The sequence below is a fragment of the Capsicum annuum genome, chromosome 6 (assembly GCF_002878395.1).
Source record: "Capsicum annuum cultivar UCD-10X-F1 chromosome 6, UCD10Xv1.1, whole genome shotgun sequence".
NCBI classification, from domain to species: domain Eukaryota; kingdom Viridiplantae; phylum Streptophyta; class Magnoliopsida; order Solanales; family Solanaceae; genus Capsicum; species Capsicum annuum.
The window spans coordinates 210,747,421-210,866,066 of record NC_061116.1 but is presented as its reverse complement, the minus strand read 5'-3'; the positions used below and the strand labels follow the sequence as shown (position 1 = coordinate 210,866,066).

General features: G+C 34.5%; 9 protein-coding genes, 1 long non-coding RNA gene and 1 other non-coding gene across 20 annotated transcripts; 6 read left to right on the top strand and 5 right to left on the bottom strand.

Annotated features, from left to right (window-relative positions):
* The first annotated feature begins 5,644 nt into the window (after positions 1 to 5,644).
* On the top strand, positions 5,645 to 7,703 carry LOC124899610. Its single transcript, XM_047414553.1, has 7 exons — positions 5,645 to 6,187; positions 6,322 to 6,610; positions 6,692 to 6,813; positions 6,901 to 6,954; positions 7,074 to 7,154; positions 7,511 to 7,591; positions 7,662 to 7,703. Exons 1-7 carry the CDS (start codon positions 5,645 to 5,647, stop codon positions 7,701 to 7,703), a joined length of 1,212 nt encoding a protein of 403 aa, XP_047270509.1.
* Positions 7,704 to 26,894: 19,191 nt separating this feature from the next.
* LOC107875941 (NADPH-dependent aldehyde reductase-like protein, chloroplastic) lies at positions 26,895 to 29,693 on the bottom strand. The gene has a single exon (XM_016722848.2). It carries the CDS (start codon positions 27,817 to 27,819, stop codon positions 27,046 to 27,048), a length of 774 nt encoding a protein of 257 aa, XP_016578334.2. The 5' UTR covers positions 27,820 to 29,693; the 3' UTR covers positions 26,895 to 27,045.
* A 6,254-nt stretch (positions 29,694 to 35,947) lies between these two features.
* Positions 35,948 to 36,020, top strand: TRNAA-AGC. Its single transcript has one exon. It is a non-coding gene; the product is annotated as a tRNA-Ala (tRNA).
* A 3,920-nt stretch (positions 36,021 to 39,940) lies between these two features.
* On the top strand, positions 39,941 to 43,318 carry LOC107875942 (hypersensitive-induced reaction 1 protein-like). 2 transcript variants are annotated; one of them, XM_016722849.2, is made up of 6 exons: positions 39,941 to 40,304; positions 41,363 to 41,554; positions 41,732 to 41,852; positions 41,974 to 42,065; positions 42,156 to 42,252; positions 42,747 to 43,318. In XM_016722849.2, the coding sequence occupies exons 2-6, from the start codon at positions 41,366 to 41,368 to the stop codon at positions 43,103 to 43,105; spliced, it is 858 nt and encodes a 285-aa protein (XP_016578335.1). In that variant the 5' UTR covers positions 39,941 to 40,304; positions 41,363 to 41,365; the 3' UTR covers positions 43,106 to 43,318. The 2 variants fall into 2 exon arrangements, with proteins under 2 accessions (XP_016578335.1, XP_016578336.1); XM_016722850.2 differs by having other exon boundaries at positions 39,982 to 40,308.
* A 1,435-nt stretch (positions 43,319 to 44,753) lies between these two features.
* LOC107875947 lies at positions 44,754 to 56,458 on the top strand. 2 transcript variants are annotated; one of them, XM_047413912.1, is made up of 13 exons: positions 44,754 to 46,076; positions 47,165 to 47,339; positions 50,204 to 50,316; positions 50,467 to 50,568; positions 51,206 to 51,275; positions 51,767 to 51,822; positions 53,407 to 53,457; positions 53,562 to 53,666; positions 53,886 to 53,930; positions 54,729 to 54,813; positions 55,387 to 55,574; positions 55,690 to 55,773; positions 55,997 to 56,458. In XM_047413912.1, exons 1-13 carry the CDS (start codon positions 44,877 to 44,879, stop codon positions 56,186 to 56,188), a joined length of 2,466 nt encoding a protein of 821 aa, XP_047269868.1. In that variant the 5' UTR covers positions 44,754 to 44,876; the 3' UTR covers positions 56,189 to 56,458. The 2 variants fall into 2 exon arrangements, with proteins under 2 accessions (XP_047269868.1, XP_016578345.2); XM_016722859.2 differs by having other exon boundaries at positions 44,759 to 46,076; positions 55,387 to 55,592.
* Positions 56,459 to 56,832: 374 nt separating this feature from the next.
* LOC124899337 lies at positions 56,833 to 57,439 on the bottom strand. The gene is made up of 2 exons (XR_007056776.1): positions 57,303 to 57,439; positions 56,833 to 57,213 (listed from the first exon to the last, which is right to left on the bottom strand). It is a non-coding gene; the product is annotated as an uncharacterized LOC124899337 (long non-coding RNA).
* On the top strand, positions 57,045 to 75,153 carry LOC107875943 (isochorismate synthase, chloroplastic). Of its 7 annotated transcripts, none has more exon segments than NM_001325078.1 (16): positions 57,045 to 57,221; positions 57,318 to 57,512; positions 60,780 to 61,003; positions 62,348 to 62,465; positions 62,566 to 62,682; positions 62,782 to 62,928; positions 63,203 to 63,277; positions 63,367 to 63,435; positions 64,307 to 64,425; positions 64,532 to 64,589; positions 64,837 to 64,947; positions 69,655 to 69,739; positions 69,976 to 70,073; positions 70,573 to 70,665; positions 70,783 to 70,858; positions 72,987 to 73,282. In NM_001325078.1, coding segments are annotated over 16 exon segments (1,731 nt in total). In that variant the 5' UTR covers positions 57,045 to 57,089; the 3' UTR covers positions 73,001 to 73,282.
* LOC107875945 (pectate lyase-like) lies at positions 72,725 to 75,042 on the bottom strand. Its single transcript, XM_016722856.2, has 4 exons — positions 74,732 to 75,042; positions 73,644 to 74,295; positions 73,306 to 73,548; positions 72,725 to 73,183 (listed from the first exon to the last, which is right to left on the bottom strand). The coding sequence occupies exons 1-4, from the start codon at positions 74,920 to 74,922 to the stop codon at positions 72,962 to 72,964; spliced, it is 1,308 nt and encodes a 435-aa protein (XP_016578342.2). The 5' UTR covers positions 74,923 to 75,042; the 3' UTR covers positions 72,725 to 72,961.
* A 378-nt stretch (positions 75,154 to 75,531) lies between the features above and the next one.
* LOC107875946 lies at positions 75,532 to 82,112 on the bottom strand. Its single transcript, XM_016722858.2, has 2 exons — positions 80,790 to 82,112; positions 75,532 to 75,976 (listed from the first exon to the last, which is right to left on the bottom strand). The coding sequence occupies exons 1-2, from the start codon at positions 81,973 to 81,975 to the stop codon at positions 75,972 to 75,974; spliced, it is 1,191 nt and encodes a 396-aa protein (XP_016578344.2). The 5' UTR covers positions 81,976 to 82,112; the 3' UTR covers positions 75,532 to 75,971.
* A 1,192-nt stretch (positions 82,113 to 83,304) lies between these two features.
* On the bottom strand, positions 83,305 to 90,351 carry LOC107875948 (probable aldehyde dehydrogenase). The gene is made up of 16 exons (XM_016722860.2): positions 89,963 to 90,351; positions 88,920 to 88,999; positions 88,526 to 88,629; positions 88,253 to 88,320; positions 88,054 to 88,111; positions 87,823 to 87,936; positions 87,393 to 87,476; positions 86,893 to 86,997; positions 86,545 to 86,658; positions 86,074 to 86,205; positions 85,894 to 85,983; positions 85,637 to 85,726; positions 85,027 to 85,236; positions 84,829 to 84,939; positions 83,764 to 83,843; positions 83,305 to 83,662 (listed from the first exon to the last, which is right to left on the bottom strand). Exons 1-16 carry the CDS (start codon positions 90,040 to 90,042, stop codon positions 83,524 to 83,526), a joined length of 1,659 nt encoding a protein of 552 aa, XP_016578346.1. The 5' UTR covers positions 90,043 to 90,351; the 3' UTR covers positions 83,305 to 83,523.
* A 16,977-nt stretch (positions 90,352 to 107,328) lies between these two features.
* On the top strand, positions 107,329 to 115,075 carry LOC107874738 (WRKY transcription factor 72B). Of its 2 annotated transcripts, XM_016721489.2 has the most exons (6): positions 107,329 to 107,528; positions 108,077 to 108,169; positions 109,974 to 110,060; positions 110,773 to 111,330; positions 111,475 to 111,588; positions 113,861 to 115,075. In XM_016721489.2, exons 1-6 carry the CDS (start codon positions 107,460 to 107,462, stop codon positions 114,833 to 114,835), a joined length of 1,896 nt encoding a protein of 631 aa, XP_016576975.1. In that variant the 5' UTR covers positions 107,329 to 107,459; the 3' UTR covers positions 114,836 to 115,075. The 2 variants fall into 2 exon arrangements, with proteins under 2 accessions (XP_016576975.1, XP_047269867.1); XM_047413911.1 differs by lacking the exon at positions 108,077 to 108,169 and having other exon boundaries at positions 113,861 to 115,066.
* The last annotated feature ends 3,571 nt before the right edge of the window (positions 115,076 to 118,646 follow it).

The following is a 118,646-nucleotide window of genomic DNA, read 5'->3' as shown; positions in this document are numbered from 1 at the left end:
AAGTTGGTGACTTGGTGTATTTGAAGATTTCACCCATGAAGGGAGTGAAGAGATTCAGAAAGAAGGGGAAATTGTAACACCCCATATTCAAGTACGTGTATTGGCGTATTCAAGTACGTGTATTGGTCTTATTTATATGGAATTAATTTTTTTATTTTATTTATACCGAAATTTGCCCATCGATGGTTCCATACGAAGGTTATTGAATAAGCTTTATAACGATATAAAGATTTCCAAAAATGGATAGGTTTTAGATATAATCTAGCACGTTCGAAACTATAAAACGGTGGCCGGGATATTTGGGAATAGTAAATGTGCAGGAAAATTTCCTGCACACAAACTACTGAGGCCAGCCGAATTTTTAGGGTCAACTTCAAACGGCCATAACTCCTTGTACAGGATGAACTGGGTGGCCTATTTTATATGAAATGAAAGCCCTTTGAATTATCCTTCCAACGATACCAATTTCACCCAAATACGATATCGGAGCAAAGAGTTATGGTCGATCTACTTTAGCTTATCAAAAAAGTCCACCAAAGGACAGATTTGACATTATTTAAATTTTAAAGGCATTTTGGTCATTTCCTATTATATTATGGACGGGAATATGTGTATATATACATGTATATGAGTTCAAAAACTCATTTTCATCATCAATCATTGAGAAAGAACAAACCCTAGCCAAATTTGACCTTTAAATTACTTTTGATTCAACCGTAGAAATTCCAAAGAAATCTGATAACTGCGTTTGTCATCTCGAGAGCTTCGAACAACACCTATTATTTGTGCAAATAGGATTGCATAATCAAGAGGTGAATTCTAAGGCATGAATATTGTTTGCCTTTGTTCTTTTCCATATGTATATGTGTGATAGAGGATTATATGTATTGGTTGTTATTGAAAGGTGATGGAAATAGGGTGATAGACTATTTTGCATGGTTTGGTTGTATTGAATTATGGAAGGTGGATATGGTAATTGAGTTATGGAAGGTGGATATGGTGATATACTATTGAATTGATGATTATTTATGTCTATGGCTCAGTTTGGTTTAATGGATTGGTTGGAAGGATAAATGAATCCAAACTTGATATTGGAGGATGTTGTATGAATATGCATGGTATATGAATGTAATTGGAGTATAAGAGGGTTAAAGTGACACTCTTTATGGTGTAATTAAGGCTTACTACTTAACCACTAGTTTGGTGAATTTAAATAATTGAATTGTGACGTTTGGTTGCTAATACTAGATTGCTATATATGTTCATTGTAGATAAGTAATCCGAAAAGATGGGAAGTCCATTTGGGACTAGTATTGAAGGTTGACAGTCAGGTATGTAAAGCATACTTTATACCATATCTTTGGCATAAAAGTGAACAATTGTCCTATTAAGAAAGTTTCCAAAGTTATTCAATAACATGTGATCCATAATGGTTTTGTATGATGTCCTACGTTACCAATGAACTTGTTTCCACCCTACAAGATGTCAAGATATTCCAATACTTACTTGTCTTCCAAATCTTACATGTTTATTGCACTAATGAATGTCATAAGGTATCCGGTTACTCAAACAATATCCATGTGCTATTAATGACTCCAAAACATTTCATTGATATACCAATAAGTTCCTACTTCATTGTTATGGCATTGATGACTCCAAAACACTTCATTGATGTGCTAATGAGTTCTTACTTTATTGTTATTGCATTGATGATCTATTTATATGTCTCTTATTGATGTATCATTGTTTCAAAGTATCAAAAATGCAGGGGCGACCGAAATAACAATCTCAAAGATTGATTGAACTAAGTGATGGAAGTTCTCTCTTATCGGGTGATATCCCAGGGGCATAAGCCTATCATGGGTCGATCCCTATTTATGTGTTTATGGGTGGTATTCCAGGGGCATAAGCCTATCATGGGTCGATCCCAGTTGATATGTACTGGAGATAGCCTAATGGTCATAGTACAGTACAGTAATGATTACAAAGATGATAAGAATGAAGGTTAAGTGATTGAATAAATACAATGTACAGGTTGTCACAAGTTCTAGTAAGTGTGGTCCACTCCTATTATGATTTATTCACTTGTTTCTGATTTTTATTAAGCTCCTATTTCATATGTGATTATCTACAGCTTTACATACTCAGTACATATTTCGTACTGACGTCCCCCATGGAGGACCTTCATTTCATGCTGCAGGCACAGGTACCTCAGCTCATACACCATGCAAGTAGGAGCCAGGATATCCAGTTGCTTTTGGTGAGCTCTAGTTTGCTTCGGAGCTTTTCGTGTCATATCCAGTCACTTTTGGTATTGTATAGAAGTTAGTTATATGGCGGGGTATGTCCCGACCTTAGTTAAACTCTGTGCATTATCTAGAGGCTTTGTAGACCTAATGTACAGTCAAGGTGGTATTTTGTTAATAGACGTGATGGCTCCAACGGCCAAGTATTGTATATACATATATATGTGTGATCGAGCTTATACAGGTGATTATTTTCTTTTATGTGCAACGTGATGCTGTCTGAATTTTGAGTTGTCATAGAGGTATGCATGAGAAGTATAAGTTTATGAGATGGTTCTCCCGGGCCTCCTCAGTTACGGGTGCTAGTCCGCCCCAATAGGATTTGAGGCGTGACAGAAACTTAGTCCCTATTATATTGGCCCCTACAGAGTTCTTAGCCGTGTTGGTAAGGTAGCATATGAGGTTGAGTTGCCTTCAGAGTTATCTTCCGTTCACTCTGTCTTTCATGTATCCATGCTTAGAAAACACGTTGGTGATTGTGTTGTTGTAGATCCTTCAGAAAACCCTGATGTGCAAGATAGTCTTTCTTTTGAGGAAGTTCCTGTTGAAATTTTAGATCACCAAGTCCGAAGGCTAAGGAACAAAGAAGTTACCTTGGTCAAGGTGTTGTGGCGAAACCAATCCGTTGAGGGTGCAACATGGGAAGATGAGGCAGATATGCGATCCAAGTACCCGCACCTATTTTCCATAAGCTCCGATTAAGCTGAAGGTACCATTCTGCTTTAAATCATTCCTTTTCTATACAGAATTGTAGTAGTTCAGCAGTTATTTTATACTATTCAGTTGTGATTTCATGAGTGATGCACCTCTTGTTGTGTCCAAAATGTAGAATGAAATAGAGGCAAGATTAGCAAGTTGCTTCAGCTGTGTACCCTTCATTTTCTCTTTACTCTTAGTATAACCAGCGTCATTCAAGGAAGAATGTCCCCAAGGGGAAGATATTATAATGCCTCACACTTTCCTAAGCTAGAAAATGAACCGTTGTTCGTATATGTGAAAACTCCAATTTTGTTAGCCATATTTAGGCACCTAAATTACCAAGAGTACCCTAGTTATAAGAGAGCTTATGATGTGTTAAGTGTGGTTATATAAGTCACTTAAGGTAGTACAAGATAAGAGTTTCGAAATTCATCAAGTTTTAGTGTTTGAATTCGCAAGGGTCATCTTTGAATAAGCATAACTTGATGAATATGTGGTATTTCTGCATATTTATACCCACAAAATTATAGAGAATCAAATTAGCTTTCCAACGATACCAATTTCACCAAAATCTGATACCCGAGCTAGGAGTTATGGTTTTGCGAAGTAGAGTGCGTCGCCTAACCAATTGCACATGGCCACTGGAAAGCATATGCAATAGCATATGCGGCGCCTATGTAAATATAGGCGATATCATATGCGGTGCATATCTTATGGTTTCAAATGACTTAAACACTCCATTTTTGAGTTATTTTGAGGGCAATTAAGTCTTTTGACACTCCTTATACACCCCTAAACTTAACCTTACGAATTTAATAGATTCTAAACACATCATAACCCTATTATCAGTCTAAGTTCATCATCCATGAGCACTAAAGGAGAAAACCAACTAGGGTTACACAATCAACATTGAGGGTCCAATCTTTCAATGAATCCATTACCATAAAGGTATGTGGGGTTATGAACAAGAACACCCTTTCGTTCTTGTGCCCAAAGTTTGCATTATTTTACAAAGATACATGATTTTTACATGTTTTATCATGAATTTGAAGTGATAAATCTTATCCTATGTTGTTGTTCAAGATACTATGATTATTTTGAATGTTTAGAAAATAAAATTCATGAGTTTGAGATTATTATTATGATTAAAGGCTGAAATTTTTCAGATTTCCGTATAAATTATGCATGCTTGTGATATAAAGCATAAATGTTGAAATGTTTTGATTAAGTATCGCTATAAGGGTCATTAACCCACATTGAGATTGTTGTTTTGAGAATTTATGTGCTACATGCACTCATGTTTAGACTATTTTTGATGAAGTATAGAAAGACTTGACCTTTTGGTCACAACAGAGTTAAAATCCACTTTATGAAACGAGTTACGGATTTTATCCTTTATTTAACTTAAGAAATATGAGATTACCCTTAAAGTGGTTTTTTTCTTGAGATTTTTGAGCATGGTATTGGGAGTAGTATTTAACACCGAGTTGGGTATGTTACTACGGTTTCATACCCCAGAACTACGTGTCACCGTAGGTTGAGACATTGACTCCCACTATATGTGAAAATTTGAGATAGTGATCACTGAGATGAGATTGTTCTACACCGATGGCAAGGGTAGGACAGCCCTAACCTTACGGGAGCAAGTCGTGGGACATCATGGCTGCTCACATGGTGTACATGTCGGTTAGAAGAACCTCCCAAAGATTCGTCCCTCATTCTTAGATTGATTTTACTGATTTAAAAGAGATTTGAAATGCAGATTTATTATGTATTCAATATTCCAGATTTCACTAAGATTTCTTGATGAGAGAATAAGAAAAGAATCTTGATATTTGGATTAAGTGCAATGGCTCATGATATCCAGATTGTCATGTTTTACCATTCATTGTGTATGATTTCAGATTTTAGATTTCTTTCAAGCTTTATAAGCCATTTACAAATGTCCTGCATGATTTGGAGAGAAAACTTATGACATGATCGTTAGATATATATATATATATATATATGTGTGTGTGTGTGTGTGTGTGTGTGTGTGTGTGCATATAAATATGTTTATTTCATGCACCCCCCTGTACTCAGTACATATTCCATGGTACTGACCCATATGTTAGCATGTGGGCTACATTTTCCTTATAATGTAGGTTCAAGTGCTCATTCCCAGGTTTGACCGTGATTATCCGAGCACGTTGATCTACATCCTCTGCAGTGGTGAGTCCTCATGGTCCGAGGACTTATTCAGATTTCCTCATTTACTTTGAGTCATTCAGTTTATTTCCTGAGTTGAGGTCAGTTGGGGTTTGTCCCAATGGCTCATGGATATACAGTTTAGTAGAGGCTTGTCATACTAGATGGATAGATTGATCAGATTTGTCAGAGATGTCATATTTTGTTACTTTTCGTATTTCATTCGTATTGTAGTATGATATTATCGAGGATGTTTAGATGTTTTGATTATGATAACTTTGATTATAAGTGATGAATGGTAGAAAAATAGCTAAAAGGGTTAGCTTGGGGCTACTTGTAGCCTTAAGCACCGTGTGACACCTCGGGGCCCATTTTCGGAGCGTAACAAAATCCAACAAGAAATTAAGGACGAGATACATGTGTGTGTGCAGGGGAATATTTTTAAATTTACCATGCTTGAATTTGTCATTATCACCGGCCTGAAATGCACCGATGATATTGATGAGTTTATATATACTTCATCATCAAAATCCCCTTTGATGTTGAAGTATTTTTCTGAATCTAGAGGTGGTATAACTAGGTCAAAACTGATAACACGTGTGAAGATGGGAAATTTTGAGAACTCTGAAGATGCTTTGAACCATGCGATATTATATTTTGTTCATACATTCATGTTATCTCAACATAAAGAAGCACCAATCAATGTAGCTCACTTCCAAATGGTCGAGGATGGTCGGTACATACACTTTCCATGGGGAAAGATAACTTTTGAAAAGTTGATCAACTCATGGTGGCAGGATTTCAGAGTCGCAAAGCAGTTATATTCTTTGGGTGGAATGCCCCACGCTCTAAGTGTCTGGATATTTGAGTGTTGCTCTGCGGTAGATAAAAAAACTACTTTGCAACATGAAAACATCATCCCAAGAATACTTAACTGGCCTGTTGAGTGTACAAGGCCTAAGTATGAATCTTTTATGCCTGGCATATTCAACAAGGTAATTTTATAACATGTTAAATATTTTTATTTTATACTCACTTTTTCAAAGTTCAAATATTTTATTTAAAAATAAATTTTTTCAGTGTTCTTTTAAGAATTTATAGCCTACAAACGAAGAAGTTTGTACTTTAGAAGAATTTTGTGGTTTTTGATCCAACATCTGCTGCTTTCACTTCTGTTGCTGCGAAAATGCAAACGGCAGGCGATGAAGATCAATCGCGTGTTGTCACTAGAGATAACGACTATGATGATTTCACCATTGGACCTACTCAGGAATTTCTAAGAATGGCTCGTTTGGCTAAACCTGTATCAACTGAGCAACTATCTAAAAGAATAAAAATAGTTATGTTTCAGGAAGTTAGTCCAGTTACGACAGATGGACAAAAATCAACAAGTTCTCATTCAGTACGCCATGTGTCGGGTATGTTTTCTAAAAAATAATAACAATTAATACATAAACTACAAATTCGTGTGTCTGCTTTTGATCATCGTCATCAAGTAGAAATTGGTGTTTCTCCTGAGCGCGAACAACTCAAGTCCGTTCCTTCGTCCTCCTCAACACCTGAAGGGACTTCTAAGTCTAATTTAGATATGGAGCAGATAAAGAGTTACATCAAAGCATATGTAAGTTAATTTTCTTATTCACAAATTTTAATTTTAAAAAAACATTATTTATTTCTAATATCTTATTGTTTATCTGTACGTTATAAGGTGAATGAAAAAATTGCTGAGCTAAAAATACTAATCTCCAATATACCTGCTGAGGTCGTTAAAGCATTGAAGAAAGAAAACAATAAAGAATCTCCGGTATAAAATAATTTTTCCTTCAAATTTTTAATACTTTGAATAAATACTCATACATTAGTATTATTCATGAAATATAGGAGGAGAAAATTGTTCATCATAAAGAAGGTGCAGAAGAAGGATCAAAAATAAAAGACAGTGTTTATAGGAATGATTTGTCGGTAATGTTAAATTAAATTAAATTGGCATGTTACGATAAATCTGTATATCTCCAACATCATAACCTATTTTTGTTTGGTTATTATACAACATGAAGATGAGTACATGAGACCAGTAATTCACATAACGAATGATGAACCATCAGTACTTGAACCTTTGGAAACAGAGATCCAAGATTTTGTCCACATTCATACTGAATGTCCAACAATAGCTATGGTTCAATTCGATCAGAAGGTATATATATGATATGTATAAATATGGTTATACAATGTAGATATGAAAGTATAAAAAAAACTTCATTCGTCATTATATAAATTTGATTAAATGTACAGACATCTACTTGTCAATTTTTTTGTAGGATGAGCATATGAATAATCAAGAAGAGGGACATGAAGAAGAATCGAAAAACACGCACATTACTGAAATGGAATATATATCGGTATATTTTTGTCTATCATGTTGGTTTGTTTTTGGATGCATATCAATATTTTAAATCGCTTTACTTGTAGGCTGTTACAGTATTATTACCCATACATTTGAATGTATATTGATGTGTTACACTGTCACGACCCGAACTAGGGTCTGGCCGTGACAAGCATTTCGAACCATGGAGGCCCGAAAGACCTCTATCTGTCTGGTAATCATGCACCTAATTCATATGATCAAAGTAATACGGAAGAAACACAATAATTCGGAAACATGGTCATAAATATGAAAAGAAATAATAACGGGGACATAAGGTTCCCCCAACATCAATCAACCTTTAAACAACTGTCTGCGAAAATCTCGAACAAATGACTGAGTCAAGTAACCGTATATAAACTGGGACAAGGCCCCCAGTACACCCCAAAATTGAATATAAGATAAAAGGACTGCAGGATATAAAACCTTCCAAAACATAGAAGGCTCACCACTTGTCTATGCAACTCTGTCTGAATGATCTACTGATTCTCTTGATCCCTAGACTGGGCCTCTAAACCTGAGAGGTTGGAGAGGGGAGGGGGTCAACACAAAAGTAATGGCATGCAGAGATATCAAAACAAAATATAATATTTTTACAAAATATAGTTGAGAGCCATTATAAAGCAATTTCGTATCAAATCATTTGAAAACACATGGGCGTAATGCAATAGTTTCTCAACAATAATGAAATGCAACTGAGTTAGGTGGAATACCCTACATAATTTACACCAACTGTCTAACCTCGGTTGCCACCGAGATTGGAGTATAAGTGAGGGAGAGACACATAAGACCACGAAGCATGGTGTCTCAACCCACTGGTAGTGCCCAAGATCACTTAGCCTGGGCTCCTACCTATAGTCCCAATTTGAGAATGGCATAAAGTCAAGTACACAAGATCACTTAGCTTGGTACCAAATCTCCGTGTCGGCAAACACGGTTTCCAGCGATGAGCCCTTACACTCAAACTCCTTCTTCGGGCATCCACCTATCTCATGTAAAATCAATGCATTAGAACTTCATCTGATTCAATCACATATCATATTCTATAGGGTATCGTCATACCCGACTTGAAAGTAATCAATATCACTTCCACATATGCATTATCATGTAAAAACCAAGGTGCTTCATCATTTACAAGTGGTGAACAATATTCATTTCAAATTCATGCTCTCTTTTATTGGTCACAATATGATATGGGGTATCAAGACATTATCATGGGAATTTGAAAGAAATTTATCATTCATATTTATCAAACTTCCATGGAAAATCTCAAATCACATATGCATGGTTTCAACCATTGAAGTATATAGGCAAACAATTCCCATGACATAAAGAAAAATGACTTAGAAATCATATTAAAAGCAAGTTATTAGCATTTGATTGAAAACCCCCATTTAAAATCATGCATGTTCATAAAAACTACGCCCATGAGATTTTAGGATAACCTCACGTACCTCTATTTCCAAGGATAATAGATGTTTCTTGAAGCTTGTGGATTGGTGATTCCAAATATGTAATTATCTTTGAAAACCTACGATCGAATATTGAACTATTTGGGTTTTTATTTTGAAACCCTAAGGAGAATATTTTAGCACTTTTGATGAATGAAGATGTATTTTGGGGTCCTTGGAACTGAATTTCGTGTTTAAGGGCTAAGTAAGGGTGGAAAAGGACCACTTTGTCCCCAAAATGGAGTGTTTAAGTCACTTGAATTCTTTACATAGGCGCCGCCCATCCCATTGCCTATGATTACATAGGCGCCGCCTAGGCTATCGCCTATGTTTACATAGGCGCCGCCTAGGCTATCACCTATGTTTTCCAGTGGCCATGGGAGATTGGTTAGGCGACGCATATCACTTTGGCCATAACTTCTTCCTCGGGTGTCGGATTTTAGTAAAATTGGTATCGTTGGAAAGCTAACTAAAATACCTATCATTTGACACAAAGTAGGATTCCTAATTCAACATATACAGAGAGTTATAGTCGATGGAAGCTGACACATTTTACAACGTCCACTAAAGCTTAGTCGATCAAAATAGTTTCAACTCGTCCATGAGTTGAAGGACCTCTATGATCCAAATTCAAGCTTGAATGGATTCACATGCTACACAAATAATTAACATGCCGTATTGGCATAGGATTTTATGGATTTGGGATTATCAACGCATCGAAATCATGGTCTATATTGTAGCCCAAAATGCGGGGCGTTACATTATCCCCCCCTTAGGATTATTCGTCCCCGAATGATGATGCGGGACACAGACAGACACGATTTCAAGCATAATAAAGGACTAGGAAAGATAAGTTAGGAATAGTACCTTCTGTCTTATCCTCCATCGAAGCAAACAAATTGGGATATCTAATTCTCATATCATCTTCTGACTCCCAAGTTGCTTCTTCGACTTTCTGATTCCTCCACAGTACCTTTACAGAGGCTATCTCTTTGCTCCTCAGCTTTCGAACTTGGCGATCTAAAATTTCAATGGGCTCTTATTCGTAAGACGAGGAGTCTGTCACTTTGATACCCTCTACTGGCAATACCATAGAATGATCTCCAATGCATTTCTTCAATATGGATACATGGAATACCGGATGAACGGAATCCAAACTTGCAGGCAATTCTAGCTCATATGCAACTGTACCAATCTTTTTCAGAATCTGATATGGCCCTACATAGTGAGGGCTCAATTTACCTTTTTTTACAAACCGCATAACTCCTTTCATAGGAGAAACCTTGAGAAACACCCAATCACCAACTTCAAACTCTAGTTCTCTTCTCCAAACATCGACATAGGACTTCTGACGACTCTGAGCAGTCTTGAGTCATTCTCTAATGATCTTCACTTTTTCTATCACCTGATGAAAAAGATCAGGCCCATACAATTGAGTCTCACCCACTTCATACCATCCTATCGAAGACCTACATCTACTCTTATACAAAGCCTTAAAAGGAACCATCTTGATGTTGGCATGGTAATTATTATTGCAAGAAAATTCAACTAGTGACAGGTGATCTACCCTACTATCTTTGAAATCAATGACGCATGCCCTCAACATATCTTCGAGGGTCTGAATGGTACGCTCAGCTTGCCCATCTATCTGAGGGTGGAAAGCTGTGCTCAAATTCACTTGTGTACCTAAACCCTTCTGAAAAAATCTCCAGAACTGAGATGACAACTGCGTACCTCTATCAGATATAATGGACACTGGTGCCCATGCAATCAAACTATCTCCTCAACGTAAATCTTAGCATAAACCTCTCCCGAATAATTAGTCCTTACAGGCAAAAAGTGGGCTGACTTTGTCAACCGATCTACAATCACCCATATAGAATCATACTAGTTTCGGGATCTCGGAAGTCCTATAATAAAGTCCATGTTTATCATCTCCCACTTCCATAAAGGCAGGGCTATCTCTTGGGAAGTACCACCTGGCCTCATGTGTTCTACCTTCACTTGTTGACAGTTCAAATACTAGGACACAAAATCAGCTACATCACATTTCATGTTATTCCACCAATACAAGGTTTTCAGATCATGGTGCATCTTAGTAGAGCCTGGGTGAATGACATACCTCAAAGTGTGCACCTCATTAAGGATTCTTTCCCATAGCTCATCAACATTCGGAACGCACAACCTACCCTGAAATCTCAGAATACCATCACCACCAATTTCAAACGACATAACCTTTTGTTGACCCATATCTTTCTTGATTCGCATCAAGATGGGATCTTCAACCTGCTTCTCATTAACTTCAGCACAAAGGGATGACTTAGCTAACTCATGAACAATCACCCCTCTATCTTTGGAATCTAAGGTCGCATTCCCAGATTTGTAAGGCGGTGAATATCCTTCACCATCTCTTTCTTTCTTTCTTCTACATGAGAAAGGCTGCCCATAGACAACCTGTTGAGGGCGTCGGCTATAAAATTTGCCTTGCCCGGATGGTAATGCAGACTCATATCATAGTCTTTCAAAAGCTCCATCCAACGCCTCTGCCTGAGGTTCAATTCTTTCTATGAGAAAACATACTGAAAACTCTTATGGTCAGTATAAATATCAACATGCACTCCATAGAGATAGTGCCTCTAGATTCTAAGTGCAAACACCACGGCTGTTAACTCCAAGTCATGAGTGGGGTAATTGCGCTCATGCACCTTTAACTGCCTAGATGCATAAGTTATTACCTTACCATACCTCATCAATACACAACCAAGTCCCACACGGGATGCAACACAATAAACCACAAAATCATCTACACCCTCGGGAAGGTCAAAACAAGAGCAGTAGTTAGCTTGTTCTTCAACTTCTCAAAACTATTTTCACACAAGTCAGACCATGCAAACTTCATCTTTTTCTGAGTCAATTTAGTAAGCGGAGCATCTATGGAAGAAAAACTCTCTACGAACCTTCTGTAATACCCCGCCAAACACAAGAAGCTCCGAATATCGGTTGGAGTCGTGAGTCTGTGCCATTTTCTCACTGCTTTAACTTTTTAAGGATCCACTCTTATTCTGTCACTGGACACAATATACCCCAGGAAGGCAATAGCATCTAACCAGAATTCACACTTAGAAAATGTGGCATACAACTGATGATCCTTAAGGGTTTGAAGAATAATTCAGAAGTGATTGGCGTGATCCTCTTTACTCTTAGAATAGATCAGAATATTATCAATAAATACAATGATGAACAAGTCAAGAAACTGACGGAACACTCTATTCATAAGATCCATAAAGGCTGCAGGGGCGTTAGTCAACCCGAAAGACATGACTAGAAATTCGTAGTGACCATATCGGGTTTGGAAGGTTGTCTTGGGTATGTCTGACTCCCTAACTTTCAATTGATGATAACCCGAATGAAGGTCTATTTTTGAAAAACACTTGGCACCCTGAAGCTGGTCAAAAAGGTCGTCAATCCTAGGAAGAGGATATTTATTTTTAATCGTGACCTTATTCAACTGACGGTAGTCTATGCACATCCGAAGGGACCCATCCTTCTTTCGCACGAAGAGCACGGGTGCAGCCCATGGGGAAACACTAGGATGAATAAAACCTTTGTCTAGGAGGTCTACAAGCTGTTCTTTTAACACCTTTAGTTCCGCGGGAGCCATTCTATATGGCGGAATAGAAATAGGATGAGTGTCTGGCAATACATCAATACCAAAATCTATCTCCCTATCAGGGGGTATCCTTGGGAGATCTTCGAGAAAGACTTCTGGGAATTCATTCACTACAGGGACTGACTATAAAGGAAGGTTTTCAATTTTTGAATCTTTTACTCGGATTAGATGATACATACAACCTTTGGAGATAAGCTTTCGAGCTCTAAGATAAGAGATAAAGTGACCTCTAGGTTCCACAGAACTCCCTGCCCATATAATTGGTGTCTCATTTGACAAAGAAAAAGTGACCTTTCGAATTCTGCAATCAAGGGTGGCATAACACGAATGGAGCCAGTCCATCCCAAGGATTACATCAAAATCTATCATATCCAGTTCTATAAGGTCTGCCACAGTTACCCTACTATGAATAGACACAACACAATTTTTATACACCCTTCTAGTAACAACAGAATCATCTACAGAAGCAAAAACAGAGAAGGGTTCTACAATAACTTCGGGCTCAAACCCAAAACCAACAACCACATAAGGGGTCACATAAGATAAAGTAGACCCAGGATCAAGCAATACATAAACATCACGAGAAAAGATTCGTAACATACCGGTGACAATATCTGGTGAAGCTTTCGCCTTTTGGCGGTTAGTCAAAGAATATAACCGGTTGCGACCGCTCCCGACAGCTGAAGGAGCACCCATAGGAAGAGGAGCTGTGGAGGCGGCTTGGGACTTAGCCCCCTCTCCCCGTATTTTCTCCAACAGAAGGACAATCCCTCTGAAGGTGACCCACTTTACCACAAGTATAGCAGTTTATCCCCTTAAACCAGCACTTCCCTATATGATTCCTTCTGCAAACCTTGTACCGCGGATAAGTACGATGCTGCTGGGCCACACTGCCCTGAGACTGTGTACCTAGAGCCTTGCATCCATAAGGAGTCTGGAAACTCTGAGTTTGTCTGTCTGTCGGTGGTCTGGGTGCTGGGGAGATGGCTGCTGACTGTGTATAATTCCAAAACTTCTTCTTCTTCGACCACTTGTTACCCCAGCTACAGCTGACTCTGGTGCTGGTCCGCATATTTAGCTCTCTTAGCCTGTCTATATTTCTCTCTATATTCAGTAATCTTTTTCTTCTTCTCTTCCACCTGCTACATATGAATTGTCAGTCGAGCAAAGTCTAACTCTTTATTCAACATAGCCCCCTGGCACTCAAGTACCGGGTAATCAGCAAGGCCAGAGGCAAATTTCCTCATCCGGGCTCTCATATTACTAGTCAACTCTGGTGCATAGCGGGCTAGTTTATTAAACTTCAAAGTGTACTCCTGGACACTCATACTGCCCTGCTTTAGATTCATAAACTCTTCCGCTTTGGTCTCCCTCAACTCTAAAGGAAATAATTGATCAAGGAAAGCTTCCACAAATTTGCCCCAACCTGTGGGCTCAGCACTTTCACCTTTTGCATCTTCCCAATCGGCATACCACTGACTCGCAACATCCTTGAGCTGATAGGTTGCTTGCGCTACCCCTTCAACCTCATCCACATGCATCACCTTAAAGATTTTTTCCATCTTATCCACGAATACCTGTGGATCTTCCTCCACCTTGGTGCCAGTGAACTTAGGTGGGTCCATCTTCATGAAATGTCTGACTCTAGTAGCCTCAGACGTAACAGATGTAGACCCAACATCTTCCGATCATTGATCCTAGTTAGCTACCAACTGTGTCAGCATATGAATGGACCGTCTAAATTCTGCATTTGAAATATCTCCCTGAGCAGTTGGGGGACTGTTGGCATTACTCTGCGGAGCCCGAGGTGGACTAGTCGAGACTGGAGGGACTCCTGGAGTAGGGACAAATTCTAGAGTATGAGCCCTGTTACGGGCCCGTATCCCATGGGTGGGATGGACCTCATCTGCTTGAGCATTCTGATCGATGATACGACGTGAAGGCATAACTGTGTTTTTGAAACACAAATGATCATTAATTAGGGAATAGTTCAGACTCTGAAGCACGAACTAAATCACAAAGAAGGAAAATATTTCCTAAACGCCTAGTAGCCCCCTGCTTATAAGTGTGGCGCGCTACACACCCATAAATAGGACTCTACCCGATGCGATTTCGCATATACCCTGGGACCATGAACCATGCTTTGATACCAAGTTTGTCATGACCCAAAATAGGTCCTGGCCGTCATGAGCATTTTGAACCATGGAGGCCCGAAAGACCCCCATCTGTCTGGTAATTATGCACCTAATTCATATGATCAAAGTAATGTAGAAGAAACACAATAATTTGGAAACATGGTCATAAATATGAAAAGAAACAATAACGGGGAGATAAGGTTCCCCCAATATCAATCAACCTCTAAACAACTGTTTGCAAAAATCTCTAACAAATGACTGAGTCAAGTAACCGTATATAAACTGGGACAAGGCCCCCAGTAGACCCCAAAACTGAATATAAGATAAAAGGACTGCAGTACATAAGACCTTCTAAAACATAGAAGGCTCACCACTTGTCTATGCAACTCTGTCTGAATGATCTACTGATTCTCTTGACCCCTAGACTGGGCCTTTGAACCTGAGAGGTTGGAGAGGGAAGGGGGTCAGCACAAAAGTAATGGCATGCAGAGATATCAAAACAAAACATAATATTTTTACAAAATATAGTTGAGAGCCATTATAAAGCAATTTCGTATCAAATCATTTGAAAACACATGGGCATAATGCAATAGTTTCTCAACAACAATGAAATGCAACTGAGCTAGGTGGACTACCCTACATAATTTACACCAACTTTCTAACCTTGATTGCCACCAAGATTAGAGTATAAGTGAGGGAGAGACACACAAAACCACGAAGCAGGTGTCTCGACCCACTGGTAGTGCCCAAGATCACTTAGCCCGGGCTCCTACTTATAGTCCCAATTTGGGAAGAACATATAGTCAAGTACATAAGATCACTTAGCCTGGTACCAAATCTCCGTGTCGGTAAACACGGTTTCTAGCGATGAGCCCTTACACTCAAATGCCTTCTTCGGGCATCCACCTATCTCATATAAAATCAATGCATTCGAATTTCATCTGATTCAATCACATATCATATTCTATAGGGTATCGTCATACCCGACTTACAAGTAATCAATATCACTTCCACATTGCATTATTATGTAAAAACCAAGGTGCTTCATCATTTACAAGTGGCGAACAATATTCATTTCAAATTCATGCTCTCTTTTATTGGTCACAATATGATATGGGGTATCAAGACATTATCATGGGAATTTGAAAGCAATTTATCATTCATATTTATCAAACATCCATGGAAAATCTCAAATCACATATGCATGGTTTCAACTATTGAAATATATAGTCAAACAATTCCCATGACATAAAGAAAAATGACTTAGAAATCATATTGAAAGTACGTTATTAGCATTTGATTGAAAACCCCCATTTAAAAGCATGCATGTTCATAAAAACTACACCCATGAGATTTTAGGATAACCCCACGTACCTCTATTTCCAAGGATAATAGATGTTTCTTGAAGCTTGCGAATTGGTGATTCCAAATATGTAATTATCTTTGAAAATCTACGGTCGAATCTTGAACTATTTGGGTTTTAATTTTGAAATCCTAAGGAGAATCTTTGAGCACTTTTTATGAATGAAGGTGTATTTTGGGGTCCTTGGAACTGAATTACGTGTTTTAGGGCTAAGTAAGGGTGGAAAAGGACCACTTTGTCATCAAAACGGAGTATTTAAGTCACTTAAATTCTTTACATAGGTGCCGCCCATCCTATTGCCTATGTTTACATAGGCTCCGCCTAGGCTATCGCTATGTTTACATAGGCTGGGCTATCTCCTATGTTTTCCAGTGGCCATGGGTGATTGGTTAGGCGATGCATATCACTTTGAAAGGCCAAAACTTCTTACTCGGGTATCGAATTTTAGCAAAATTGGTATCGTTGGAAAGCAACTTGAATACCTATCATTTGACACATAGTAGGCTTCCTAATTTGACATATACAGAGAGTTATGGTCGATGGAATCTGATACACTTTACAACATCCACTAAAACTTAGTTGATTAAAATAGTTTCAACTCGTCCATGAGTTGAAGGACCTCTATGGTCTAAATTCAAGCTTGAATGGATTCACATGCTACAAAAATAATTAACATGCCGTATTGGCATAGGATTTTATGGCTTCGGAATTATCAATGCATCGAAATCATGGTCTATATTGTAGCCCAAAATGCGGGGCGTTACATATACATTATTAATACTAATAGTAAATTTACAAAAATGAATGTTCTTTTATTTAAAGACTGTTTCAATTTTATTATACATTCATTTGAATGTATAACATTATGTTATACATTAAATCCCTATATAACAAATACATATGCATTTGTTAGACATATCAATTTTAAATCACTGGTCTATATTTTTTTCGTTCAACTTCATATCACTTTAACTAAGCTTTTATAAATGAAGCTTGTTACTGAATGTAGGATGAGCATAATGAAGCAGGTTGTACTGAAGATTGACCATACATCAAAGCCCTCAAATGAAACGTTTAGAGATATTTTTTTGGTTGTTCATATTGTGTATTAACTCAAAACTTACATGCTTATACATTCACATCCATGCCAACTAGATATCAAATTCTATAAACAGATTTTCATTCATCATTATATGGCTTTTAAAATTACTATTACAAAGTTATTTTCTCTAGCACTATGTCTTACTTTGAATAATTTGCATTGTAATACTATCTTATTGTGATATAGTCTCAGTTCCATTATACGTTCATTTTAATGTATAGCATTCATTATACATTTACATGAATTTTATATATGATGATTGTGACTAAATGTAGGATGAGCATAATGATGCAAAAAAAGTAGGTTGTACTGAAGAACTGAGCAGATAACATAGCTCTCATATGAAACATTTAGAGGTAAATTTTTTATTTTTCATGTTGTTTATCAACTCAAAACTTACATTCTTATACATTCACATCCATCCCTAATAGATATCAAATTATGTAAACATCTTTTCATTCATCATTGTATTACTTTTAAAATCACTTTTACAAATATTTATCCTTTAGAACTATGTCTTACTTTTAATAAATGTGTTCCGACATTCTACTTAACTCTTAATTTAGGATGTGCTTATTTCTGATAAAGAGGAAGCTAGTATCGAAGATTTGGGAAAAGAGCATAGTCCTGTGATGGTACATTTGTTATTTTTTTCTGTTTTACTCCTGCTGATTTAACACTTCAAATTTAAAAAACATAAACTTATGACATAGTACAGTCCTTTATACATTTGTGATACATATAGATATACGACATATTTATTTTATTACATAATGATTTTAGTTAAAATAGGATGAGCATATTTCCACAAAAGAATTATGTTGTGCTGGCGAATTGAACAAATCATAGTACTGATGTGAAAGATTTGCAAGTATTTTTTTTACAGTTCAAATAGTTTTTTTTAACTAACAAAACTATCTACATAAATGTAGCTGTTTTTTAGGTATTACTAATGTTAAACATTAATATGTTTGATTTTACACATAACACATCAATCTTTAATCTGTAAGATGATATGAATGCCACACTAACGGAGTCTGTTCAAGATGCTTTAGACACACTAATATTTGGGTTGTCAACACCTTTGAATACAAATAAATTTGATGTTCTTACACCAAATTTAGTGATGGAAAGCCAGTGGTCACTTCCAGATAGTCAGTTTCCACCTGACTTTCCTGATGCACAAGTAAAGGAGCTTGAGGCAGCAAAAGCTCGTGAAGTAAAACATAAATCACCTGTAAAAAGAGACAGAAAAAGTCAAAGATTTTCAGGTCACCATACATCACAAAATTTGGATCGAGCTCTAAAGATGAGGGAAGTTCTGATGATAAAGAGAATTAGAGGTATACTTTTGATGGTTGTACCATTTATGAAGACTTGCCTAATCAATTGATCAACGATTATTCACAGTGGCTTTAACTTGGGTTACTGAAATATCATGCTTCAAAGCAAGTTATTTAGAAAGATTACTAAATTATTGAAAATAGTACATAAGAATAAACCTTGGTGAAGTCTAATACTTGTTTATATTACAGGAAACAAACAGACAATCACTATCTAAAAATGCTCCAGGATTAGGTTATCCTCTATTGAACTTTATTGTTGCACAAGTACTCTCAAAGAATTGGTTCTACTTGATGACGCAACCCAAAATGTGTTGGAATGATGAGGTAAACTAAAATCAACTATATCATGCTTGTTTAAGCTTTTACTAAAAATATTCTAATTGTTACAGCACATAGAATCTATTGTATTATAACATATCATACATATGGTGTGATGTACAATCACTTTTTATACATTTAATTGTAACAGATCATACATTGATGTTCTTTGTTGAAAGCATAATAATAACTAAAACATATGACTTCGAATTTATTTTATGACACAATTTCATACATGTGGTAAGACATATAATCACATTTAATATATGTTATGTTAACATATCGTACATTCTTTTCAATTATAAATACATAATAACAACTAAAAATTATGCATTAGAATCTATTGTATGATTAAAATACAAAATACATAGAACCTATTGTATAGTTACATATCATACATGTGGTGTGATGTATAATCACATTTAAAACAGTGAATAGTAACATATCATACATACCTATTCTTTGTTGCAAAATAATAATAAATAAAATATTTTACTACGATTTAATTTTATGACTAAAAATTATACATGTAGTATTACATATAATCAGATTTTATACATGTTATGTTAATATATCATACATTAATGAACATTCCCAATACATACTAATAACTAAAACATATGCATTGGCATCTGTTGTATGAATAAATACCATACATGTTTTGGACTATATCATTATATAGATGTAATGGAAATAGATCATTCAATCAACTTCTTACACGATACATAATAATAACGTATTAATATGCAGTTTTCTTTCAGTGCTTAACATAACGTACCCATTTTAACATGTAGCACTTAGATGTGATATTGTACCATTTGTGAAAAAAATCGAAGTTGCAGCAGTGTTATATATATAGATATATGAAAACCAGTTGCTTCTTCAAACATATATGGAAAAAATATACGAACGCTATTTTCCAGCAGTTAAAACAGAGCACATATCCACGCAAGAAGACTACGCAGAATCTGTTGTTTGTGCTTCTAATAAAATTGCTATAAGAAATATAATTAATGGATTTTGTATTCCTGTGGGTTTACCATGGCATTTGGTTGATGAGGTATATGTTCCTGTTAACTGTGGAAAAGAATATCACTGGGTATTGGCTGTAATTGTGTTAAAGGAGAGAACAATACGGGTGTATGACTCATTGTCAAGCAAAAAGAAAAGTGAACCGTCAACTGAAATACAAAAGTTAGCAGCCATGCTGCCTACTTACTTGTCGGACAGTGATTTTTTTCAAAAGACTGAAAGAATTGACTAGTCAACACTTAAAGCGTACGAAGGGAAGATTGGTCTGCAAACTGGTGAGATAAGTCACAACTCATTTGATGTTTAATACGTCCAAAATATTCCACAACAAGCGTCTGATAGTTTTTAAGTGTCTCTTACTTTTTAAATTTTCACATGTATAATCATGATAAATTACTAAACTCATCGGTGTTTCATTTTATTAAAAATTCAGGGACTGCGGGATCTTTGTGGCTGCATATACAGACATATTAAGTGAATGGCAGCAAGTTCATTCATGTGAGTTTGAAGCTGCTAGTCAACGTGCACGTTATGCTTCGTTACTATGGCATTACGGAGTGACGAAGGAAAAAAAAAGGTTATACGAGTGATATTGATGATCCTTCTCGTCCAAAGAATACTTTTCTCCAATCACCTGATGAAAGTGCAATTGTTACTTTGGAGTAGCTCATTCTAAAAAATATTCTAATTGCTTTTTTTGTTGTTTCTGCTAAATAGTTATATACAATAATATTTTTTTGAATGTTGGTTTTTAGGCAACATTATATGGATGGAGTATTCGGTTCTAATACATTTACATTTACATAAACTCTTTTCTACTTATTCCATCTTGTTTGTTAATTACTCATTTTACCTAACTTAATATTAAAAACACTGTATAACAACAATTTACATATGTAAAAACCACATATGTATAATAAATTATATATATGTAAAACATTTTTTTTCCAACATTAAAGAAGTTAATATTATATTATGAGTTAATTATACATTGAGCAGGTATAAAAATTATTTTTAATAAATTCAGTAGATAACATCATACATGTTGCAACATCTCATTGCTTAATTGAAAACAGCTTTGGTATTCAATTTTTTTTTAGAAGAATAACAATAGCTCATAAATTGTAAACAAACTTAATGTATCAACATTTAGATGTAATACTGATAACAAAACAAGAATATTTTTTACTATCATACATACAACTTATTGTATAATCCATAATCCTCAGACAAATTCGTTTGCTTCATATTTTGGTAGTTGTTATGACTTTTTAAAAGCATTTACTTTGAATTCATACATGTTGTCAACGTATATATCATACATGTTAACTGTATTATACATTAAAAATACATATTACTACGCTGCAATAATAAGCAGTAAAGTCATAAAATATAATAATTCAAAACTGGATTACTTTGTTTTCAAAATATCATACATTAAGTCACAATTAAAAAGCACATAACAAATAAAAACATAAAATAAACTTCAACAAGCAAATCAACAAAAAACTAAAAACAATTGACGTTCTGTAGTTATATCCAAACAAGCACTTAGCATTTAGAACAACAAACTAAAATCTTCAACTTTCTTTTGGGAAAAAATCACACGTCCTAAGGTTGTGGCCTGCACGCCCGCATTTACCGCAATGATTTGAACTTGTAAGTGATTCACTAGATTTCAAATGTCTTCCTTTTTTGGCCTCCCAGGAGGTCTTCTGTATTTGGGTGGCAAAACTTCGTCTGCATCAACAAAATCTGGAACAATCCAATCTTTCATATCTGACATAGGAATTATGGGGATTTGATATGTCTTGACAATGGTGTTTGGACGCTACAATTCTGAACAGTAACGCCTATACTCTTTTACATCTATATTTATACTCTTCAAAACCGCAATTGAGTGTGCACATGAAATTTCATCAATTTGATACCAACAACAGCTACACGTGTCATGCTCAATATCAACAATGTACCTCCTTCCTGATTCATACACACAGTACAGATAACTACCAGCTGCCTTAACCTGTTAGCAATGATTAATTTTATACATTTAAAAATATAAAAATTAATAACAAATATAAAGTAGATTCAACTATCAGAATACATACCGTCATCCGCAACGATTTAACCCCATTATCAATTAGTATTTCTTAAAATCTTCTCCCAAGCGTTGTGTTTGTATAAGATGCAATTTCACTGTTTTTACAATTTCATGCAGCAAATAGAATCGTAACTTCTTCAAGGAAACCTAAAATAGGAAGTACTCTAGCCTCTACCAAACAACCGTTAATACATTCATCTATATTAGAGGTCATCATTCTACCTCTATTAATAGGGGCGTGACATCGAGACCATTTATCATAACCAGCTTCTTCCAGCTACTCCTTAACCCTTGGATCAACCTTTCCAACCTTTGACATAATGTAATCAAAATCTTCTTTTCTATACGCTTTAGCCATGAAATAATAAAGGTCACTAAGTCTTTGTTTTTCTAAAATATTTACAAATGTTTTTTCATAAATGCCAAATACATGCAAGAGGGGGGACATTAGGATAAACAATGCTCACACCTTTTATGATACTTTCATTTCGATCCGATACAACACATATGTTGTCCCGTTCTCCAAATGCTTCTCTAAATTGATGAAAAAATCCACTACACCGTAAGCTAATGGAAGAATACATCCTAAACAAAAAAAAAACAGTTCTATAATATATGTACACCATTGAACAGGCCTCAAATTATTTTACACTTACGTAATACATGACATCATACATGTTGTCCCACCATTATCACTTAATTGAAATCAAACAAAATATATAACTCCACACATTTTAATAATGTATAACAATACATCATACATCGTAAACATACTGTTAGTGAATTATAGATTTAATTATTAGTAAATGTATCAGATATTAAGCGTAAAATTTATAACAAAGTATGAATATTTTACAACATCATACATACACCATGACGTATAAAAGATAATCATACACATAGCACAAAAAATAAAATCTACTTACATTTTACTCGTTCAATTTTAAAATAAAAATGAAATTTCTAAGGTTGTTTAACAGAAATTAGCATCTACTGTATAGAAAACATCAAAAACACAAAATTAAATGCGCAATTTGGTAGTTTATGTACTCATTAAGCAAGTTCAATTTTTATTATACATACTAGAGCAACACATAATCTGATAGAACACATGCACAATGCTGAAATACCAAATGTAAATATTTAAAAGTATAATACCCGTACCATCAAGAGTGCTCGCCGATACAAATGTTCCTTGATATGGCCCGCTTAATTGTGCACCATCTACAACTATTACTGGACGACAAAATTTAAACCCCTTATCATGGGATGTAAGCCAATAAACAAGTATTTAAACTCGTTATCTAATGCCTTATGCATTCAAATGTATAATCCAGGATATACCTGGTTCAACATATATATATAACGGGGCATTTTTTGATATCATCAGCTAGTCCACCTTTAAGCATCGCAATTGCCCTTTCTTTTGCCCGCCAAGCCATCATGTAGTTAATATCAACACCGTAGACGGCCTTCATTTCTTCAATTATGTCCGCCGATGTGTGTATTCTCTTGTAATTAATTAACTTTGGTGCAGTAAACTCACTGACAAAAGTTGTTGTTGCAACCAAATTATTCAGTACTCTATCACCCAGGCTGCAACTATGTTTCGAATCTAATGTCTCTAGCACAAAGATTTCCGAATGATTCATCCAATACGCCTTCAGGATCTATTTACAATCTTTGACACGACAATGTAACACATAGCTGCAGTTACATTTTAAAACATGTTGTCCATTTAATCACATACATATAAAATCTATAATTTAAATAAAAAAATCATAACTAAATTGTTACAGTTCTATTATACATTCGAACGCATGTATAATGGAATATTATACATCATAAATGTAACTCTTTTTTATGCAAACAGCAAAGCCAGAAATTACAGTCAATAATAAAACTCGTTTAACAAATGCTATTACAACACAACAACATCCTTCACAACATCTACAAATAAAAAATAAAAATTTATTTCATACCTTTGTTTGTCAGATCGTTTAGTAAAGGTGTTAAAGTCATTCGATATCGCATATTTTGCGATAACCGATACCAAAGTTTCTTATCCTTATAAAGTTGGTTCACTTTTATTTTAGTGTTCTTGCAATCAGTAATGAAATTATTAACTTCAAATTCTGGAACATATAATGAATACTGATTCAGCGTTTCAACAACAGTTAAAGCAATCGAATCAGATTCACTACCTTCAATACACATTACAGCCCCAGTTTCTCTATCAAACTCGATATCCTTAATCGATTTGTTGGAAGTTGTTATACATAGCAGAAAACTTATAAGCCCAGAACATTGTTTCTTCAACTCAATATAAACCTTGACTCCATTATCATTTCTTATGATAATTGGAGAAGAATTACCATCAACAATATATTTTACTTCAATTTTTTTTTCGAACATCATCAATACCCAATTCCATCGCGATTGTCGCAACCAATTTCACAAAGTTAATACTTTCAGAAACAACAATTGCATCACTTTTGTATGCTTTAAAACTTATTTCTGTCTCCAATACACAGGAATGAGGCAACAATATTGGGATGTTCATATTTTTTCTCAGAAGAACTTACGAGCAAATATTTTTTACCCAAAAGAGTAAATCAGAAAAGAAGACAATTAAAGGTAGTGTTTAAGATTTTTTGTTTTTTAAACTCAACTTTCAATTTCTATTTTAACTCATACAATAATTAACATCACGTAATTTAATAACGTAATTTAAGGAATAAGGATACATTTACTGATTCCTTATCCCTTAATTTTAGGTAAATCAGATTTATCATACATTCAGCGAATGTATAACAATCAACCGAATGTATGACAATATTTTGCATAGTAGGGAGAGAGAAAATCTCAAGAGAAATTATGTAAATAGTTTCACTTTATGCGGTATATATGTTGTTTACACTTTAAATATTTGTAAACGCTTTCATATCTCTACTTGATTATACAATTGGACTTGCATACTTGGCATATAATCAAATCTTTGCATGAAATCTCAAAGACAAATAAACCATCAAATAATTCATAAATATTAGTATTTGCAAATTAATATTTCAATAATTTAATCTATTATTTTAACAAGGCCAAACCCATTGATAGCCCCTCAAACTTGTCCCTAAAATTCACTTAGGCCCCTAAACTAAGGCTTGTACCTATTAAACCCTTAAATCCCCCCCTCCCCCCCCACAATTTGGTTCCAATTGGGCATTTTTTGCCCAATCAACTAAAAACTCAAAGTGTGTGTTGCACACACACGCTGATGTGGCAAAAAGAGCTAATTGGAAGCTGTCACGTGGCATTGTGGGTTCGATAATTATTAAACATTAATTATATAATTATTTAGAAAATAAAAATAAAAAATCGATTATTAAAAATAAATTATAAAAAAAAAATATTAAAAAATAATTATAAAAAAATTAAAAAATATAAAAATAAAAAAACTGATTATTAAAAAAATATTATAAATTTTTAAAAAATAAAAATTTCATTGAAGATCCAAATTATTAATAAATAATTATAAAATTATTTTAAAAATATTAAAAAATATTATTAAAAAAATTATAATTATTTTTTAAAAACTGCATTGAGGATCCAAATTATTAAAAATAATTATAAATTATTTAAAAAATAAAAATAAAAATAAAAAAATTGCATTGAGGATTCCAATTATTAAAAAATAATTATAAAATTATTTAAAAAATAAAAATAAAAAATTTATTAATAAAAATAAAAAACTGAATATTTAAAAGAAATCATAAAATTTTAAAATAATAAAAATAAAAAATTGCATTGAGGATTCCAATTATTAAAAAATAATTATAAAATTATTTAAAAAGTAAAAATAAAAAACTGATTATTAAAAAATAGATTATAAATTATTTAAAAAATAAAAATAAAAAACTGATTATTAAAAATATATTATAAATTTTTTTTAAAAATGAAAATAAAAAATGACATTGAGGATCAAAATTATTAAAAACTAATTATTGAAAAGAAATTATAAAATCATTTAGAAACCCCCACCTTCCCCAGCCCAGCCCCACCTTCCCCGGCGTTAATCTCCCCCCCTTCCTCTTCTTCTCCATTAAAGTGAATCTTGCTTCTCCATGATCCTCAAAAATACACACATAAAATTTTTGTTTAAATCTACTTCAAGAATTCAAAAGGGGTCTATAAAAAAGTCATTCTTATTGAAATTTTTTATAAAATGGTGATATTAATGAAAAAAAAAAAAGTAATCTTTCTTGTGGAGGAAAAAAAAAGAAATGGTGATAAAAGTTATCTTTCTTGAAGAAAAAAGTGATTTTTATTGAAATTTGTTGTAACTTTTCAAGAAATGGTGATACTAATGGAGGAAAAAAGTGAATCTTGTTGAAAATTTTCAAGAAATGAGAATAATCATGATGAATTAAAATGAATTTGTTTATGTGAAGTTGTGGGGTCGGGTGAGGTGGGGGTAAGGTTGAAATGATAAAGACACGGGGTGGGATGGAGACGCAGGGGTTAGGGTGTTGTGAAGAATATGACATAGGGGTGGGGTGCTTTTTATCAAAAAAGAATTAAGAAATTATATTAATTAAAAATTATATTAATAAAATAATTTAAATATAAATCTTTTAATTAATATTTTTTGGGGCCTTCAGTGCCACTTGACATATTTTTATTCATAATTTAATTAAAAAAAATACCTCACACGCTTTCCTAAATACACTATATGCGTAATGTCATATGGACAAAAAATACTCAATTGAAATCAAATTAAAAAGTTTTAAAGGTTTGATAAATACAAGTCTTAGTTTAGAATTTTAAATGAATTTTAACAACTAAAGCTCATAACAAAAACAAATCAAACCGCAACATAACCAAATAGATATGAAAAAGCTCCGGCGAAAAAATATTCAGATGAAACCGCCATTAACACGAAGAATCTGTCCATTAACCCATTCAGAAGCATCACCAGCCAAAAAACCAACCACCGGAGCAATATCCTCCGGCACTCCAAGTCTTCCGTGTGGACAATCACCAATCACTCTATTTATCACCTCCTCCGTTTTCCCTTCGTAGAACAATTCCGTCGCTATAGGTCCCGGCGCCACACAGTTGGCGGTTATCCCTGTTCCTTTAAGTTCCTTCGCTAGTATTTTCACCATTGCTTCTACGGCTGCTTTTGAAGCAATGTACGCTCCGTACCCAGGCCTAAATGCAGCTGCTAATGATGTCGATAAGCATATGATCCTCCCTCCTCCGCCTTGTTTGATTCTAGCAGCACCTTCTTTGCAGCAGATGAAGGATCCACGTGTGTTTATATCGAAAGTTCTGTCGAAATCCTCGAGGGATGTGTTGAGGATTGACGGGTATTTCGCGTCCATTACGCCTGCGGAGTTGACGAGTATGTTGACGGGAGATTGGAAGGTTGATTCTGCTGCGTCGAAGAGGGATTTGACTTGATCTGGATCGGAGATATTGGCTTTGACGGCGATGGCGCGTGGGTGATCGGAGGTGGAGTTGATTTGGGATACGACTTCGTCGGCTTGAGCTGAATTGGAGGAGTAGTTGATGACGAGTTTAGCTCCAAGGGAGGCTAAGTGAAGGGCAATTGCTTTGCCGATTCCTCGCGAAGAGCCGGTAACGATGGCTACCCGATCTTGGAGTGGGAAGTTTTCTGCTGCCATGAGTACTCAAGAAGAAAAGCACAGAAATTGGTAAGGTAAAAGGGGGAAAAGGTAACGGGATTTTGTGGATATACACTGAATATTGCTGGAATATACATATATATATGAAGTTTTGACTACGGAAGCCATGGCGTTGCAGGTAAGAAAATCACGTCACTGCTCCAGTCACTCTGTATAGAACTAATAGACCTCTATACTTCTTAAAAAATTCGTTGGAACAAGACACCTCAGCTCTCGTTTTGAAATAAAATATTATTTCTTCGTGGAGAGACCGATTCAGAATTTTGATTTTAATGAATTTTTTAACGCAGATATGGAGTAATATTTTGATCAAAGTTGTTGACACTCTTGATCTTTTTGGCTTTACTTCTTTGTATTGTTTGCCTATACCGTTGACTTAACTGATATCTTAGGATCTCCAAATGACAAGCGTACCAACTTTTACTCAAATGAAGTCTAGTGTATTGGAATGGGATATTAGTTCAACTCATACTAACAAATATGCGTTAGATTTGTTAATAATTTCCCAATTTCTGCTTAAACGGTTTGACCTGGTTGCATAGTTCCCAAGTTTATTTAGCATGAAGTACAAGTTTTATGTTGTACTTTGAAAGTTATAACCAAAATTTCTATCCTGTACAGATTTTTGCTGTTCAGTTTGATTTGTGTTGGTAGGATTGTATTAGTTGAAGAAAAGTTTCTGAGATGTGCAGCATGAAAATGATATAACTTATACTAGAAAGATAGTTGTAGATTCTTGAATTCGTTTGATAGCTGCAAATTGATGTTACAGATAGTTCTATTTTAGAAAATTTTAATATCTAGGAAAATAGCAACGATTTGGTATGCTAAAAGCAATAGACAATGTTAACAGCATGTACTAACCTAAAGTTAAAAGTTTTTTTCTCTTTGTGGAAACTGTATCTTCCATAACACTAAGTAGTGGAGAAGCCACGAGTGATTCAGATATAGTACGATGCACATATTCCTCGCCTGTATTAATCTGCCTGCTTTCTGTGTTTTGTTTTTGACACCCTTTTGGAGGCAGTCTACAAATTTGCCAATTCTCTAGGTGTCTGTAGTTTGTGTGGTTATAACAATTCTGCTCGAGTTGTTCTGTGTTCTTTCCACTCACTTTGTTGTACTAGGGATCAAAGAACAATCGGAGCAGAACTAACATTACACAGTAACTAAGAGACCAAGAGTCTGTGTAGTTAGGATACTTAAATGAGTTGTGACTTTGTCACCTGTGTTAAGTAGTACTGAAAAAACAGAACAATTGGAAAGTAGTTTTTTCATTATCATTTAGTGGTAATCATATGCAATTGTTGCTGTGATAAAAATTAAGAGGGCCTTGCACTATCCTTATGTCTGCTTATTCAAAGTCTTTATGAGTGCTTCTCGATCTACTCTATTGTGCTTTCAGCTTTCCTTTCCTCTTTTCTCGTAGAAGAGGAAGTTAAATGATTCATGTTTAAATGTTTTGTTAACAATTTTGGGATCTCCAAACATGAGTAGTTGTCCCGAGCGTCAATATATAACCAAGGCGGATCCTTCACCACAATACTTTGATCTAACGCATTAATGCTCAAAAGTACAAAGAAGCATATGGTTACTGTTTGGAAAGACGGGCACACAACCAAAGAGTCCGACGGGGTAACAACTCGACAGGGTAACAGCGAAAAATATCCAAGACTAAACTTTCCCTTTCAACTTGAACCAAGAGGAGACAAATAAATACAAGCAAAATAGAGTAATATACATCAAACAAATCAACCAAATGAAACAAGACAAGAATAAAGACAATCACACGAGACACAAGATTTACGTGGAAAACCCTTTAGTGTGAAGAGTAAAAAACCACGGGACCAAAACCTCCACTATAATCACCAAAGAGTTACAATATTGTCCTCCAAAATGGCCACCAAACAATTGCCAAACAACAAGCAACAATACATACACCACAGCAACAAAACAAGAGAGTAAAGGAATACAAACATTAAAATTGCAGCTACTGTTCGGGACTGAAAAACAGGAGCTACAGACCACCAAATCATGCTCTGCCAGTTCCTGATCAAAGATCGAGATGAGAGGAACACGCAGTCCAAAAATCAGCTCAATCGGACAAGAAACGAAGCGAGAATCGCAGTTTAAAGATGATTGCTGTGGCTAAATGTTTTGAGCGAAAATCTGCTCTTTCTCTCATTTTGTGTGCTGAACTCTTATTTTTGTGAATGGTGAATAAGACCTGAAAAGGTCAATATATATGCCCCATAGAATTGGGCTATGGGCAAAGTGAGTTGGTCCAATAAATTGGGCTTCATTTTATCCACATAGGAAGGGACAAAGGCCCATGACCCAACAATTCTGCCCCTCTCGACTATGTGGAGGAGACCGCCATCCCGGCAATCATGCAACAATCTTCAAACTTCCCTCTTGGCAAAGCTTTAGTCATCATGTCGGAACTATTTTCATCCGTGTGAATCTTCTCAAGTTCGAGCAATTTAGAATCCAACACATCCCGAATCCAATGATCTCTCATATCAATGTGTTTAGACCGACCATGAAATGTAGAATTCTTGCCAAGATGTATCGCACTTTGACTGTCGCAATAAAGCACATACCTTTCTTGAGCACAACCAAGTTCCCCCAAGAATCTCTTCATCCAAAACAATTCTTAACAAGCTTCAACGGCAGCAATAAGCTCAGCTTCTGTAGTAGATAGAGCAACACATTTTTGCAACCTAGATTGCCAAGACATAGTTCCCCCTGTAAAAGTAACCAAATACCCTAAAGTAGACTTGCGAGTATCAACATCATCAGCCATGTCTAAATCAGTATAACCACAAAGAATAGGCTTCTTTGTACCAAAACACAAACTCAGACTAGAAGTTCCACAAAGATATCTCATAATCTACTTTACAGCATTCCAATGTTCTCTTTCCAAATTAGAAAGAAAACGGCTAACAATACCAACAGCATGAGCAATATCCGGTCTTGTACAAATCATTGCATACATCAAACTACCAACAGCTGAAGCATAAGGAACTTTCTTCATATCTTCCTTCTCATCATCACTGGAGGGACATTGCTTCGTGCTCAATTTGAAGTACATAGCTAAAGGTGTACTGACAACCTTAGCCTTATCCATGTCGAACCTTCGAAGTACTTTTTGAATGTACTTCTCTTGTGATAACCACAACTTTTTGGCCTTCCTGTCACGGACAATCTACATGCCAAGAATCTGCTTTACTGGTCCTAAGTCTTTCATAGAAAAAGACTTACTTAGCTCTTGCTTCAACTTTTGAATCCTGCAAATATTATGACCAATAACAAGCATGTCATCAACATAAAGCAACACAATAATAAAGTCACCATCAGAGAATTTTTGCACAAAAACATAATGGTCTGAAGTAGTCTTCTTGAAGCCCTACTGACTCATAAAGAAACCAAACTTCCTATACTACTGCCTAGGAGCTTGTTTCAAACTATACAAACTCTTCTTCAATTTGCAAACATAATTTTCTTTTTCCTTGACTTCAAAACCTTTGTGCTGCTCCATATAAATTTCTTCATCTAAGTCACCATGGAGAAAAGCAGTTTTAATATCCATTTGCTCAACTTCTAAATCTAGACTTGCAGCTAAGCCTAAAACCACACGAATGGATGACATCTTCACAACCGGAGAAAATATCTCATCAAAATCAACTCTTTTTTTCTGGTTAAATCCCTTCACAACCAATCTAGGTCTGTACCGTGGAATTGGATTACCATCTTCATGCTTCACCCGAAAAATCCACCTATTTTTCAAAGTTTTTTTGTCTTTAGGCAGCTTAACCAAATCGAAGGTATGGTTATCTTGCAAATATTTAATTTCATCTTCCATAGCACCAAACCACTTTTCTTTTTCTTCACTTTCCATGGCTTCATCAAGACTCTCAGGTTCTCCCCCATCAGTCAAGAGTACATACTCACTAGGAGAATAACGAGATGAAGGTATTCTCTCTCTTGTAGATCGTCTGAGAGAACTCTCTGGAGCATCAACAACTGGTTGCTGATCAACCATATCAACTTGCACTGGAGCATCAACAACTTCTTGCTGGTCATTCTGAACATGATCATCATCTTTATTATTAACTTGATTTTCATCACCATGAAGATTTTCTTCAGGAGCAGTAGTCAAAGGAACTGGATCAACATCAACTAGGCTCTCACTACTCCGAGAATCAACCTTCTCAGCTTTGTCAAAATCTTTAATTGTTTGGTCTTCAAAGAACACAACATCACGACTTCTAACAAGTTTCTTCTCAACTGGATCATAGAAACGATAGCCAAATTCATCTTGACCATAACCAATGAAGATACACTGTCTAGTTTTAACATCCAACTTTGACCTTTCATCCTTAGGAACATGCACAAAAGATTTACACCCAAAGACTCTAAGATGATCATAAGAAACATTCTTACCAGACCAAACTCTGTCAGGGACATCACCATTCAAAGCAACAGTGGGAGATAAATTAATAACATAAACAGCCGTATTAAGTGCTTCTGCCCAAAAGGAATCTGGCAGCTTAGCATTTGAAAGCATACATCTAACCCTCTCAACTAGTGTTTTATTCATCCTCTCTGCTAAGCCATTCAACTGAGGAGTCTTTGGAGGAGTTTTCTGATGCCGAATGCCCTGCTCTCTGCAATATCTATCAAAAGGACCAATATACTACCACCATTATCTGATCGGATGCATTTTAATTTCTTCCCTGTCTGTCTTTCAACCAAGGCCTGAAAATTCTTGAACACATTAAGTACTTGATCCTTGGACTTCAAAGGAAATACTCAGAGTTTGCGAGAATGATCATCAATAAAAGTCACAAAGTAAAGTGCACCACCATGAGACTTTACTTTAAAAGGATCGCACAAATCAGAATGCACCAACTTCAGCAAATCGAGCTTTCTTGAAGGCGGATGACTCTGAAAAGAAACTCTTTTTTGTTTACCAGCTAAGCAATGAACACACTTCTTCAACTTTGCTTGTTTTACTCCAGAAAGCAAATTTTTCTTAGCCAAACTATCAATCCCCTTCTCACTCATATGACTTAACCTTCTATGCCACAACTCTGATGAAGTATCATTCTCCACCAAGTTTATCAAGCTTTTAGAAGTAAAGCCCTGAAATACATACAAGTTAGACAACTTGTCACCTCGAGCCACAATCATCGAACCTCTAGTAAGCTTCTACTGGCCAGCACCAACGGTATTAACATAATCCTCATCATTAAGACTTCCTACAGAAATCAAATTCAGGCGAACATCTGGAGCATGCTTGACATTATTGAGAACTAGTTTGGAACTATTGTTACTTTCCAAACAAACCGTGCCAATGCCAAGTACTTTAACTTCATCATTATTGCCCATTTTCAACATCCCAAAATTACCTGGAGTATAAGAAGAAAATAATTCCTTCTTAGGCGTAACATGAGAAGTAGCACCAGAATCCACAAACCAGCTAGACTCATCGCAAACAAGAATAATGGCATTCTCACCACAAGCAACAAAAAGATCATCATTAGCAACAACAACAACACAATTTTCATTATCGCCTTCTTTCTTTTGTCGTCTCATATCTCTCTTATACTTGTAACAATATTTCATGATATGCCCCTTTTTGTTGCAATAGTCACATGTAACATTCTTGAATTTGGATCTTGACTTGCTTCTACTTTTATCTCTATCATTTGAATCTCTGGACTTGTTTCTCCCCCTCTCTTCGGTAACCAAACATTAGAGTGTGAAGATGAAGAAGATGAGGCCTGAGATCTTCTTCTCATCTCTTCATTCAAGACATCATTCTTAATATATTCCATAGTTACAATACCACCGGGAGCAGAATTAGTCAAAGAAACTCGAAGAGTTTCCCAAAAGTCGGACAGAGTATTAAGAAGCCAAAGTCCTTGAATTTCTTCATCGAACTTTACACCCATTTCGGACAGCTGGTCAAGGACACCCTGAAAATCATTAATATGATCAGAAATAGGATTGTCCTCTTTATACCTGATATTCATCAACTGCTTAAGCAGGAACAACTTGTTATTGCCGGTCTTCGAAGCATAGAGTGTTTCGAGCTTGTCCCACAAACTTCTAGCCTGTGTCTCATTCACAATATGATTTCTAACATTATCTTCAACTCATTGTCTGATATAGCCACAAACCTGTAAGTGTTCAAATTCCCAATCCTCATCTATCATGGATTTAGGTTTAGTAGACGCAAACACAAGTAAATGCATTTTCTTGACAAATAGAAAATCTTCCATCTTGCCTTTCCAAGTATGATAGTTACTACCATTCAAACACACCATCTTGCTCATATTTGTCTCAATCATTCAAATTGACAATCAACAACAACCAACGCTCTGATACCACTTGTTAGGAAAGACGGGTATGCAATCAAAGAGCCCGACAGGGTAGCAGTGGAAAATACCCAAGACTAAACTTTCCCTTTCAACTTGAACCAAGAGGAGACAAACAAACCCAAGCAAAATAGAGTAATATACAACAAACAAATCAACCAAATGAAACAAGACAAGAATAAAGACAATCACACGAGACATAAGATTTACGTGGAAAACCCTTCAGTGTGAAGCGTAAAAAACTACGAGACCAAAACCTCCACTATAATCACCAAAGAGTTACAATATTGTCCTCCAAAATGGCCACCAAACAAGTGTCAAACAACAAGCAACAATATATACACCACAACAACAAAACAAGAGAGTAAAGGAATACAAACACCAAAATCGCAGCTACTGTTCGGGACTGAAAAACAAGAGCTACAGACCACCAAATCAAGCTCTGCTAGTTCCTAATCAAAGATCGAGATGAGAGGAACACGCAGTACAAAAATCAGCTCAATCAGACAAGAAACGAAGCGAGAATCGCAGTTTAAAGATGACTGATGTGACTGAAATGTTTTGGGCGAAAATTTGCTCTTTCTCTCCTTTTGTGTGCTGAACTCTTATTTTTGTGAATGGTGAATAAGACCTGAAAAGGTCAATATATATGCCCAATAGAACTGGGCTACGGGCAAAGTGGGTTAGTTCAATAAATTGCGCTTCATTTTATCCACATAGGAAGAGACAAAGGCCCATAACCCAACAGTTACTAAGCATTCTTCTGACATTCTTAAATTTTGTTGTCCACTGAGAGCCCTTTATGCTGCTTTTACTCCTGCAGCAATTGTTACATTCAAACTGTTGATTCGTCTTAATTTGTTCAACTCTAAATGGCTTCTTTTTATCTACTATTGTTTACCTGGCTCTCAGCTTTGATAAACAATAGAAGGGCTTGATTGCAATATTCATGGATTCTTGTTTGTTGCTGCTATATATATATATATATCCTGTGTGGACTAAAAGGAACTTTCGCTCAATCCATCAAGAAAGCAAGGTGAATGAAACCAGAATTGAAGAAATTATCTTGCTATTGCACACTGCATTGGCCAAAAACACTGTAAATGCAAGAACTTGTTAGAGCAATTGAGTTGTTTTCCTTAATTGTAGTTTGGTTGCTGATAGAGTATTAGCTACACTTGTACCTTTCCTACAAGGTTTGGGTGTTAGTTATAGCTAGTCCTACAAGCTTAGTTTATTTGGTTATTTTTGTAAGTTCTAACTCTAGAGTCTGAGTGTGTGGACACCAATGGATTTATAAGCTATCTTTTGCAGTAGTATCAGAAAGTTTAGGTACAGAACTTAAGCGAACACTTAAAAGAAGCAAATGTAAAATGCCTCAATTACACCAACAACCATCAAATACCAGCCAAAGTACTTATTCAACTCTATCAAATGTAGAATTCTCGGACACTATTCTGTAGCTTTACTTGAGCCGAGGATCCTTTGGAAATAATCTCTTTACCATGTGCATCCTACTTTTTCTCGTGAAATTTCACACCAACTCACAAAGGGGTAGAAGAACATCAACTCAGCACTACACAAAGCTTACCATAACCTTTGTGGGATAGAGAGATTGTTTAGATATACCTTCCGCTCAAAAGAGAATATATTTGAGGGTTGCAAGAAAAATACGATTGGAAGATACCTGATGATAATGTACGTGAGTATATCAAAAACATGGGGATGTAGCTCAGATGGTAGAGCGCTCGCTTAGCATGCGAGAGGCACGGGGATCGATACCCCGCATCTCCATTTCTACTTTCGTTTTTACGTGTCCTTTTCCCTCAACTTCAATATTGTTTGTGCTATTAGTTTTTCTTTTTCCGGGCAATAAATAAATTTTGAACTCTTTGAGTTCTGCTATTTTCGGACAAAGCTACGTTGAGATTAAGATGCAGTCATATACTTTTCTCTCCAACTTCCTCGGTTGGTGCATTAGATATTCTAGATTTATTAAGATTAAAATGACTTTCTAACTTGTGATACACCTGTTTAAATTGTGATCTCTTTTTCATCACCGTCTCACACGGAGCTATTCCGTTAATGCGTAAAATGGCAGGTTGACTAATTAAGTGCAACACATGATATAAATTAAACTCATTCCATGATTATGAATAAAGCAATAGATTAATCTCCATATGTCGTCAATAGTTTCTTAATTAATTATTTAACAAAAAACACTTGGGAGTTTTCTTCTTATCTTTTTTCCTGATGTGTAATCTTTCGTTTGACATTTATCCTTAAATCAAACATAAAATTCCAACCAAATCACTTTACAATAAGAATATCCTATTTAGGTACCACCTAATGTAGATTTGGCTAAGTTGTTAACTGATAGTTTAGTCATATTATTGGATGTCCAAGGCGGGTTGTTATAATAGACTAATTACATTTTTTTAAAAAAAAAAAACAAACAAGATTACTTGATTCATGCTGCTTAATTACGAAAGCAATAGATGTATAATTGGGTAAGTTTGCAGGCCATTTCAGTTAAACTAGTAGTATGATTTATAAAAAAACTTGTGAAAATTAGCATATGATATTGAATTTAGTCTTAATCTTGGAAAGGTCAAGTAAATCAATATAGTCCTATATATGGGATTAGAAAACGAACGAATGCGTGTGGATACTTCGTCAAAAAGCCACTTCCAAATTATTTTTTTGTGAAGTGTAAAATAATTAACATATTAAATAGGCGTTTGGACGTAATTTAATTGAAACTTAAACAAAAAGTTAAGAATTGACCTTGTTTTTTAACATGAAAACAAAATTGAAGTTTTGTGAGTAAAAGCTTGAAAAATTTATAAATTTTATTTTTCAAATTCAATATTTTTAATTTAAAATTAAAATAGTTGGTTGTTATTCAAATACATCTCCCCATACCAAATTAAATTCTAGGGTCAAACTAATATATCCTTCGATGTGCATCATTCTTTTTTAATTAGAAATATATTGACAATATGAACCTCCCCCACTAAGAAGGAAAATAAAAACTCATAATAGTTTTTATTTTGGAATAACTTTTTGGTCAAACTTAGTTATTTTTTACCAAAATATGAAATATTAAATAAATATGAATAAATTTATAATCTACAAAATAAATTTTTGTCGTAAGATATTAGTTCTGAAGACGCCACTTGTCATAGCCTCATGCTAGAATATTCTCTTTTATTATTGTATATATAGATATGAAATAAGTATGAAATGAATATAAAATAATTAAATAATTTATAAATTAGTTTTTGTTGTAAAATGTCAAAATAGTTTAAGAGATGACATCTTTTTTCATAATAGTTTTTATTTTTGAATGATCTTTGGTCAAACTTAGTTACTTTTTACCACAATATGAAACATGAAATAAATATGAATTAATTAATAATCTACAAAATAAATTTTTGTTGTAAGATGTTAGTTCTCAAGACGTCACTTATCATACCCTCTAGTTAGACTATTTTCCTTTACTATATACAGATATGAAATGTTAAATAAATATGAATTAATTAATAATCTACAAAATAGATTTTTGTTGTAAGATATTAATTCTCGAGACGCCATTTGTCATAACCTCATGCTAGACTATTCTCTTTTATTATATATATAGAATATGAAACATGAAATACATATGAATTAATTAATAATCTTTAAAATAGATTTTTATTGTAAGATGTTAGTTTTCGTGACGCTACTTGTCATAACCTTATGCTAGACTATTCTCCTTTATTATATGTATAGAATTTAATAAGAAGGTTTGGACTTTATAATGCAGGATAATTCAAATAATTATCAGAATCCTTCTAATACCAGAACAAGATTACAAAGTATTAATTACAAAGCCAACGGGCACTATTATATTATAATAACGAATTTAAAAGATAAAAGTAACATCTTTAATATTAGCTCCACGGATTAGGTTTAAACTATAATATAAAATAATACAACTATCAAAAAAAGGAAAGGTTTATATAATACTGAGAATCTTTTTAGTTTTATATGAAGAGAAAAAGGGCAAACACACCTTTCTAACTTTATGATCAGACTTTTGTTAAAAGATGATGCATTTATATTTTTGTTGTTAATAAATGGTGTATATATATCTTCTTCATTTATTAAATGGTATTTTCCTCGTTCCATTTTATGTGGCATATTTTAATTAAATATGGAATTTAATAAATAAATAAATAAAAACTTAATACTAATATTTATTAAATTATGCTTTATTAAAGAGTATATTGTTATTACTGTATTTAATTAAGTGTTATCAATAAAGGTAAAAGTAAAATTGTATCTTTAAATAGTTAAAATTGAGAAAGTGAGATTCTTTTTGGGATGAACCAAAAACGAAATAACGACACATAAAATAGAATGGAGAGAATAAATATTTATCGTTTTTCTCTGACATAATTAATTTTAAAAATTCCCCTTTCTTATTCAGATTTTATACAAATTCGATTATGACTATATAGAAGGCGATTGAATTTTTTCATTTGGGTCGAACTTGAGTCGGATACAAAGAGTTCAAAGAATGAGTGAGATAATTTTTTAACGTCATATGATATTTTTTTTTCAATTCAATAAATATAGATACAATAATTAGTAAAAGAAATATGCATCATGTTCTAAATTAATATGATATATATATACACTACTTTGTTTAACAATAATTTTTTGTGATCTGATTCTCCCAGAATTCCAAGCACGGAGCTTTAGTGCACTAACTTATCCTTTTATAGAAAAAAAATAAAAAATCTAAATTGTAAAGCCAAAACGTATATTTACCTTTGTCCCCTTATATTAAAAATAAAATTTTCTCCCTGAATTTGAGGGGTAACCTTGAGTAATTGGTAAAATTTTTACTACTCTCTCCGTCCCATTTTATCCGTCCCAAATTTCTTAATTTGATATCTTATTTTACTTGTCCTTTTTTACTTATCAAGACAAGACACATTTTTTTTTTTCATTATACCCTTAGTGTAATTGTTTACTCCTTATTATTAGTATTCTTGAAAAATGTTGCAAAGAGGAGTATCATTAAGAATATAAATGGTACTTTGGTATTAGTCATCCATCAATATTGAAACTAACAATAAGATACAATTAAGAGGAGCAAAATGATAAAGTTACATTACCAATTATTGTTTTCTTAATAGTTATGTCATTTCAATTTAAGAAGGATAAAATGGGACGAAGAAATTACGTGATAAGGAGGTAATGAACGGATATAATAAACTCCTATAGTTTGATCCCATATATAGCAAATGCTTTAGAATTGTACTTTTTACTTCCTGAAATTCCATAATTATAATGGGAGGACTAAGGCCCCATGTGGCCAAGAAAATCAAATTTTTTTTGGAGTTATAGTTAAAAGTTGAAATTGAAGTTGAAGTTGTATTTGATTATAAATATAAATTAAAGTTGTTTTTAAAATTTTGTGATAGAAGTACGAGTAAAAAAAGTGAAAATAATTATAATTTTGAAATTATATTTAAAATTTTTATGATCAAGTACATACTATTTAATAATAAAGTGAAATAATTTTTTTTTTTTTTTAAAAAAGTAAAAACTATTCATGCCGAAACGACTACTGATCCATGGAAAGAGTATTTTGAGTAATTTCCATAATTATTATGGGAGGACTAATAGATGGACCGAGTCTTTTGAGTAATTTCCATCCCATTAAGAATGAGATATTGATGGGAACAAAATTAGCTGGCATCAAAGTCAATATGATATTTTCCAAGAAAGTATCTTCTCTCACCAGCTAGCTACTACTTCCTTAACAAGTTAAAGATGTCTTGGATTTGAATCTTGGTTATGAAAAAAATATAATACTATTAAAGGGAGTGCTTTCCGAAATGAGGCTTATGTGATGCGAATTCAAATTAGCGAATTTAATGTGGATATCGGACACAGCACAAAAGAACTCCATCACATTTTCTACTCTCTATGCATACCCCCCTACTATATAAACTCACCCACCCTACCTAGAAAAACCAATTTCCATTCTTCACTCCTTTGCTAGCTCTTCCCCTCTGCTTTGTAAGTATGTGATAGTACTACTTTGTAGAATTTCAATTTTCACATTTCTTGAATTCCATTCTTCTTACATCACTCTATGTTATTATATTTCTTAAATAGTTTTCTAGTAGAATGTAAGCTATGAGATCAATTCTGTAAAATTACTCCCTTTCTTGCAATTTATATGACACTGTAGGTTTCTTGTCTGTCTATTTTACTAATCTTTAAAGCTAAATTGAAGATATTTTAACTTTGGATATTCAAGAAGTGTATTTGACTAATAATCTTTGAAGCTAAATTGAAGATATTTTATATTTTGATATTCAAAAGTTATACGAAAAGTGTTATAAGATCAATTCTTCTTGTATTAATATGATGAGAAATATATAGTTTAAAATGTTAGGTAAAGTTCACACAGTTTCAATCTCGAGAAGTGGAAAGTTGTCACATAAAATTGGGATGAGTATAGATCGAAAATTGCCACTTTAGCTTCTTTGATGCCATGGATTCTAGTTTCTTGCCGCCTTGGGTTGAAGGTTGGTTTTAGGTTTGATAAGGTGAAGTAGGTTGGGAAAGTTTCCTTCTTTAGAAGTTTGACAGGAAAATTTGACTTCCATGTCTATTTGGTGGGATATGCCTTTTGGGTGGGATAGGCACCCTAGGGTGTTGCCTGGTGGAAAGAAAGAGTATAATAGACGTAGAAAACAATAATTGATCTGTTGAGATCGCAACACTGAATCCTTTCTTGGTTAACTGGGAGTATAGTGCAAAATTTGCTCTAACTTGTTACAAAGATCTGCTTCTAGACCCCCACCGCCAACCCCCAAACACAAAAAGAAAAAGAAACATACTCTTCTTCAAAAAGCTTGATGAGTACATAGAATCGTTGTTCAAAGTATTCCCCTTTTGGATGGTGACTTGAGGTGTTCAAGTGTAATTTGCAAAGTTACTCTTGTGTTCAATTTTTCATTTGACAATCGTTGTTCAAATTTTGCTCGTTGCTCTTTTTGTAATATCATTTGAGTATGTTTCATGGGTGAACTCTGTGGATCATCTTCCTTTTCGTGCCATCTTTACAGAGTATGGGCAATTTGTTGTGCTGTGTACAAGTTGATCAATCCACCGTCGCAATTACGGAGCAGTTTGGCAAGTATCAAGATGTGCTCCAGCCAGGGTGCCACTGTTTGCCTTGGTTCCTCGGGTACCAGTTAGCTGGCAATCTTTCCCTCAGGGTGCAGCAACTTGATGTTCGCTGTGAAACAAAGACAAAGGTCTACTCTTTATTCGTGAGAAGGAATTACATTAAATTGAAGCAATCTGTTTTGATATTTCATAGCCAAATCATCAAAGTCAACTCCAATTTACACTTGCACAAACATAAGTAGGTGATGGTTTTATAGTGTTTATGCATCTTATGACTTGATACATTTATCGCAAAAAATGTGCAGGATAATGTGTTTGTCAATGTTGTGGCATCAATTCAGTATCGTGCCCTGGCAGAGAAAGCAAATGATGCTTTTTACAAACTAAGCAACACTAAGGGTCAAATTCAGGCTTATGTTTTTGATGGTAAATATTTGACCAGTCTGTTTATATTGCTGATGAATTCTCCCTTGGAATGATATTTCTGAGAATGAATTGATTTCAGATAATGCTAACTTACACAAGCATATGTTTTATATTTTTTCAGTCATAAGAGCAAGTGTTCCAAAACTCAATCTTGATGATGTTTTTGAGCAGAAAAATGAAATTGCCAGGGCTGTCGAGGAGGAGCTTGAGAAGGCAAGCTAATTCTTCACTGTTTTTTTAATTGATACAATATTTTTGAATTGTTCATTGGATCTTATACGAGTGCCATGTGATCCTTTACAGGCTATGTCGGCTTATGGATTTGAAATTGTTCAGACACTTATAGTTGATATAGAACCAGATGAGCATGTGAAGAGAGCTATGAATGAAATTAATGCTGGTTTGTCTCTAGTCTTATCTTCTAATTAAGCCTGATGCCTGCTGGTTCTTAACTGCTCCAACTGGTGAGGCCCAATAGGATTATATACGTCAGTTGATGGAGTTCCCTTGCAGTTCCATGTGAATTAGTTATGTAAACAATTTCTTCTCACACACACATATGACAACTTTGGGAGTTATAGCGACATCTATGTCTACCAAGTTCTTCATCGACTAGTTTATATCTGCTTCCCGTGTTTAATATTTTGTTAGTGTTAGTAGGAATGGCAGTGAGGTGGGGTGGGTGTGGGGTCGGTTGGGATTGACCTGTAAACGTTTCAACACTTCCCGCCCCACTCCACCTCATTACCATTCTTAAGTGTAAGCAAGGGTTTCCAGGGTTGAGGATATTGTTCTTTTGTTTTTCTTCCTTCAATTTGCCTAATTGAAGGCTATGGTATTTGTACTAAGTTTGTCTTGCTTTTTTTCATGTCTTAACTTTTTTCAACTCTGCAGCTGCTCGGATGAGGGTGGCTGCTAACGAGAAGGCAGAGGCGGAAAAGATCTTACAAATTAAAAGGGCTGAAGGAGAGGCGGAGTCAAAGTATCTCTCAGGGTTAGGTATTGCACGACAGCGTCAAGCAATTGTGGATGGTCTAAGAGACAGTGTGCTCGGATTCTCAGTGAATGTCCCTGGAACCTCAGCAAAGGATGTTATGGACATGGTCCTCTTGACCCAGTATTTTGACACCATGAAAGAAATTGGCGCTTCCAGCAAATCATCTGCCGTCTTCCTTCCTCATGGGCCTGGTGCTGTAAGAGATGTGGCAAGCCAGATTCGCGATGGACTCCTTCAAGCTTCTGTGGACCATTAAATGTTCTCTCCCTCAGAAATGTCAAATGAGTTTCACTCTAATCAGCCTTTTCCTTTTTGTGTTTACTTTCAGAAGTGTGGATATGTTTGGTGAGTTTGGCTTTATATTTGTGAATGCCACTAGTACCTATGTATATTGTAAAAATGTTAAGATCTCCCAGACCTTTGAAGAATTGTCAAGTACTATTAATAGATTGATATGATATTGTGTACATGTTAATTTTGTTCCTATTACTAAATCCTTGTCCACTGATCTTCTGTTGTCTTACCAGTATAGAGTATAGGGTCATAATTTTGTTGTGTGCTATGCAAAAGGAAAGATGATTTTCCTCTCAAACAAAAAGAAAAATGCCCAAAGGAGTTTGCATTCAATGTGTCTTTGCTTGTTTTGGCCATATTTTGGAATTAAATTTATTTCGTGCTCGATTTGAAGTATTAGCTAAAATCGATATTATTTCTACATTGCTAAAATCAATGATATATAACACATTCTCATGTAGAAGGTGAAATAAGTTATCCAAGTTGTAAACTCATTTTAACCGCAAATTATAATTATTGAATATCTTGATTTTGAATCAAAAGATCCTGAAAGATACTACTCTCCATTTAGCTTTGTATTGTGGATATTGCCTTCATTCTTGTAGTTTTTTTTTTTTTTTTTTTTTTTTTTTTTTTTTGAAATTGTTTCGAAATGCTTTATTTAAACTGATGATCTATTAGAAACATCTTTATTTCTATCTATAAGGTAGAGGTAATATTTGTGTACATTCTACCTTCTACAAACTCCACTTATGAGATTACATTAGGTATGTCATTATTAAATTAAATTACCCCTAAGATGTAAAAGCCACCACACAATATACAATGTGTAAAATAATAGCAATAGTATCAAAATATAATTCTGAAATACTTTATAAAAAATTATACATAAGAAATAAAGTAATTCCTGTGAATAATTTAATTTGATATAGCATGTACTTATTCCATCCTACAATAGTTGTCATGTTATTAAAAGGAGATGTCCAACAATATTTGTTCAATTTGAAAAATCAAAAATATTTTATCTATTTCTATCAATTTTACCCTTAGTTATTGATTATTGTTACTACAAAATATATTTTTTAAAGCATTAAACTAATTATATTCAAATAACAATATAGTAAAATTATTTCTATTATTTACTACAAGTTTTAAACATATGTGCCAAATCAATAGATAAATATTATTGGATGAAGGGAGTAATTTAGTTGTCCTAAACATAAATGAGGAACATGAGATTGAAATTTGAACATGTGATGAGGTGAGGTCTAGACATTCTAGTGAGAAAATGTGGGAGATTGAATGTGGTAGGCAACGGGGGTAGAGGTAGGTCAAAAAAATATGGGGTGAGATAATTAGACATGACAAGACACATATTCAGGTTATCAAGGATATAACTTTAGATAGGGAAATGCGAGGAAGACAAATTTGAGTAAAAGATTAGTTGAATAAGAGTATTATCACGCACGATAATATGATAGCTTAGAATTTAGCAGTCGATATCCATCACTATTATTATTTATTATCTCTCGTGACAGTGGTTAAATCTTCATACAATTTACCTCCTTCGACCTTACTTGTGATAATTTATTAGCTACGTTGTGGTTGTAGTAGTAAAACCTACATATAATTAACACACAAGAAGTCTATAACTAACCTCTCCACCGTAACTTTTCAATTTCCCCTTTGTCCTCTCTATACACTATTGGCTCTTGTCGAGTTGAAGATCGTAAATGGATCATTCATGGCGTCCTCATCTTCATCCACCAGCACCAGCACCAGCACCAGCACCACCAATCCAATCTACAATCTGTCCATCTTGTTCAATTTCACACTTCCCATTTTGCCCTCCTCCTCATCAACCACCCCCTTTCCCATCAAACCCTACTTTCCAATATCCTCATCAACCCTTCCCCCACCCCTATCCACATGACTCGGGGGTTTACGATCCCTTCATCGATCATCGCGGTGGGCCCCCCCACATCCCTCCTCCTCCTCCTCCTCCGTATGGGAATCTGAACCCTAGTTATGATTCACCACCGCCCGCGGGTCCGTTTAATGTTGGAGTAAAGAGAATGAGAGTTGATGATTCACCTGCTCCGTTACCTAGGTTCTCAGCTGATAATCAAAGGAGATTGGAACTCATTAACGAGTTTGGTGCCCCGGATTACGATGGATTTATAGGTGGTAGAAATAGCAACACCGGTGGTTATTTAGATCATCAAGGTTATGGTAATTTGGACAGAAATCAGACGTTTCTTGATCAACAACTTTACGAGAGACAACAATATTCCCTGAGGGAAGGGAATGTAAACGAAGAACGTTTTGAGAGGCAGCAATATCCGACGAGGGAAGGGAATGTACAGTTTGGACAATTACGATATGATGAACTTGACAATAATTTTTCGCGGAGAAATGGTTATAAGTATGGTGGTGGTGGTCATCAAGCCGACAGTTACCACAATGTAGAGCGTGAGTTTCCATGGGATCGAGTTTCAGGGATGAAGAAGCTGTACCATGAACAACCTAGCTGTTTGCCAATGGATGGTCGTGGTTACAACCATCATTATTCGGAGGGTTATGCAATGCAGAATCATGTGGAGTCGAAATCAAATCACTATGGTTCGCCATATGACCATAGGGTTAATTCATTGGACCGTTGTGGCATGAGCTTGTATTCGGAACAGGGCAGTAAGGGATTTGCTAGCCAGCCGCCACTTCCAGCTTCTCCACCACCTCCTCTTCCAATGGAACCCCCTTTGTGTGAGCGTCTTGTATCTTCTTCACCACCTGGGGCATCTGCCTCATTGTTTCCAGTTCCCGTTGGTTCTTCAGCTCCTTTGTCATCATATTATCCTCCACCTCCTGAAGAAAAGTCCATATCGCGTTATAAGCAGCCCAATTTACATGTGTCGTCTCGCTCTGCTGCAGAGGTACTCCTTTGGTTCTTTTTGGTCTTTGTTTGTGTTCTTTACTTTGCAATCTATTATTGAGTGGCTCAGGAAATGATATTATATGCAAATGTTGAAATATTATCTAATTATCAAATAAATTATAATTATCGGAACACTATCTATGTTTCAAGAACACACCCAAGGTGACCTAGTGGGCAAAGAAGTGGGTTGAGAACCACGAGGTCGCAAATTCAAACCCCAGCTGAGGTAAAATGCTAGGTGATCTTTTCCACCTGTCTAAGCCATGGGGTATAGAGTTACCCTATATATGTGTTGGTGTGAGGTAGCAGGTAATCCAGGGAATTAGTTGAGGGGCGTCCAAGCTTGCCTGGACATTATGGTTATAAGAAAATTTCAAGATTAATTTTTTAATGTCTTTAAAAGTTTAATCTGTAATTTGTGATACTACATGTTTAAAACAACATTGGAAGTTCCAGTATCAGTTATTTGTAAGTAGTTCTTAACAAGTTTAGTTACTTGTAACTTGTAAGTAGTTCTTAACTAGTTTATAAAGGAGAATTGACATTCTAGTATACTTCTTTTTTGATGATTTTCACCGAATGATGCTTTGCTAGTTGCCATTTCCTTGTTAAGGAACTTCCCTTTTATACCTATGCTGCAAGCTTTTATAACTCCTTTTGTCCCAATTTATGTGGCTAATTGTAGTGGTGCCATAGTATAGTAATTTGACCTTTCCTGCATTATCTTGTTGTTATGGGATTTCTATGTATTTTTTAGTTTGCTCACAATGAGGTGTCACATGATGTTTATTTGGATATGCTCCCAATTGACGACTATGAATCTTACGTCATCCTATTTCATGCCTAATGTATCTTAATTTTAGGCTAATACCTCTTAACACTTCTTTAAGCTAATATTGTGTGATTTTGGGGGGTATATCAAGCATTGGTATCCCTTTATTTAAAAAAAAAATGTTTTCTTTTGGCTTTAAAGATGTAGATATGTGTGTCTTAAGCTTGCTTCCTTACTTAACAAATTTGATATCCTTTTGATGTTGGAGATATGGTGAAACATGCCTAATGTATCTGATTTTTGTGGTTCATCAGGAAGTCCCTGTGCATCGTTATACTTCATCATCTATACACTCTAGAGGGAGTGAACATCCTCTGCTAGAGGTACCTTCAGTTAAGTCAAAAGTCATTGATGCTTCTCACATACTAAAGCATCCATACCGAGCTACGCGTCCTGATCATCTTGTTGTAATTCTTCGGGGGCTTCCAGGTTCTTCTTTCTTTTCCAAGAGATATCTCATTTAGTTATGTAGTTGTCCATTTGCTTTTAGTTGATATCTGATTATGACTATAAGTTGTGCTCAACAACAACAACAACATACCCAGTATATTCCCACAGTGTGGGGTCTGGAAGCGTGTGCTCTTTGATTTTCATTATTGACCCTTATATTACTTGATAGATGAGACGCGAGGGGGTGTGAACGACAAATTAGAGCTGTGGAGGCAAACTCTGGAGTCTAAAGGGTTCAGGGTGAGCAGAACCAAGACAGAGTATGTGGAATGTAAGTTTAATGACGTAAGGCGAGAGAATGAGGTAGTGGTGAGGCTAGAAGCGCAGGAGGTAAAGAAAAGGGATAAGTTCAAGTACCTCGGGTCCGTGATCCAGAGTAACGGTGAGATTGACGAGGATGTCTCGCACCGTATCGGGGCGGGATGGATGAAGTGGAAACTTGCATCGGGGGTGCTGTGTGATAAGAAGGTGCCGCCCAAGCTTAAAGGTAAATTCTATAGGGTGGTAGTCCGTCCGGCCTTGCTGTATGGAGCGGAGTGTTGGCCAGTTAAGAACTCCCACACCCAAAGAATGAAGGTGGCAGAAATGCGGATGTTGCGCTGGATGTGTGGACTGACCCGAAGGGATAGAGCTCGGAATGAGACTATCCGGGAGAAGGTTGGGGTGACTTCAGTGGAGTGTAAGATGCGGGAAGCACGATTGAGATGGTTCGGACACGTGAAGAGGAGGGGCATGGATGCCCCGGTCCGTAGGTGTGAGAGGCTAGCGTTGGATGGTTTTAGACGGGGTAGGGGTAGACCGAAGAAGTACTGGGGTGAGGTGATTAGGCGGGACATGGAACAGTTACAGCTTACCGAGGACATGACCCTAGATAGGAAGGTCTGGAAGACGCGAATTACGGCAGAGGATTAGGGCCTGTTCGGGTCGCTAATGTAGGGAGGTAATTGGTGGGGGTGTATTCCTGGTATGATTCCGTATTCAATGTTCTGTTCCGTGTTCCGTGTTCTATGTTTGTTACGAATCTGTGTGCTTTCCTCTGCTTTATATTCCTGCATTCCTGCTTTACTCTGTTTTATATTCCTTATGGCGGCAGTATCTATGTTATGTCATCTGCTTCTGTGCTGTACTATGTGTTTGTTTGATATCTCGTAACTTGAGCCGGGGGTCTTTCGGAAACAGCCTTTCTACTTCATCAGAGGTAGAGGTATGGACTGCGTACATCTTACCCCCCCCAGACCCCACAAAGTGGGAATACACTGGGTTTGTTGTTGTTGTTGTTGTTATATTACTTGATAAGGAGACTAAACTCCTTCCCCTCTTAAATATAGACTCCTTTAGTTCCCCCAAACCCCCAGGGAAAGAAAAGGAAAGAAAAACTGAACCCATCTACCTGATTTTCGAAAGCACCCAAGGGTGAGAGGCCTAGTGGTCAATGAAGTGGGTTGAGAACCTGATTTCTCTGGTTCAAATCCAAGCAGAGACAAGTCCCATTTGTCCTAGCCCTGATGCCCTGACAGAGTTACATACATGATATCTGTTGCTGGTGGGAGGTGGCAGGTATCCCGTAGATTTAGTCGAGGTGCGCAAAAGCTGGGCCGGACACCGTGGTTAAAAAAAAAAGGAAAGAAAAAGTGAACCCTTCGTGTTATTAAGAAAATAAAGTTGAATTGTTTGTTGTGTTGAGTCTGCTGGAGACATTTAATGTAATAGTTTTCTGATAAGATATTTAAAATAATAGGTAGAAGGTATGACACAACAATAGGAGAGTTCTATGAATAAGTAGCGTTCATATCAGTTCATCATTTTCGAGACGGAGACATTTATGAATTAGGGATTCCAGTTGTCCATGTAAATTGATAAGATGGATGGTTTACTGCGTGTCATTTAGAAAACATATCGGGCCGCTCTGTTATATTGACTTCACATATACTGTTATTCCTTAGATATTGAAGATAGGTTGGTTCATGTGGATATGTTTAGTAGGTGTTTGGACTATATTTGGCTGAAATTGAAAAAAAAAAAAAGGAGTAGAGAATTCCAAGTATTTGGAATAAAATTTCATTTGAAATAAAAGGTTGAAGTTTTGGGCGTGAAAACCATTATTTCGCTTGAAAGTACCAAGATTGTGAAACAAATATTGATTTGCAAATATTATATCAAGTCGAAGTTTAGATAATAAAATAAAACTTATGGCCAAAAAGGAGACATGTCACTTGATCATGACCAGTAGAATTCCACGTTTAGGTGTTTTGGATTTTTCCAGGCCAGTTGAAATTAAGGAGTATCTATCTGCATATGTACTAGCTAATTATGAATGAACTTGTTTTTACATGCACAACACACTCTCTCTTTCTCTTTGTGGTTTCTCTTTCTCCCTCTGTTTCCCCCCTCCTTTTGTGGGTTTCATGGTATACATTCTTGCTTCGGCATAAAATGAAGTGTGATCCTGATCAGAAGTATCCTTTCTCCTATATATTTGGATCAGAAGTATCCTTTCTCCTATATATTTGGATCCATTGAGACAATACTTACTTTCTTATTCCATCAAATCTGACCGGAAGTAGTCTAGGGGCTGGAAAAGTATAACCTGTTTGCTTTCCCCCTAAAGATAATTGTTTGTGAGTTTATAGATTCTTGGATGGTTGCCACCTTGGGATGATATGTAACTTTCTCTTTACCAGCCACTTAGCAGCCGGCAGTCATGCTATATATCCTTTTGTGACTTAATTGTCTGCATTCTTATATGAAAAATGTTTTAAAAAATGAAAGCTTACTGTGCCCAAAGAATTTGGATCTCTATAAGTTTTCTTCTTGTATTTTCAGCTTTCTATTATCCTTTTCAGGGAGTGGAAAGAGCTATTTGGCAAAGATGTTACGTGACCTTGAGGTTGAAAACGGTGGCAGTGCCCCTCGTATTCACTCAATGGATGATTACTTCATGACTGAAGTTGATAAGGTTTTATCTTGTTATCTTACTTGGAGTTCTTTCGATTGTCAATGTTTCCCTCTTTTCTTTCTTTAATATATCCAAGCCTCCATTGAATGCCAGTTAATAGTTATTTCAAGTCCTCTCCCAAAAATATAAGCAGTTCTTTCGTACATGCAGGTTGAGGAGAGTGAGATTTCAAAATCTTCTGGTTCTATCAGGGGCAAAAAGATGGTGACAAAGAAGGTTATGGAATACTGCTATGAACCTGAGATGGAGGAGGTAAGGCCATCTCTTACTAAGCTTAAGAGATAACGGAACTTCCATAGATTTAAATTTGAAGCCTTTAGTTTTGACAGATATTTATCTGCCTTTTTATTAGGTAGCTTTAAGCTATTCATTTGCGGTGTAGTAAAATCCATATTTTGACTAGCAGCTAGGTGTCAACTGAAGCAAAAACCCCGTTTGGGTTAACATATTTTGGGTATTTGATCTTGTCAAAGTCTTGTTTTCCAGTTGGCGATGATCCATTACATCATAAGATGTTGACGCCGTTCGGGTTAGCTTATTAAAAGTAGCTGATAAGCATCAAGTGTAAGCATTTTTAGGTGCCGAAACTGAAGTTATAAATAAGCAATTACATGTTGGGTAGAAGTATGTGTACTTCTAAATTATTTCACAATGTGTACTTCTAAATTATTTCACATGTCAATTACAAATGATCAAAATGTCCTCAAAAGCTTGGTTCATCTATACTGTATTCGATTTCTGGAATCAATATATGATATAGAGGTCATCTTATGATATTTCCAGTTTATTTTTATGGGTTGGGATTTTACCAATTTGTTTTTCCCAATTTTCTCCAATTTAGTGTGTCATATATATTATTACCTATATTGATATTTTCTCTCCTCTTCAGGCTTATCGTTCAAGCATGTTGAAGGCTTTTAAAAAGACCCTGGATGAGGGGGCGTTCTCCTTCGTAATTGGTATGGTATTTTGGGGCAAGATGATAGCTCTTACTCTGTAATTCAGCATTTCTTCTTTTTGTCCATAATTCAAGACTGACATGTGAAATGATTTGCATCACTGTTTCCTCTTACAGCTGGCTGGCTGTTCTTTTGTTTATTGTGTCTGTGAGATTCACCGAAATTTGCTAGTGGAATGAATTGCATGTTGGGGTCAGTTTTTTTGTCGTGTCGACTGTTGCTCTCTATTGGAGCATATTTCTATAGAAAACCTCCATTTTTGTTGGATTTAGGAAACTTGAAGGTAGATGATATCCCATAGGTTTCTTGATAATAGCTAGCACATTGATCTTCAAGTCATGCTAGATTGTCTAGTTAAAAAGTTCAACCATAGTTTAATCATAGATTAAGTGGTGATGCAGTGCCTTGCACTGCCTTCAGTTTACTAACTACAAATGCAGTTTTGTTCGGCAATTGACCCATTTGTTGCTGGTATTTGTGCCTCATCTTAGTGGATGACCGCAATCTGCGGGTAGCTGATTTTGCTCAGTTTTGGGCAACTGCGAAGGTATACTCTCAGTTCTCTCTATTATGCAACCAGTTCAAGTGCTATACTCTCGTTCAATTGTTTTCTAGGACACTTTGAATGTCTAAGGGTCTTAAATCTTTTGTGTTTGTGCATATGTAGTTTGTTACTCCTTTATAGGTTGCCAGTTCTTGCAAGTTTTAAATAATATTAGTTGATCAATGGAATTTGTGGCCGCTGCAGCTTTTCTGCTGGTTGTCCAATGTGACTGTGTGGATACTGCGAGTGTGAAAACTCATTCCATCAAGTCATAATATTTTGTTATATTCGTGTTGTGTTATCAGTTTTTTGTTATTTACATTAACTCATGGTGGATTTTGCCTCAGTTTCTATTTTTTGTTGGTCCACTTAAAAGTACCATTTCTTGATGACTTGTGTATGAACTGTTTAGGAGTTTTAACTCTTTCTTGACTGCTGGTAATGATTTGATATGGAACACCTTCTCATGCATTGCTTTAGAGTAGATTTACCAAAGAAGAAAAGAACAAGCACCCTGTCTTGCATTTTTGGTTATGTTTGGCTGAATGTTGCTGTCAATATTTTGGTGCTGCTTTTGCTTGCATTATTCCTGTGTCTTGTTTTTCTCACAGTAAGTTTCAAGTCTAGTATAACACAGCAATGTGATAAGTATTGCCAAGGATATCTTTTTCACATCTCCATTTGATTGAATAGGCTCCTGGTTTTAGGAAATTGTGAGTTTTGTTCTAGTTGAAAGTTTGTTCATGATTGTTTTGAGGTGCGTGGTGGGGGCTATGGCTCAAGAAAGTTATGATGTTATCAAAAACAGTATATATGGAGTAGTGTGGCTTGTAGTAGGATATTGAAATCTTCAGTTGTTATTAATCTGGAGATGGTTGCTGTTCAAATAGCATAAAGCTTAATGCATCGACTTGGACAGCTTCTAGAACTTAACCTTTCTTTAGTAGACGATAGGATAAAACCGGCATATATCTCGATGTGCAGGTTCATCAAGCTTGAATCGTCAAACTAAGTTTTACCAAAGAACAATGCAAAATTGTAAACTTTCAGTAAGCAAGCTCAATAACGTTTAGGATGGGGCTAATATCCCCAGCTAGAGCAACAGAAAACTAGGATAAAAGTTGGATTTAGCATTTCTTCCAATCTACAACTTCTTTGTAGAAACTATGGATCTGTGGACGACAAATGACTCTAGTATTTGAAGACTTTTCTAGAGTTACCTGCTACAGAACTTGCTTGTCCCACTGATGTGTTAGGTCGGTTATCTAAATACAGCTAAACAACTGCATTTATTTAGGATGTAGAAATTTGTGGATGACAACTGCGTATCTGTATGTATGTATCTCACTAGATCACCCTATGAAACAACTTTTAAGATCATAAAGTGCTAAAAGAACTTGATTTGATGAAAGTGGTTGAATATGTGAAGAAGCCAAGCAACTAATGCAACCATATTATGGCTTCTTCAACTGCTGATTATTTTCTTCTATTGTTATCATCACATCTATTTAAGAAAAGACGATTGCTGCCTTTCTGTTTGCCATGGTTGTTTTCGTTGCTTATTTCTGTTGCTTATTATTATTTCAGAGATCTGGTTATGAAGTGTACTTGCTAGAAGCAACTTATAAGGACCCAGCGGTAAGTTAGCTCATGTATTTCTTTTATAGCTTGTATGTGTATATGTCTGTACATTAGTTGATCCACTGAATGTACTTCTTAAACTATGTCTTTGTGGATTTCAGGGATGTGCAGCAAGGAATGTGCATGGTTTCACGCGGGATGACGTACAAAAGATGGCTGGCCGATGGGAGGAAGCTCCTTCCATGTACTTGAAACTTGATGTTAAGGTACTTTCTCCTTAAAAACTATCTTGTTGCATTGCTAGTTAGGCTCTACACTCCTGGATTCTCTAGTATACTTGCGCCATTTAACTTATTCCGGGAAAGTAGCTGTTACTGTAGCCAGTTAGACATTATGTGAGAAGTTAGTTTTATTAGCTTTTATGAATTGGATGCTAATATGTCATCTGTCCTTACGGCTTACATTTTATTTTAACAATGTGGCAGTCATTACTTCATGGAGATGCTCTGGAGGAAGGTGGAATCCAAGAGGTAAATTTTGTTAAAACCTTACCCTAGGTTCAGCTGATGCATACCCATGAGCATGTGAGCACATAGACACTTGCATATGTTCAGAGTAAGGGGTTGTCTGTTGTGGGGGATGGGATAACTTATTCCATTATTGTAATACAAATGGTGGGATAAATAATCCCGGAACTAACTAATACCCCTAACCGAACGCAGGATAAAATGATCCTGCTTTATATCCTGAGATCATTATCCTTTATCCCTCATACGAAACGTCCCGTAAATGTGTCCAGAGAGTTCTCCTAACGCCCACCTAAAGTTGTGGATGGCAGGGAAGAAATGAAGATAGAAATAGGTAGATTAATGGCAGGGGATGCTCCCACCTTTAGATGTGTTCTGGAGTATCTGGAGAGAGAGAAACAGTCTGGGCTTTTAGATATAAGAAGATAAAAGAGACAGAGTAGCCTATGATTGTGTCGGAAATGCTACTTGGGAAGTCCTAACATTTCTTTTGTATAGTTTTGGTATAAAGGATTCTCATAGCTTGTAAAGTTGTCCCAAAAGAATAAAAGAAAATTCCGACTTGTAAATTTGGCATCATATAACTTTTGAAAATATTTCCTCTTTCGCCCCTAGCTTATTCATTTTATAGTTGTCTTTCATCTATAAAACAAAAAATTAGTATCTGAATGGACAAAGTCATTTTACATTGTGTTGGATGGTTTTAGTTCCTACACTAGATTGACACAATGAACAGTCAACAATGTTCCAAATGCGAGGAGGGGAAACTTCTAAATTACGAGTCTTATTTTTGACCTGCAGGTGGACATGGATATGGAAGATGATGACTCATTGGGAGTGCCTTCCACTTTAGATGAAGAGAATATTGAGGATACTCCGGTTTATGGTATGTCATTGATCTGCTCTAAAGGTCATTTATAGTTATTATGTTGCTGCTGTCTTGTATATCTTGTTGTATGTCCTAAGTTCCAGTTAGTAAGTAAACTTGTTGCAATTAGTAAAGCTGGAACCATTTCTGGGTGGATCTCCCAAATCAATTTGTGATAATTCTGGTATACCTCACATTGTTTCTTTCCTTAGCAACAGATATAAGCCCCCTTTGTTAAAATTTATATTTGATGTAGTCGCAGTAGGTCATATGTTTGTTTTGAGGTTGAAACAAGGTTGAGCTGATTTTTATCATGTTATAACACAACGGACCCGTCTTTTGTGGTGGTTGAACTTGGCTGATTCCAAAGTTCAGCCGTCAACCCTTTAGCTTTGACCAATGGGTGGAACCTGTTGTCTTTTTTAATGCGGATTACTTCTCACGATAGTTGGACTCTGTCTAATGTAATTGTTGGATCTCTTCAACTTTATGCATATCGTGCTGGAGTAGATACAAACAAATTTGCCCTTTCTTTGTCTTGGCTGCAAAAAGCATCTAACTATACCTACTACGTTTTTAATTTGATATTAGGCGATGTAAAGGATGATCAGGATTCAGACCATGAAGAGGAGCATCGAACAACTGAAGTAAAAGAATTGGCAAAGAGTAAATGGTCATCTGATTTGGACGAAGATGATACTCAAACAAATAAAGACGCCACTAAAAACTTAAATGCTCTCTCTGGGTTGATACAATCTTACAGCAAGGAAAGAAAGTCGGTACGTTGGGGTGACCAGGTAACTTTTACGTGTTTCGGATGATAGCTTTTCCTAGTTATATATTGATGTGTTTCTTTTAACCGAGTTAACCCTAAACTTATGTTACTTATCCCAGGTAACCAAAAGAGGCTTTTCTATAGGGGCAGCAAAAACTACCAGTGTATCTTTAATAATTGGTCCTGGTGCAGGATACAACTTGGTGAGACTCCTCATACAACTATTGTTTCTTGTTCGGTTCATCATCATCTCCATCTTGGTGCTTATTCGACAATATTATGTTTGCAACCACGGTGTTTAACTTAAAGGAGTTTTTGTTACTTATAACACAACATATTTGATTGGTAAAACACTTCCCAGTGAGATTTTCCGTGTACTTTGGAACCCATATGTTACGCTGCCTTATTTTTTCTGAACATTTTCAGAAGTCGAACCCCTTGCCTGACGAAGAGAAGTTTACGTCAGCTCGAAATAACGGTGAACCAAAGAGGCAGAACATATTTCAAGAGAGACTGCGAGCAGAGCATGAGTCGTTTAGGGCTGTTTTCGAGTCCTTCAGAACTGGCTTTGACAAGAGGCGGCAGCGGATAGTTGGGCTTAATGCTGAAGATGAATAGTGCACTGTAGATAGGGGTTTAAAATCGCATATTAGCAATTTTGTTTGTTTTTTTTGATAGTTCTTGCCATAGAGGAAGAGGCCTGCCTGGTTTCTTCTGCTGGGGAGGGTTTAGGGCTATTTGTATTGTTGTAGCAAAAGAGGTAGTTGGTGCCTGTGAATAGAAGGGCCATGCCATGGGTCCATTGAGTTTGTACTATTGGAAATTTTGGTAACGAAGGTTATCAATGACAAAAGTGATTTCTTGAAAGTAAAAGATATTATTTCTCTATTTGGGTTGCAACTTGTAATGACGAACTGAAATTTGTTTGTTAGAAACAATTTTGACGTGGAGCCTTAGAAAGATGTTTTAACTCGTAGCTCCAAGAGTAACTAGAATAATTACTACCCTTAGTCCATTTTCACTAATAAAAGACACTGACCTTGTGGCTTCTGCCCCATCTTTCATTGCGAGTAGCGTTAGTTGGCTTGTTCATGTTTCACTTTGACGCCTCACATAAAAAGTAGTACTACTAATTAACAAAAGGATATGTTTACTAACGCCCCTTTGCCTGTACCAAATTAACGTTTTGTTTTGATTTTTTAAACTGTGCATGTTAAAATAAGAAGTAAAAATAGTTAGTATAAAGTAGAGGAAGAGATGAGTTGGCACAAGACGACGAGAGAGTTTCCACTCTTGCCATCTATTTGTGGTCTTGGCATTCAACTTTATAGCGGCTAAGATGTGTAGTGGTGGCCCATCTTCTTACATCATCCATGGCCAATAATAAACAAACATTTTTGTGTATATTAAAGGCTACTTGCTTATTGGTATATTGTTTATGAAGTTTAATAATCTTTATGCAACTGGTTACACAACCAAATAAAACAATATCAATTCCCAGTCCAGTCCCCCATCTTAAATGGCTGTAGGTGCAAGACACTGCACCTTAAGGTTCATGGAACAACTTGAATCAACATCACTCATGAAATGCTCCCTTTCCTCTTCACCTCTATATCAAAAGCAATATGTTCACTTCTTCAACTCTAGCCAAGTAAGATAAATGTATCAATTCTACAGTTCATATGTTCTCCTCTCACTTTGACTTAACAATTTTTGCTAATTGTATGTATACCTTTTAACTGAATAGAGATATAGTCAGTGTTGTTCATTGTCGATGAATGGATGCCAAGGCGATCCAAGAGCTCCTATTGGAACCATTGAAACTCGAACGTTGCCTGCAGTTTCTAGTCCTGCATTGGCCATGGAACGTCTCAATTCTGCCATATCCGACTTGGTTAAGTCCGAGCCTCCGCCTTACAGCTCTGGCATTATTCGCCTCGAGGTAATCTGTAAAATTTTTTTATTTTTTTTTAAGTGTATATAGACGTTACCTCAACATTTGTTTGTATTCATGGTCATGAAGGATTAATAGATAGTACTAAAAATGGTACTCCAACACCAAGTTGTGTATCGTGTGTTTATGACACGTGGTTGGCTCAGATTAGTCTATAGAATTTGTGATCTTATTCCTTATCTACCTTCAATAACAGTTTCCAAAGTCCAAATGCTTTAATTGTTCTCACTCTTCCAATAATAGCCCGTTTGGCCATATTTTATAAAGTCAAAAGTATCTATTTTCTCTAAAATGCTTGTTTAGAAAATTTGGTGTTTGATCAGGTTTATAAGAAAAAAATAACTACTGTATTATTTTTCAGAAACTTTCGGAGTCGTGGCCAAGGACAAATAAATAAATTTTACATAACTAAGAGCATTAAAAATCTACTTCCTCTTCGATCGAGGCATTTAATTAGTTTTTTATTTTGGTTAAGTTTAAGATATATAATTTTTTTAAGATGTTAAAAAAAATAGTACTTATTTTCTTTTGAGGAGAAAGGAGTAATAATACTTTTAAAAAGGTTTGACGAAAAATACTTCTCCAAATAACCAAATTTTAGGCACTTGGCCAAACTGTCGTTGAAAAATCACCTCTAATGCTTGCAACTTGTAAAATTGATTATAGTGTTTGTCGACTCAAATTACAATTTGCCTCATTTTAAACGTTTCATTACTACAAGGATAAGTTCAAACTCTTGATTGGTTAAAGGTTAGAAAATCGTATCCCCTCTCACCCTTTGAATAGGACAGATATGAGTTTGACGGGTAAATTTCATTCATAGTCACTTAACTTTGTATCTATTACGTAAAAGTTATTTTTTTTTATCCATTGTCACTTAACTTTGTATCTATTACGCAAAAGTCGTTTTTCTATCATTCATTTCATCCATTGTCATTTAACTTTACTCCAGCAATCACAAAAGTCACTATGACCGGATTTTACAATAATTTCATCGAAAAAATAATGTGGCAACCTTAATTAGTTTTTAACTTTTATTTAAGTGAATATATAATATATTACTCATATCTTAACCTTTTTTATATGTGCACAACCCAATTTTCCTTATGGATTATTTAATGAAAGAATACCAATTTCTTAATAAATTAGATTACCTAATGAAGCTTATTTTTTTGGTTGATATTTTTATGAAACATTTCATAATATTGCGTTCATCTGCTAAAAAGGTGCATCGAAAAATAGTAATAAACAAGATAAATTCTTCAAAACACATAAAATAGAAATACATGTATGATATTATTTAAAAAAAAAATATTATTTTAATTCATTGAAGATAAATCAACATGCTAAAGATAGTTTTAAAATAAAATCCTTTTAATTATGTCATTGAATAAGTATTGTCAAAATTTGTACAAATAATGTTATATTAACGTACAGTTTTGTTGATAAAATTTACTACAAAATATAAGTACTTTAATAGATAAAGAAGTTATAGGACATCTAATTTTTATATTTATCAATTAAATTAATTAAACAATATGTCATTCATCAAAAATTGAATATTACAATAAAAAATTTTAAGAGAATTAATCGATTAGTCAAACAATTAAAAATACAAAGACAAACTTAATAAATAGAGTAGTTTATCATATTATTATGATATACGGAATGCAAAGACTCAAGTGGCAAGAAAAAAAATGTATGAAAAAAAAATAAATTATCAACTACATGTCACAATTTTAGAGGAAATTTTTTTTTTTTTTTATCAACTATATGTCATAATATATTAGTGGAAAAAAATAATTTACCAACACATGTCTCAACTTTAGAGGATTTTAAGAATATATAAGTATAATTTTATTTCATAAAAATATCAACCAAATTTTTTTTAATGAAAATAGTCTTCATTAGGTAATCTAATCTATTAAGAAATTGGTATTCTTTCATTAAATAATTCATAAGGAAAATTGGATTGTGCATATATAAAAAGGGTCAAGATATGAGTAATATATTATATATTCACTTAAATTAAAATTAAGAACTAATTAAGGTTGCCACGTCATTTTTTCGATGAAATTATTGCAAAATCCGGTCATAGTGACTTTTGTAATGATCGGAGTAAAAGTAAATGATCATGGATGAAATGAATGAAAGAAAAGTGACTTTTGAGTAATAGATACAAAGTTAAGTGATCATGAATGAATGAAAAGTGACTTTTAGGATGCAAAGTTAAGTGACCATGAATGAAATTTACCCTGTGTTTGACATATTTTTTTCTTGATTTTCAAAACTTTGCAACATTTTACAATTATGATTATCCAAACGTAAATAGTGTTGACATTTAGTTTTTATTTATCTCTCTAAGGTGATAATCAATGAAGTACAACAATAATATATTCAATGTAATTTCAGGTATGAAGAGGGTACTATATACATAGACCTTACCCCTATTTCTATTTTGGAAGGTAGAGGTAAAAAGGCTATTTTTTATATACCCTCGAGAAAAAGCTTATCATATCAAAGCAAAAGAGAAATAATGAAAATGGAGAAATTATGGCAAAATATTATAGAAAACAATCAAGCATGACAAAGTATTTTGTTTAAATTGAGGACAAGAATGAAGTACTACTATTATGGAAGGATAAGCAAGGCGAAACTTAATTTACCTAATTACTTTCTATCAAATTTCATATCGTTCACAACCTCCTATCTAGTATCACGTAATAGTAAACATAATTCCTTCGGTCAGGGGCGGAGTTCATTCTAACCCCTTCGACGAGAAATTACACTATTTATACATGATTGAAATGATTGTTTTATGTATATAAAGTACGTGTTGAAACCCCCTTGATTAGTTCGCGTATGCACTTTTGTATCTTTTTGATGAAAATCTTGGCTCCGCCAAGTATATATGTGATAAAAAAACTCAAATTTACATGATTTCGAGTTGCTCTATAATTTATTTTTTCTCAAATTTCAAATGCTATATTTTCTTCCTATATTTTGTGCTTAGTCAAGGAACAACCACATAAATTGGGGTGAAAGGAAAGTAGCTATAACAATTTTGTTTCAAAATAATTTTAACTATACATAGTAAGAATTACTACAATTTTGTTTCAAAATAATTTTAACTATACGTAGTAAGAATTACTACAATTTTGTTAGTTACTGCATAGTGGTTTAGGAATATTGATTTTGATATCTCAAAGATGATGACAAAATTTTGGTACTTCATATGGTCATCATGTTGAGAAGGTGCCAATTGAAGAGCAGATAGAAGCACTTGAATGGCTTCATGCGCAGAACCATCTGCTCCTCCCTCGCTGCTTCTTCTCCGGTCGAAGACCACCAACTGAAATCATGTGTATCAATGGAACTTCTTCTCATTCTAAATTGGTCAGTGTTGCTGGTGTTGGCTCTGCTGTCTTCTTTACTCATTTACGTCCCTTCTCATTTGACGATTGGCGTGCTATTAGAAGGTAATTTCATGCATGCATGCATGCATGTCCCTCGATCACTTTCTCAAATACTATGCACTACTTTTGTTTGTACCGTATTCTTTGTGAAATAAATATATATGCGTTAGTAATTAGGTGTGAGAGGTTGGATAATGTAGCAAGAATTAAAAGATATTTATGTGCTAGTAAGGAGGTGTGGGAGGTTGGCGATAGCAGGAGTCAAGAGATGTAGAGGTAGTCTGAAGAAGAAGTTACGGGAGGTGATTAGACAAGACACGACTTAGCTCCATCTTACTAAGGACATCACCTAGATAGGAAGGTGTGGGGCTCAAGGATTAGAGTATAAGGTTAGTAGGTAGCCGGATGTTGTTGTATTTTATGTGGGAGTGGGAGATGCAGGAAGCTAGCCTCCCTCTGCTCCTTATATCAGTAGTATTACTCATTCTTCAATGTGGATTATAATTTATTGCTTTATTTACTTTGTGTCGTGTTATTTTGCTATCATATTTTTCATGCATTGTGTATCGGAAACAATCTTTTCTACAGATCCTATCCTCCCCAGAACCCACTTGTGGGATTACACTTGGTATGTTGTTGTTGTTGTAAAACAACGAAGAATAGGGAGAAAACAACACGTTAGAGACAAATTATAAGACCGAAGATTGGTGTAAATAAAAAATGATGAATGTATAATAGATGTAAAATGCAAAAAACTTCATTTTCCCTAGTAGTGATGGCATAATCTCCTTTGGAATTGCATTGTGTATTATATTGTTGCATGTGGTACTCCTTTACATGATTTACAAAGACTAACTACTGTTGAAGACAGAGGCTTGCATTCTTAGAATAAGATGCAGAACATGGCATATCAATGGTCATGAGTCTTGTCATTCATTCCATAACATGCGTTGTCAAAGTAATAGATAATCATCTCGTGACATGATCCCGAATGTGGGCAGTGGTAACACAGGGATCTCCAAAGGTATCATTTTAATTTATGATTTGAGTTGATGATTTCGCTAGGGCTAAGTTCATATTTGCTTAGCTTGTTTTCTTAATAAGCATCACGGTACATGGTTAATGATGTGTCATGCAATGTTAGTTTCACTAATTGCAATTGAAAATTGGAGCTGCTGAACTTCACGAATAACTATAAACTGGACTTGAAGTGCAATGTAATCTAGAATCATAATCAGATTGTTGGAGCTAAACTTCAGAAAAATTTCAACAAAAAGATAACCAAGAATGCTTAAGGATTTTTTAGCTAACAAGAATTAGATGACCTCAATTTATAGTTAGCAGAAGACTCAGTTGAACTCATTGTTATATGTTCTGAACTCTAGCATCGTTTTATCTCTGCCAAAGGTTCCTCTCCAAGAAATGTCCACTAATTCGTGCTTATGGGGCAATCCGATTTGATGCAACAGCCAATATAGCTTCTGAATGGAGTGCTTTTGGCTCATTTTATTTCATGGTTCCTCAGGTAAATGAATCGACTTTCATCTCTTTGTTGCTTAGGGTCTTTTTGTTAGACATGTTGCCTCTTGAATATAATCCATCCATTGCTAGATGCTAAATGACAGGTTGAGTTTGATGAGCTTGAAGGAAGTTCAATTATTGCTGCAACAATTGCATGGGATAATGCTGCCTCATGGACATACCAGAGGGCAATAGATGAACTTCGCGCCACAATATGGCAGGTCTCCCCTTCTCGCTTCATTTGATCTTTTTGGTTTGGTTGTTTTATTTTATTCTAATTTTTCTTAATTTTCTTTTTAACTCTATGTTTATGAATGCAGCTTTCCTCCATTCTTATGACAGTGCAGAAAAAAATTCCTCATTCACATATACTCGCCAGAACTCATGTGCCGGGTAAATCATCTTGGGACCATGCAGTTAAGCGTGCTTTGCAAATAATAAGCAGAAATGACTCCGTACTGATCAAGGTTGTCAATCACTAGTGTTTTCTAATCACTTATAGTCTTCACCATTGACCTTATATTCTACTAAAACATTGATGTTTAACTCTAAACGAGACTCCCACATGTGGGATTATACAAAGTATATTGTTGTTACTCTAAAATAAAGTACTCCTATATATTATGGAGGACTATAGAAGTAGCCGAGCAAAATTGAGATAATCTGATGCACGAATTAATATATGGGTTCATGATAAGTAAGTCTAGGTGGTTTTGAAGTGCATACCTTTTCTTGGAACAGGTAGTTCTTGCTCGTAGCACCAGAGTTGTTACAGCAGCAGATATTGATCCGTTAACATGGCTGGCTTGCTTAAAGGTGTTCATTGACCACCTTATTTTTTCTGAATAGTTTACTATCATAATATCGCTTACTTTTGCTAAAACATAGAGGGTTAAATCTTGCAGGTTGAAGGAGAAAATGCATATCAGTTCTGTTTGCAACCTCCCCATTCCCCCGCATTCATTGGAAACACTGTAAGTCAGAACTCTTTCTCAATAACAAAATGGTGTAATGAAGCAATGTAAAAGGAGAAATTCTGTGTGAGTCAGCTTGTTCTTCAATTAATAGAACACATCAATTCTTTGGTGTGCATCCATCGAAGTAGTTGCAACCTTAGATCATGGTACATCAACCAGGTGAAATGACAATATTTTCACATGAAGAAAAATACTTTTGAATCTTTCTATATTGCAGCTTTCGTTGTATCATCTAATATTATTGAGACCGAAAACATTAATTTCTGTGATGGTGTATTAGCAAGTCAAAAAAAGAAATATGTTAATTATGCTTAAATTTTGTAAATTTTCCTAGAATGAAATCCTGAAAGTATCGCCTTCAATGTTGAAACGATATGAAGCTTATTGTCTGACCAGTGACCACAACCATACTTAACACGCTTAAGAATTTCAGAATAGAATAAAATATTTGTTTTGGCTACGATAATGGTAAATACACAATTTCTAGCTGATTAGCAAGACATTTGTACTGGTGACAACTAGATTTCTGTGATCAATTTCTTGCTCCATCTATTAGAAGTTGTAATGAGCAAAGTTGCTCGGACTCTCTAAAAATGTGGCCGCACCCGTGTCGGATCCTTCAAAATGCACTACTTTTGAAGGATCCAACACGTACCTAATGACATTTTTGAATAGTCCGAGCAACATAGGTAATAAGAACCCATACCCACTACCTTCTATTGATCTGAAGCATCAAACTCACTTTTGAGTATCTCAAGTTCCAATTATTATCCGTGGTAGCAAAATACCTGGATTTTTTGTACACTTGGTTTAGAAATGGTGAGGAGATAGAATATATTTATTTATTACTTATGCTCTTTTTGAATAGCCAGAGCAGCTATTTCATCGGGACCGCCTCAGCATTTGTAGTGAGGCTTTAGCAGGAACACGGGCTAGAGGTGGATCAGAGCTTCTGGATGTTAAGATAGAACAGGATTTACTGTCCAGGTTCATCTTTCTGCTTTTTGTTCTATAAATAAAACACGCCCCGTCATTATCATACTTAATTTTCCCATTGGTGTTTTATTGACCATATTCTTATATTCTTCCACAGTGCTAAGGACCATAATGAGTTTGCTATAGTACGGGAGTGCATAAGAAGAAGATTGGAGGTAAGCTTGGTTAAATGGTTTCTGAACAGAATCTTATGGGAAACAGAAATTTTTAGATTTCTAATTGGGGGACTAGCACTTGTTCATTTTCGTTTGGTGACATGTACATTTAAGTGATTCTTTTGAAAATTTTGTATTCCGGATTTAAAATTTCTAAAGTTCCCGATCCACTTTTAGGACAGCTCAGGAACCCTTTATGTTGTATAAAACTAGCTGGATTCTCTCTTAACTTTATTTCGTTTCATAGGCTGTGTGTTCAAGCGTTTTAATTGAACCAAAGAAAGCAATAAGAAAGTTTTCAAGAGTTCAGCATCTTTATGCTCGATTGAGGGGGAGACTCCAGGCTGAAGATGATGAGGTAAGTCTTAACGTCTTCTATTCCATTCATTACTTACCGAGTTGTAGTTGATGCAGTGCCATATGAAACTGTTTAGAGTAGTCAGTGAAAGTTGCATTATGATAGCCTTGTTTATGTTTCTTCAAACTCTTGTTATGCCCCCTGATTGGGAAAGGTGGAGTGGGTTTACATTGTTCTTGAGGTGGATAGTAAGTTTTATGAGAACTAAAACTGAATGAAGCGTCTATTAGTATTTCATCAGATATTCTTCCCAAATTAGGGTTGGGTTGATAGTAGATGAAAGAAGTGTGAATAGAAAAATGGAGAGCAAAAGAGTGGAGGGAAGGAGACACTAAAATGGAACTAAACAATGTGTTATATGTTCCGGAGTTACGTAGGAACTTAATTTCTGTTTCACTCCTAGATAAGAACGGATTCAAATGTGTAACCGTTTCTGGAAAAATTATAATTAGCAAAGGAGAAATGTATGTAGGGAAAGGCTATTTGACCGAAGGCCTTTATAAGATGAATGTAATGACTGTTGAAATAAATAAAAGTATAAATTCTTCTTATTTGCTTGAGTCTTATGATTTATGGCATGAACGTTTAGGCCATGTTAATTACAAAACGTTACGAAAACTAATTAACTTAGAAGTTTTGTCAAACTTTGAGTGCAATAAATCAAAGTGTCAAACGTGTGTAGAATCGAAGTATGCAAAGCATCTTTATAAGTCCGTTGAAAGGAATTCCAATCCCTTAGACTTAATACACACTGACATTTGTGATATGAAGTCAACACCATCACGTGGTGAGAAAAAGTATTTCATAACTTTTATTGACGATTGCACAAGATATTGTTATATCTACTTGCTAAATAGTAAGGATGAAACAATAGATGCGTTTAGGCAATATAAAACTGAAGTTGAAAATCAGTTGGACAAAAAGATCAAAATGATAAGAAGTGATAAGGGCGGAGAATATGAATCTCCCTTTGCGCAAATGTGTAGAGAATGGAATAATTCATCAAACTGTGGCCCCATATTCACCTCAATCTAATGAAATTGCGGAAAGAAAAAGTCGAACTTTAAAGGAAATGATGAATGTCTTACTTATAAGTTCTGGTTTACCGCAAAACTTATAGGAGAGGCTATCCTTACAGCCAATCGTATACTCAACAGAGTTCCCCATAGTAAAACACAATCAATTCTTTACGAAAATGAAAAGGAAGGAAACTCAACTTGAAATATTTCAAAGTGTAGGGTGTCTAGCGAAGGTTCAAGTTCCTATACCTAAAAGGGTTAAGATAGGACCTAAAACGGTGGACTGCGTGTTCATAGGATATGCTAAAAGTAGTAAAGCATGTCGATTTTTGGTTCATATCCGAACATCTGAATATTAATGAAAATACGGTAATTGAATCAAACAATGTTGAATTCTTTGAAAACATTTACCCGTATAAAATTAGACATGAACAGTCTAGTGGAGGATCTAAACAACCTCGAGATGAACCAAGTGAGAATGTACATAATGAAGAAAGTCCAAGACGTAGTACACGTCAAAGAACGTCAACTTCGTTTGGATCGGATTTTGTAACATTTCTCTTAGAAAATAAGTCTCAAAGTTTTAGAGAAGCGATGTCGTCGTCAGACTTATCCTTTTGGAAAGCGGCAGTCAATAGTGAGATAGATTCAATCTTAAGCAACCATACATGGGAATTGGTTGACCTTCCTCCCGGAAATAAACCTTTAGGTTCTAAATGGATCTTCAAAAGGAAAATGAAGGCGGATGGTACTAGTGACAAATACAAGGCAAGACTTGCAGTAAAAGGCTACAAATAGAAGGAAGGCCTTGATTACTTTGATACATACTCGCCAGTAACACGGATAACCTCGATTCGAATGTTAATTGCCTTGGCGGTGGTATATGATCTTCAAATCCATCAAATGGATGTGAAGACCGCATTCCTAAATGGAGATTTGGAGGAAGAAATATACATGGAACAACCTGAGGGTTTTGTGGTTCCAGAAAAAGAAAATAAGGTGTGTAAACTTGTTAAGTCACTTTATGGACTAAAACAAGCACCTAAGCAATGGCATGCAAAGTTTGACCAAACCATGTTGACAAACGGATTCAAGATAAATGAATGTGACAAATGTGTATATATTAAAGACACACCAAATCACCAAGTCATTGTTTGTTTATATGTGGATGATATGTTGATCATCAGCAGAGATATTTGTGACATAAATGCAACCAAACGAATGCTCGAGAGCAAGTTTGATATGAAAGACCTTGGAGTTGCAGATGTGATCTTAGGTATAAGAATCCATCGAACTCCACAAGGGTTAACATTGTCACAGTCTCATTATATCGAAAAAGTACTTGACAAGTTTAAGTATATGGAATTCGGTATTGCCAAGACTCCATTGGATGTGAACTTTGCACTTTGAAAGAATGAAGGTGAAAGTGACTCACAATTGGAGTACGCAAGAGTATTGGGATGTTTAATGTATATAATGAACTGTACACGACCAGACATAGCATGTACAATTAGTAAATTGAGTCGGTACACGAGTAATCCCAACAAAACTCATTGGATGGCACTGAAAAGAGTTTTGGGGTATCTTAAATACACTCAAAACTATGCTTTGTATTACAATAAATATCCTGCGGTACTTGAAGGATATAGTGATGCAAATTGAATCACCGGATCGAATGAAGTAAAATTCACAAGTGGATATGTATTTACTATCGGTGGAGGAGCAGTTTCTTGGAAATCATCCAAACAGACTTGTATCGCTCGCTCTATAATGGAATCTGAATTTATCGCATTAGATAAAGCCGGTGAAGAAGCAGAATGGCTCCGAAATTTCTTGAAAGATATTCCGTATTGGCCCAAGCCAGTGGCACCAGTATGTATACACTGTGATAGCCAAGCGGCAATAGGTAGGGCAGGGAGCATGATGTACAACGATAAATTTCATCACATACGACGGAGACATAATACCGTTAGGGAACTTCTCTCTAGTGGAATTATCACTATTGACTATGTAAAGTCAAAGGATAATATGTCGGGTCCACTTACAAAAGGTCTATCTAGAGAAGGAGTGGAAAGAACATCCAAGGGAATGGGTTTAAGGCCTAGAACGAGTCAGTATGGCGGTAATTCTACCTAGCAGGCTGGAGATCCCAAAAGCTAGGTTCAAGGAGATCAAACAAAGTTGCGTCTGACAGGTTCAACATTGTCAATTACCCAACCCATTCTCGTGATGTAGACAATGTATAGTAAACCAGGATAAGACTAAGGTGAAAAGTCTTTTAATGACTATCTAAATTTGGCAGATTTGACCAAACAGTTTAATCTACAGGATTGAACGTTTAGAAATCACCTATGTGAGGGCGAAATGGAAGCCGCTTCAAAGAGAATGTTAGTAAAAGCCTATTCTCTAAGCTTTCATGAAACCGGGACGTGTTCATGGCTGAAAAAAAAATCGTGAGAACCATGAACGGTAAAAGCTGGTTATGTGACATGTGTTTTCTAGGTGTATATTAAAGCTCGATGGTTCAAAGATATCAAATCTACCGATTGACTGAGTGCATTCTATGCATGTTCACTACGGAAAGTTCAAAGGGAAATCCACTTATCCAGATGCAATCAGTCTTTGCTTGATGATCATATACTTGTCCGTAAAAGTTTTACGAAAAATTGTCATTCCCCATTCATGTGGGGGATTGTTGGGTTCATAGTAGATGAAAGAAGTGTGAATGGAAAAATGAAGAGTAAAAGAGTAGAGGGAAGGAGACATTAAAATAGAAAGTGTACTCTCAAATTGGCAAGTTTACTCTTTCTCCCACATTGGTGGAAGAAGAGAATTTGAGGGTGTTTATATTGAAAAACACTAACTCCACATGGATAGTGAGGCAAGAACTAGATGATGCCTCGCGCCGTCGTCGTCGTCGCTCGCTCGTCTTCAACTTCGGCTTTGGATTTGCAATTGTTCAACGAAAATACACACCGACTCACGAAGTGACATACCTGTTCGAAACAGATGCACTATTTAGGATAAACAGACATGCATTTTTAGGAAAAAGTCACACCTCTAAATTGAACCAATGCCACCTTTTTTAAGAGGCATGTTATGGCTATAAAAACCTGCTTTCTTCCACAGATTTTTAGTATGAAATTTTCTGAATTAAAAAACATTCTTCTTGTCATCAAAATACTCTGTGTGATCATAAAAACCGTTGAGTGCATTCGTTGAATCTGACTATTTGAGGTACCGCTATAGTTGGACTGTTGGCCATTTTATCCTGGGAGGAAAAATTCCACAAACTCGGGTACAGTGAGGGGAATTATTTCCTTAAGGAAACTCCGTGAATTCGGACGACTTGGCCTATTCAATTTCTATTTCATCTTTTATTTTTCTGAAAAATAAATACACCTCTTGTAAAGGTCATTTTGATCTTGCGTTGAGGGTATTTGATACTTCATTGTGTTCTTGTTTATACTTAAACTCGAATTGAAGTTGTTGTAATATACAGATTCTGCATACCCGACTATATTGTGGAAAATAACAATTAGTTCATAATCACTCCCACTAGTTGGCAACAACTATAATTTTGAATTTCTATTATCCATAAAGATGTGCTCATGATATGTAAAGATCAATCTACTGCTTCCTTTGTTCCTTTTATAAAGCACCGCACTAAGCATCTACAGTTTTCCAGTTTAAGATTTTGTCATCGGTGCACCCAACTCCAGCAGTTTGTGGGTATCCTACAGAAGATGCACGGGCTTTTATTTCAGAAACTGGTATGTGCTAGTTGGTATAGCTTTGCATGTTTCATGACTCTTTTCTTGAGCCAGCTCTTTTTGCACCCGAAAATGATAAATTGGAACGGAGGGAGTATCATTTTATGCGATGTCTCAGTACAAACAGAGTAATTTAGCAATTCTATTTCCTTTTCTTATAAAAGGAATTCAACTCAATGGCTTCTTGAACCTTGTGTTCTGGTATATATGAACCCTAACCAGCTAATGTTTGCCAGAAATGTTTGACCGAGGAATGTATGCTGGTCCTGTTGGTTGGTTTGGAGGGGAAGAGAGTGAATTTGCTGTTGGAATAAGGTCAGCTTTGGTTGAAAAGGTGAGGTTAATACTTCATAGCACTTCACCTTCATTTTTGAGTACGTCTCCTGCAACTTTGCAAAACTAGTTTGCATGTATGTGCTCCACACATAATAAAAAATTTTAAAAAGTAAGCAAATGCTGTATTTTCTTATGAGATGCTAATTATTTTAGACTTAACATCTGATAAAAACAAATTCCATCCCCATTTAATTTGGTCTATTTGCATTCACTTGTATGTTGCCTTATTATTTTAACATCGCTGTATCTCGCTTACATTCTAGGATTTTCTTGACTTTTGTCGATACTGTTGCAATTTTTTTAAACATTTATGAAATCAATTTTAAGTGCTAGAATTCCTCTTAGGAATACACTCTTACTTGACTTTAGCACTAACAACAGATCTTACTTGGATATAGCCATTAGGCGCAAAATGCATCATTTTGTTTACTTTCTCTATAAGGCTTTCCAGCAATACATTATTCAAATATGACGCGCTGATGAAATGTAATAACTAGGGTCTTGGTGCATTAATTTATGCGGGGACTGGAATAGTGGAGGGAAGTGATTCATCTCTAGAATGGGAAGAGCTAGAGCTGAAGACTTCACAGGTATTCTTAATAATTCTTTCCTGTTCTATTAGACATGTCTTTCATTATCTAGAATATGATGAGCTCCTCTACTTTCCGATACTTTTTTCTGCTGCATCTTTCTATTGTCTCTTGCAGTTCACCAAGTTGATGAAACTTGAGGCACCTCTTGTGACTAGAGGACAACGTAGGATTATCAATCAGAATCAGAAAGGTTTGTCATGCCTGATCCATCATATTTAGTTTGTCGAAACTTCTCTGAAAGCAATTGTGGTTTCTGAAATTAGGGAGATAACAGAAAAAATTACATTGACATCTTGTCATATTCTTTGTATGCAAATATCATCAGACTGTCCTAGGCAGGATTTTTGTGTCTTGTAACCTATTAGTATCTATGCTTCTAGATTATTACGTGTTTGTCCAACGGAGCAATTCTAGCGTTAGGCTATAGTACACAGACAATTCTTACATTGTAGGGGTGGTAATCAGTATCTGTTTGTGCTGGTTTTTTCCTGAACAATTATTTTGCACGAGTAAACTTTAAACCTTAATGGCATTTAATGACCTAAGGTCTAAACCATCAGATTAGAACTCCATTATGCGTAAACAAATGAGGCCACAAAAGAACCTCTATATCCGAGATAAGTTAATATTAAAAATACGAATGGGAGGTTGTGGCCATTTTCATTTGTCAAATATACAAAATGTTTCTTTCTTCCTTTATTTTAGATGATTGATTCGACAGCGGAGGAGAGAGGGAAGATGAAGATAGAAATCGTTCGCTCTTGATGATAAGATTGTACAGGGAGATAAGATCAGAGGAGAACGAGAAGTTTAATACCGCAATAATTAGAAAAATAACATTTAAGAAATAAAACAGTAAGAAAAGGGATTGAACGATTTCAGACTTTGTACCATATGAGGGTTTATTAAGTGGTTAAATCTTAATAAAAACAAATGTACTTAATCGGCTGAGATCTTAACCAACCTTGCTAGCAAATGAGGCCAGTATATAGTGATCTTCAGTATGCACTCTTATTTCCTATAAGAGTATGTCACTTAGCAATATGGAGTCTCAAATATCCCTAATATAGAAAGGTGTCGATCTTTTTGGAATAGACCAAAAAGGAAAGGGTGCAACCTACTTAGAATGGAAGGAGGGAGCAGATGGTTGAGATATTAACCAAAGTACTTCACAACTAACTTTTTAATCCAATAAAGCTGATATTTATGATCGAAATAGAATCCCGCTGTTGCTTTCTCAAGTTCTTGACATCATTATACCTTTCAGTAAAAGCAGAATGTGACTATTTAAACTAGGAATCTAATGTTAATGTTATGAGATTGCATACTTTGATACTATGTGTTAGCTATTTTGGATGTAACTGTGGGGAGGCAAAACTAATCCAAATATTTATGATTTTACTTGGAAACAGCCTCTGGCAGTAATGCAAGGTAAGGCTGCGTACAATACACCCTTGTGGTTTGGCCCTTCCCAAAACCTTGCGCATAGCGGAAGTTTTAGTGCACCAGGCTGCCTTTTTTACTAATTCTTTAGATAATTCATTTGTTGGATCACTTTGATTTTCAATTTACGAGTTACTCCTCTAATTTTGGTTTGTGTGAGCAATTCTTTACAGATCTTACACTGATTGATTAACATTTTCGGCAATTTAGTGAGATGACATTTTCTTGGAGGAGAGATGAGATACGTCAAACATATGATATAACACCATTATCTTCAGCTTTTGATAGCAATTTAGCTTCCAGCTTTAGTCACCCAAATGCATGAGAAATCTGCGCCTAAAGTTTCATTCAATATTTCGGTAATTAGTTGTTGCCATAGCAAGCATTTATGCCTTTCCATTGACAAGACACAGGAAGTAGAAATTTTGTATAAATGATTACCTTGTACAGATATACATATGTTTTTGTATGTGCTACTTCTGATTCCTAAACTAGGGATATTTGTGACTGAATACTGAAAACCTTCACGTTTCTGTTGCAGAAACACCTTGTTGTTTCAGTGGCAACAGCATCCTAATGTGTGAATGTCCAATTATCATGAAAAATGGCTATATCAAATTCAAATAGCAGTTTTATTTGATTTATCGCTTTTACATTGATAGAAGGAAAAAGGATATCGTGTCAAGAATTTACAGAAGTAGAGAGAAACAAAAACCTAAAAGCTTTTCCATCTTAGCTCACACTCATTCTCCTCTTCTACTACAAGCTTTGCATGTGAGAGGAGAAAGGGAGCAAACTGACTTGTATAGTTTCAGGTCCTATTTCTATAAGTAGTTGTGCAGACAAAACTCTAACAAGACTTCCCTTCAACGCAGTTCAAAGAGCCTGAAAATCTTGTTAACCTGCCTGCGTATGATCCCGGCTTGGGGTGGATCAAGTCAGGACTTTTTGTGAATTTATGATTGGGATTTCCAGATTCGACAAAGAAAGCGCCGTTCATCATCAGATCTCCCTGTGATCTCCACACCCAATTCTTCCATTCACTCTCAGTTGCATAATCCCTTTTGGTCACCTACAAGATAAGGTAAATGAGAATTAGCATGTATATTCAACAACAGTTAGTCACATGTATTCTTGCTTTGTTCATTTCATGATGCAACCTTGTTAGTTACAGATATTGTTGATCTGGTTTACCTCTTTGGCGTTACGGTTAGGCGGGGCGATGAAACGGTTGCCCTGGCTGAGGATGGTAGGTTGTTGACTTCCACCAATGGCATACATTTGCCAATGAGTGTAGTCATTGTTGACAGCATGAACAAATCCCCATCTCACTCTTGGCATCCTCTGGATCAGCCCTTGTCCAAAGTGATTAAAAGCAAGTGTTATTTGTAGAATTGAGTCCTGTGAGTAGCTGCCACTTGCTCCAAACAACATAACCTAAACAAAAACACATTTCACATATTAAAACATTCTGGTTGTTGGCATTCTCCAGTAGAAAATGTTATCATGCCGATTTTGGAGCTAATTTTTACGTCATTATGGTGGGTGAAATGACAGTTGGAAATGGTAATAGCAGTTGAAGCCTGCACTGCATCAATGAGTCCATCATCACAATTAGACATGGAAACATGATCAATCCAAATGTTTGTTGATCCAAAGATAGAAATACCATCACCATCACTTCTTGATCGATAACCATAATGATTGATTGAGTCTCTAATCAAACCGCCATTACCAGCCTTTATATCATGGATACGAAGACCATGAATGATCACATTGTGTATGTACTGTAACATCAAACCAGCACCGTTGCAGATATGCACTTGCTGCCCTCTGGCATCAATTGTCTTGTCGCTGGTCATGATAAGTTCCTGGTTAAGCCTAATGATCATAGGACGTGCAAATATGATCCATAATGTCCCTGGCTGAATCACTGCATGGCGCAGTGTCCCTGGCTTAGGATTCACCATATCGTTGTCCCCAGGGTCAGTTACTACGTAGATTCTGCCACCTTTGCCACCAGTTGTATGGTGCCCGAATCCAAGAACACAATCAGCTAGCTTCTGGCGTCTTTTAGCCCAATGTGGATCGCATCTCCAACAACGATCTATAGGATTAGTAGCCATACATGGACCATTGTACTTGTGCAAGTCCCTTCTTGTGCTATTCCTGCCTTCTGATGACCTTCAAAATAAATAAAATGAACTGTGAGGGTTGATACTTTAAGAAATCTTGACTAAAAATTCAGCATTACCAATGCAGCATTTCATTTCCAGCCAGTTGGGAGCTACATTTGCCCAAGGATGGTCAACTTTTATTTTATTTCGTTTTAACCTTTTTACCCTTTAAGAACTCTCATCTTTCTGTTCTCTTGGTGACTCGAATCCACAACCTTAAAATTGGAGGAGGCTCCTTACCATCTAAGCAAGTCAATTGAATCTCCTTTGCCAGAACATTATTATACCAATGCATAGGTGAATTCTTTTTTTTCCTTCCCCTTGTCTCTGAAATAGACTACGTCCTTATTTCGCACATAATTTTTTACATTATTATACAACTCGGTAATACTTATACAATAATACGTTAGAAAAGTAAAAAGTAGTAGAAATGAGAGAAATACTCATGAACATGTTCATTGAGATTGTCTGCAACTATTTCAGGATGAGGATCATAGTAATCTTTAGCAGTTTTCTCTGCTTGCATGGCTCGAGTTTGCCACACCTCATCAAAGTCACCAATATTTGCCTCTATGCTAAAAGCTAATGCAGCCAAAATTACAAGAAAACTCAACCTATTTTTTAGAGTTTCCATTTTTCAATATAGCTATAGTTTTTTTTTCTCTCTTACTTATAATCTATTCTTTTTCTTTTGTTTTTATTTTTTTATTTTTGATAAAGATGGATAATGTTTGGCTTTTGCATTATTCTTTCTGTGTAAGAGGGAGAAGAGATTGTTTAAATACCAGTAAGTGAATGAGAAACAGAGAGGGAAAAGTGGGGAACCGTTTTCACTCTAATGGTCAACTTTGTTTCTCTGGTTCAACTGTTTTGTCCAGACATATTGGCTGGTGTTTCCCTAATTTTCATTCGTAAATTTCATGGATAAATTACGAACAAAAGCGGAACACAAAATATTTACAACGTAAATTACTTGGTACTCTTCTTTTAGCATCTCTCTTTAGAAACCGCAATCGCGTTACCCAGAAATTTGATGAGGATTAATTATACAATATTTAGGAGAGGCTGCATTTTTTGCTGAGATTTTTTTGAGAAGAAAATGAAAAGTAGAGCAAAAATTTAGGTCTCTTAACACCAGTAAATGGTTTTATTCAAGGAAAATAATTTTTCTTACCACCAAAATCAAGGGGCCTTGGATTTACCTTAGAGATATTTTAAAAAGGATTAGCAAAGACCAAACACATTAAAAAGCTACAAAAATGTTTTCCAAAAACTAGATTACAATTTGTCACTAGTATTGTCAACTGCGAGACATGCATCTCAAAATTTAGTTTTTTCAAAATTGTTTCTAATGTAATCAAGAATATCCAGAGAGTCATAATCTAATAAATAGAGTGATACACTCGCCAGAGGCTTAACTAGCTTAGTACAAAAAAACATGGACTTGCTAGACCTGCAAAAACATTCTTAACGTATACCCCTCATCTGCATTCTTTCTCTGTGCCTCGTGTTGTAAAGCCAAGAGAATGAAAAGCTCTAAATCAGTACACTCTTTCAAATGCAATCAATACCATAGTTCTCATTCACCCATTAGTCCAGTACAATGTGACGCCATTGATATTGTCACTCTCCAACTGCATAAACTGAAAACCAGGAGATACCAACCTCGTGCTGCGTGCCCAACTATCCTGCAACATACTTGAGTGTCAAACAACTAAATTCTATCTAGAGAACTTCCAAGAGATTGCAAACCAAAAGCCTTATCATAAATAGAATTAGGCAACAGAGAGTTGAGCTTCTTAATTTAAATAGAGTGAAAACATTCACATGGATGAGGAATCTCTCATACAGTTCATCCACCAATCATGTAGTTCACTGCTTGTCAATATTACTCATTTAAAAACAAAAACAAGTGTATAAATACAGGGAGAGGCACATGAACAAAAAACAAGCTAGGTTCAGTGCTCCAGGTAACTGATTTAGTTGATAACAAGGTGTACATTTTACCTCGTGGCGATCAAAAATAAATATTGGTGGTATTTACAAGCAGCACATGGCAAAAAGAGCTGGCATAGAGGGAGGAAGAGGAATTGGTGGTATTTGACAAGAGGAGTGTCAACAGCAGCAACAATGGCTGTAATACAAGATGTCAGCAGGCATATCTAAGTTGCCAGCAATAATGGTTCTAAATTATATTTAATTCCATCCCATTCTTGTTCGTCTTGAAAGTACAATTACATAAGGTCACTGGTTGTTGTCAAACATTGTTGAATGGGGCTCTATGGCGTAGGCAATTTCCCTCCATTAATTGAAAAGGAAGAAAATTGGAACTTCAAATAACTCTAGTATGTTATATAGTTAGAAGGATGGATAATTTATTATCTGTACATCCTATAATTCATCAATCACTTAATTCTTTTATAACCGAGAAATCTGTCACGACCTGATTTCTCAAGCCGTGATGGGGCCTACTTTAACCCACCAGTTGGCAATAGTCCGGAATGATAGGTAACGGGCTAACAGGCAGAGACCAAATAAAAGATCACGTATAATGATAGCAACAACAATAATAAGTGAAAACTAAGAAAGGAGCATACATAATATATCAAAATGAGAGGAGAAAAAAGGACCAAATATACAAACGAATCCCTCCCAAGACTTGATAAAGTCAGTACTAGAGTCACTACAAAAAAAAAATACCCAAAGTACTAGACAAAAATCTAAAATATACATAACATATACAGCCAGTCTCGAATACAAAAGATTGAACTGGAGTAGATAGAGGAGCCGGCGTCTATTTTGGCAAGGAAAGTCAGGCGGTTGCGCTCCAAGGACATTCCGGTAGTTAAGGTTCAGTGACGTCACCGTCCAGTTGACGAGGCTAATTGGGAGATCGAGCGTGATATGCGCGCCCAGTATCCCTACCTATTTGACCCTTCATGTATTTCCTCATCCTTTATTTCGTGGACGAAAGTCCTTTTAGTAGTGGATGTTGTAATGACCCTCACGGTCATTTTTGATGTTTTCATACATTTTCGATATGTAGAACTTTTCTATAGCTGGCCCAAGTTATTTATGACTTGCTGGGACTGATAGTTCGGTTCCCAGGCAGTTCGTTTAATTAATTTTAGTGATATTTATTATATTGTGAAATATTTAATTTGAGCTGACTTTTGGTAAAAATATTATTCAGTACCCTTCTAGAATATTTGGATACTGGTAAAATTCTTTATGTGGCGATATTTATATTACTTTATAATAGTTGTTTAATAGTCTATTAATATGTTAAGCGGAGATAGTAAATCTAGAAATGTTAAAATATTATTACTATATAATAGAGGTTTTATTAGAAATAATTATGATATATTCAAAATATTATAATTATTTTACCACGAACCTATACAATACCCGAATATATACGCAATGTAGAAAAATTATTACTTTGGGGGAAGAACTGTGGACAGCAACATAAAGTTAGCTGGCAGCCACACACGTGTCCCTTGTCTTGGACAAGTTTTATCTTATTTATATACATATTGACACAACCATACTTGTCAGTGGTATTATTCAATAAAATTTTTAACAAAAGACAACCAAAGTGATCTTATTACGTGTATACGTACGCGAGCGTCTTCGGGATGAGTTTATCGCATTGAGACAGGGTTCTATAACTATGGCTGAGTATGAGGCGAGATTTCATGAGTTAGCTAGACACGCCACTATGATTTTTCCTACGGAGTACGAGCGGATTCGATGCAGTCAGGGGATTGAGATTATCACTTCGTAGGGCTACACAGAGTTTGGTGACTTCAAGGAAGTCTTTTCCAGAGATAGTTGAGCATGTTTATTATATAGAAGAGATAGATCGTGAGGCCCAAGGGGGCAGCAATAAGAGACCACGTTACCAAGGCAGCTACAGCGGATCACAGCGGATCACAGTTCACAGGCCGAGGATTTCACGATAGGTACCCTCAGCAGCAGCCTTCTTAGCATCAGGGTCAGCCTCGTCGACCAATTCAGGCATCGTTCCAAATATCAAACTGGGGTCAGCTCGTCCATAGTAGTTCCAGTGGTCAGAGCAGCAGCCAACCTCTCATCCCCAGACGGATGGGCAGTCAAAGCAGACTATCCAGGTCTTAGAGGATATGCTATGCGCTTGTGTGTTGGATTTTGGAGGTTAGTAGGACCAGTTTCTACCTTTGGCAGAGTTTGCATATAATAACAGCTTTCACTCGAGTATTCAGATGGCCCCATTTGAGGCATTGTATGGTAGGCGATGTCGATCTCCGATTGGTTGGTTTGAGACTTCTGAGGCTAGGCCTCTTGGCACAGATTTTCTTCGTGATTTGTTGGGTCGGGTTCGAATGATTCAGGACAGGCTACGAGCAACCTAGAGTAACTCATAGTGTCCTCTCCTGTTGTCCCGGCAAATCTTGGTGGAGTCAATCTCAAAAATCGGTCCAACATCTTTTGCTCCTCTGAAGACATAACTGGTTGGGCTACTGCCGGCTGTGGGACTACTATGGACAGGCTGACCCCTGTTTGATATTTGGAGCGATGCCTGAATTGGCCGACGAGACTAACCCTGATGCTGAGAAAGCTGCTGCTGAAGGTACCAACCATGAAATCCTTGGCCTGTGAACCGTTGTAGCTGCCCTGGTAACGTGGTCTCTTATCGCTGCCCCCTTGGGCCTCATGATCCATCTCCTCTATAGAATAAACATGCTCAACTATCTCTGAAAAAGACTTCCCTGAAGTCACCAAACTATGTGTAGCCCTACGAAGTGATAATCTTAATCCCCTGACAAAGCATCGAATCCGCTCGTACTTCGTAGGCAAAATCATAGTGGCGTGTCTGGCTAACTCATGAAATCTCGCCTCATACTCCGCCACAGTCATAGAACCCTGTCTCAATGCGGTAAACTCATCCCGAAGACGCTCGCCCATGTATACACGTAATAAGATCACTTTGGTGCCTTTTGTTAAAATTTTATTGAATAATATCACTGACAAGTATAGCTGTGTCAATATGTATATAAAGAAGATAAAGACTTGTCCAAAAGTCCACAGTTCTTCCCTCACGTTTGATGGTATTGACCACAAGTAATAATTTTTCTACATTGCGTATATATTCGGGTATTGTATAGGTTCGTGGTAAAATATTTATAATATTTTGAATATATCATAATTAATAGAAAATTATTTCTAATAAAACCTTTAACATTTCTAGATTTACTATCTCCGCTTAACATATTAATAGACTATAAAAAACTATTATAAAATAATATAAATATCGTCACATAAAAAATTTTACCAATATCCAACTATTCTAGAAGGGTACCAAATTATCTTTTTACCAAAAGTCAGTTCAAATTAAATATTCCACAATATACTAGATATCACTAAAATTAATCAAACAAACTGCCTGGCAACCGAACTATCAGTCCCAGCAAGTCATAAATAACTTGGGACAGCTATAGAAAAGCTCTGCATATCGAAAATGTATGAAAACATGAAAAATGACCGTGAGGGTCATTACAAAATCCATGGGTGCTAGTGGCATACAACTCCAAACTCAACAGATAGTCCCCCCCCCTACCCTTTTCCACTTAAATACCATACTTTTTGCTAGTAACAAGGTTCACACCCGTGATGTGCACCTAATCCACACTTAACTTATTGCGCTCTCACCACTAGACCAGGGCTTTGGTAAATCACTTGGTAAAGATATTACACAGGAATAATCCTGATGCCCAAGTAGATTACATAAATTTCACACATGCTCTATCTCGATCATATTCACTAATCTGTGATTCAACATGGCATCTATGACCGGTTTCAGATTCAAGTTTACAGCATCCAAAGATCAGCAACTTTACCACCTATCGCAAATATTTAATATCTAGGAACGGTCAAGTTCACATCATCCAAAGATTAGCAATTTTACCCCCTTCCCAAACTATTCAATATCTATGAATGGACCACAGTCCACATCCAATATTTACAATGATATCTTTCTACTCCCTCCGTCCCAAATTTCCTAATTTGATTTCCCATTTTACTTGTCTTTTTTCATTAATCAAGAAGAGACAAAAAAAATCCATATTTTACCCTTTATATTAATTACTTTTTCTTCAAATTAAAATGTAAACATCATTTAATAGGGGTACTATGGTAAACTAGGCATGTTATTAATTATTTTTCTTAATCAATGTGCCATCTAAATTTGGGATGGGTAATTTGGGACGGAGGGAGTAATTAACAAAGTGAAAAAGATGTTTACAGGGATATCATCACCACTAACTATAAATGTGTCACTATCTTCAATATTAACACTACGTGACGTGAGTTCTGCTACAAAAATTCAAGAACTGAAGGATATGTTTAATACATACATCTAACTTAGGACATTCATGAAAATGAACTTTGGGAAAATGCACATCAAATTAAGAACAAGAAAAATTAGTGATGATACAAGAAGCTTCAAGTTCAATCACAAACCTCTGTGTCTGCTTTTCAATGTCTCAGTCAAATTTGACAAGATGCCACATACTTTTGCTTCACCAGTTAAGGAATTCACAACTTCATTTAAAGATTTCAATTCCTCATGAAACTCTTGATGTAAAACCAACGACAAGAAATGCTCATCAACAACCAAACCAAGACACTTGACTACATCTTCGAGTGAAGGAACCCATTCACAAGCCTTCAACCCCAATTCAAATGGTGCCTTTGGACAGGGACACACTTGAGGAAACCTCTCATATTTATTCAACCACTTCTTCAAATACCGAATCAAAATCATTATCTCCGAACCACTTAATTTACTAATACAAGCACCCAAAATCACCTCATCAACATTCCTAGACGCAAGCAAATAATGCAAACACATTTCATAAACCGAAAAACCATCATGAGCTAACATAAGCAACAACGAAGCATCCCTAGCTATCTCCATCCTAATCGGACCTAGGCTCAAATCCATCGCCTTCTCAATAGCAGACATTGCTTGACTCTCCCATTCCTTCCTCACATTAACCAAACTACCATCATCCTCATCCCTCGGAATCGAAAGAAAATACTTCAACACACACATCATATCATAAGTTTGAATATCTATAACATGTTTTACACACAAAACAACCAACCAAGATTGCTTTTTCTCAATTAAATTATTTATCAAACTCGATAAACCCGAATGTTCAACGAGACCATTAACAATCAAACTCCCTAATACCTCCCATGTCTCCAAAACAACACAAGCCTCCATAACCAAACCCTTAACATCTCTACCCATATAATTCCCCAACTTTTCGATCATTTTTACGATATTACCCTCATCCAAACCATCACCAAGAACTGCACCCCACAATTTCTCCCAAATTTCATTCAAATAAGAACCAAACAGCTCGAAGAACTCATCTTTATTGAAAGTGTTCGGGTTCTTCATTTTCTTCTTCAAATTTTTGATGAAATTTTGACCTAATTCGATTACTTCAACGTCAGTTGATAATAGTTTCCATCCAGTTCCGCGCTGGAGTAACGAAACGTCGTCGTTTTGGTCCTTTTCCAGTTTGAGTTGATGAAGAAGTGCTTCGGAGTTGAGGACAATAGAGTAATTTCCTACATCGGAAGTTGTCGGAGAATTTTCAGTCGAAGGTTTAGTGATAAGTTCCAGCAAAGTCATTGCAAAAATAATGGAACTTTGTTGTAATTGTTAGCAGAGATTTTTCTTCAGTAGCGCTAGAGAAAATGCAGGGCGGCTCTAGGGTAAGGAAGATGAACCCTTTCCTCCAAAAATATGAAAGTAGTACTATATTTATATACCCTCTTTTTGTTCCACTTTCCTTTTTAATAATCGTTTTAAAAAAAAAAAAAAAAAACATTTTTTTAGGAACATTTCAGTTTCAACTTTTAACGAGCATGTTTAAGAGTACGACATTTATATAAATTATGTTGAAATTAGTTATATTGAAATTAATTATTTTGATAGAGTATTATTTTTTAGTAATTGTTTGATTTGTGTTATTAAAAATAATTTACATTTCATTCTTTTTAAGAATATATTGTTTGTTTACAAAATACTCTTTATCTTATTTAATTAATTATTTTTATGAAAATTACTATATTGATAAGGAGAACTATGATCACATACATTAAAATAAAAGTCCTTTCGTATCATAGAAACAGATTTCACACAAATGTTGGAAGTTTCAATTGCATTTCAGAGGTTAAATATTTCACACGCGTTTGAAGATACCCAACTCTACTTCTATCGATGAAAAGCAACATTGAGTATCAAAGTGCTATAAACTAAAATGATATTATTAATTGAACAACCTTGTGCAAAGGAACTTACAATTCCAAAACCAAGCTCCATCTTTCCTGGGCCTCTATGGTCTGAAGTCACTTGACCAAGAAGCCTTGGGAGAAGCATGTGTGTGTGAAACGTGATAATGAAAGGGTTTGTAAAGTAGTTTTGTCATTTTATGATTTTATTTCAAGATAAATTATGTTATGATTTTTGCATTTTGTATTTCATTTTTTAAACTAGGAAATTTCATAAATACTCACTGCTTTACTAGTTTCTGTTAATATCAATACTTACCTTTACAGTTAGGAGAGATTTGAGTTGCGCCTATCCCGTCATTAGACTCATTACCACCTAAACTCGATTACTTGTACCATTAAAAACATTACATCATATTAATTAAGTGAATGTTTGATTGCCATTATTAATTTGTACCAATCTGCTTTAGTTGTCTTGTAATTTCATATAGAATTCAATTCAAAAGGGATTTTTGCATCATAATCAACTGATTAACTTGAAGGTCCTTTTAACACATTTATGCTATCAACAGAGACACAAGTGTTGGCGATTCTTACAGACCCGGAACCCATGCATAGCAAGCGCTTAATGTACCGGACTGCTTTTTTTACTAATATCGTGCTCATCGACGGTCGATGAAAGACCATCCATTTCCCTTTTCCATGAGTGGGAACAGGTTCTCCAAAATGCGAAAAATAACTCGCTTATTTATTAGATAATAGAAAATATGAAAGCTCCTCGCTCATACGTTTGCACAAACATAAGCACTCAAATAACATTCCGATTGATTTTATGTGACCAAGCCATTTGTTACACTATCCTCTAACTGGATTCTTTCTACGGAATTCTAGTGTTAAGACTCATTGAGGGCGATCCTCGAGTGCTTTGAGTAGCAGCAGTTGCTCCTCAAGTAGATGCAGGAACTTTCCATCCTAGTGGCATGGGACCAACATCATATATGACTTCTCTGTGGCAGGACCATACAAGTTTTATAGCTTCTGGAGTACCTATTCCGGCTCCTCTAGGGTCCCCGGCAGGACCAAACCTACATTAGGGGCATCGTTTAGCACAGTTGATGAACTAAATAGATGTACTATTACAAAGCTACGATCACAAACAAAAGAGGAAGAAGAAGAAGTTGCTGACCAGTGATTCTGTGGAGCGCCGGTTGTTCTTGCTCTCAAACCAGCATAAGTGGTTCCATTAACTGAATTTCCAATTACTTTCTGAAAACGGGATTGACAATTTTTCACGATTAATTTGTGATCCAATACGCGGTACATTGGTGAAATAGCTACATAATCATGTACACAGGTATAGCTGATGAAGCTTTTTTAACTCTCAAGCTATCTTTTCTCTCGTTTTTCTTCTTTTCACGACACAAATGCAGCCATCTTAACAACAGAATAAGCAATGTTTCTCAAGTGCAATATCATTATCACTTGATCTAAATTCTCATCTCCAAATGACGCAAACAATTCAATAAGTCAAAATGTATTACAAAGGCTCAAGTTCCCAAATCTATGAATCCAAACTTCTTTCGTTCGACGTGCTTAATGTTAAATTTGTAAACTAATCTAAACATGGGTAGAAGATTAGACAAAAATGATGGAGGCAATTCAGCCCTGAACCCCTGACTGATATGACATATAGCAATATAGTTCGATTTTCTCCAGTACTGTCCTGACCCTATTTAGGACTATCCTGACCTTTTTATCTTCCTGAACCTTGAGGTATACAGATCTGAGACTAGCGAAATTTCATCTCTTTCCCTCGTCCATGGCTCTTTAATTCTACAGTGAGGTAAAATAGCAGACAGTATTACTACTAATACTTTATATAAGTTGACAATCAATGTTATACCTCTTCTCTTCTCACCTTCCTGCCCTTCCTCCACCCTTCTACGCTGACCTTTGGGACATACTACCAACTTCAACAGTTTTAATCTAAATTTTCTTGGATAGAGAACGACAACTGATTTGGGATTGGCATTGTTCACTTTTATGCCTTTTCTTTTATAGATTCATCCGATCAAGGATAAAATTAAATTTATGTAGGAATTCAGGAAGCTCTCTAGAGCAAGACTTCAAGATACTTTCTGCTAGTTGCATGTGAACATTCTAAGTTGTATATAAAGCAACAGATATGTCAATCTCATTACTCCCAGGTAATTCTCATATCAGAACGAGAGTAACAAGAACATTTTCTTACTTGCAGGAACAATATGTCATTTGAAACCACAGCAGCTGTTAAATGTGCATGCATCTTTTCAAGGGCGTCCAGGACCAGTGGAAGCTGATTATCTTTGTATTCGGTCACAACCTAGACGGAGAAAAAACAAACCAGCAAGATTTGATGATCCGCGAGAAAATTACTCAACTTGACATTTAATTCAGAATATTCAATTACCTGGAATGGCCCAAAAATCTCTTTAGTCACGAGATGGAAATGTTCAGCTTTGAGTATTTCTTCAAGTGGTACAAAAATAGCAGTCGGTTTAATGGCTCCATAAATTTGAGGGATCGAATGGTTTTGTAAGGCTTCACCACCAAAGAGCAGTCTCGATCCAGGTATCTGAAGTAATTTCTTCGCATGGTCTAGCATTGCTTCAGTTGTAACCTGCAGGAGCAATACATAATAATGATGCCAGGAAGTTATGATGAGATTGTTGACATTACTTGACAATGTACCACTAAGGTGCTTAACTCGAGAAAAAATACTAAGGCGAATGAAATGCAAGTATAGTGAATATTGTAATCATGCTAACAAAAGGTGAGCAGGAATTCACTAAGATAAATATTCTGTTGGCATCTCACGGTGTCACAAATTTGATTAAACATAATCAGAAATATCGAAAAGACCATCCAAAATAGATTCAGACCAAAGGTATTGATACTATTCAAATCTCTAGTGAAATGTATCTAATGTCACTCTAGCACTCCGAAGTCTAGATCATCAAATGATGTACACTCAAATCTCCAAATTAACACTTAAAGCATTAGCTTATAGCAATGCTTACCGTAAGGACAGGACCAACAGTTAAATCATCTAACTTTCTTCTTGCAGCAAACTCAGCCATTTTGTCTATGAGAGAACTTTTACCCCAATTCTGCACCATAATAAATAACGGTTAGAAAAGAGGGTTATTTGAATGAAGTTTCAATGAAACCATATAACTCTACTTTTAGCAAAGCTTATATAAACCAAATAGGATCTTTATCCCTATAAACATTTACATTTCAAGGAGAAAAAAGAAAAAAAAAGGACTAAGCGTACCTCATGCATGAACAATATTGATTCAGCTGAACACTTCTGACCACTACATGCATATGCATCTTGGTCACAAACCCATGCAACATAATCCACCTAGCCAAAGAAAATAATCACATCGAGTAAATAAAGCTTGAAATGAAACTTTTCCAAAATGCAAGCCTGTCAATAACAGATTATGTAAACCTCATTGACATCGGGTCCAAGGATCTTCCAGTCGAATCCAGCATCTTCTAGTTTGACTCGACCGCTTAGGTCATCAGCTAACTTCTCTGCCACTCTTGAGCTACCTGTGAAGAGAGTCATGCGTGGTTTTGCCTAGCAATACAATTTGAAAGAGAAATGTCAGGAATATTATTTTTGGTAGTTGGAACAGTTGGTACGAGAGAATCCTATAATTATTAGAGACTCTAGGAAGTTAATTACTTCATATTATAGCGGAATGCCAATAATTCAACAGAGAGATAAGAATAAATTACTCCTGGGATTCATGAATCAGTTTAACTTGGTTGAAATTAAAGGTAGATTGCACATAACAATTAACATGATGATAATAAATTTTCAATAGGATAGAATGTTTTGGACGAAAATCTGTAATTCTCATTCGTGAATTCTTATTGATAAGTGGCCCAGAAACGTCTAATTTCAGAAACTAACCTCCACGAGTAGCTTGTTCATTGTCTTTCCATCTGAGTTTATGAAATCCACGTCATCCACAGGTAACCCACAATCATGAAGTAGTCGAAGCATTTGTTCCATCACAATGCATACCTAACCAACAATGCAAGTCTGAACTATAAAAAACACATTGGAAAAATATTTAGAGTTATTAACAGAATGAAAACTAATTTTCTGCACATTTTGTTGATTTGACAAAAAAGAGTGTAAAAGTCAATTTGAAATAGTTGGTTCTTAGACAGATGAAAGTCAAGTTTGCATGTTATATAGAGGCTATAAGTGAATTTGCATGCTATATAGAGTCTAAAAAAATTTGCACGACCTTACCTTGCTGTCAACTTTAAGTACCGGCTTATTCCCCATATACAACGCTCCCATCAGCTGAAGCACAGGAATCTCCAAAGGAAAATTAAAGGGAGTAATAACCGCCACCTACAAAATAAAGTTTAAAATTCGGCAGTGTGAGAAATTTTAGTAATTGAAGTACAAAAGTATTGTTCAATCACACAAAGAAGTCACAACAGGAGAGCGTAAGAAACAACTAATGTGCTGTTAACTTTACCACTATGAGCACCATGACCAAAAGCAAGTTAGGTCAAATCATTAAAATAGAGGGTAGGCATTCATAAAAATGATCCGCTGATCTATAACACAACTCTACACCATTCTGAAATAGTGAAGAAATTTTATTCCCGTAAGTTTAGTGATTTTAGTTATTAAACCGCAGCTTTATATCTCAGCTTCAAAGTGAAAGATAGCGTCATAAGACTTTTTTGTTTAGTAGTTTCCATTAAAGCTAGTCAACAATGGCCAGAATGGTGGCTTACAGGTCCATAAGGCCATCGAAAACCATGACTCTGCTGCCCCAGATGATTTCCTGGTACTGCAAAAGACCTTGCTAGAAAGCGAACCTGCCAAATACATCAAGGATTCAGTGTTCAATCTGACAGTTATGTTAACGAAAATGGAGAAATGATTCCCATGTGAAATAAGTCCTTATTCCTAACCTGAAATCTATTAAGGTTTCAAATAATTCTGTGTCAAATAAGCTACTAACATTCAACAGAACAGCAAAAATAAAAAGAAACCACCAACGAGTAGACACAAAATTGTTGAAATGGCATAACGCAGCAATAAAATCACATGGATGTGCAAGCTACCCAGCTGAATTGTTGCACCACGATTTAAAATACCTTTTTCTTCTTAGATACCCCTGTAAAAACATAGAACATGCGAGGTCATAGATTTAGAATCTACCTGATCACCACAGAAATTTTCCAGAAATTTCTGAGTCACAAAAACTTCAGCATAAGCTTGTTGGTAACTCTTAGGAGACACCCGTTGTATTAGCTTAGCAAAGAAGTCAGAAACCTGTAAGACATAAGAAAGTTAGCAAAACATTAAGAGGATAAAAATTAATCATGAATATCATAAACTAATTGTCAAAAAGGCTAAGGACGCTAGCATTCTTGCTTGAACATATATTACCTCAGGCAAGCCAAGTGCATGAGCTGCTTTGGTAGATACATCTCCTAACATTAAGTACCTGCAGAAAATAATGTTACTCGATGCATTTTCTGATTTATCATTTCTTCCTTTGGATAAAAGTTCATTAAGACATTAAAGGCTCGTCCTATACACAGTTCAGCTAGACAATTTCACAAAAAACAAGAAAAAGCAAGCAAACCTTTCTGGTGATTTGAATGGATTATGTAGACCATGTTTTGGGCACTTGGACAAGCTCTCCACAAATGGCTGCACAGGCAACAAGAGGACTTATAAAACCATGACAATCTTTGATATAAAGATTTCATACTAGAAGGGAAAAGTCTTTATGCGGTGGAATTACATTTTTCCGTAAAGTAACAAGTCAATTGTACAGAATAATAGATTCCACGGGTTGAAAGACTCATCTGGAAAAATACAGCACAAAGAAGTATGATGCGTCCAAATTATGTACCTTCAATTCTGATTCATTTACTTCTGCAACTTTAATAAATGGTTGCCCATTCAAAGGATCCAATATTGTATTCCAGTTAGAAGATTTTGTCCACTTGCCCTGCACTGTATGGAGGAAAACAACCAACCAACAAGATGTAGCAGGAAACTAGAACCGTGGCCAGAGCTAGCTATATTTTATAAGAAACACACTTGAATTTGGTCGAAAAAAGAAGAAGGGCGTACGAAAGGATGGATTACTTCAACTATCAACTGCTAACACGTACATGGCATACAGGGAGATTAAGAGAATTCTATTCTCTATACAGTATAACACATCTATTCCTAGGCAAACGTTGAACAACTGCATATTAATGACCATTTTCAGCAGCTAGTTGTTATGTACATTTACATACCCAAGTTGTGGACTTCAGCAGGTTGAGAGCCTGATACTTCTTCAGCTTTTACCGTAGCAAAGGGCAAAGTATGGTTTGATCTGCATTATGAAAGACTAAATCACAAAAATGCACCAAGTGAAAAGCATAAATGAACTAGAATGTCAATAAGGCCAGATCTAATGGAAAAACTAATGCCATGGGAAATTATATTAAACCGTACCATATTGGCGCACATACAAGTTCAATGTGTCAATGACTCTAAAACAACAACGTACATGCTCGGTACATACACAACAATTGATTAGCTCAAACGGGATATTGAGAATATCCAGAGCTTTACTTTAGTAGAAAACAAAATATTAGCGAAGCATTACTTACATGGATAACAAGTCCATATCATCATAATGCAGATGCACAAAAAGAAAGATTTCGATACAAAAACTGATCCTTCCATTGCATCAAATAACATCTTCAGAAATAAAGAGGTATAAATAAACATAATTTATTTATTTATTTCTTCAAAAAAAAATAGTAAATTCCAAAATGCTGTTTTTTTAAAAGCGAAGCAAAAAGTGAGAAAGTGAAGGATGTCCTTTGAATGAGCCACAAAATTCAGGGAAACCAAAAAATACCAATAATATATGAACTGAGTGATATTATAATCCAAATTGCAATTAAAATAACATAGATTAACCCAGCTACACAATTTTTTGAAAATCAAATATTCATCTTTCTAATTTGAGAACAAACACATTGGCTTCATTGTTCGCAGGGCACATTTCTCTTAATTGCTCTAAAGGACGAAGCAATGGCTTCTAATCACAATGATCCAAAGCTAATGACCTAATAATAATGACTCAATTTAAAACGCCATTGCTCTCATAATCTTAAAAAATAAAGTACACTTCAACACTGTGGTGTATTAGTAAAGTAACTTGAATAAAACATCAATTAGCTGGCGATCGGTTTGTATTAATGGAAAATTATGAAAAACAAATTACATTAGAGAGCTATAAGAAGAATATACAAGTGATAAAAGCAAGTAAAGAGAACAAAAATACCTAGCAGAAGTGAATAATAAAGAGATGGAATTGGAAGAAATTGTGTTCTTGAATTGCCTGTATGCGGCAAGTCGATACATGATCGATTGTGTTTGCTTTGTGAAACTTTGAACGGCACTTTACCTTAGGTTAAAACAATTTATAGATAGATAAAAAAAATATATATGTATGGAAATGATATAAGAGTAAATATAATTAGAACTACTCCAGTTGATGTGTGTGTGAGTCAATTTTGTTTGTTTGTTTGTTTGTTTGTTTGTGTGTGTGTGCTGTTTCATTACCAGATTTCCAGTGATAAAGAATCACGTGTGAGTGAGTCACAGGTGGTTGGTTGCGTAAATCACTTTCTAATCTCGTACACGCTACAACTCCCCCTCCCCCTTGAATTTGTCTTACCTTCGAAAATTTTCATTATTTCAAAAATATATTGTCATTTTTATTGATCACTTTTAACATATTAGTAAAAAAATAGTATTTTTATTATTATTTCTATTTCAAAATATTCCTGCCTATTTTATCCATCCCAAATTGAGATGATACAGCTATTCAAAAAATAATGATCAGTGATGTAACTTTATCATTTTATCTCTCTTAATTGTGTCTTATTATTAGTTTCAATATTGATGGATGGTTAATACCAAAGCCCCATTTATATTCTTAATAATGGTAATTCTATTAAATAATATTTTTTAAGAATGCTAATAATAAGGACTAATCACTTGCACTAAGGGTATAATGGGAAAAATAAATTGTCTTGTCTTAATAAGTTAAAAAAAACAAATAAAATGAGACATCAAATTAGAAAATTTAGGACAGGTAAAATGAGATGGAGGAAGTATTTTAATTCGTATAACATTTTATAATAATAGTCATAGAATTTAAAGTATATATAAACAAAAGTTAAACTTATGCAGAGCAAATAAATAAATAAATAAATGTACGCCAAATCATTGTAATGGTAGTACTGCATATAGCACTAGCAAAATTGAAGGAAGAAAAATTAGCAACATACCTCATTTTCATAATAATGCAATAACAAAAATGAATTCCTTATCAAAACTTGAAGCACACTGAATATCTCATTGACAGAAGCTGAACAAGTTTTCGAAATGATGAAATGAATTTAGAGCTTTGTGATAATGTGTTAAAATTAATCTAAAAGAGTAGCAATATGAAAGAATAAGCAGACATGAGAATACAAGATAAAAAATTAGAATTTTTCATTCTTTCAATATCAAGTGTATGAGCCTTTCAAGTATATAAAATATGAACCTTATGCCTCTATTTATAGTTGTCATATAGAGGTATGCAAAAAATTGTCATAAATATGACATTAATCATTAATATAATGGAGGAGGTTATGGATGTGTAATTTCACAAGAATAATAGTCATGAATGGTGGAGGTTATCTTTCATAACGAAGGGGAATAATGGAGATAAGTAATGGCAGTAATTTTTTAAATAATAGACTGATACGCATTTCGACCAAAGGGGGCAAGTTTTCTTATAGGATCCACCCTCTCAATAAAGAAAAGAATTCCTTGTTGTGGAAAAAGCTGTTCAAGTTGAAAAGCATAAAGGTTGAAGGAAATGCACCTTCTCCGATTAGAAGGGTACATGACTCTTTTTCCTGTGCAATTTCCTACGATGGGGTAGAGATGAATTGAATGAGAGACTACGAAAGTGAGGCAAACCCACATAAGAAAAAAATCTACACTTATTAATTTTACAACAAGACATAAATTAGTCATATTTTTTTTATTTTTGCTTTCAAACTTTAAACATTAATGATCATGCTAATCACTTTTAATACTCACTTAAATAATTTAGTACTTCTTTCTAGTAGTACTAAATTCGAAAAAATGACTCTTAGAATGACTAGACATGTTAATTGACAACAAACTTTTGGATATAAAATTTTAAAAATTTAGATAGAGCCAAATTCAATCGAGTCTTCCATGATCTATCTCGAACTATTTCAATCGAATCTTCATTCATGATAGTATCGTGAACTATTTCAACCGAATCTTCAAAATTAAATTCATAAAAATCTCTCAACTCTCTTTCAAATTTGATACGAAGATGAATGAGAAAAGATGGGAAAATATAAAGTGTAATAGTCAATCGAAATCTAAGGCACATTGATGTAAGAAACTTCCAAGAAATTAAGTCTCTTAAAACTCAACCTAGAAAATTTAATTAATGAAGGGTAAATTGAAAAAATATTTCAACGTGTATCTTGAATAATGAACAATTTAATTATGTTAAACATTAAAAAATATCTCAACAATTCAATTATTTTAAAATAGAAGGAGTATATTTTACTTTTAACATTAATTACTTATTAAAATTGAGAGAATTGAATTTGGTTTTCACATTTTTCTCTTAAATTAATTCTTTTTAAAATATATACTTCCTTCGCATCAAAATAATTGATCCTTGTCGACTTAATGCTTTCTTTAAGAAAATATATATTAGAAATTTATTTTACTAATTAATCGTATTAATTATACTTTTATAATATAAATTTGAATAATGTATAGTTTGTTTAGTTATTTAATGACAATGATGGTATTGAAAGAACATAATAAACTTCTCTTAATTTTATAATTTAGACAACTAAATTAAAACAAATATTTTTAACTAGAGGACCAACTTTTTAAAAGCAAATGAAGGTATATTGTAAAGGAGTATTATTTTTTTTATCGAAAAAGGGTTAAAAATACCCCTGAACTATTGAAAATGAATCAAAATTACCCTCCGTTTGTTTTTTGGCTCAAAAATACCCTTCTGCTTGTTTTTGGGTTCAAAAATACCCTTCCATTAATTTTTTGGCTCAAAAAAACCTTTCTCTCAAACGGAATGCCACCAGATACGTCATGTGAAAAAGAAAACCTTAATCAGTCTATGTCAGCATACACGTGTAAAATCACTCCATTTAATCATCTTATCATCAACCCATTTTATTCTATTTAAAAATTCAACACGATCCATATTAAAAAAAAAAAAACCAAGAGGAAAAAATCGAAGAATTTGATTGCTTATTTTTCATTTGATGGGTTCGGATATTTCGGATCGGTCAAGGCAAAACATGAGGAAACAATCAAGTCCTCAAATTGTTGACATGAAAGAGTCAAGTTTTAATTGGATCGACCCTAAATAATTGAATCTTCGAATAATCGGTTCGATGTCCAAGAGCTCGGATTGCTACTGAATGTCCTATCTGAATTAGCCTAATGAGAAACCTGATTGTACTGAGAGAAATGGTAATTTGAAGATGAAATTGAAATTTGGAGAGAGAAAATTTAGCAGCAATGTCGGACAACCACAAGTTGATAAGGTCAAGAATAGCTCGAGTGAGTCTTATAACTTTAAAAATGCAGTGAAAGGGATGATTTGAGAAAAAAAATTGAAGAACTAATTTTTACCTCTTGGTGTGTTGATGGTTAGATGAATTAAATGGAGTGATTTTCTACGTGTATGCTGATATGGATTGATTAAGAGATTTTTTTTTTATCCACGTGGCATGTCTGGTGGCATTTTGTTAGAGAGGAGTATTTTTTAATCAAAAAAATAACGGAGAAATATTTTTGGACCAAAAATTAATGGAGAAATATTTTTGATACAAAATAACAAATAGAATGGCATTTTTGAGCCAAAAATAAATGAAGAATATTTTTTATTCATTTCCTATAGTTTAAAGATATTTTTTACCTTTTCTATTTTTTTATTGATAAATAGAGAATATTTTTTGATTGATGACTAAATGCGGAGTACATGAATAATTTTTTTATGTGTTTATTTTGTCCTATAATGCTGACACATTTCCGATTAGTATATGAGTCATTTTCTTTATAGTCTCTTGTACTTCAAACTACATGAAAGTTTATCCTCTATTATCCTAACCTTCCAATCTATTTTGACGTTGCCCATTCGATTCATCGAAAACTCAATAAACAATATTTTTCACATCATATGTTATTAAAAGTATGTACCTTTTAAATGAGCATTCCGATAATCTCATTGAGAATGTGAATATGTTTATGAAAAATCATCAGAAATAATTTATGGCATGCATATTTGTAACGATTTCTCCCCATAAATATGTGTATTTTTAGTAGTGAATGAGTGCTTGTTTGGCTATGTGAAGAGTTGAAAATAGAACACCCTTCGGACTCTTTACACTAAAATACAATTATAATAATATAAAAATTTGAAGTCTTCGACCCATATTTATAACAAATTGATAGTTAGCTATAGATGTATGTTAGGATAAAAAACTCACAAACATAGGTGGTATCACTAGCTGCAGTTCGATGTATTATTTTATACAATTACTAAAAGTTTTGATAGCGGTAGAATTCATGTTAAAATTACGTAGAACTATGTTCAGCTATGATATTATAACATTATCTAAATGTATATTCATGACCAAACATCTATACTACAGAGCTTAGAAAAAAGTATATTAAGTACTTAACAAAAGAAAAAAAAAATTGGATCATAAATATGTTGATGAAAATAACTGGTTACTAATGTGACATATTGTGATACTTTATTAGGTTAGCATGATTATTATTTCCTTGTTAACCTAAATCCTCCGTTTCATATTAGTTGACCTTCTTGATAAAAATATGTCATTCATGTTAGTTGTTCAATTAGTTCTAAAATCAAGAGAAGTTTATTGTGTTTTTGGAATATTACCCCTATCGATAAATGACTATATAAAGTGAGAGTAAATTTCATCCATAGTCACTTAACTTTGTATCTATTATGCAAAAGTTACTTTTCTTTTATTCATTACACAAAAGTCATTTAACTTTACTCCGACCATCACAAAAGTCACTATGATCGAATTTTACAATAATCCTACGGAAAAAATAATGTGGCAATCTTTATTACTTCTTAGTTTTAATTTAAGTGAATATATAATATACTAATCATATATTGACCCTTTTTATATGTACAAAACACAATTGTCCTTATGGAATATTTAATGAAAGAATAACAGTTTCTTAATAGATTAGACTACCTAATGAAGATTATTTTCATAAAAAAAATTTGGTTGATATTTTTATGAAACATTTCATAATATTGCATTCATCTGTCAAAAAGTTGCATCGAAAAAGAGTGATAAACAAGATAAATTCTTTAAAACACATAAAATAGAAATATATGTATGATATTATTATTTTTATAAAAAATATTTTTATTCTTTGAAGATGAATAAACATATTAAAGATAATTTTAAAATATTTTTTTTTTAAATTGTGTCATTGAATAAGTATTGTCAAAATTTGTACAAATAATGTTATTGACAGTTCTGTTAATAAAAGTTATAAAATATAAGTACTTTAATAGATAAAGAAATCATAGGATATTTAATTTTTAGATTTATCAATTGAATTAATTAAACAATATATATCAGAAACTAAATATCATAATAGAATTTTTTAAGAAAATTAATTGATTAATCAAACAATTAAAAATACAAAGACAAACTCAATAAATAGAGTAGTTTATCATATTGTTGTGATATATCAAATACAAAGGCCCAAATGTCAAGGAAAAAACGTATGAAAAAATAATTTTATCAACTACATGTCACAAATTTAGAGAGAGAAAAATAATTTTATCAATTACATGCCATAATTTTAGAGGAAAAAATAATTTACCAACACATGTCTCAACTTTAGAGGATTTTAAGAATATATATGTATAATTTTATTTCATAAATTATCAACATTTTTTTTTAGAAAAATAGTCTTCACTAGGTAGCCTAATCTATCGATAAATTGATATTCTTCCGTTATATAATCCATAAGGAAAATCGGTTTGGACACATATAAAAAGGGTCAAGATATGGGTAATATATTATATTTTCTTAATTAAAATTAAGAACTAATTAAGGTTTTCACATCATTTTCCTGGTAAGATTATTGTAAAATCTGACCATAATGACTTTTGTGATGTTCAAAGCAAAGTAAAGTGATTTTTGTGTAATGAATAAAAGAAAAGTGATTTTTGTGTTATAGACACAAGTTAAGTGACCATGGATGAAATTTACTCATATAAAGTGTATATAGTCAAATTTATATTTTCAATGCATAATAAATAGGGTTACTTTATTAAAATAAATCTCTATTAAATATTTTCTTACGAGAAGTACCAAATCAATAAGGTTCAACTAAAACGAAACGGATGGAATATAATTAACGTTACCATTAGTTTTAGAGTTTCAAAATTGATATGTATTAGAAGTAGACATTATGGTCCGTTTGTCTATATATTTCGATTTTTAATGTTAAGTAAAAAAATTTAATTTCTGGAGATAATCAAATAAGAAGAAAGTTTGTCAAGAAAATGGACTAATTAAAGTTTGCAATTATACACCAATTTTAAAATTGTGGTAAAAATTGCTAAAAAAGTCACTAGTGAAATTTTTTAAATAACAAGATGATTTGATATAACTCCACTTCACTTTGGCTAAACAAAGGAGTGTGGATAAAAAGTGAAAAAATAGGACAAAAGATCAATAAGAAAAATCAGAAATTAAAAGAAAAACAAGGTGGTAAGTAGGACAAAAGACAAGGTAATCTCTTTTTGTTTTTTTGATTTTCCGTGATGTTTGATATTCGTGTTGGAGCTCGATTAATTCCAACCGCAAATTGCAAGGCCCATTCTGGAATGACATTCTCAATAGGATTTACTCCATAATCAAGACTCAAATCAGAGACTCTTTAGTGCTTATTAACACATTCATAATAAGATTTTCGAGTGAATTTGATTTTACAATTATTGGGGTTATGGGCTAGAACAGAGTTTGGCCGTAATTAGTAAAAAAAAAAAATAGTTTGATGCACTAAAGCTTTCGCTATGTGCAAGGTCGGGGGAAGAGACCCACCACAAGTGTGTCTTGTACGCAATCTTACCTTGTATTTCTGTCAGAGGCTGTTTCTAAAGCTTGAACACATGGCTTCCTGGTCACATGACAACAATTTACTAGCACTACTATTTTTTTTTTTAATTAAAACTGGCTTTTCATTGCTATGGATAAAAGTACATGATTTGGAGTTTGGTATACCAAACTTATATTTGGTGCTTGATAAGCACTTAGGAAAAGCCAGTGAAGATCTACTGACCAAGCTGTCTAAGGGGGTTCAAAAATATCGATAGCATCTTTTGTTCTTTTTTATCTAAAGGTGGCCAAATCCATTCTATCTAGATTTACAAGGCCTCAGACTTGTCCAGGAAGGTTAGACATCTGTTGTGTGACTAATTGCGGCAAGCTTATTAGCTGGTTGATTTGCTTCTCTAAGGCAATGCTGGATGGTAAAACCATGCTCTTCAACAGGAATATATATTTTTCAAGGGATGGTCCAGTTATCAGTGATAGCCTTGGCTAGAAGCATGGAGTCTGTTTCTCCGATCACTAGGTTGATTCCTCTCTGTAAGCATAATTCTAGTCCATGTAGCATTGCCATTGTCGCATCTCCAAGCGTGACAGAGTAATATGCCATGATAACCACCACCGCACCTGCCATTCAAACAAGATCCATCAATATTTAGCTTAACAAAAGGAATATGCGGTTTAATCCATTTCACTCTTATGATTAATGGTAACATCAAACATTCTACTCATATAGTCCCATAAGTTTTCCAGCTTGACTTTACCAATGTGTGCCTGCAGGGTAATAAAAAGTATGTCAGTTATGTTTTTTTTTTTTTTTAATCTAGCACTACTATTTACGAAAGTATTCAATAGTTTTAGAAATTTTGCATGTTGTCCCTTTTTTGAGATAATTGTTTAGCTAATGATCATATTTTTGGCACTTCTGATGTTTTTAGATGACAATTTAAATATCCTTTTTGACCTAACTGAAAATTTCATCAGAAGATGTTAGACCATGCATGATCTAAAAAAGTTGTAAGTTATTACGATCTCTTTAGTCAATATATAATCGTCGTTTTGTTTTGTAAGGTTAAATAAAACATAAACAAACGTTATACTCGATTTTAACATTTTGCCATGAAGAATAATTTTCCAAGCGACGTTTGCACAACTTTATAAATACAGACAACTCTAAAAACTGGCCAGAAAAATGGACATTTGTGTAAATCAACCCAATAATCAAGAGATCGTGATCAACTGATTAATATGAAGTTAAGAGCTAGCAGGCATATTATTTATTTAAGAATTTTGATTGAGACTGAAAATCAATACTAAATAAAAGAGAAGTAACACGTTGTAGCCACGCCAATATTAGAAGTTGAAGTTCAACGACTCCAGTAGAGTATGAATTTTGTTTAATTGAGGATGTATAACCGTTAGAATTATGATCCGAATTTTGTTGATCCGGCCTGAAAGTTTCGTGGTGCGACCCATGTTTGTGATTTTCAATGGGGTCGGATTGTTCTCATATACACGAAATTGAAACTATCGTCTCCACATTGTACTCCTCTCCTTTATAATGAATTCCTCTGCCTGTGGTTTTTCTCACAAGGATTTTCACGTAAACCTGTCTGTTCTTGTTTTTCCTTTTGTTTGTGGTTTGCTTATTCTATCCGATTCATACCAATAACCAAACATGATATTATTAAGTTTGAGTGATTGATAAAGTTGTCATCATGTGATGAGAGCTCAAGCTGTGGAAACAGTCCCTACTAAAAATATAAGGTAAGGTGACATACAACAAACCCTTGTAGTCCAATACTTCCTCCAACCCCATATATGACAGAAGTTTTGGTCTGTTATTTTTTCAATGATATTATGAAGTCCAAGTTGTAGATATTATATACTTAAATTCCATTGACTATTTGAGTCTTGAGAGGCTGCCTGCGTCATCAAAATTTCTATCACCATGAGGAGCATTGACTCATTCTCATTATTATACTCTGACCTATATTATATGCTATGGGTTGCAATTGCACTGATTGATTGGTTGTATTCATGTGCAAATACGTCGCATTCACTTTGTTTTTTGTTTAGGTCATGACTTTATTAATGAATGTGCTAGAAATCTACTATAGATTCAGTAACTCTATATCGGAGTTAGGATTTTCATTAAGAGGTTCAGAAGTAAACGTATAAATAAATTGAAGGAGTTCAACATCTACTATATATATATATATATATAAAAATAATTTTAATCATGTATAAATAATATACTTTTTTGTCGAAAGAGTTCGAATGAACTCCCTGACCTAAGGATGGATTGATGATCCCTTCTTTCTCAATCAAATATTTTGAATTTGAGTTTTGGACATGAAATAAATTCCGTTAGGAAGTGATTTCTCCTTAAAAGAGATGCAACAAACACACAGGTGATGGAGAAATCCTCGACGAATTGATTAATTATTTAAGTAATATATTTATTAGATCTACATAAATGAACTAGGGGTTATTTATTTCTAGCTCATTCATTAATAAAGTCATCACATCAACAAAAACAAAGTGAATTCCACGAATTTGAATACAATGTTAATATCAATTCAACGATTATATAACAAATTAAATAGTTTTACATGCCGTCTTATTACTAAATTATAGTTGACTAATACATATTATAGCTTCAATTTTTTATCCAATCATAACAAAATAATTTTGTGTAAATATTGAATGCACGTAAATTTTACTATTTAGAAAGATGAAGATAGCCAAGACTTTAATATAAGTATGATTTCTAATTCAACTTTAGCGTAGAATAACAAGGCCAATGAAATATATATTGACTGTCATTTTTCAACTACTATATATGTAGAATTTAATTAGTACTATTAATTTGGTGGCCGTAGAGTGTTTAATTTCCTCCCTTTAGCAAGTGGCTACTATTCTAAAACCATTCTGTAACTTGTATTCATAAAACATTTTAAAAAAATAAAAAAATTGGTAAAAGGTCAAATCTCATATAACAAATTTTGTACCAGTAATTTTCCTCCCTATTTTTCAAAATTTTTGGCAGGAGGAGGGGAATGCGATGACTTTTAATCTGGAGACGTTTGACACTACACTTTTTTCTTTTTTTACGCCTTCCGAGAAGCTCTCAGATTTTCTGTTTGCTTGATGAATCAAATCCACAAACTTTAGATTTGAGGCGGAGGTGGTGCTTAACAAATCCTCTTTATTTTTAATTTGGTGCTACACTTCAAGTAGTATGGTAAAGTAATTGTAACCATTTAGGGTGTCTTTCAGTGTTTGGTCCAAAGGAATATGGTTAATGGTTAACTTAACTATCTATAATAGGCGAATGAGAGCACATTAGTACACTTATGGGGAGTTGTTGTTCAATTAAAATATGTTCGGTTCTAGTGTTTAAATGGAATATCATAACAAGTTTAAGGGCTGATCATTAGTCATTATGTATTGATATTTAAATTATACGACTTATTATTCGAGCAAGTGGACCAATATAGTCTTCAGTAAATGTACAATAAGCTGTACATAGAGAACATTTCAAAGCATAGATTAGAAAATAAAATCTCAGTCATTAATTAAAAAAATTGACACTTAATTAATTATAGTTGGCGTTTAAATAATTAGATGCCAACAAAAACCGTTGACCTTAATTATAAATATATACCACCTCTCAAATTAAATAGCCAAGAATCTAGCAAAAAGCCTTAGTGCTGTGATTTTCTTTAATTATAATTAAATCCTTCTTAATCCATTATACATGGCTGCCACAATACACTTAATTTAATTGATTTATTTCTTTGTTCTTTTTCTGTTATTTTAATTCGTTTGTATGACCGGTGAGAAACCAAGTCCTAACCTGTTCAATATATTTTGTTTAGTTTTTTAATTAGTTCATAGATCATGTTTGAAGAAATAAGAAAAGCAAAGTGATAAAATATTTGCATGATGGAATGGATGACATGAAGGCTACAAAGTGTCAAAACAATACAATAATAATAATAAAGAAAAAAAAATCATTGACCTAATTAGCATGTTGATTAGTATACTCTAACATGGAGGCATTGTTGCTTACATGTTTGGTATAACAACTCCACACACACAAAATCCAATTGAGATTTAAAAACATATTGATGCTATTTTATACTGCTTATAATGTATTTCTGTAAACTTCAACGGGGTTAATTATCCAAAAAAAAATAAAAAAAAAAATAAATCATTAGCTGAATTATTCGAAATAAAATAATTTGGTCCTCAGTTTTGTTTTTCACCCAAAAATCTCTCATTAGCCAATTAGTAGCATGAGGGCCAGAATTATGGACTGAAGATGATATAAAAAATTTTTTGACTAAAGATGTTATTGAAGCTGGTGTTTTAGAAAAAAAAGTTAATGCATGATAGATGGCGCCGTGTGTGCTTGTTTTTCTGCATGTATATACATGGTAGGATATTTCGTATCTTTTACAGAATACTTCCCTTAGAAAAAAGGAATCAACGAGAAATGTCGTATATAGTGTACAGATCCCGCCTTAATATGAATTATCCCTCAGCCATTAGCTCAACTAGCTACAGGGTTTGACGCTCGTGAGTGTTGATTCAAATAGTTTGCCAAAAGGGTTTGTATTCTACGCATGATTGATCTAAATAGCGGTTATGTTTCCTAAGAATGCAGATTGGTATAGACTATTCACTGTCTTAAGAGATATCGACTATTTCGATAGACATACAACATCATCCCCAAAAATTGGAGTCAATGAAATTAAATCCCTCCTAACAATTTTCTTTCATTAACTTTGTACCCGAGTAATGAATATTGAATTAGTATTAACAAACCACCATGGATTGTGGTGTAGTGGTGAGATTGTTTTATCCTTAATCAGAGGCATCGGGTTCAAGCCCTAGATATGGAGCAAACCCTATTAGGAGTCTCACCCCTGTAATATGCGATCCAAATTAGTTGAAACTCCAATGTGAGTACCAAACAACGTTTAGAAACCAAAAAAAGTGGTATTAATTAAATTTTTGCTCTTTTGATTACAAGAAAAAAAAAAAGAGTTCATGTATTAAATAGTATTAATTGATAATACTAGTTATGCAGAGCGGGTGTACAATATTAATTATTGGTCCGATCAAATTTCAAGAACAACTTTAGCTCAAATTACATATATGTATGTCAAAAAATCTACCGTGAACGTGAAATAAGAATAAATATTAAGTTGGTCAAAACAACTTATAAACACTTTTTTGCTTATAATAGTGTTTGGTAAAGTTATAAGTTGCTTAAAATAAGTTGATTTTGGCTTTTTTTAAAGCCAAAATCACGAAGCAGCCAAGTAGGTGCTTATTTTTTTGAAAGTTTAAGTTGACTATATAAATTACTATTTTATTGTCTTTCAAATAAATAAATGGGCTGATTAGCCACGCTTTGAATAAAAAAAAATACTTAATGATACGAAATCTTAACGTAACCATGAAGAAATAAATAATCTTTTAATATATAATTATATTTTTCAAACACAAACATTCAACACTTTAAACTCTTAAAAAAATTATTTTTAGCTCACAAATTAATAGTCATTCATGAAAATATTTTTTTAATATATATATATATATATATATATATTAAAATATATATTTATTTTAATTTGAATCATTTTACCAATAAAAATTAATAGTAATCAACTCTATATATTATTAACAACTATAAGGGTATTGCAGTCATTTTAACCAAAAAAAATGCTTAAAAATATTATTTACCAAACACATCAATAATTTTTTTTTAAATTTCAGCACTTTTATCGAAATACTTAACTTATTTTTAAAATAAATTCAGCACTTTTAAAAATACTTTTTTTTAGTCACTTTTTTTCAGCTTATCCAAACGGGCTCGTACCTAGTTCAAATAGTCAATGCTATCTAGTCAAATTTGAAATTCTGGACGATCTCTGATAATTAGTATGACCCACAAAATATATGAAACTACAGTGCTGATAAATTTAATAATCTTATCTATTCATTTGCTTGAAGCTGTATTTTTGTTATAATGCTTGTAGCTATATATCACCCCAATTGTGAAATGTCCTCATTGGATGGTGAGATTCGGATTAAAAAAAATATTTTAGGGGATTATTTATCTTTATGTTCAAATAATAGAATAAAATAATTTCAAAATTAAATAATAGAGTGCACCATTGCCATTAAGACATTACCAAATGCAGAATAAAGTAATTTATGAAATATCTTCTAAATTTATTAAGTACTATTCTTATCCCACCAACTAAACGATCCTTGGGTCATTTGGGTTCCTTTGTGTAATTATACTATTTAAGGAGCTACTATATGCATGCTCAAAATTTATATACGTAATGTGTTATAAAAATAGTTTCTCATGAATTTACTAAATTAAACGTCTAAGTTTGACCGTCCAATAGGGGCGGACCTACATTCATTTGTGGGGTGCTCCAGCACCCACTAATCTCCATATGAAATAGGTAAAATTATATAGAAAATATACGAAAATAGGTATATAATATATAAAAGCATCCATTAAAATAAAAGGCTGGTTGGGTGTGTTGGCATTTAACAAATTTTTATTTTTTTCCAGTTTTTTAATTTTTTAAGCACCCACTATCCTTAAATCTTGGGTCCGCCAGTGTAGCCGGTAATCTAGCATTACTCTACTCACCATTTCAATTGTCACCATGAATTAAGGGAATAATTCATTTTTTTTTCAGAAAAAAGTAAGTGTTTATTTTTCCATGTATATATAGTTAATAGTTCATGCATGTAACTGCACCTTGTTCCCTATCTGCACCATCTGCCAAATTGTAAAAATTAAAATAATGTTAAGACTATATCATTTCTTCCAGAGTTATTCTAACTTATATGACAGAGCAAGATAATTGATATTTCGTTTGTTTCAATTTATGTATCCTAGTTATTATTTTGAGAGCCAAAGAATAATTTTTCTGACCATGATTTTTCAAATAGGTTTTGCATGATTTAAATTGTTAATTATTGCGACTTATAGTATGACTTTTTATGTAATATTTAAATTTAAACAATTGAAGATTCTATGTCCAAATGCATATAAAAAATTAGTTAGTTTAATTCTCGTTCTCTTAAATTAATAACATCCTATATTTTGCCAGTTTGACGTGCTTAATCGTTCGAGTTTGAGTTCTTTGTTTTGACTGTTGACAAGAAATGAATAGTTGATTGAATACAATGTATTTAAATGGTAAATAATTAACCACATTAATTGACGAAGACTCTGCAGCAATTTGCATTTAATTAAGGAAGATGGACTTAATTAAACACCAAAGTGTTCAATAAAATTGATCAGAATTCAGTTTTAAACAAAATAAACTGCAAGAAGTATGGCTAATTCCGCGTCTTTTGGTTGAAAGAGTTAGTTTAATTAATACTTTAATTTGATCAAAGTATTGAAACAAAATGTCCCTAAGTTCCTCACATAAGAATAATGTTAACCTATACATGGAGAAAATCTATTTTTAATTTTTTGTTAAAAGGTTCAAAGCCAACATTAGATGTCAAAAGACAAAATAAAGTTCAACTTGATGGAATTCATGCCAGTGAACCACCACTCTTAACTAACAAACTATTGGTAATTATATTTTACTAGCTTTATAAAAATTGATGGAAAAATGCTCTGTTTCCATCCTGAATTATACACGAAATTTTTGAGATACATTCGAACTTTAGGAGGGTCCTATAATTAAAATCGTATTTTTTGCAATCTTAGTGCCTACGTGGCACATACATGTGCCTACGTGGACCTTCAGTGTATTGATTCACTGATGTGCCACGTAGGCATTAAGGTTGCCAAAAATATGATTTTAATTAGTCCATGAACTAATAGGACCCTCCTAAAGTTCAGATGTGTCTTAGCAATTGCATGTATAGTTCAAGGTGGAACTGAGCATTTTCTTAAAATTGATTAATGCATGTCTTCAACATCCTATAGCTTTGGTATTCATATAATGCATTTTACATTTAGAATAGTAAGTGCATGAGGTCTGAAGCATGTAAAGAAGTTGTAGACTCTATTTTTATTAAGAAAAAATAAATGTTTCAGATTAATTTACCGTTCTACTTTGCGAAAAGGGCGGACGGCACTCTACTCGTTCGCAAGCCTCTTTAGAGATAGGAGCGAGCTAGAAGCTTATTTCGAGTATTTGTGACTTTGGTGACAGTAGGTGGCGGACGAATGATATGATTCTCGAAAAGTTACATGACGGTTATGTGATGATTCATCAAATAGATTGTCAGGGCTTATATCACTTGAAGTTTGACTTATTCATGTCCTTAATGTTACGGTTTTGGCTCAAAATTACCCATGGTCAAATTCTTTTAGTAATTCGTAGAGAAACTAAGAGAAGAGGCCTTCCATATCATGAACTGAAAAATATATGGTGCATTAATTACTACTCTACAATATAGAATAGGCTTTTTTTAGAATGATTGGAACAAACAAAGTCAATTAATCAATGATATTCACTATACCAAAAGATCTTTAACGGCAGTAGCTTAATTATCGTCAAATTATAATTTTTTAGAGGTAATTGTTAGTGACAGTTATATTTTAACACTCTTTGTAAATATTCCTATAACCAATAACGACATTGAATCCAATGACAAATAATTAATTAATCTCGATAATTATTACTTTAACACTTTTTATTAAAGTGCATATTTATTGTTGCTAAATTTTTTTTTGTTACGGTGATCTTGAAATTAGAAAAATAAGGGGAAAGGGGGGCCTCGAATCTCTTATTATCAAATGATAGCTAAGTTAGCTTCGATCCCTACATATGGTGGTCCATTTGAAAGGGCCGATACAATTTGATGATTTGATCGATGGACCTTCTTATTCATTTTTATAAAGAATCTTTACTAAATTACATATTTTTTTAAAAATGAAAAGTTATTATGTGAACCTTTTGTTTTCATATATTGCATTTACAACAGCCAAATAAACATTATTTCATCAGTGCCATAATTACTAAAGCAGTTACTTTAAGAATTTCCCATTTCAAATTCAAAGGTCGACTTGCAAACTCATTATTCGTTTTTTTAATTATTGTTTGAACTTTGAACCAAAGAATATTTGACTTGTAATTAAAAGATGAAGGATAGTTAAGCTTTAACTATTCCATATGATGACCTTAAGTTTTGTTCGTTGAAATTATTATGTAATTTTTATATGCCACTAGATTTATTTAACTTACGGGAATAGATGTATAACATTACTTCGTATATAGCAAACAACCTATTTAATACCATATGTTAACATAAAAATTACACTACTACTTCTATCCCATTTTATGTGATACAACTGATTCGGAGGTCAAACATAATCAAATTTTCTTATTTGAATATGATTATATGAACATATAATATTTAAGATTTTCTAGATAAAATTTACATATTTACAAAACTACATAAAACATAATACCAATTACAATAGTTAACAATTCAAAATATTTAAAATTAACAGGCTCATATATGAAAAAATCCCTTTACCCCTTAGTGCATGCGTGTCTCGAATCTATATTAATCAGGCTAATATGTCGGATAATGGATTACAATTCAATGCGATAGGCAATATATCGCTCACCGGAAGTTATCATGTTATAACCCGTTTGACTGGCAAATAATGTGACCATGTGACTTAGGAAACTTCAACAATAGCTGTTGCAACTTGTACACATTAAAGTATCCGATATTCACATTAGAGTTCAACTAAATATGGATTCAGGGGCGAACTTAAAGGTCAATTTTGGAATGTTCCGACGCCCATTAAATTAATGTGACCACGAACTAGGTATAATTATATAAAAAAATCTGCAAAAATTCCTATAAGACTTTGAAAAACACGTACCCAGTAAATCAAGAAGATAGATCGGTGTTTTAATTTTCAGGCAAAACCTTAAAGCTTTGGACGTCAATATATGTGTTTTGACCTCCGGCCGGATACCCACGATCCCTAAATACTAGGTCCGTTACTATCCAGAATTCGTGCCAAGAAGTTTCATATTGGGGTATAACACTCCCTAACAAAGACGACTCCATCCTAGGTGACTCAAACCCAAGACCTCTGTCAAAGACGACTCCATATGTTTCAGGAGACTCAAACTCAAAATCCCTGTTAATTAAGGATAAGGATGAAGAAGTACTTATTATACCACCCGGCACAACCATTGTTGGAGAGTATAGCGCGCTCTCTCTCTTTCTGACATGTTATAATTAAATCCTATCTAAATCTAAAAGGACTCAAACGTTGAAGTTGAAATATTCTTCTTCTGGCCGTTTTTTTAATATCCATATTTCCAAGTAAGACAATATATTAGTATATTTATTGCTCAAAAGTTGTGAGCAATTGGTGCATTGACATTATTGTTTGTGTGCTGTTAATTGAGCCACTGAGTTTGAATCATTTAAAAAGAAGTCAAACCCTGGTAGTTCCTCTTTATAAGGAAAACTATATTGCTAAAGTTGGACAATTGAGAAAAAAATAGATATAGCTAGCCAGAGAAATTAAAAGGAGATAACTGTCTATACATGGAGAACAAGAACAAAGCTGAATATTATAGTCCTGATGATGAAGATCAAGAAAATATTATCCATAAGGTAACTTAATTTCTTACCCTACTCCATCAAAATTTAGATCAGATTTATGAAAATATAAACATGTTTAATTTACCAATACACATACACTAATTAATTAATTCTTTGGATCGAACTTCTGAAACTGAATCTGCTCATCATAATTCTTAACTGTATGCATGAACTACTCTTATAAATTAAATCATTGGAAAAAGTATTTAAAAAAAAAAAGGAAGAAAAAGAAAATCAAAATGATCGATTTGCAAACTCGTTATGAAAATTAAAAAATGAGCATATTTGATAGAAGACCATTATTGTTAATCAATCCATCTTAGCTTGCATTCAAATATTCTCAATTCAGAATAAATTCTTCACATTATATGTTATATATGATCAGTTTGCAAAAGATGATGGTTCAAGCATTGAACCAATCATTAAGTGAACTAAATTAACGTGAGTTTGTTAATTAATATACTATAATACATAAATGACTTCATCTACTATATATATATATATATATATATATTATTTAGTTCCTCACAAGATTAATTATGTGTTTGTGCGTAATTCAGTTTGGAAAGGGAAGAAAAGAACGTGAGGATGATAAGTCAAAGCCATCCTCCCCTCACCACAAGGATTTCATGGCAATTGACAATAATATTAAGGTAATTAATTAATGAAACAGATTAAAATTCATTCTAATTTCACTGACTTAATTATGTAAATAATTAGAAACTTCATATGAAACAAACTCATCCTAATTTCTCATGACCTGTTTATAACTTTATATGCAATAACTTTAGAAACTTAATTCATAATTTCAAGGTTTATTTATTTCTTCTGTAATAGATATAACATAAACTTAGCTTGTACAAAACTAATGATTTTTCCACAGAAAAGAGAAAAATAAATTGCAGATTCTTATAGTTAGTATGGTAGTTGTTAGGTTGATCTCGTCACACTTATGAATTTGTCAAAATTTTAGGAGTAAAAAAAAAAACTAATGTATAATTAATGCTGAATGAGTTTATATATAGTGAGCTCATAAACCAGAAATAAGTAAATTAGTACTCCTATCATCCATTTTTACTTGTCTAGTTTTAAAAATCAAAAAATGATTTATCATTTTATACCCATTCTACTATCATTTCTCAATGTTCTCCATCCGTTCCTTTTACTCGTCACGTTGTACTCCACGAGAGTCATTTTAACCAATTTTCATAACTAAATATTTAGAATAATTTAACGTTTGTAATTTTAAATTTAGATGTTAAAAAACTATACGAAATACACCATAAATTGTAATCCTTCTCTTTTTTTTGTTTGATAAATAAAGAATTTTATTACGTACCAAGTGGAAGAATTACAGCAAATTGGGACTGAATTTACATTTATCACACATCTAGTGCCTCGAATCGTGCATCAAGATACAATCCTTCTAATATTCATATGATGAAAAATGCATCTTAACGTGCTAGTCAAAAGTTCATGCAGTTTATCTCCCGAGAAGCAAAACGTAATAAGTAAAAGTGTATTTTTATGTGATGAGGAGAGGCACGAATGCTCCGAGTCTGATATGGAGGTGTGAGAGGCTGACTATAGATGATTTTAGGCGAGGTAGAAGTAGACCGAAGAAATATTGGAGGGAGGTGATTAGGCATGACATAGAGTAGTTACAACTTACGGAGGACATGACCCTTGATAGGAAGGTGAGGAACACGGGGATTAGGGTAGAGAGTTAGTAGGTAGGAGTACGTCCGTAATAGTAGGAAAGAGTGCGTTGCTTGTATCTGTGTCAGAAGTTTCTTGTAGTCTCTTGTTCGTGGTGTTTTGGTGATCATATCTATGATTTCGAATAGTTACTTTATGGTATTACCCTGTGGGTATCTTGTTTCCTTTATTATCTAGTGATGCGATATCCCTTTTTTGTGGTTTGCTTTTACATTTTTTGTTGGTTATACTGTTATCTGTCCTGAGTCAAAGGTTCATAGAAAACAGTCACTCTACTTCATTTGAGGTAATAGTATGAACGACGTACATTTTACCCTTCTCAAACCCCATTTTGTAAGAATACACTGATATGTTGTTGTTGTTGAATTTATTTATTCAAATTGTAATTCCGTCATTCTGTTTATTATTAATTAAGAAAGGTGTCAAGTTAGTACTGGACAGGTAAAAATTGACAGATGGAGTAGTGTAATGAAAAATGTGAAAAACCTAATTGCAATTCATTATTGGTGGCTCCACAGACACAATAAAGCAACTTGTTGAGCAGAAAAAGTCGTCTTAACCATCACAATTGTCAAACAAATTTCAGCATTTTCTAAACCGTTGACCGTTGACTAAGTGGTGTATGATACTACATGCCATAGTCATCCTAAATCATCCAGATATTTTTCTATATATTTATTTTTATTATTTTACTTCCCATTAATATAATAAGTGTCTAAATTTTAATGCTTTCAATAGGGAGTTGCTGTTAATGTTATGGTCAAGAGAGAAAGATCACCCCCAGAACTCAACTCAATGGCTTCTTCATCTGCTCACAAAGAAAAGGTTTGAATTTCACAAATATTATATGCTAATTTACTTTGACAAGTTGAATTTTAGAAAGGATTTATCATATGATCGGATCCAAAACAGGTTCTTATAATATTTCAAGTGAACACAAAAAGATTCATATTTTCATGTGATGATTCAATATTCCCCTATATCGATCTTTGATGACCAAATATAATATTCTGATTCATCCGTTTCATTTTATATGACACCACTTTTCTTATTAGTTGAAAAAATTAAGAACGAAATCTTTGCAAATTTAGAAACAATTTCTAACTTAATTTTTTTATCCTACTTATCCCTAGTGAATCATCAAGCTTTTAAAACCACTCAAGATGTCATACATGTCTAAGATATAACATGTTTCTAAATATCTTATAATATTAGAATTTTAGAAAGGATTTATCATATGATCGGATCCAAAACGGATTCTTATAATATTTCAAGTGAACACAAAAAGATTCATTTTTTCATGTGATGATTCAATATTCCCCTATATCGATCTTTGACGAACAAATATAATATTTCATCCTGATTCATTCATTTCATTTTATATGACACTGTTTTTTATATTAGTTGAAAATGTCATACATATCTAAGATATAACACGATTCAAAAGTATTATAGTCACAAAAATGTTAATACTACATATTTAGTTAAGCTCGATCACAAGTTTCAAACATCTTCGCTTCTTTCTTAAAAATTGTAGGATGATCAGCTTGCATTAGCCAAAGTTGAAATGCGAGAAGTAATGGAAGAAAATCAAAGGCTTCGATTTCACTTGGATCGAATCATGAAGGAATATAGAAATCTGCAGAATCAATTCCATGATATCGTTCAAAGAGAAGTTGATCAAAAATCAAGCAGTACAGTGAACACTACTCAACATGAATCTGATCACGAAACAAATGAACTTGTTTCCCTTAGCCTAGGAAGGGCAACGAGTGATATGAAAAAAGAAGAATTATCAAAAATCTTGAAGAAAGATAAAGGTCGTGATGATGAAGATGTTAATAAAAGTCTTGATTTAGGTTTGGATTGCAAGTTTGAAGAATGTTCGCCTGTGAAGAATCGTAGTCCAGAGAATAGCTTAGATGATCATCAAGCTAATAAGGACGAAAATGGAGAGACGTCGACGACCACGTGGCCTCCTAACAAAAATCTGAAGACGATGAGGAATGATGGAGACAATGGTGATGATGTTTCACAACAAAACCCTACTAAAAGAGCTAGGGTTTCTGTTAGAGTCAGATGTGATGCACCTACGGTAAGGAGAAATATATGCATGCAAGCATTTTCTGATATTAATTATAATTAATAAGTAAATAATGCAGTCTGATATATGAATTTAATTGTGCTAATACTTAATAATGATTTCTCTTTTTTTTTTTTTTGTAATATTATTGATCAGATGAATGATGGATGCCAATGGAGAAAATATGGTCAAAAAATTGCAAAAGGAAATCCATGCCCTCGAGCTTATTATCGTTGCACTGTAGCGCCAAATTGCCCAGTTAGAAAGCAGGTAAAAAATGTGAATGTCATGCATGTTACACTCATGAGAACACTGAATCAAAACAACTTGTTATTTTAACGATGTCATGTTAGACCGAATACACTGAATCTAAACAACTAATTAATTATGAACTGACCAAAATATAATAATAGTAGTAGTAATGAGTAAAGTCATCAAAATTATCCTCAACTATAATAGTAGTAGTAATGGGTAAAGTCATCAAAATTATCCTCAACTATACACGAAAAGTCACTTACACACACTTAAACTAATGTGGCGACCTATTATTGTCACCTATTAAATCCAAATAAAACGTGTAATTTTTGTATTTTTTTTACTTTTTTTTTTTAATCATTATTGCCTTTAATCATTCTTGATCTTGAGTCGGGGGTCTATCGGAAACAACCTCTCTACTTTTTCGGAAGTAACAGTATAGACTGCGTACATTTTATCCTCCCCAGACCCCACTTGGTGGGAATTCACTGGATTTGTTGTTGTTGTTGTTGCCTTTATCTTCTTCCCCTTTTTTTCACATGAACCCAAGCTTCCATGGTCGTTCTTAAGAAGAACGACCATAACACCATCTTCTTCTTCCATTATTGATATAAAATCAATACAACCAAGCATTAACTTCATTCAATTCAATCTTCTTTGTTATATAACACCAAAAGTTACAACACCATCACCACCTAATTGCACCACCTATTATCAAATTCATACACCATTACTGTCACCAAAAATCAATATGCCTCATCACTAATTCACCACCCGACACTAAATAAATTTTGAGCAATTTCAATATATTATTATTGATTGAGAAAAATTGAAGCTAAGATTTTTATAGAGAGAAGATAGATCTACAAAAAAAGTGTTAAAATATTAAATTTTGAGCAAAATTCATAAACTTTTACAGAGAAAAATCAGAAATACAAAAATAAATTGCAAAATTGATGTTCAAAGTGGGAGCAATAAAATTTGATTAATTTCAAACGTTTCACCAAAAAAAATTTCGACCGACGGCGATTTCATCCTCAATCTTTTCTATTTTTCTCTCTGAAAACTATCATGGAAAAATCTTTCTCATCAACCATAAAGGAAGAGTGGTTGTGATGAAGAAGAAAGGAAGATTGAGAGAGAGAAAAAAAATTAAAGATGCGTGAAGAAGACAGAGCGTGCTCAGAGGTGGTGGGAGGGGTTTAAAGAATTTTTGCCTTTTTTTTTTCTCCAGACAAACCTTCTTTTAAAAAAAAATTAATGTTATTTCCACGTCAGATTTAGGGTGGAATTAAATTCATTTTTGTGAAGAATAGGTGTGTAATAGGTCGCGATATTAGTTTAGATGTGTAAGTGACTTTTCGTGTATAATTCAAGGTGGTTTTGATGACTTTTCCCTAGTAGTAATATATCATTTCTAAAAATCTTTTCAACATGAGTTGTGGTGAGATTGTTGGGATCACACCATTCTTCGCGAAAGGTCTCAAATTCAAGCGTCCGAGCGTAAATTCAGATTCATTCAAGCTTCAGTACGAGTATCAAACATCTGGTGCTAAACCAAAAAAGAAGTTTCTCATAGAATAAAAATGTTATTGGCAATTGTAATTTGAAAGCTATGTCCTGTGGAAGCTTATTTCATCCTTGTCAGAGGCGGAGCTAGCCTACTTTATGGGGTTCGGCCGAACCCCCTTCGACGGAAAATTATACTATTTCTACATAATTAAAATTATTTTTTTATGTGGTTATAGTAGCTGCTGAACCCCTTCGACTAAGTTTTCTTTGAATATTGAATCCCCTCAGTTGAAATTCTAGCTCCACCTCTGAATTCCTTGTAGATTTAACTTATATATACCAGCTAGTTCTACTTTTATAGTAATTTAATTTACTCTATTTTATTTTATTTATCATAATTTGTTTTGATACAAAATTAAGGAAAAATGAAAAACTTTTGAAAATTTCGATTGTTGAGAAAGTTATATTAAATGAATGTTATGATCTTAAATTTAAAAGTTTCTCATTAAGAAAATATATGAATGTGCCGTTTCTCTTTGGAGTGGATTAATAAGGAAATAGTACTATCAACTAAAGTGGAAGGGAGTATTGTAAGTTGTCAGCCTTATTTTTCAAGTTTACTCGATTATTTTTTAGGTGATTTGATAGTTTAAATTTTATCTTACGTTGGTCAGAGTGTATATATAAAAGCTAATTTATCATTATTTTTTTCATCCAATCTAGTATGTACATGTATCATGAGGTAGTAATATTTCATTGCTACTCTGATTTGCAGGTTCAAAGATGTGCTGAGGACATGTCAATATTGATCACCACATATGAAGGAACACACAACCACACACTCCCTCTTTCCGCCACCGCAATGGCTTCCACCACCTCTGCTGCCGCTAACATGTTGTTATCCGGTTCGTCGAGTTCATCAGACCCAAGTCCACAAATAACTGCCACCACTACCAACACCGCCACCGCTACTACTTCTGCCAATATCAACGGACTCAACTTCTATATCTCCGATACCTCAAAACATAAGTCGCCTTTTTACTTTCCTAATTCATCCATCTCAGCATCCACACTTAATAATTCGCACCCTACAATCACTCTCGATTTGACTTCTACGTCCTCCTCCTCATCCTCGTCCTTATCTCATCTTAACAGGATGAGTAACAATCTCCACCCTAGATATAATTACAATAACTCCTCCACAAACCTCAATTTTAGTTCAGTGCTAGAATCCAATTCCCTTCCCATTTCTTGGACAAATTATCAAAACCAAACCTGCAACAAGAACAACCAAAATTTTGGTTCACTTAACTTCTCATCAAGACCAAATCAAGAAAATATTTTCCAGTCTTATTTACAAAAAAACAACAACATTATCCCTACACAATCTTCTTTTCCACCAGATACAATTGCAGCTGCAACGAAAGCAATAACGTCAGACCCTAATTTCCACTCAGCATTAGCTGCTGCTCTCACCTCAATCATTGGAAATACTGGAATCGAAAATAAGCCTGGCCATAATTTCAATGTTTCTGAGCCATTTCCAGTTTTGTCCAGTCTCCCATCAAGCTCAAATCCGAATAAATGCTCGTCAAGTTTTTTAAATAAACCAACTTCTTCTTCCGCGAATAATAGTTCACAGCAGCCTGGAAATAATAACAACTTGGTGTTCTTCGCGCAATCTTCTTCTTCTTCATTGCCATTTTCTACGTCCAATAAGGGTAAATCTACCTCTCCTAGTGATAGCTAGTAAGTTTGATTAATTAATTTTTTCATGTTTTACCCCTTTGACATTAATCATCTGCTCATAGAGTACATCTTTATTTTTTTTGATGATTTGGAAGTAAATAATCCAGGTGTATAGTCTTGTAGATATGTAACGTTCTTGTACAAATTTAAATCTTTTTTTAGTAGATGGATTATGTTGCCTTCCTGTTTCTTTGTGTACAATATGACTGGGATATATTTTAGCAAAAATATTGACGCAAAATTATTATTTATTGATCAATTTATCAACGTTACGCTCCTTTTAAGTAGGGGATCTGTCGGAAACCGTCTCTCTACCCCACAAAGGTAGAGATGAAGTTTGGATAGATTCTATCCTTTACAAATCGCACATGTGGAATTAATACCGATATGTTGTTGTTGTTGATCAATTTATTTGTAGAAGCAATTAACTTGTTGTGGAACAATTTAGGTTGTTAAGTTAGCATTTCAGCTATTAAATAATCAAACGAATTGATAGACTAGATTCTAGTACATCTCTAACAATTTGAAACAATACTACTATGGATTAAATTATTAGACTTTTTTGGCATTAGTGGACTTTTAGAGTGTGTTTGGTATGAAGGAAATTATTTTTTAATTTCCTCATGTTTGGTTGGATGAAATGTTTTGGAAAAGTTTTTCATATCAACTTATTTTCCTCAAATTTAACGAAAATGACTTCCCTTCAAAAAATAGGAAAAACATTTTCTAAATTTTTTTTCCAACCTCACACCTCAACATTCCAACCCTAACCCAAGTCTCGAGTACCAATTTTCAACAATAACATGGGATCCAACTCCCGACCTTGACTCCCGATTCTCAACTCGAGAATCATGGTTAGGAGTTAGGGTCGGGTCTCGGGATGAGAGTTGCGACAAAGTCATAGGTCAGATTTCAGAATTGGGTATCAGGTATCGAGATTGGGTCTCGATCGGGACGAGAGTCGCGACAGGGTCGTAGGTCAGATGTAGAGGTCGAATTTCAAAATTGGGTGTAGAGGCTGGTCTCGATTCAGGTGCCAAGGTCGAGTCAGGAGTCAGGGTTGGGTCTCGAATCAGGAGTCAGGGTTGGATCTCAGATCAGGAGTCAGGGTCAGGTGTCAAGGTCGTATGCATCCCAGGGTTGGGTGCCGGGGCCAGAAGTTGGGGTTGAGTCTTGGGTAAGATGTCGAGGTCGGTTGTCGAGTTCGGAGTTAGAGTAGGGTCTTAGATCAAGAGTCTAGGTCGAGTCTCGGGTCGAGAGTCGGGGTCGAGTATCATGGTCGATTGGGTCTCAAATCGAGAGTCGGGTTCAGATTTCCATTCGGGAGTTAGGGTCGGATCTCGGGTAGGGAATCGAGGTCAGGTCTCGATTCGAGAGTTAGGGTCGAGTCTCAGGTTAAGTGCTAGAGTTGGGTCCGAGGTCAAAAGTCAGGGTCAGGCCTCGAGTCAAGAGTAGGGGTCCAATCTCGGGTCGAGAGTTGAGGTCGGGTCTTAGGTTGGTGCAAGGGTCTATTTCCGGGTAGAAAGTCAGGGTCGGGCCTTAAGTCGGGAGTCAAGGCTTGATCTTAAGTTGAGATTCGAGGTCAGGTCTCAAGTCGAGTGTCGTGGGTCGGATCTCGAGTCGGAAGTTAAGGTCAGGTCTCGTGTCGGAGGAGTCGGGTCTCGAGTTGAAAGTTTAGGTCGAATCTCGAGTCTAAAGTCGAAATTAACTAGGTCTCAATTCAGAAGTCAGGCTTAGGTCTTGGGTCAGGTATCAAGGTTGGGAGTTAGGGTCGGGAGTCGAGGTCGGGTCTTGATTCGATAGTCGGGGCCGAATCTAGGGTTAGATTTTGAGGTCGGGTCTCGGGTTGGGAGTTATGGTTCGGTCTCATATCGGGAGTCGAGGTCGGGTCTCGAGTTGAGAGTTGGGGTTGGATTTCGTGTCGAGAGTCGAGATCGAGTCTCGAGTTAGGTGTTGGGGTCGAGTCTCGAGTTGGAAGTCGGGGTTAGGTTTCAGGTCGAGTGTTGGGGTCAAGTCCCGGGTTGGGTATCAGGGTCAGTTTTCGAGTTGGGTCCCAGTATCGAGTCTCTAGGTGGATTCTCGGGGTCAATTCTTACGGTTGTCGGGGTCGGGGCCCGATTCGATTGTCAAGTTCGATTATTGAATTTGGAGTCTGGGTTGGGTCTCAGATCGAGTGCCTGAATAGGATCCTGATTTGGGTGTAGGAGTTTAGTCTTGGATCGATCGTCGGGGTTGATTTTCGGTCAAAAATTATTTTCCTAAAATGTAATTTTTTACTCGCTAGCCAAATTCTAAGAGATGTATTTTGAAAAATATTTTTCATTCACCAAACAAACACTAGAAAATATTTTTTGAAAAAATATTTTTACGCGCCAACCAAACATGAAAAAATTAAGTAAAAAACCAACTTATTTCCATGAAAACACTTTTTAGGAGAACATTTTTCATGGGAAATATTTTTCTTCATACCAAACACACCCTTAAGTCTAAAAAAATATCTTTTTCAAATCTAATAGGTAACACAATAATTTTAGAACCCATATTAATGTGCTTGGGTCCCTTCCCCAAACCTTGCATGTAGCGCATCGGGATGCCTATATTAATGTGGATAATTGAAAGGAAATATATTGGAATGTCAATCCATCAACTATCATTGAATTTATGGAGTAAGATATACAAATTTGGACTATAAATTTGACCAACTAATTAAAATTACTTTCTACAAACACATATGAATACGCCACAAACTCTGTTCAAATCTTCTTTTTTTTTTTTTTTTTGTGAAAAAGAAACTCTGTTCAAATCACTAATAAGTTTCCGAAGTCTCAAGCTCTATAGAGGCATAAATTAAATTTCATAAATAGTCATACATACAAGTATGATTTTTTGTCATTTAAGTAACATAATTGTATCTTCTAATGAAAAAATTACAAAACTTTCGCCTTATTAACATTAAAATGATCGCAATCGAAACACAATCTTCTGATGAGTGATGTTTGTTTCTACTCTACTTTTTAACTTATTTTTGTTTTTAATCTTAAGCCAATTAAAAAGAAAAGATATACGAGGAGGTAGACATGCAAAATAAGAGAGCTCTAGAGATAATTATTTATATCAAATTAGATGAAGATCTTGATCTCTCAAACTTCAATCTCAAGGTCAGGGAGGATCTATAGTCAAACTTTTGATGCTTTGGCTATTAAACTCGATGCAAATTAGGCATAATCATATAAAAAATGTATAAAATCTAATATAAAATTAATTTAAAAAAACTATCAGTAAGCCAACAAGATAACTAAGTGCTTTAGTTTTCAAGCAGAATCTTAAAATTTTGAATGTCAATATGTGTATTTGAACCTTTTATGCACCCATAATCTCCAAATTCTGAGTCCACCACTATTTACCGTTTTGTCTTTATACATTGCTTACTATTAGTATAAGATATTTTTCATGTTGGAATATATTCTGTTTTTTGTTTTATCAGGCTAGAGTATGAGACACGTCTTGGAATTTCTTTATTTTTGACAATGTCAAAGCTGTCATATTTTTTATTTTTTGTTTGTTGGGTTTGAATTGATTTTGTGCCCCACTACAAATATTTTTAAGATTGCTAATATTGTCATTTGTCAGTGTGGTAAGCATCAATCTCCACTAATTAGTAGTTGAGCTGAACATTTCGGAATGCCGCAGGGCTGCATTATGTTTGTTAATTACAATATATTTGTGCTCAAGAGATGGATTTAGGATTCAAAATTTAGATTGTTTTGCTTCATTTTGTTTTACTTAACTCTTATTTTAAAAATAAATATTTC

What these genes read in the sequence shown, in the direction of transcription:
- LOC124899610 (XM_047414553.1), top strand. Translation starts at nt 5,645, where the DNA reads ATGCTTGAATTTGTCATTATCACCGGCCTGAAATGCACCGATGATATT. An exon ending in TTCAGTACGCCATGTGTCGG is followed by an intron (nt 6,611 to 6,691) that starts GTATGTTTTCTA and finishes GTCATCAAGTAG; the next exon opens with AAATTGGTGTTTCTCCTGAG. An exon ending in AGAGTTACATCAAAGCATAT is followed by an intron (nt 6,814 to 6,900) that starts GTAAGTTAATTT and finishes GTACGTTATAAG; the next exon opens with GTGAATGAAAAAATTGCTGA.
- LOC107875941 (XM_016722848.2), bottom strand. Translation starts at nt 27,819, where the DNA reads ATGGCAGCAGAAAACTTCCCACTCCAAGATCGGGTAGCCATCGTTACC.
- LOC107875942 (XM_016722849.2), top strand. Translation starts at nt 41,366, where the DNA reads ATGGGCAATTTGTTGTGCTGTGTACAAGTTGATCAATCCACCGTCGCA. An exon ending in TCAGGCTTATGTTTTTGATG is followed by an intron (nt 41,853 to 41,973) that starts GTAAATATTTGA and finishes ATATTTTTTCAG; the next exon opens with TCATAAGAGCAAGTGTTCCA. An exon ending in TATGAATGAAATTAATGCTG is followed by an intron (nt 42,253 to 42,746) that starts GTTTGTCTCTAG and finishes TCAACTCTGCAG; the next exon opens with CTGCTCGGATGAGGGTGGCT.
- LOC107875947 (XM_016722859.2), top strand. Translation starts at nt 44,877, where the DNA reads ATGGATCATTCATGGCGTCCTCATCTTCATCCACCAGCACCAGCACCA. An exon ending in TCATGACTGAAGTTGATAAG is followed by an intron (nt 50,317 to 50,466) that starts GTTTTATCTTGT and finishes TCGTACATGCAG; the next exon opens with GTTGAGGAGAGTGAGATTTC. An exon ending in CGGTACGTTGGGGTGACCAG is followed by an intron (nt 55,593 to 55,689) that starts GTAACTTTTACG and finishes TACTTATCCCAG; the next exon opens with GTAACCAAAAGAGGCTTTTC.
- LOC107875943 (XM_016722851.2), top strand. Translation starts at nt 57,090, where the DNA reads ATGGCTGTAGGTGCAAGACACTGCACCTTAAGGTTCATGGAACAACTT. An exon ending in CATGGCTGGCTTGCTTAAAG is followed by an intron (nt 63,278 to 63,366) that starts GTGTTCATTGAC and finishes TAAATCTTGCAG; the next exon opens with GTTGAAGGAGAAAATGCATA. An exon ending in CCGCATTCATTGGAAACACT is followed by an intron (nt 63,436 to 64,306) that starts GTAAGTCAGAAC and finishes CTTTTTGAATAG; the next exon opens with CCAGAGCAGCTATTTCATCG.
- LOC107875945 (XM_016722856.2), bottom strand. Translation starts at nt 74,922, where the DNA reads ATGGAAACTCTAAAAAATAGGTTGAGTTTTCTTGTAATTTTGGCTGCA. An exon ending in ATTTCACCCACCATAATGAC is followed by an intron (nt 73,549 to 73,643) that starts GTAAAAATTAGC and finishes GTTTTTGTTTAG; the next exon opens with GTTATGTTGTTTGGAGCAAG. An exon ending in CTAACCGTAACGCCAAAGAG is followed by an intron (nt 73,184 to 73,305) that starts GTAAACCAGATC and finishes CTTATCTTGTAG; the next exon opens with GTGACCAAAAGGGATTATGC.
- LOC107875946 (XM_016722858.2), bottom strand. Translation starts at nt 81,975, where the DNA reads ATGACTTTGCTGGAACTTATCACTAAACCTTCGACTGAAAATTCTCCG.
- LOC107875948 (XM_016722860.2), bottom strand. Translation starts at nt 90,042, where the DNA reads ATGTATCGACTTGCCGCATACAGGCAATTCAAGAACACAATTTCTTCC. An exon ending in TTATTATTCACTTCTGCTAG is followed by an intron (nt 89,000 to 89,962) that starts GTATTTTTGTTC and finishes TTCATAATGCAG; the next exon opens with ATCAAACCATACTTTGCCCT. An exon ending in TAAATGAATCAGAATTGAAG is followed by an intron (nt 88,321 to 88,525) that starts GTACATAATTTG and finishes TTGCCTGTGCAG; the next exon opens with CCATTTGTGGAGAGCTTGTC.
- LOC107874738 (XM_016721489.2), top strand. Translation starts at nt 107,460, where the DNA reads ATGGAGAACAAGAACAAAGCTGAATATTATAGTCCTGATGATGAAGAT. An exon ending in AAGAAAATATTATCCATAAG is followed by an intron (nt 107,529 to 108,076) that starts GTAACTTAATTT and finishes TGCGTAATTCAG; the next exon opens with TTTGGAAAGGGAAGAAAAGA. An exon ending in TCAGATGTGATGCACCTACG is followed by an intron (nt 111,331 to 111,474) that starts GTAAGGAGAAAT and finishes ATTATTGATCAG; the next exon opens with ATGAATGATGGATGCCAATG.